Genomic DNA, 144,179 nt, shown 5'->3' with positions numbered 1-144,179 from the left:
AGGACCACCTGAAGATAATGATTTGTGTCAAGGGGAACATATTGTTTCAGTGCAGACTTGGAAATTACTTCAGTCATCAGGTAGGCAGACGCAAACTGATAAAAAAGAACAAAAGTGCTTCACAGCCGAGCTCGCGTCTCTCATCTGTGAAGAATCTCATTAATGGCGCCGGACGCCTCCTGCTCTGTGTCATCACAGCTTTAGGCCCGACTCTTAATCAGAATTCATTAGTAAATATTCATGACAGCACGAGCAAACATGAGGTCTTGATTACTCCAACATGAGAATGACCTCTATCAATATGTAAATCGTTTAAATGAAAGAATTTTCCATGGAGTGCGATCAGGACTTGTGCAGTGTTCTGGCTCGCACACAGGCTGATCCTGTTTGGCGAAGCCTAAAGTACCCCATTGTCTCTCTCTGTCTCGCTCATCACAACGAGCCCTCTCAGCCTTGCATTATTTACATGTTTATGATTAGTGAAGCCTCACATGGAGCTGCCATCTGCTGAAAAGTGGCATGTAGAATTGGAGTGCCATTAGGGCTATTTATTTTTACTGAAGGAAGGAGGAGAATAAGGAGGCCGAGCTCTGTGGCCTCCAACACACTCTCACTGAGGTCCACTGCCATAAGTGCCCTGAAGTCATAAAATGTATTCATGCTTCATGAAATGTTCTGTTCCTCAACAGTAGTGTTTAAAAATGCACCCAAAATGAGGGGAAACTTTACAGATGGCGCTCGACAACCAGTGCTCCATACAATGAACAGACTGCAACAGCTCGAGCTTGCAATGCAATCTTGCAAGAGCCAATCTTAGTAGAGGTTGCAAGTTTTCGCATCTCGAACACAAGTCTTTTTTTTTGCACGACAATATTGGAAGGATAATGCACGTTTTCTGACTGGAGTTTTGCATTAGCTTGAATTCCGTTATCCATTACTGTAAACAATATTTTTGCATTCATGTGAGGTCGTGCAGCTTCAAGATTTTCATTTAAAAAATGTCTGTTAAGTCCCGATCTATCGCCGAATGAGGTAACACAATGGTGACTGAGCCTATGGCCCACCGATGAAAGCCTTTGCATTTGCAGTGTTACAGACTGGGTGTCGGAGGCGGAGCTAAGCGGCTGCTTTTCAGGTCTCTGCAAGCGTCACGAGTAAACAGGAATCTACTATGGCTGAGCAAACAAGGAAAAGATGAAAGACTACAACTTCAAAAATAAGTGAAAATCCAAAGAAAAAGAAACAATTTCTTAAAAATGAAAGCGACCGTCAGCGAGGAAAATCAAGAGTTACAACCGGAGCCAACCGTGGACGTCACACATGCAACACTGTCTGGATATCTGGGAAGTGTGCTCCCGCAATTACAGTTTATCGCCATAGGTGCCGCCAAAGAGAACGAAACTGAGATCTTCGAGATTACAACTTTAAGAGCAGATGGATCTGAAAAGCCTTCATTCATCAAGCAGTCTAACATAGAGTAAGGAGAGAAGGTGTTTTAACTGCTAATATTCAGGTAGATATCTTCACAGATACTAATGTCGACACTTTGCTGCTATGAATGATGTAACTTTAGTTTTAAGAGAGTCCCATCACTTAATTTTTTATCAATAAGCCTTAATATTTCTAATTATTTGTTGTGTTAGTGTCACTGCACTGATATGCTGAGTTCTCCGCCTGCAGGCGCCACGACGACTCATCAGATTTGAGAGTGCAGACTGAAAAACTCCCACACAAGAGATGTGGACACTTTCCCTTTTTAAAAATGTTTTCATATTTATATGAGCGGAGGACCACGGCTGAAGAGCAGAGAGGCACCGCTTCAGGCTGTTGCTGATAGCGCTGCTACCAAGCTCACATTTAAGTTGCTTATTATAGCAGCCAGTCTGACTTGGCAAGAGGCCTGGCTGGCGGCCTAACGGCTCGCCCGGCTGACAGGAGCTGACAGATACAGCCGAGTGGTAGTGATTGTGTCCAGTTGACCACCAGTGACAACTGAAAGCAAAATGATTTATATGCTTGGGTTTGATTTCTGACAGTTTTCATTGTATTCTCTTTCTGTGTGCTGTTGTGGCCCACAACAACAGGATGTTGTTGTTTGTGTGGAAATTAAGGCCTTAGAACTATGATCTAACTGACTGACATTTTTGAATCACCCATTGAATATAAAGTTATTTCTTTTTTTTCATTAGTCTTTAGGATTTGTTTTTTTAAGTATTCAGAAATTAGCAATCAGCTTTTTCTTATTCCTCGCTACTAACCCTGAACTTTGTCCTTTCTGTGAAGGAATTTTAAAGCTGCACGACATTGGAGCTTCTTTCAAGTCATTGGGCCTCACGCAGCAACAGCCTCTTAAATTTTCTCTTAATTTTCTGTGAAGACCGTGTGCAAATCGTGCACAAGGAGAAGAAGAAATGCCAATGAAAAAAGGGACTAAGAAGAAGAACTACAGCAGTCGCAAAATCGAAGTACTTTTAAATCAACTTCAACAAAGTAAACGTGATCTTCTAGAGCGTGAAGTGGCGTAACAGGTACATCAAATGTACAGCATTGGCAAAAGATCTGTGATGCTGTGAATGCAGCGTCAGCCAAGGGATGCACGGTTACTGAAATAAAAAACGAGTAGTTTGATAGGAAGAGGATCTTTTTTCTTCTTATGTTGGTAAGAGTGCTCTCCACCAGTTGTAAAATGTTCTCTTACCTAAGAGAAGAGCAAAAATAAGAAAACACTGGTAAGATGGGTAAGAACAAAATAAGAAAAATGGTGGATAAGAGAATAATAAAATAAGAGAAAATTTGTTCTTATACCATTCTCAACCACATTTGTAGCAGCCAGCTGTTCTTGAAATGGCAGAACACCAAAGGTTCTAATGAGATCTCATTTGCTATCTGTATGATGTCAGTCTGAAAGCTTGGGAGAATCACAGCTCTGGGGTTTGAACAGAAAAGGGTCAAATAAGAACAGAGGCAGGTCATCAGCTCGAGTCAGCCATCTTATCTTTTAAAAGGGCAGCCTCCGACATTTTGGTTTGTGTGTTTTTTGAGTGTTTTATATCCAAAATGTTTTCCAAATATGGTCCTAACAGTGCATGTTTCATGTTGTATTCTGATTGGCTGGTTTGTGTGTAAACAGCAAAATTCTATTTGGCTTTTGGTGATTGAGTCTCAACATTCGGTTAAGGCCCATTATTTTAGATAGATGAGGATTTCCCCGTGTTACTCTTATGTCTTTCTGTAAAGAGGCCTAAAGTAACGTCTGATTTCAGGTCCAGCACTAAAGCCTTTGTGTCCTTAAACCAAACATCCTGTCCTTGATGGCACTTGAGGAGGCGGACACAAACGTTGAAAGGCTGAAAAACATCCTGAAAAACATCCCTGTCTGTTTTTACTTAGTCGCTGTCAGTCTACAAAATGCTTGACTGAAAGCAGTTGTCACTACATTGTGAAGGCAGCGTGCCTCCTGTAAGTGAATCAGATCGGATTGTTCCAGCACTTTGTCTCTTCATTGCAGGAGGAGGAGCTCCTCCTGTCAGACACAGGTGCGCTATAACAGAATGATGTAATCAGCTGTAGACGATACGTTTCACTCGCCCACCGAGGTGGATTACCCCAATAACACATTTGTTCAATCCTTGTGCTTTTGACAAGAGGGAGTAAACAGCCAAAATGAAAGAAGTGACAGAAACCAAGAGGAGACAGATTGCTCTTCAGCACTATCTTGAAGAGGGATGTGTTCTGTCAAGTTTTTTTCTCTAAGCACAGCAGGTTAAAGTGGAAACGGTCTGAATTGTGCAATTTAAAGTTATAATCATTTAAATAAATGTCTGTTAAGTCACTATCTATCCCCGAATGAGGTAACAAATCGGTGATTGAGCCTATGGCCCACTGATGAAAGCCTTTGCAGTATTACAGACTGATGCGACTTTCATGGGAAAAAGCGGCGCCCAGTTACTGACGCGTTTTCCATCACCCAGCAGTGGTTGGTCTGCCAGAGAGGGTAGGCGGAGCTAAGCGGCTGCTTTTCCGGTCTCTGCAAGTGTTGCGAGTAAACAGTAATCTACTATGGCTGAACAAACAAAGAAAAGATCGATGACTACAGATACAACTTCAAAAATAAGTGAAAATCCAGAGAAAAAGAAACAAACTCGACGCTCAGACGAAGGCAAACAGTCTAAAAAGGAAAGCGACTGTCAACGAGGAAATTCAAGAGTTACAACCGGAGCCAACCGCGGACGTCACACATGCAACACTGTTTAGATATCTGGGAGGTGTGTTCCTGCAGTTACCGTTTATTGCCATAGGTGCCGCCAAAGAGAACGAAACTGAGATCTTTGAGATAACAACTTTCAGTCAGTTCACATATCTTGAATACGTGTTTATAATTGAAAGTGATCAATGTGTTCAGTCCTAGGCTTCTTAAAGTCTACCATTTCAAATATATATGTACGTTACGCTTGTTCTGTTTATGAATTAAGGGAGCTTTTGGAAACTGATGAATTTCCCCCCCGGGGATAAATAAAGTATTTCTGATTCTGAAACTGCAAAATGTTGCTTACAAGGTTTATCCTTAATCACACACACATAGTTTCAGCTCGCATTGGAAAATATAGTTTCCAAATCCATTCAGTACAATTTGAAAATGTTGTCAAATGTTGTAGGAATTTGACGTAACTCATGGAAACTAGGGCTTTAACAACCCCTTAACCACTTGATTTAAAAATAAATAAATACCCTATGCCACGTGTCTTAACAAACAAACAAATAAATAAACAAACAAACAAAAAAAGCCTTTCCTTCCCCAATTTTCCACTTTGTGCTCCATCACTCATCGGTAATACCTTGAGGTCATTCACAGCCAATCCATTGAAAGGCAACCATCCGCTCAACCTGACCGCTTCCTCCAGAAAGCCTTTGGGGTGAAATGTGACGCGGCCTCAACACATCTCCTTTGGGTGTCATCAGGGAGCTGTACACATTGATTAGTAATTGTCCTTCCTCCTTTCCAGAGAGAATGTTTGTCCCGCAGGGAGGCAGCCATTACACCACAGCTGGCCACAGGGACCATTCAAGGGCAATCAGAGCAAAAAGACTCAGGGTAACCACTTAGACGGGAGTGCACTGGTCTGGATTGGTAACGAGTTAAAAGCAAGAAAGTCTGGAGCCGGCGCTGGATCGAGTGGTTTCAGTGTGAGAATGTCACAGCGAGCAGCAGTGGCGCTGCGCTGGAGGGGTTTTTAAAAGCTCTTTGGTAAGTAACGGGGTTTCGGTTGCTTTTACACTGGGGCGTTCGGAGTACTGTAGTGGGTCAAGCCACTGACCCTTCATCCTCTTTGGCTTAAGTGACTTACTGGACAAATGTGAGGATGTCTGTTTAACCAAAGACAGATAAAGCTTATTCCTCTGTGCCACACAAACACATCAATGAGCCACTCCTGTGGGCTCTGTAGTTTTTATTTATCTTACATACGCCATCGTTTCCCCCATAAATACTCTGAAATGCACTAAATCTGCAGCTGAAAATAATCCTCCACAAACACCGTGTTTACTTTTGTTTGAGCAGCGCCCAGCTGTTTCAGGAAATGACTTTTCCTCTGTTAAATCAAAGTTTATATTTTGGACCGATTTTCAAGATTAATGTCTTAGGCCAGGATGAACACGCTCGGGGCTGAGTACTGGGGATTTGGACTTTGTATTGGATTTGTTTGACATCACAAAAATAAAGAATGCCAGCCTTCTTTCAACAAGTGATGACATTGTGGTCTTAACACTCACTGCTCCACTTTCTTTGTATCTTCCAGATCATTTATTTTGTGCTGAAATGACCGTGATAAAAGTCTTCAGTAATTACGGTTAGTTTGCCTAAAACTAATGTTACACGACAATTTCTGCTCGAGAATGATTCACGTTAAAGTTCATTAGAGTAAGGTTCAGTGCATGAGGGCTGTAATTGTGTTCTGTTTATCAGCCAGTGTATTTGATGCAAACTAAATTAGTATGACAGGGCGCCTGATTTATTATTTATTTTATTACTTTCTGGATTTTCCTTGAGCTGTGTTTTGCCTTTGATAAATTGGGTGAATGCTGCTGTGCTTATATAATCTCTTTAACAGACTTCATGCCTGTTCTGATACGATGAAGGCTGGTTTTACTGATTGGATCAGATTGTATTACAAGGTTACTCGCACCATAATAAAGCTAATTGTTGTACGTGGTTGGCTCAGGTAAATATGGCTGTATACGTGAAGCTTCAGATTTTTGTTACAGTCACAGTGCTCACTAGAAAGAGAGGCAGCGGAGGACGAGGCAGAAAGAAAGGAAGGACATTCTCTGTGAAGATTATTCAAAGCAGCAACCTGCCAACAGCTCAGTCAGGATTCAAGTCTTCTTGCCTCTACTGTACACTTTTTGTTTAAAGTTGAAAGTAATATTATTATAGACATAATACAGCCTAAATTACAGCGTTTTATTGGCCTTTGTTGAGTGAAACATTTGATTTCTTTTTGCTGAGTCTTCTTGAGTAAAAGTATAATCTATAGGGTGCAGGGAGCCCTCTTTAAATCGTATACTTCCACCATTACCATCCCACTCTGACTGATCACCAGTCAATCACAGGGCTAACACATAGAGACAGACAACCTTTCACACCTACTGGCAATTTAGAGTCCCTAATTAAGCTAACAAGGACTGTGGGAGGAAGCCGGAGCACCCAAGCATGCACAGGGAGAACATGCAGACTCCACACAGAAAGGCCCGGCTACATCTGAACCGGGATTCAAACCAGGAACCTTTGGCTGTCAGGCTACTGTGCTAACCACTGCACCACCGTGCAGCCTGAATACTAATCCTCAAAGAGAAATTTTAAATTGGTGCAGTGGTACAATTCATCTTTAAAACACCGAAGTCCTTTACTTCTGACTACACATACATCGTTATTTATTCACAATTAAATCAACCATTCTCATTAATGATACTTATATAAGAGAAACAATTAAATATTAATATAATATTAATATTTATAACAGTAATCTACTATGGCAGAACAAACAAAGAACAGATCGATGACTACAGATACAACAAAGAAAAAGAAACAAATTCAACAATCAGATGAAGACAAACAGTCTAAAAAGGAAAGCGAGGAAAATCAAGAGTTACAACCGGAGCCAACCGTGGACGTCTGGTTCAATTGGGAAGTGTAGTTCAAACCTGAGATCTTTGAGATTAGCACTTTAAAGTAAAATTATCGAGTTTGGGAAAAAAAGTATTTGAAGTAAACAAAAACTTAGAATGAAAGAGTGTGAAGAAACTGCAGTATACAGCGGCCCCCTCTTTGACAGGCAAGACTGCTCAAGTCCCTTCTTGGTAAAATCTTATAATAAAAGTAAATATTAAAAGAATACCTAACACGTACATTTTCTTTTGTAATTTTTTAATGACCAGAAGCGAGGGTCCTCACTTCATTGGTTTAGCGTCATGGTCCACTGTTTGTATGTAAGTATGCATGTGTGACTATATGTGGTTGTGTGAGTGTGTGTGCTTTTGAGCACGTACGTTTGTACAGTCGACTACTTTAATCAAATTGATGTAGTCTGCCAACATCAGGATGCAGCGTACGAGAGTGATTGCCCTGCATGCTTCTACTCTGCCGTCCTGCATTTAAACGACACTTCCTGGAATGTTTTACTGGAGTATCACACTATTAAAGTGTAACATAAAACTCATGTAACTACTCTCTGATCGCAGCACACAAATCTGACATCATTCCTTTTGGGATCGAGCAAAAGTACAGCGCCTTATAAAATATGTTTAATGAACTGTGCATTCGTCGAAAATGTCTCAGGATACTATATCTGGACTTAGAATATGTAATGCAATGGAACATGTAGTGATTTGTGCTCAGACGCTCGCACTTTTAATTGCAAAGGGAACATGCTATAGGTGATGATATTTGGCAGCTTAAAGGGAAACGGAGATACTAAATCAGGAGTGACAAGTTGAGGTTTTGGTTTGGGATTAATTATTCAGTGTCACAGGGGTTTGGTTTTAGGACTCATATTTATTCCAGTCCTGTTTGAATTAAAGTAATACATAAGTGAAGTATTAGGCCTGCATTTTGATGACTGTAACATAACTGGTTGACAATTTACACAGTTAATAGATTTAAATGTTTTTTTATTTCTTTGTTACGGAAGCCCTTAGTGGACATGCATCCATACAGTTTATGTACTCTGTTTTCCCGGGATAACGAGTTAATTTTGTGGCGATCTAGAAAACAAAACTGTGATGCTACCTTTGCCCACACTAATGAGCTAAGTTAACCCTGTTTCTATGTTTGTTTTGTGCTTTTCCAACTCTAGAGATTCAAGTTATGATCATCTGACGTTACGGTGGTGCAGCGTTGTTGTCTCAAGATAACGAGATAAATAAGTCCATAGCTCGGGAAAACAACAGGAATTTACTCGGGAAAGCACGGGAAAACGGAGCATATAAAATATATGGATGCATGTCTGCTGTGAGCCATGTGGATCACTTGCTAACCATTGGAGGAACTAGCAGTAGTGTGCGTTTGCTTGCCTTATTCACATGCCTGTCTGTCCATGTATGCATCCATTCACCTCCATGGGGGCAATGTTTTGTAGGTAACCTGCTGTAGGTAATCTGGTTTCTGAGAAGGGGCCAATGAGCTGAAATGTTCACTCCACAATTAGTTAAGTATCCTATTGTTATTATTATCATTATTATCATTAACAAGTGAATTTCCCTTTGGGGATCAATAAAGTTATTGTTATTGTTATTAAAAGCTCGGCTCAGGACCAAGACGGATGAAGGGAACCTGATTCATCATTTACTGGAGTTACACAATTTTCCTTTTCCTAACCTGATGAAAACTGATGAAGATTAAGGGATGGGATATGTTACGGCCTGGTGCTAACATTTCAGACCTATTTGACGTAAACAGTCATCTACCTCGACAGATACCTTTGGCACCAACATATTCAGCAATCTAACTGTGGCACGTTTGTGTAGCTGCCATAAGATGGATATCAATCGACTGCTCAGCGCAGTAGATGCCGTTATTGTGTTGCTCCTAATCAAGCAACAATTTACAAAAATCTATAATTCCAACAATGCACATCCCTGTGTGTATTCCTTAAATTGGATGGAATATAACAGGACAACGCAGCCAAGAAGTAATGCAGGTGAATAATTCTAAAGGTTGTGAAAAGGTTTTCACTCTTGTGCAGTGTATCCTAACTTTGACTAAACACAGAGTTAAACCATCGTCAATGACGACAGAGTCGATGTAAGTTTCATTGTCACTCTTCCTCATTTACACGCTGGTGGAAACTTTAAATAAAAACAATAAATAATAATTGTTTTTTCTCAAGAGTTACATTGTACAATTCGGTAACACACATATTTTCCTATTGACTTAACTTTTTTCTTCCAAATAACTGCTGATATATTATCTTTAACATCTCTACCGTCAAAACAAACTACTTACAGCGCTGCCTCTACGATGCTTCACAGAGGATGGCAGCAGATTACCTCCAGAGCACTGTGCACTGTCTATTTCAGCTTTCTGCAGACTCCGACAGGAAGTGACATCATCAGATGGCAAAAACTGACAAATAATCATAAATAAAACTGATGCCTTGAGGGTAACACACTCTTTGGGCCTGTTCGTTCTGATTGCTGTGTTTATTTTGAGCATTTTTTCTGTTTCCGTTTCTGAGTCAGCCCGTTAACCTGCCTAGGCCAGGCTCACGACCACAGCATAAGGAACCTGGGCCACCTCATTCCTTTTTGTCCGTCATATCTCCCACACATTTACTCACTTAAACCTCTGACATTACTGCCATCCACATGTCATTCTGTTTTACACTTTAATAAAAGGTTATTGTGAATAAATCAGTTACTTAAAGCGCATTTATTTCCCTGTGTTTGACATAACAGTCCCATTCATTCTTTATTGTTTGTCGTTTTGGTCTACACTGCAGCGAGTTAATTCTGCTGCAAAGAGAATGTCAGACATCTCGTCGTGACTGGGACTAAAATGTAGAAAAACTAATATAACAGTGTAGAGTTGTGGGAAGAGGGAAACAAACCCTGCTTCAGCAGTATATTGATCATCTTTCTGCAAAGTGTTGACACACTGCGTAACTCCACAGAGCGAGTTCACCTGCTCTGCACCAAACTAAATCATCGGAGACTCTTCATGTTTACTGCCCCTCGGCAACAAAACAATGAGACAAAAAAACAACAGCTACATTTGAGAGGAGACGCAGAGATAGCGTATGTGTGGGAATATAGAGAGGGTTTATTCTAAATGAAGCACAATGGCTTAATTTCCTTTCACTCATAGCCTGAAAAACTGACACATGGAGCCCTTTAGATGTTCGTCTCTGAGCCGCTGCAGATGAAAGCGGGGCAGGAATCACGCAGCTTCAACATTCTCACTTGCAAATTCAGGGATGACAGGGTTCCTCCGCCAACTTCAATTATGAATGACAGCCTTTTATCTCCTGCCTGCTAATTAGGTGAGATGATGCTACGCTCACACCACCTTCTCTTCCCTTTTTTGTTCTCTTAGATACCTGGATCCAGCCTATTCTAGTGAAACAGATAAGTGGGGAGAGAAATGGGTCAGGAGGAATTATCTTGGAGTTCAAAAAGAGTGAAATGTAAAGCAGAGAAGAAAAACTATCTCACTGTATATCAGATAGATTTTAAATGGACCTCCTATTGAAAGTTGGCAGCTGCTGAACATCGGAGGGAAACGTAAAAGCAGCATTTTCATAATTTTGCTTTATGGTGAATATTTTAATATGAAACAGCGCTCGAGTGGCCTTGATCCTTCACTATTTCTCCGTGGACCCTTAAGTGCGGAGACATCCGTGTCCGACGTCACGGACGCTGATTTGGACCTGGTATCTGGAAGCTTTCAGTCATTTTCATATAATATGGAAGCATTGCATTTAAAATGTCAAAGGGCCCACTCAGAAGGATTAGGTCACAGTTGAGATATATGGAAAGGATCTGGGGTCAATCCAACTGGATCCAATTAGCTGCCTCTGACAGGAGGCCATGACAAGCCCGACGCTGCAGCGACATCTTATTCTCTGAGCTGGGGTCCTCTCTTGCGGGGGGGGGGGGGGGGGGGGATAGAAGGGGATAGAAGACTTAGGGAATAATAGAAGAACAAACAAGTCACGACTCCAGGAGAACACCCAGCAGATACTCATTAAAGGAGAATCTCTGCCGCCTCTTCCTCCCCTCCCCTTCTCCCTCTCCCCTCCGCTGAGTGTGTGTGTGCTCTTCAGATTGAATGAGATGAGAGGAATCGGCTTCTTTTTTCTGGGCCCTTGGACACTGACAGCATTTTTTTCCCGCTTTGCAGAATATACAGTGAGCAGTATCGACAGCACTTTTGATAGCGTTCAATTAAAGTTTTTTGAATTCTGCCTGAGGTGACAGCATTTCCTGTTTCAAAGGAGAGCTCGGAGACTGTTTTGTTCTGGAGAAAAATCACTCGGATGGATTTTTTTCCCTCTTTTTTAAAGTGATGTCAATTATTCATTCTTAAACTGTAAAAATTGTCTTTTTGATGTGGGTCATTAAAAAGGGAAACAGTGTGCATGTTTAATGAGTGGTGTCACTGTTGGCAAAGAGCTCGACCAATTACAAAGCTCAGTGAGTCAGACTCACATTCTAAACAAGTTATTTTATTGCATGGAGACTCTCAGAATAGATCACCCTACATTTATACATATTAAACAGTCGCTTAATGAAGTGTTGTTTGCCCAAAATTGCACCTAGTAATCCGCGGCCCCCTTTAGACCTAAATGGTTCATTTCAAATGCATGAATTTAAACCTCAGAGAAAACGAAGGTGATCAAAATGCAATCTTTTCAAAATGGCACGTTCATTACTGAGCGGGAAAAAACGGCAGAACCATTTTCAACAGATAAAAGTAATTACTCACAGAAAACACCGCTCCGAGGGTCTAAACTCTTTTTAGTTGTCAAGACAGTAAACAAGCGGTGGAAATGGGGCTGAGGGGATCAGCGGTGCTTTGAAGTGTTCTCTCCTTGTTTAAAATAAGCACAGTAGCTTGCCTATTCCCCTCCACGGCGAGGAGAGAAGCAGCAGCTCAGACAGGAAGCTCCGTGGCCTTGGCACCCCATTTCAGGGACCCTGGACAACAGCCTTGAAGCAGGAAGCACTGGGTGATGGGCTAATCGTATTCAGGTCCCTGAACAAGTGCCTTCTAGGCTGAGTCGCGCACAGCTGTGTGCCTCTGAACCATCACCAGCTGGGCTGGACAGACCATCCAGCTAAGGTTATACAAAGGGCAGGAGAGGTGCGGCAAAGACTGGGGTATAGATTCAAGGTTTAATGCAGAGAAAAGCATCAGCAGCCATTCATTTCTTAATTAATACCTTTGTGTAACGACTGAATGTTTTCCAAGAGCTAAAGACTCACATGCCTTCTATAGAGGAGAATACAGTCAGTCACATGTACACTTCATTATGTATATGTTTGCTATTTGTAGGCAAGGCTGGCACAATGAGACTGCATCCGATCCCCTTTGAAACACAAGCCTCCCCCACATATAACATCATCCTCCATATGAAAGGTCACATACAGTCTTCGCTAATAGGGATTTGCCATTGAGAGGGACTGCCAGCCACGGGCAGATTAGTCTTAAAGCAGAGGCACATCATTAGTGCTCGTATTGGAGAGGGGTCTTTGCCAGTGAGTGCTTACTTCATTTGAAGGGAATTCTCAGCAAATGAGACAAAAAAATATTATGCTTTTAGGTAATATGGGCATTACGCAACTCAAGTGTTCCAATGCTCCAGGAAGGCAGCGCAGTAAAACTGCTCCTTACATAAGACAGATAGACACAGCACAAAGCTGCTCTACAGTTTTGACTGATATATTTGAAATCATTTAGCAAACACTGTAAGTAAAGATAGCCGTCTTTATAATCCTCAGACACCTCTGTCTGAATACATTTCCTCTTACAAGATCTTCAGCTCCTCTAATACAAACAGTCTTTGATGTGAAGCACTCGGGGTCATAAGAAGGGTCACGATCCGAGCTGATGCTTACGTAAGATTAGCTTGTTTCAAGGTGTTTTATGGGTAAGGAATCCTAAGTGGACTGAGCCAGCTCATACAACTTTCAATCAAATCATCCATACAAAAACAGCTGTTGAAAAAAGATTTTTTTTTATCACAGTACTATCGGAGAGGTATCCTGTATCGCTCATTCTCAGTCTGTGTATTGGTATCAGCATCAGGAATGGAAAAAGGTATCTGAACATCTCTGTTTGTAACTGTAGACTGGAATGTGTATTAAAAGGACATCAAATAACATTTTTTGAAGATTTAATTTTTTTGGCCTTTTGCTTTTATTAGATCACAGCAAAGATGGACAGGAAATGTGGAGAGGAGAGAGTGGGGTTAGACATGCATCACAGGGAGTCAAACCCGCAGCCGATGCATCGAGGACTGAACTGACTCAATTTCAAATAAAAAATTCTCGTCCTCATGCCTGACAAACAGAATACAGTCTAGCCGCTACTTTGCATGTTGAATATTTGAGTTTATTTACCACTGATTATGAGTAGATAATTATGTACTAATTATACATCATAAGCCTACAATAAAACCTCACCAGGAATTAACATTGTACCTTAGACAACACTGACCCATGATTTAAAAGACCAGCTCCAGTCATGTTTTTGAGACGCATAAAATGCTCTGCTTGAAATAATAAATTGTGTTTGATATGTTTCATGTGTTGTAAAAATCCTCCCGAGGCATCTCCTCCTTCTCCCTCGTTAAAAATTCCTCAATCTGCAAAGGCCCCGCCCACTATGCACATTTCCAACCGCCCCCTCCGTCAGGAAAACACATCTTTGCCATCGTTTAGTGGCAACTTGTTGAAACTTAGCGAGCTTGTAATGTAGTAGTTAGTAGTAGTAACATTAACGTTAGTAGTCAGTAGTGAGTTTGAGAAAAATTATGATGACGGTTACAGCTGGCTCACACATCACCGAAGTGGTTGTTATAGGTTACACATAATGATATGCATAGCGTCACCCCGTCCATTAACGGGATTGGCTCCTTAGGTTTGTGACGTCTCAAACCTGCCAATCTGAAAACGTGTTGTTCAGCCTGTCCTTGGTACACTGCAGTTTAAAAGCAGACAGGCCCAGCCATGGAGATGACTGCTGATGTTGTCCCTGATATGTCTTGTAGCACATGAAGAACACCACATGGAGATGTTTACAAGGTTAAAGACTGGATTTTCACTGGAGGGGGTCTTTAGAAACTAAAAAAATACCATTATTCTTTCATTCAAAGCGAAATTCAATGGAACCACTTCTGCAGATAAACACTCCCAAAAGATTTGAAAGCAGAGAGGAGTCTGTACCTGAAACCGATTCAGTTCCATAATTACTCATTTAATGAGGCGAACTGCAGAATAGCAGACAGATACTGTGATACTTACATGAAAAGAATGAGGGGAAAGCTCTGAGAACCTGAAGTGAGTTATAACCCGCTTAGCTACCACTGACAGCAGAGCGTCTCCACATAACAAGGCTGGGGCTTGTTATGCTAATGTATATAGCCAAGTGAGGAACCAAGAGCTGCAGTCAAAGCCGGAGCGTGTCAGTGTAAAGCAGATTTAAATCTTCATTATACTCTTTGTCGTATTTATTGAATTACAATGCTCTACTGTACATCTGAACAGGAAACTGATACTTTCAGCTCATTTTCAGATAAAGATTATTGCTGGATTTCAGCTTCAGACTAATGTTCGGATTATGAGGTCTAAAAACATCTAACTTTAATTTGATGTAGACGTGGTAAAGTGGAAGAGTCATTCCGGATGGACACAATTTTCTGTGTCCACGTCAAGGATTGCCGAGGCTGGCGAGGAGGAGGAGATTGGAACAGTGTTCTCATCATCCCTGAGCCACTGGGTCATGGTTTAAACACTAATCCTGAAGGATGAGTGAGGTGGAAACATCCAACACAGCATGCTCCAAAGATTGCACCCCTTCTGTCTGATCGCATGCTCACAAAAAAAGCACTCCTGGTAGGGAAAAGGGCAGCTGCAGCTGTCAGGCACATCGCTCTGCCATTCTCAGCAGGGGAGCAAACACAACAGTTTATCCAACTGCTCTGACAAATATGTGACAGAGGTTGGAGGTGAGTGTTGGTTAAAGCCTGTACGGTCGGGTTACGGCTCCGTTTGACATGAAGTTATGGGCCGAAACCGATGTTCCATCAGAGCGATCAATAACACACTTGTAGACTAACCATGGGCGTTGGCTGACATTCGCTGTACAGTTCGAAATGAAACCCAACAGGTGTAAATGTCAGTAGGAAGTGAAAAGGCATTACAACAAAGGCTAGCAGCAGCTCCGCCTGCCTGGAGGCCTCCCTGCCTGTTTAATTATTGTTTTGCCGTCACAGAGATAATTCATTGAAATTACAGCGCTGCTGTGAAACATTCACACACTTGCCAGCTTGTCTTGCTGGGCAGCACAAACAACTACAGTGCTGCTTTGATTAAAGGAAAAGTGCACCTTGCTGTGGGCTGAACTCTTTCTTCTGTATTGGAGGCGCCATTATTACTGGACCGAGTTGTACTTAAAGGTTCAATTACAGAACAACCGCTGTCTTTGTGTTTAATTGCTGAGGAATCAATTAAGGTCAATTTCCGCCCCACTAAAAAGAAAGAGATCTCTGATAAAAATGTGGCCAGTCTGGGATTCAGTTACTGGAGTATTGAGCCGACAATCGCCATTAAACCTCGAGGCATGGATGCACCCTGAAAGAAAATTTCGACCACATTAAAAAAACCTTAGCGAGGCAATTATAGAGGCAAACCAAGGAGCAAAACAAACTCGATATCTTATTCTCACAATGATTAAATAACCCAATATCTTTCACCCGTATTGGGAGCTCAGTGTATTCACTTTAAGATTACAATTTTAAGGAGCAGAAATGAAGAACAGCATCTTACATGCTTAGCTCTTGGATTTAACGTTTAAATACTCCCCTACATTTGTTGTATTCTTGCTAAAGACGCCTAAGTGCTGCCACTAAAACATCTGTTGGGATCCAACATTAAGAGCATTGTTTGCTCTTTGAATGTCGTGCAGCATCCAAGATAATATATACAGCAGAAAAAGAGAGTACAGGACTGAATTGATCTTCACTTCTCTGCTGCTGCTTAGGTAAAAAAGGTCAGTTACATCACACGGCTGTGGGCACGACATCGCTGATGCATTGTGGGAGAAATTCCCAGCCCTGGCGCACCTTGGACCTGTGAGAAAGCCGTGAGTCACTTTCTGCCGGGCGCACTGTCGCCTTTTCCCTGGAGGACCAATTATTCTGTATGTTTGGCCTAAAGTCGCACCATTAAACACATAGAATGTTTGAATAAAATATCAGGCGAGGCAGAACCAGCGGGTCATGCTATTGATGGCCTCACAGTTGCATCAGCCTGCAGGCCGACCGGTTGTGCAACAGTGGTTTTTGTTTGTGGGCAGGAAATTTTAAGAAGATAGATGAAACACTTTGAAGGAGAAAGTTGGAGATATTTGATGTATTTCTTACCGTCAAGAAATCCTGTGCATAAAATCATTTATAAATGATATAAATAATGTCCAGACCTCAGGGTCAATAGTCTAAATTCTGGCTCATTCCATAAATGTAGTTCCCCCACCTGGGCAAACGGTAAACAAACTCTAATTCCCATCACTGCAGGTGTGTGTCGGCTCAATGCCGTGGCAATCCTGTAAGAGTCAAAGCTGTCTGGCCCTTGGCAACCTCGCAGCCCTGAAGGTCAGCTTCTCAAAGGCAACTGATACCCCTGACTGCAGCTCTTTTCGCTCGTCATCCATTTTGGCAAATGGCAAGACTGTGCTGATCAATCAAGAGCCGTCAAAAGGCCAAATAGAAAAAAGAAAGGCCAAACAGCAGACCTGATCCTCTGTATCGACTGCTTGGATTAAGGAGGATCACCCTGTAGACGCTCCACATGATTAGGCCATAACTCCAGTACGATCTTGTGATGATAACTGCTTCAGAAATCCACCTGTGTGCATTTGCCCTCCTGTTTGTCTGCCTTTTTCACATCTGTTGAAAAGAGTTAAGGATCTGTTCTTCCTTATAGCTGCAGAAAATGTGTTTTCTAAAGATTATTTCTTTTAGAAGAGAAGACAGTGGATAGAGCCGGAGTGGGGATGACAGACGGCAAAGGGCCAAGGGTGGGAGTTTAACCCGGGACCGCTGCATTGAGGACTATAGCCTCTGTATATGGTAGCCGATTTAACCACTAAGCCAAACCAGCACCCAATAAAAAGTTAGACATTATTAAGATATGTATTTAAAGAATTGCCCCTGGAAGACAGAATCATTCAATCAAATGTTATTTGTATAGCGCCAAATCACAACCAAAGTTATCTCAACACACTTTACAAAAAGAGCAGGTCTAGACCGTACTCTGTTATATTATTTAGAGAGAGACCCAACATGAATCACCATGAGCCGCACTTCTTAACAGGCAGAAACCTCGAGCAGAACCAGGCCCATGGCAGGAATTGTTAAGCATGTATTCAATAAAGTCTCATCTGTGCTAAGCTACATTATAAAATCTAAAAGAGTGCATCTCTATTTACATCCTCGAGATAACATGAATATAGAAGTTCATGTGCAGTGAACTGTTGATCATGAACTTTTAGTATCAAAACAGTCTGTGAGAGTTTAACTAGATGGTGATCCAGCCAGACAACAGTGAGTCAATGGTTGTTATGCTTGGTGCCGTACACTGCCTAATCAATCGGCATTTTAATTACACTGCCAACAGTCAAATTTGACCTCAAGTGGCTGCACGGATCAACACTTTGACCCACTTGTCCCAGTTTACTTGCATGTGCACAAGGACCCACGTGTGTGCACGGTAAGGTTTAATTGAATCCAAATCTACTGAAACCATTAAATAATCAATTCAGGTTTAGCTTCTAATATAAGCAAGTAAAGTTATAAACTAAATGGTGATGGCCTGAAGCTGCAACCTGGAAGTGAAGTAGGAAATGTAGCTCGATGACTGAGAGCCTTCACATTTTGGGATGGATACCCTTCGACTGGTGCGAGAGTTTGAAAGGACGTCCAAGCAGATTACAGAAATCATCTTGGTTTCAATTTAAGATGCAGACCATCATCGTCCCCATCAGCCTACGGATCTGTTCAACAGTGAGAGGACACAGAGCTGAAGAAATCCTCCAGAGGGCCCGGAACCAACTGCTCAATACGACAAGTACATTTCACTGTTGACACCCTGGAAGAAACTCTGGACCAAAGAAGGGAGGAACTGTCCTCGTACCTAGCGTGTGAAGTCTACCCAAGTTTGTCTCAAAGGTACAGACTACACGACACAATAAGGTAAAGGAACGACAGACACGCAAACTCCTTTCCAGCAATCCCCACAGAAAACATCACATGGACAGGAGAGGAAGACATTTCAGCACAGCTAGCCTGGATGACTGAGGACCTCACAGACGTAGGAAATGTTGCTTTAAAAATATACATTGGACAAGATTTGATCCGAGTGCAGTCTTACTTACTACACCTTGGAGCTGTTTTCTGCTATACAGGAGGTCGTGATGAAGTACAAAGAAGGTTAAAAATGTTAGAATCAATTGAAATGTTAGACCATTGTTAGCTTAACTCAGTCACTGCTTCGTTGTTCTTATTGGACTACAAAATCAGTCAACCTGCTGTCATGTAGTAGTGTGATAGAGTGATCTTTCTTGTTCCAGACAGGATCTATGGAGGAGTCGTTTACTGCAGACAAAGTAACAGAATCAGTGTTTATCAGTGACAGAGCGTGTTATCTGCTGACAGTCATTTATCATTTTAACATTGCAAAAGCATCGATCAGTGCAAGCTCAAAGCAGGAGACACTGAATGTTTTCTACTTTGCTCTTTGAAACTGAAAAAGGGAAGTTAGTAAATGTAGGTATGTTGGTGACCAAGAATCAGATACAACCAGAGCCCATCCTAAAGAGCATGAACGTTACACATTTGTACCATTAGTATTGGCACTGCAAACATAAGTATGTATTATCTGTTGTTGTTGATGTAACAAGGACGTTGTTACAACAACATATGTTGTTGTTGCTCTCTTTGTCTCTATCCTGCATCTCCCTCTATCCCACTTCCCGGCCCATCCACTCGAGGTAGATGTCTGTTCAACGTGAGCATGGTTCTGGTTTTGGTTTCTGCCTGTTGAAAGGAAGTTTTTCTGCCACTGCTGCCAAATGTTGCTAAGTGCGGCTCAAGGTGATTCATGTTGGGACTCTCTCTAAATAACAAAGAGTCGGTCTAGACCTGCTCTTTTTGTAAAGTGTCTCAAAATAACTTTTGGCGCTATACAAATAAAATTTGATTGATTGATGTAAGTGATGCATTTCTTTCCACATTTAAAATGCTCATTTGAAAAGAACATAAGCCATACACCGATCAGCCATAACATTATGACCACCTGCCTAGTATCAGCCCTGACCCGTCGAGGCCTGGACTCTCTCCATTAGACCTCTGAAGGTGTGCTGAGGTATCTGGCACCAAGACATTAGCAGCAGATCCTTTAAGTCCTGTAAGTTGCGAGGTGTGGCCTCAGTTTATTGGACTTGTTTGTTGAACACAGCTCGTTGTCGTCTTCCCCACGTGCATCAATAAACCTTGGCCGCCCATGACCCTGTCGTTGTTGGTTTTCTTCCCTTGGACCACTTTCGGTAGGTACTACTAGGTGCAACCTGGGCACACCCCACAAGAGCTGCAGTTTTGGAATTGCTCTGACCCAGTCATCTAGCCCCCTGGTTCTCAACTGGTGGGTCGGGACCCAAATGTGGGTCGCAGAGCTGTTTTCAGTGGGTCGCAGATGTGTACTTGAAACAAAAAAAAAAAGTGGTGGCAAAAAGTCGATACTATGCTTTTATTTTGAAGGACATGGGTTTCCTGACGGTAGTAGTGTGGTTAGCTCACACTCCATGAATACACTGGGTGATGAACCCTACAGTAGTTGCATTTATGTTGTTTTTTTTTATAACTCCTCTCATGACCTGCTGGTCATTTTGCTTGACTATTATACTGTTGTGTTTTGTAATGTTTACACAATGGGATGTTTTGTTCGGTCTCAGGTCCAAACTGCACCATTTTTCATTAAAGAAATTGAGTGGTTAACAAATTTCAGAAATTTGGGCCCGCAATTTGCCATTAAGAGGAGGTGGTGGGTCCTGAGGATCGACCTGTTGAGAACTACGGGCCCATTTTTCCTGCTTCCAATGCGTCAACTTTGAGGACAAAATGTTCACTTGCTGTCTAACATATCCCACTAACAGGGGCCATTGTAACAAGATAATTAGTGTTAATTACTCTACCTGTTAGTGGTCATATGTTGTGGCTGATCGGTGTTTAACATGAGGGGAAAGCAGCTATATAACATCTGTAAAAGTTATTCCTATGTTTGAAAGTTGCTGGAGGTAACATGCCAGGAAATATAGAAATACCTTCAAAAGAAAAAGAAGAAAACTGAGGGACACAAGTGCTAATGCTCCAGTTCAGAATAATATCACCCTATTGTTCCACCAAGAGCTTCTTTTCTTTCCTTGTTTGCTCAAGTATCACTTTTCAGTGTCCCTGAAAGAAACTGTCATCAGAAATTACAATGGATTGCCAGCAACTTGTCAGCGGGAGAGGCAGTTTCATCATAATCTGCAATATGCATGCAGGGTGAGCGGAAGATAAATGCATGGAGGATTTATGCAGCAGATAACACTGTACTCAGACATTTTGGAAATCTTGGAGATCAAACGTTGTGCTAACTCTTCAGAGTGTCAGCCCTCTCCGGATCTTTCAGCCGTGTCGTGTGAGAGCTTTGTGATCAATACAGTCAAAAATTCTCCTTGAAACTGAAGATTCTGTTTTAGCGAGTACTGTAGATGTTTCACGACATTACATCATGGATCAGACTATACAAGGGGAAAACATGTCCGATACTTGCATTCATTCTGTGGGCATTTAATACAGCTCGTGCATTTTCCAATTACACTTCTTCAGCGTCAGGCGGCTGAATGGTAAACGCGCAGTTAGCACTCATCCATTTTGTTTCTCGAAGGTTTAATGAAGTCATGAATCAACGTAGGACTTCATTATTTCTCTGACTACAGTAAATGCAGAGATACTGGCACAGGTTAAATTATTGAAGCTCGGATGATTTTACAGATGATTTTATTTCACAACTTGTCCTCCGAGGGCTTTAACGATATGTGACATTCATTAACAAGAATCAACATGACAGAGATATTTATAGGCTGCGATGAATATTAGCGGGCCAACCTGAAATGAATTGCTGGATGAATGCACATATTAACTGAGACAGGTTTAAAGTAACCTTCCCCTTTAATAGGTTTAGTTTTTTAATGATATAAACTGTTTAATAGTCAGTATGTTCCAGGATGAGGTTTCCTGCAAAGAGCGCCTTGTGGTTTGGGCTTGCATGCATGAAATATTAAGTGTTGTACCCAGACATGTACAGTACAAGGAATGCCTAACTGTGCTTTCATGCATGCATGTATTGATGGGAACATAAGAGCAACATATATAATATGCATGATGCCAAAAAGGCTTTTGCAGCACTAAGCTCTGTAAGCATGTCAGGCTGCGCTCGTTGTCACATTAAACTGTGCATTCCCCTAAAAAGCTGAGGTTTAGCATGTTTGGAAACACACACATTTAGATGTGAGTGCAGTGTGGACACAGTTTTGCTCATTTGCTGAAAAGTCAGAGCACTCTGCATTATTTATGTGAACTCCTAACATACAGGCTGGTGTTGTTGATTAAAAAAAAAAGGGGTACTTCCTGACAATGAGGCTGGAGAATCGATCCGACTGTTGGATAACTACAGACAATTTGAGTAATGAAGAACCTCTCCTGCCACAGTCCGAGCTCCTATAATCACAACTCCATTCACGAACATGCCATTTTCCTCCATCAACCACACAATGCACCGATGCACTAACCCCCTGCGCGGCCCTGAGATTCTTCTTGGCATTTGCCGAGCTTTGGCCCGTCCTCGTCTCAGCAAATGCGCGATCAATTTTCTACCTTCTTGTCTCCCGTTTCTAATCCCCCAACTGCGCTCGTTCCTTGCTCGATACAGTTCGGGTTCGGTACACTCACTCTGCTCGACGCTCTCTGCCCTATCAGGTGCGCTGGGGATCGAATGTCGGCACTGTCAGGCAGCTCGTCTCAGTGCCTGGAGATGAATACCAGACAGTTACTCCTGCTCTTCATCCTGTCTCTTATTATCCCTCACCTTGTCTTGCGTCAATGATTGGTTCCTTACCTTTTTTGCTGTGCACTGAAATGAACCCAAATCACAGCTATTATATACAAAATCCATTTCCAAAGACTTAATCATGCATAAAAGCTCCTATTACATTATTTTTACACTCATTATAAGTTGAATACAAAGGCATATTCGAGGCCCGAGCCATTTCATGATTAATCAGAAGCACTTTAGGCTGGAAGCTTTATATCTGATACCTTTGAGCAAATGTGTCCAATTTCACACAGATTAGAGTTATTAGTTCTGATGGCGACAGCAGAATATCTTACTCATTTGCGTCTTGAGATTCTGTCTTTTCCATACACTTTTCTGCTTTAGCATAGACGGCAAGTCTGCTCGGGCTGTGATAAAGACAGGGAGGCAGGGTCTGAGACATCACACGGTACAGTCGGAATAAATAAAGCCTCGTCAATCACCGCCGAGCTGACATGTTTTAAAATGCCTCATTAATGGCTTAATGAATCACAATATAAAAGGTGTTGCCATCTCTGCCGTCGCCCTGCTATAGCTGTGTCACTTTTATTGATCTGGCCTGCATGTGCTGATATATAGTCTCAATCTAATTGCACTCAGTGAAGGTTTTTATGGGTGTTTGCAGGGAAGGACATTTATAGCAGGAGGGTTGCTTGAGCTCACCTCTGGTCATGTGATTCCATCATCAGGTTTCCTGGGACCACACTGCACCTGTGTCATTAAAAATAATCACAGGTTAGGAGGACAGCTGAGAAAATCAAAGGCCACTGTATGTTTTATTAATAAATCCTGCAACAATCAGTCGGTCGCTGCAAGAGGTAACGGAGTACAGCTTTGGAGCCGGAATACAGATGAGACGATTTATGAGTTTGTGCTGATAGTTGCAGACAAAATCACTGTTATTATGAGCATGGTATAAATTCTCAGCCGCTGAACAGGCTAATTCATTTTTTTCCCCTATTTCAGTTTACCTCGTGTGGGTTTGCTGCAAGGTAAAAAGAAGATCAATATTTCATCCCACAGGAAAAAAAGCAAGAAAATTGATGTTGCGACGTACAATGTGTGGAACCGTCTTCTTGAGCAAACAGCTGGGGTGAAATACAACGCCTGAAGTGGCGTCGCCGAACGTTACCTTCCAAAGGTCACCCGGAGAATAACAGGATCGTGTCAACAAGGCCGCAAAGGACAAATCAGGTGCCTGCCTCATTCTCACAGCCATTACTCTCCTGTCAGTCAGCTTCCACATGGAAACTGCAGAGTAGGGCTGTAACTACTAATCGATTCAATCGATTAAAATCGATGATTAAATAGTTGGCAATGAATTTCATCATCGATTAGTTGGGTCTTTGTTATGATTCACGGCATGCGCTGTGAAAACGTCATTGGTCACGTGATGAATTACAGGAAGTTAAAACATCTCCGGTCTTCTTTGAGATAAACATTAATTATTTTTCACTGAATAGTATCAGTTTGTTGTGCAGTGCTGATGATGTGTCTGCCTCCGATTAGTGTCCTTTTACACGGACAAACGCACAATTGCGGTTTCTAACGTTCATTCAAAAACAAACGTAACGGTAAATAACGGTAATTATACCGTGGTAGTAAAGCTGTTAAGCTAACGTCACTGGTAAAGCTTATTTAACGCTAACTCTTGATAAAGCTAATGCCCGGCTTCATTAAACCGTCACAACATGGAGAGAAAACTGACGGAACGTATTTCTGTCTGTCATGTTGTGTTTAAATTAGGGCTGTCAAAGTTAACGCGTTAACGCACATTTAACGCCACTAATTATTTTGAGGAAGAGCACTGAAACAGGACAGGAGTCACAGGACATCAGGACGCTCTCTGTCCGCACACAATCACATGCAGTTATTTAACACAATGTAAACATTCCTACTGTGTATCTCCGTATGTCCCTATTGTAAATGCATTGATTGTCACTGTTTATAAAGCTTATAAAAGGTGCAGATGATTCAGTAATCGATCATTTACGTCATTAATAACGTCCCTCGTGCACACGCGGCTCACGTGCTGTGAGAACTGAATCGGCGAGAGCAAATATTTAACTTTTGTGACTTAATTAAACAGACTGCTGATGAAGACAGTCAACAAAGCAGACAGAGAGACAGACAGAAAGAGGGGGCGGGGCCAGAAGCTATGCAGAGAGCAGAGGTGCAGGTGTGTTGGGGGACTGAAGCAAAGCAAAGTGATCAGATTAAAGTAGTTTATAAATTAAAACGTGACTTAAGGTGAAGAAGAGAGTACAGTTAAACTGTGGAAGGAAGAAAGAAGCATCTAGAAAGAGGGTAATCCAGACTGAGTCAGTCTACATGTGATGTGCTTCTCACAGAAATCATTGATAGATGCGATGATTGCCATGTTCTGCTTTCAGCATATTTTTGAGCATGCAGTACCTTTGAGGTTATTCTGTAGAATATTCTGGACAGTTTTTGTCTTTGTTTTGGAAAGTTGCAGTAATAATAAACATACATTTGCATTAAGGAAGGATATTTGTTAATTCCCATGTTGATAAGAGGATTAAAAACTTCAAATATCTCTTTAAGGTACATTTACAACAGGTAAAAATGTGCGATTAATTTGCGATTAATCACGAGTTAACTATGGACAAACATGAGATTAATCGCAATTAAATATTTTAATCGACTGACAGCCTTAGTTTAAATAATCGTGTTTGTCAGTTTGCCGTTAGTCAGAGACAGACTACAGTGAATCTTTTATTTATTCACAACAGAAACTTGAGTACTATCTGATTAAATATATATCGGTTAGTCACATTTCCCTGTTATACTCGGTTCATGCTGCATCCCCAGTGTCCTTTTTTAATGCAGTGGCCTCGTCTGAACTTAACTTTTTCATGTGACAATGCTAAATAAATAAACAAGATATTAATTGAGTAACATAATTGATACAGATTGATTAACATTTCATTGTACAAGAAAACAAGATTTTTTTGAGTGTTTTGAATATAATGCTAATACTAAAATTGAGCTTTTTTTCTTTTTATCCGATTAATAATCGATTATCAAAATAATTGTTAGTTGCAGCCCTACTGTAGATAGTTATTATTATTATATTATTTCCAACAAAAGCCACGAATTACATTCAGCCATCAGTAATCTCCCAAGAACATGCATGTGGCAATTACAGCAGTGGTTAGGAAGGTAAAATATATGTCATCTTAAATGCAGTTATGAACCAATGACTGGTAATTATGTGTTAAAGTACTGCATGTGAAAAGTGCATATGTGCAGGAGTATTGGGAACTTTAATGGGCCGTGCTCTTAACGATAAATTATAGAGTTAATAACAGTTTCTTCAAAGCAGCCCGTAAAAATATAATCGACAATTTACCCTTTTCATCGCTTTGTAATTAGTCCGGGGAGATTCGTTTTATACGCATCAATTTGAAAATGTCCAGGTGACATCATCATTCATGCACTTTTCTTATCAGTGAAAAGCAAGAGAAAGAAAAAGTGATGTTTGAATTAATGGATTTTTTGGTTTAAAGAGAAGAAATCACCATCTTACTTTTTTCCTTTGTGGGAAGCTTTACAGGTACGGACAGTATTTGTATGTGTGCCATACTTTCATATAGAAGGCGTAAGACCAGACTTGTGACCTTTTCCTCTATCAAAGATATATTCATGATTTAATGAATGGGAATGTAAGTTAAAAAAAACCCTCCTTCATTGGTGTTCATTCTTTTTAAACTTGAATTGAACACAGTGTGAGTTTTCAAAAAGCATTTAATGCTCTCCCACCTCTGCACCCTGACCTCACTACATCTCACTTACTGTAAGACGGTTAACAGGTTTCAGTTGCCTCAGATACTGACAACTTAACATCGATCCAGCAGGGTTTTCACTGGGGTGACCAGGCAGGTCAGCAAGACATAATAGTTACACCATATAACAGTTAAAGCACTGGTCTGAATGGAAGGGAACACACACACGCAAGCACAAACAGTTCTAAAGTTATAGAGTATGGGCAAAAAATACTGGAGTTTGGACAAAATATCTCTGTATACACAAGAACACAAAAACCATTCCACATGGTCAACACATGTGGCCGCTGGTAAACACATAAAACACCGCTTTCCAAACATAAACCAACATATAGAACGTGTGCCACTGTTGTTTTCCATGAATTTTAAGGTTTTTTTGGCCATTTTGCTGAAGAGAAACCATCACTATCGGGAAGAGAAAGTCAGGATGACATACAGCAAAGGGCCGAGGGTTGGTGTCAAACCAGGGGCCGTTGCGATGAGGACTATACCCTCTGACCATTGGGCGAGCACTCTACCGATTGGGCTAAACTGGCACCTCAATAGTGAAAATTACTGTGTGAAATTATCATGTTGAACAGCAGTGATCATTGCCTCATGATAAACTAGAGCAGGATCAAGCCATACATTATAAACTACCTGCTTGTGCTGTTTAAGTACTCAGTTTTACTACTCTCTAATGTGTTAGGACTATTTAAAGTAATAATCTCGAAGATTTCCTTGTAAATAAATGTCTGTTAAATCACTATCTATCACCAAATGAGATAACACAATGATGACTGAGCCTATGGCCCTCTGATGAAAGCCTCTGCATTTGCCTTATTACAGACTGGGTGTCTGTGACGACGTTCGCTGAAAACATCAGAAGCAGCGCCCAGTTAGTGACGCGTTTTCCATCACCCAGCAGTGGTTGGTCTGCCAGAGAGGGTAGGCGGAGCTAAGCGGCTGCTTTTCCGGTCTCTGCAAGTGTTGTGAGTAAACAGTAATCTACTATGGCTGAACAAACAAAGAAAAGATCGATGACTACAGATACAACTTCAACAAGAAGTGAAAATCCAAAGAAAAAGAAACAAACTCGACGCTCAGATGAAGGCAAACAGTCTGAAAAGGAAAGCGACCGTCAGCCAGGAAAATCAAGAGTTACAACCGGAGCCAACTGTGGACGTCACACATGCAACACTGTCTGGATATCTGGGAAGTGTGCTCCTGCAATCACTGTTTATCACCATAGGTGCCGTCAAAGAGAACCAAACTGAGATCTTCGAGATTACCACTTTAAATAGGCCAAGAAACAAGACAACGGTTTGCATGACCAGATATGTGGGAGTGTGGAACATTTGTTTCTTACTTACCTGACTTACAAAACCGATGAGTAAATGGTAGATGGAATGCATTTACATCATGCATTACTACTCCTCTACATTTATACACTAGTTTTTTGTGGCATGTAAGGCAACTTATCATCAAACGACAGTGTCAGTGTCTTTCCTAAGGACACTTCGACCTATAGACAGGAGGACATGGGGATCAAACCGGTAACTTTCCAAACGGAGGTCGACCCACTCTACCTCTGAGCACCCCTGTGGTATTGATAAGAATTTAATTTAGAAAAAAAAGCATCTTTTTGCCAGCTTTGTGGTACACAATATTTATATTTTCTAGATCAGCACTGAAGCATCATGTAACAAACTAATGTATCACTCACTGTGTTACGCTGTGTTTTCAATATACCAGTGAGTCATTCAATAATTTGGCCTTAAAACAGGAAATGTGCTCCTAACCATACCATAGATGGGTTTCCTCCAGTACTGTACATTCAGTCAAGGTAGGAGGATATACAGTACATTTTAAATAGATCATAATATTATACCCCGTTTCAAGCATCCTCTCCCCGTCTCTGCCGATCTCTGGATCCTCCAGGGATGAGTAGGCGGAAGCCTCTGCCCTACACCGAGCCAACACGTAATGTACTCGTGTAAATGTTGTTCCATCATTTCATAACATGTTGTGAAAGCGGCAGATGATAGATGCTCAGCAGCTAATGCTTCAGAACAGTACAAGGGATATGTGGTGCTCTGTGTGTCCTGGGTAAACTGAGGTCATAGACAACTGCGTGCAAATACAACATCTTTTTCACGTTGTGACTCGAGTATTAGGCAGTTAACAAATCCATGGTGTTATAGATGAATAAGACACTGTGAGCACCAGAATAAAGTCTGATGTGAAGCTGTCACTCTCTCAACTTCCCTACAAAAGCAAAAAGTAACAAAATGCTGCTTGATTTGTGGAGAACACTTAAGCTGTGAACAAATAGACAGCTTATAAGCGTGAATCCTCTTTTCCTACACACTGCCATCTCCAAATATCTTAATCCAGATCTACAAAGATGCTCTGATTTATTAAACACTTGAATCTGTTTGTGTTACTCAGAGGACATATGGCTCATCTTAGTGCACTGATGGTGGCTCTGTGCTGACCTGATTGAGGCATTATGTCGTGGATACAGATTTAGCGCATAACTCCAAGGTGATGCGGATGCTCTGCTGTCCAGTAAGAAAGTAACCACATATGCAACGTCCCTGTGCACAAGGGAACGCCGCAGGTGTGAAGAATGGCTACTTTGTTTTGGCATTGGTTGTGTAGTCTCCAGGTAGGACACGGATGATTGAACTGTTAACTGACGGATGGAGCTGTCTTTGCTGTCCACAGTGTGTACTTATGAGAAGATCATTTAGTTCACAGTTAGGACAGTGCTTTGGCTCCTATATTTTTTTATGAATCTCAAAAAAAGTTCTTTTATTGCATCGTAAAGTAGCATTAACATTAGAGCAATCTTTATTATTGGCAGTTTAAACGAAAGATATATTTCATTGTGATTTCTTCCTGACATCTCAAAGACCTAACAGATTTTTTAAAGCCCAATAAACTGCAGAGGTAGCACATAACTACGGAAGCCCTAAACGGACATGCATCCATACATTTTCTTTACTCAAGTAATTTCCGCTTATTTTTTTGAGATCTCGACTTATTTATCTTGTTATCTCAAAATAACAAAGCTGTTTTCTCGTGATAACGGGATCATTTTCTAGAAAACAAAACAACAGGCTGGTCACTGTGATATTACAGACCAGGACATGCCATGCTGCCATTGCCTACACTAATGAGGTAAGTTAAAAATGGAGTAAATATAATGTAATGTTGCATGTCCACTTAGGGCTTCCGTACATAACATTCAAAGTCATGTCAAGATGAAGTCACCAATACAAACTAGACCGCACTGATTAATCTATTACTCCATCAAGAAAGAAAGTAGTCGCCAACGATTTTGATAATGGATCAAGAGATTTAGTCAGTTTTCAGTTCAAACATCTGCTGCTTCCAGCTTCCTTTATTTAAGAACGTGCTGCTTTACTTTGTAATTAATGACATTAAAGGGATCATCTGGAAGATTTTCATTTAAATAAATGTATGTTAAGTCACTATCTATCAACGAATGAGGTAACACAATGGTGATTGAGCCGATGGCCTGCTGATGAAAGCCTTTGCATTTGCAGTACTACAGACTGGGTGTCTGGGTGTCTGTGGCGACATTCACTGAAAAAAATTACAAGCGCCGCCCAGTTAGTGACGCCATCAGCCAGCAGTGGTTGGTCTGCCAGAGAGGGTAGGCGGAGCTAAGGGGCTGCTTTTCCGGTCTCTGCAAATGTTGCGAGTAAACAGTAATCTACTATGGCTGAACAAACAAAGAAAAGATGGATGACTACAGATACAACTTCAACAATAAGTGAAAAGTAAAAAAGAAACAAACTCGACGCTCAGATGAAGGCAAACAGTCTAAAAAGGAAAGCGACCGTCAGCCAGGAAAATCAAGAGTTACAACCGGAGCCAACCGTGATGTCTGGATAAATTGGGAAGTGTGCTCCTGCAATTACCATTTATCGCCATTAGGTGCCACCAAAGAGAACGAAACTGAAATCTTGGAGATTAGATCTTTAAATGTAGAATATTTGCATTCTTTTGCTATTCTTCTGAAATTTTAAAGACTAAACTATTAATTGTAATAATAATTAGCAGATTAATCGATGATGCAAATAGCCGCTAGTTGCAGCCCTTATATAAACATACCTTACTCATCACATTGCATGTGCTTGTGATCATACAGTTGCAGGGCTGGCCTGTATTCTCCTCACTTGTTTGATGGGAAAAATAATGGGAAATAAGTAACAACTGCAGCAGACACATCACTTGGAAAATGATTCCAACTCAATTTAGACAGCTTCCACTCACTGGCACTCAGGGCGGTAATTATGAGTGGGCATATACACGGTGAGAGCGCTAACAAGGTGCTGGAGCCGTTCCTTTTTGTCATTTAAATGTGAACACGGTGACATCTGATTAATTGGACACACTGTTTGAGGATTCTGCAACACCTCAAAGGGGAACACAGTGGACACACTGCAGTCTCCCTCACATCAAACCTTTGAAACACGGATTAAAGTAAAGGGCAAAGACTTAGCTTTGCATCCTCTTATTTCATCCACGTTTCGAAATTTGATCGGCCAACCACAGGACCTCATGATTTATGCCTCTCATGTGGCCGATTCAAATCACTTGGCCGCTTTGTGAAAACATCACCTTCTTATTCTGACAAAACTTTCAAAAGAAAAAGCCAAAATGTGTTGGTGCTGAGCTGAATAAAACAGAGCACTTTTACATCTCCTGAGTGCTGGGGAGGGGGGATGATGTGTGTGAGTCTGGTTGTCACATGTTTGTCATACTTCACAGGGAGAGCTGAAAATGTGACAACATGACTTCTCAATCCCTCGGAGCAAATTGGAGGAACCCAAATGGCAAAGTGCTGAAAAATAGTGCAAAGGGAAATTGTACATTTCTTTTCACCGAGACATCGCACCATCATCTCACCATCTACAAGTGTTATTGTCGTTATTAGCTCTCCTGCCTGTACGCATAGAATAGTAAATGGACTGCACTTATACAGCGCTTTTCTTGTCTGCAGACCACTCCAAGCTTTTACACTACATGTCACATTCGACCTTTCACACACACACACACACACACACACACATTCATACACTGATGGCAAATGCTTCTATGTGAAGTGCGGATCTCCATTCAGGATCTAATCATTCATGCACAATTATACCTGATGGCTATGCCTTCTGGAGCAATGAGGGGTTCAGTGTCTTGCCCAAGGACAACTCTGCATGTGGACTGTAGCAGTCAGGCATTGAACCGCCAACCTTCCAATTCAGAAATGACCGACCACTGAGCCACAGCCGCCCTGGTGTCTATTTGTGTGTCTGGACCAATGACCGTATATTAAGATGGACGACATGTCTCCATCTGCTCTTATTGTATGGAATTGAGGCCAAAATAGCTTGCCATGGTGACGTCATTTGGAGCCAGAGCTGCGCAGTACAGATTGGCGGTAGGAGCGGCAGCAACGATCCCGCACTGCTTAGTTCCTCCTCTACTATGCTAATCCTAAACAGATCGGCTGCAGGAGCCTAATTTGTCAACAGAGCTGTCAATCATCCTTTTGACGGCATCAGATAACTAATTAAAAATAAACTGAACAATGAATAAAAAATGAACACATGGATATAAATCAGCATGATAAGAACTAACTATAATGACAGAAACCATGTTTGAGAAAAATGTATTTGACGTGTATTTTGATTTTATAGTTTGACTCATGTCCCACCTGTTAACATGGAGGAGGCGGGCTTTATGAACTATACTGCAGCCAGTCAGCAGGGGGCGATAGAGAGGGTTTGGCTTCACTTTTAGGGAGCTGTCATGTCGTCCATCTTTTTATACAGTCTCTGGTCTGGACACTCATAGCAATGAAAAACCGCAGTCAAATTCCTCGTAAGCACTGAGTGAAACTGACCGAATGATTGTGATGAAAGGAAAAACATTGAGGCTACCATGTCACAGGAACTGGTTGCTGTAAACTATCTTTACAAAGACACATCTGCAGTAAAAAGTTATTGGTACAGCTGTCGTGGCCAGTTTGCTTCATTGAATCAACATGTGATTTAAGTTAAACACACCTGTACCTGATAGCGCTGGCTGGTCAGTTTTCTGGCCCCCAAAGAGAAGCCTCATCAGTCGTACTTGTTACTGCTCAATACTGTCTCAGACCAGACCACCATCACGGCTGCGTCTGTGCCAAGATAATACAGATACAATTCATGGTCATACTTTTTGAACAGGTTTTATAAATTGGCCAATAATATCATGATTAGAAGTGTAAAAGTAAAAAAAAATCCCATGTTTTCCAGAAAATTCTAAACTGTTGTCAAAATGCTGTCCCAGTGTCAAGATAAATATCATGACATCATTTGTTCTGTGGTTATGTTGGTGTTCGACAATCACCTGTTGTCTTTTAACACTGGGTTTGATATGTGGAGGCTGGATCATACCTTGTTGAGAAGAAACAGCAGGATGGAGACAGGTAACTTTCCAAGCAGCACTTTGCTGTTCACACTTCATCAGCTTCACAGCAGCACTTCCTTGTTCCTGAGCCCATGTGACTGAAGTGACCAATCAGAGGCGAGGTTGACTGTAACCACAGAGGCAGATTCAACAGAGTGTTGTTGCAGTTTTAAAGGTGCAGCAGAAAATATTTAAACATGTAAATTATTACTTTGTAACTTTGCAAACAGAAGTGTGTATATAAATAATTCACGGTTACATTAAGACGCAAATATGTGAATAAAGTTCACTTCTAAACCTTACAGAAATTGAAACTTCAAATTTTAGAAATTCTACTTTGTTATATTTAAACATCACAATTTAAATATAATACATGTTGTAATCAGTGGTTGCCCATTATAATCGGCACAGTAAACACGAGGGTTGGCATGCTGTAAGCTGGACTTCATCCCCAAAACACAGTCCTGTTGTGAAATTGTGCTGTAGGGATGCTTTTCTGCATTACAGAAAAATACTGAGGAATAATCTGCAGCAGGGTCAAAGAGAACTGTGGCTTTGTAGAGACTCTGTACATGTCACGGCTTCAGAACAGACTGAAATGTTTGGTAACACAAGGCCACTGTACAATTTGTGTTTGAGCAGGTTTGCAAAGAATCAAAAACCCGCTGTGACAATATGTGCCTGTTGTTTTATAATAATACTTTAGATCACTTTGTTTTCACTCTGTCATTAAAATCTTTTCATCTTGATCGGAGTCAGAAGGTGTAATTTCACCTGCTGTGACTTCATGTTGTCAAAGAATTCAACAAGAGAAGTCCTGCAGAGGTGAATACTATTCTGAGGCAGTGTGGTACAATAAACAGCACGATGACAGCTTCATACAGTATGTATACAAGTGTGAATGAAGTGTTAAGATTCGCAATGAACATCTTCACTGTTAGAAACTACTATCAACAACATCCACCTCTGTGTTAATGTGGTTTTAATGGTGTATTTTTCCTATAACTTTGTATAATTGGTCATTAAATGTTTCAGTACACAGTTGAGTTTAATTAAGTTGCTCCAACCATTAATACCCAATCTTTCACTCCCTCTGCACCAGAGATGTTTCCTGGGAGAAAGTTAGCAGAGTTTAAAACAACACGTTTAATAGATTTTAAACGTGGAGCCGAAACACTGATTTTATTACTTGTCCTGGGAGTTGCAACACATTTATTTAGATGATACTAGAGTATAGTGGAACTGCAGAGAGATACTTCCTTAAAACAAATTATACTCTCTGTAGTATCCGGTAGTGAGAAAGAAATGAGAGCTAATGTAAATCCAGCGTAATTTGAGCTTCCCACACCTGATTAAATTACCAGAGATAAAATCATAATCAAAAATGTGTCTGAGAAGGGCCAATTCCTTGAAGGCATCACAGGGAGAGCGAGGCGCTCAGCCCAGAATGTGCCAGGATATGGATTAAAAAGCAACGGCTCCTCCAATCAATCTCAGATTAATGCCAACGTACCACATTGTGTGCAATCACAAATTTGTTTGGACTTGCTGATTGTGGTCATAAAATCTCTCCATGACCACATTCATGATTACAAATCATTTGTTTGGCTTTTTTTTTTGCACAATGACTTTAAAAAAAAGTTGTTAAGATGCAAAGGAGAATCATCTTCTTGATTTACAGACAGTGTGACTTTGTAGGCTTAAAAAGTCAACAGGCAATCAGAACTGACCAATCAGAAGACAGTACACTGTCAATACTGAACCAAATGCAAGACTCAGAGACAGGATGCCAAATCAAAGTCCTTTTAATAAAAAGGAGGGTTTGTAACAGAAGAGGTCACATCAACAGGCACTAAAAGGTCAGCTGAAAGTTTACAAGAACACGAGGAAATGCTGGACCGCTGTCATGAGGGAACAAGACAAACTGGCAAGTGAAACACATTGGGACGGGGCAGGTAATCACACAGGGGGGCAAGAAGTGGAGGATCTGAAACGAGACATGAGGTGAGTATCAAAATAAAACAGGAAACATAAGACATGAAACAAAAAGGTAGCAAAAGGGAACTTAACCAGCCCGAGGACGTGTCAGTAAACTAGAGACACAATGTGTCTTTGATTAACTAACTGTTTAGGTCGGTGAGGACAAAAAGCCTGCATCAATATATCACAAGATAAAATTTGAAGACCAGCTCCAGTCATGTTTTAAGACATATAAAATGCTCTGCTTGAAATAATAAATTGTTTTTTCTGCAAAATATGTTTAATCACGCTGTAAAAATCCTCCCAAGGCATCTCCTCCTTCTCCCTCATTAAAAATTCATGAATCTGCATAGGCCCCGCCTATTATGCACCACATTTCTCCTTTCGTAAAATTACAGCCGAAAACAAAACATGTCTCTGCCATAGTTTAGTGGCAACTTGTTGAAACTTAGCTAGCTTGAAATGTAGTTATTAGCAGTGTTGTGACCAAGTCATCTTTGCTCAAGTCCAAAGTAAGTCTCAGGTCATTTGGTCCAAGTCTTAAGCAAGTCTGGAGTCATTTTTTCTTGGGCAAGTCAAGTCAAGTCACAGGTTATGGCAAGTCAAGTCGAGTCCTTAGTTAAGGCAAGTCAAGTCCCGAGTCAAGTCACTTTTTTTCCACCCAAGATCCAGCACTCTTACCTATAGTAAGCAGTCTTTATAAAGAGTTGCCATAGCAAGGAGTTTGATTGACAGCTAGCCATCCAATCATTACAATCACATACCGGGGAGCTTTTTGAGTCGTCCAATCATGACTCCCAGTTTGTGCTGCGTAAACACTTGATAGTTAGACAGAAACTTGAATTTTATCATTTTCTATTTAACAGCTAACATTCAAACTTATGAACACAAGCAAGTCATCAGAGTCATCATGCCTCAAGTCTCAAGTCATTTATTTTTTGTCAAGTCAAGTCGCAGGTCATCAAAACAGTGACTCGAGTTGACTCGAGTCCAAGTCACCAAGTCTCAAGTCCACATCTCTGGTAATCAGTAGTAGTAACGTTAACGTTATTCATCAGTAGTGAGTTTGCAAAAGTTATGATGACAGTTACAGCTGGCTCACGCATCGCCGAAATGACGTCTCAAACCTGCCAATCTGAAAAAAACACTGCAGTTTAAAAGCAGACAGGCCCAGCCATGGAGATGACTGCTGATGTTGTCCTGATATGTCTTGTAGCACATGAACAACACCACATGGACATGTTTACAAGGTTAAACACTTGATTTCCACTGGAGGAGGTCTTTAATTTATCATTATTTACTGACTTGACTTTTTCACTTTTGCCCAAATTACATCTTGAAATAAATGAAAAGTTTTACTTCAGAAAATCATGTTTAGGTTTTTTCTTTCTAAACGTTTACCACTGTTACTTATTGTATACTTGGACATATCTTATGGTTTTGAATTGATGTCCATCCAGTGGTGATTGAGCATCCAAAGTTTGGTCGCTTTATACTAACTTCTTGTACTGTAGCTAGATCCTTTCACTTGAATGAGCGACAAATATTTTAGGCACCTTATTTGCAAGATACACTAGCAAATATTTGAGCTTACTTTAGCGAAGATGCACCGGAAGATCTCTTCATAAACTCTTTACAGTGTAGCCAATCTGAAAAACACTGCAGGAATAACATAACTTTAAGATATCTGTCAAAGATAACCCTTGAGTCTGTCACAATTAACCAGAATTTAATCAGTGCATCCAATCAACATCTAAATAATGGGCGCCACACAACTCAACAAAATTTGCATTCAGATCATTAGAGAGAGTTATTTATAGGCATGAAAAATGTGAGTCACCGTCTAACATTGGCAGGGACCGGGTCCAAGACTCTGATTTGATCCAAGTACTATATGACAAACCTGCTGCTGAGTATAATGATGTTTATTCCACCTAAACAACTGCTGTTGTCACAAAGAGGAGTCATGATTTATACCAATTATTTCAAATGTATCACTCAATTGCAACTTCCCTGCACCTGCAACTTCCTGTAGGATCTTAATATGACAGGGCTTTTGTGCAAAACAGCAATGAGTTGAAAAGCTGCCAATATTTCAGTCCATAGTAGCCTGCAGCTGCTGCAGTTCCTTCATTTATACTAACAGGTGTATTCAATAGCAAATCAAGGGAACAGAGCAAATGACTTGTTACTGGCCGACAGCAATCAGCACACAAAACACCTGCTAGTCAATAGGCAGACAAATAATCACAGGGGAGGCTGTGTGTTAACTTAAATAGGATATACAGCCTCATTGTAATGGCAGGACACGTGGGTAATAAATTAAACAAGCATGATGGAGTGTTTTTAAGGGTGAAATACAAGTTAATCGCACTATAATTTTAATTTACACAACGTATCATGCAAATACAGCAGCCTCCTCCTCTCAGAGGGACACAATTGGCTGGCTTAAACTCCTTGATTGCCTCGGTCCTCTGGTGTGAGACCTTTCCGCTGTGCTTCTCACTGCACTTTCCCTCCTTGTAGTACATTGGATTAAAGACTGCTTTCCAAATGCTGTGAGGCTCCCATTAATATAATGTCAAATTGATCTGTCAGCCAGAGGCCCTCTGAATCTGGGACACTCGCCCCATCCCAAAGGCACGATTAGTGATTAAAATGCTGCGCTTCAGCCATGGAGCAACTGGTGTCTGCTGGTGCTGGTAGATCTTTAAAAAAAAAAAAAAAAAAGCAACATTAGGGCTTCTCTGGTCAATGCGTGTCAGTGCTCTAACACTGCCCTAGTTTTGTTCCAAAACAATCCGACAGAACAACTTCTTTGCACCTCCTGAACTCAGCGTGAACCTGTTCATCTGCAAGGCAGCAGATGAGCTGTAAACATCATCCTTAATTTGCAGGATAAGTGCCGCCTTGCCCTTAAAACGTACAACTCTGGCAACACCTATGAATTCTAAATCTTCTCTCCCTCTGGCTATAACAGCGCTGCATTTATCTTGTATGAATGTTACCAGCAGATGAAACGTGTTTATCATTTTGATGCACTTACTTGACAGAGGAAGGTTTCGTGGTCTAAAGAGTGTGGCAGCAATGCGACACACATCCCCCTCCAGCAGCAAAAATGACTGTCAGAGGTAACATAGCAATGTTGGTAGGTTTGACAAAGACGTGAATCAACTGAAGCCTTTGACTTTATCCCTTGAGCTTTCTCATAGCCTGTGCTGTGGTTTCCAGTCACAAAGGCCAGAGGGGAGGGAGCTTCGCTGCACAGAGAAGTGATCATCGGGAACGTCGAGAGTGATGGAGTCAAAGACATGCCTTGGCACATTTAAGCGCTCAGGGAGAGTCGGCTAATGATGTGTGGCATATGGACAATTTCTCACACAGCATTGATCACTTGCTAATCAGAATAGTGCCCCTTAAGGCATCGGCGCTGGAAGGGGTTCAAACCGCCTGCAGAGATGTCAACAGTGAAGGATTCTCGTCTGCAAAAGAAAGCCCAAGATGGAGACGGGAATACTGCGCTCGACAAGGTCTTAGATAGAAGTTTCTATTTGGGAGAAATGAATGCAAAGTATAATAAAAAATAAAAGGATGTCTAATTGTTAATTGAAGCCACACTAAGGTTAACGATCTCAGCACAGAGATTCAACACTACCTGCACACATCAGGGATTCTCTCTTATATGAAGCAAGCACCTAAACGCACCTTACTGTTGACTCTCATACTGGCATTTACTTTAAGTACAGTTTTTTTTCTCAAAAATGGTCAATTAAAAAAAGACAAACCCATCATTTACTTCAATTATTGCAGAAATTTGTCAGTTTTCCTCCAAGGCACGACATCATAGGATCATCAATCACAGGCACACATAATATCCCCCCGGGAGAGTCGCACTCTTGGAACGGAAAATGGCTCTTCAGTGATATAAAGACATGCCTCCAGGAGCAACAACACACAACCACTGTACACCTTTCCTCACAAAGGAGAAAATGGAATTTATATAACATTTATGTGAATATAAATAGATATATAAAAAAGGTTTATAGTTTTAAAGAGCCCTTTGTCACCGGAGCTGCCCGTTTATCAATAGAGCAGCTACAGCTGTGCTTATTGCTGCTGTACAGTAGCCCGCAGTTTTTGATCGGGTTTGTTTTCCTGTTGGTAAATTACAAAGATTATTAGACACCGTAAACTATTATTAATTTTAACACTATAAACAACACCTTTATGTTCTTATACGAGAGTGTTTAGTGAAGAAAAAAAAGTGTTTGATCCTCATCCAAGAGTTTTATAAACATAAATATTATAAACATATGTATATGCCTGCGGTAGAAATGTGACAAGTTCAACTATGTATCTGCTGCTACACATTTCCAACCTTGAAAGTACTCTGAAACACTAACTTTAGTCTGCTGTCTGTTGATTTTCAATTTATCCAACAACCGAAGCTGTGAAATAAGCTGAATGAAAGTGCTGCTTTGTTTGAAATAACTTCCAATTTGCTAATGACTTATTTGACACCAGTTCATTTGAGCTACACTGGTAGCAGAACATACTTAATCACATTACATTTCATTAAAGGATATTGTGGTTAGACAAGAAGCTGGTCTTTGTTTTGGATTTGCATTCACTGATTGTACACCTAGCTTAAAGAGGAGGTAGTCTGTTATGCTGTTTCACATTTTAAGACATATAATTTTACAATGTTGGACGTCCAGACTAAACGTGGGTGACGTTTCACATCTCAGCTCAGTCTGCAGGCTGCTGTGAACAAGGTTTCACACAGTTTTTTCAAAAAGCTGCACTGTGACATCACAAAGTGAAGCCTCTGCAGACTTCTGAGAGCCGGCCAATCAGAACAAAGGGGGCTTGTAGGGGCGGGGTTTCTTAAAGAGACCGAGATGACTGAGTCGTTTCAGGCAGAGGCTGTATAAGGCCCTGCACCAGTGTGAGAAACGTGACGTGTGTTTTTTAACTGTAAATTATGCTAAGCTACTCCACAGGTATCACAGAGTGAAATATGAAGCTTACAATTAGCATAATAGCCCCCTTTAACGTTAGCCTAGCACATAGCTTAACACAAGTCATGTTTAAGTTAACTCCTGAGTGTGATTTACATTTAGCTAACATTAGCAACACAACATGTAAATGAGGTGACTTTTTACTTAAAAGGTGTGTTTATTTTTTGGTAGGCTCACTGCCTCCTCCTGTGCTGTCGACTTGGTGACCTAGCAAACAGGTCAATCCCCCGTGTTACTGTTGCCCACATATGATGAAAGATAAATTTCCAAATCCCATAAAGAAACACTGGATTAAAACACAGCACACACAGCACCAGTCTTAGCTGGGGGTGACTGCACTCTCGGGGTAAATCACTTCATTAGCTGCTAGTAAATAAAGGAAAACAAAGTCTTGCATCAGGTTGAGCTCGGCTCTTTTGCTGATGAGGTAAGCAGCTTATCTGCCTTACAATTAAAGGGATTTTCTTTTTCATGGGCCACATTATTTAACACAGTTAATAAGCAAGTTTGAAGTGCCATCGGAGGAGTGATTTGGATTAATAGAAATTGATGAATAGACCTTCTATTATGGCTGCAATGCAGAAATTACTGAGAAGGTTTGGATAATTCAGCGGGATCTGATTTTCGAAGGTCTGTTTGAAGTACTTTAGTGGTTTGAATCAACCCATCTCCTGCTCCCAAACCTCACCACCCGCCCTAAATCAATATCAGTCTCATTCAACAAGTTAAGGCTCCTGTTAAAGGATTTAGCGGGTAATGGGACTGGTAACTCCTGACAGCTCCTCCTGTGTGTTGGCTCGCAGTATAATGAATCCAGGGAATACAGCAGAAGGGCAAGGTATTTACCCTGGCTGCAAGGCAACCGCCGTCCATCCTGCAAACAGCTCCTCTGCCACACTGAAGCGCCAGTAATGAGCTGACAGGTGCAATGTTTACCCTCGGATTGCCACTCAAGTTTGAGGGCCTGACTCTCGGTTTAGTCTCTTTTGACATTAATGATGCCAACCAAAATGGCTCACCTTTCCATTTGATTGTCACAGACTCTTGAAAGGATCCTCGCGTTCTTCTCCAAATGATATCCTTTGATTCCTACGCACAAAAGCCCAATCATGCTGCATATTTTCAGTGTTTTTGTGAAGAACTTTTCAACGCTGTGCTGGATGAGATTTATGTTGAAATACATCAGCTATCCTATTCCGGTTAACAAGACATTGTTGATTTGCACTATTTATTCTCCTGTTAGGTTTGTACCCGTCCAAGCCCACAGAAAATGACACTTAAACTTTAAAGCAGTGTTCAAAACTATTCCCTAACAGCTGCATGTCTTTAATCTTGTCTTTTTTGGCACAAAGTTAAACAGCAGAACTGGGTCGGCGTGCAGTTCACGGCTGATTTCTGCATATGAAAACCTCATTGTGCAGAGCTTTCCTTCGGCATTCTTAAGTGCAGCGATCTTCTCCAAAATAGGCCACTTACAATGTGAAAAAGGCCTCGACAGAATATTCAAATACCGGCAATTTCCATTACGGAACAACTCAAACATTTACCCTGAACAGAGTAGACATTAGGCTGAGGCGCATGAACTGCTTTAAAAACCCCGTCATTATCCATTTTGTTGCCGTCCTGAGGTCTGCTCAGGCGACGGTTAACCCACAGGAAGAAATCACCCTAAAAACCTCGCTTCCTGAAGGCACCTCGACTGCCCGCCTCCACTTGCTCGTGTCCCACAAAATGGTTCTGCTCTTCTCTGTGGCTGGTGAGTGGGCTAATGCTCCTCATTAGTGAGGTGACCTTTCCGGAAATTGCCGTTGTGCGCTCCCCAGCACCCTGTGATTAGCCCAGTTACTGTGGCTAAAATCAAATACCCCGGTCACTCGCACACGAAACACATTCCATTGATGCTTCTCTTGGCCGGATAACTGGAAGGTGGGGGTCGAGGAATGGACTGGACATGTGCGTACGTGTGTGTGTGTGTGTGTGTGTGTGTGTGTGTGTGTGTGTGTGCTTTGAAATAAACTGGTAATAGTGGTACACAGTAGCAGTGTGAATGCAGGCCAGCGTCCTGAGTTTCCTGACAGTGACAGAAAATAATAGCTTTGCACACTGGTTTTCCAATATGTGTATTATACTGTATAAAAGCTGTCCTAAAGTAAAGTGTTTAAAGCATCTTTTGCACCAAACCTTTAAATCCTGTTTGGTAGCTTATCTCAAAAACGTCTCTAGCAATGTTCAGCCCTCCCCTTAAAAAACAGAAAAGTTTTAGCCAATGATTAACTGATTCCCTTTGGTGTGGATTCACGATTGTTTTGAGCATTCATCCTGTTTTGTAAGAAATCATTGGAAGTATCCAATGAATCTCTCTGAAGGATGCAGATCTGGATCCAGGTGAAAGATTTCTACACCATCTGATCACTTATTAAAAGTTGATGCTCTTTGTTTCTACTTTGTTTCATGGTTGGCTTTTAATTAGTTAGCAGCATACTATATTTAAAAAAACAGTTATATAGCTACTTTTTGAAATGTATATCACAGCAGCAGAACGCAGTTTGGTTTATTATGACCTCAGTACCTGTGAGGTCTAGTGACGCGTTTTCCATCAGCCAGCAGTGGTTGGTCTGCCAGAGAGGGTAGGCGGAGCTAAGGGCTGCTTTTTCCGGTCTCTGCAAGTGTTGTAAACAGTAATCTACTATGGCTGAACAAACAAAGAAAAGATCGAAAAATAAGTGAAAATCCAAAGAAAAAGAAACAAATTGATGAAGGAAAGCGACCGTCAGCGGGGGAAATGTGCATGTGTGCTCCCGCAAATAAACGAAACGGAAATCTTCGAGATAGCACTTTAAGTCTGGTTGTTTCATGTGTCCTGCACTTGCAAAGTCACATTGCATTTCTGATAGTATTCCTACTCCAGGTGCAAATGCTTAGCCATGACTCACCGTAAATGTTGCTGATGTTTCTCTAACATCAAACACACACAGGAAACCAATCAGACATCACAAAACTCTAAGATGTATTGATGTCCTCACAGGAAATGCAGATCTGTTTATGGATCCATTTATCGATGACAAACCTTTTTCTCTGGAATGAAATCTGAACAGTGAACTGCATCTGTGACTAAATGTAAAGAGTAACTGAAGAGGTACAAGCAGGCACTATCTTTGGTTGGTGAGAAGAGCAACAGACTGCAACAAAGGCTTTTGAAGAGCAACGACAGAGAGCCATCAAATATCAGGTTGTTTTTTCCTACTCCACAGATTTAGGGAAGGTCATCAATGCTCATATCTGATCTCTTTTACACTGCGGCGTATCTCACTACTCCTGCTGGAATCAAGCACCTTGAATCTCAACCGCAGAATATGCATGGGTTTTTTTCCTCTATCTGTGATCAAGAGCCTGGTCTTTCAGTTTAAGGGAAAGACTTATTAATGTCATGTTCATATTACGTAATGCAATAAACTGAAATAGCCGCTGCTTGCACTTGAATGTTACCTGCTTGTGCTTCATGCTTGTGCCTATGCATGCACTCAGATACATTTATGCTAGCATAGATTCCCCGCACTCCAACTTTAGCCTTTCTCCTCGTGCTTAGGCTGCTTTGTGCAATATTGTAACATCTAACAAAATCTGTCATAAAGAAAGTAAGAGAAGTACATACACCAATCAGCCATAACATTATAACCACCTGCATAACATTGTGTAGGTCCCCCTTTTTGCCACCAAAACAGCCCTGACCCGTCGAGGCATGGACTCCACTGGACCTTTGAAGGTGTGCTGAGGTATCTGACACCAAGACATTAGCAGCAGATCCTGTGAGTCCTGTAAGTTGCAAGGTGGGCCTCCATGGATTGGACTTGACTCCAGCACATCCCACAGATGCTTGAGTGGAGTGAGATCAGGGGAATTTGGAGGCCAAGTCAACACCTTGAACTCGTTGTCGTGTTCCTCAAACCATTGCTGAACCATTTCTGCAGAGTGGAAAGGTGCAGCATCCTGCTGAAAGAGGCCATTGCCATTAGGGAATACTGTTTCCATGAAGGGGTGTACTTGGTCTGCTACAATGTTTAGGCATAGACTGTGTAAAAAGATGGACGACATGACAGCTCCCTAAAAGTGAAGCCAAACCCTCTCTATCGACCCCTGCTGACTGGTCATAAAGCCTGCCTCCTCCATGTTATGAGATGGGACATGAGTCAAACTATAAAATCAAAATACACGTCAAATACATTTTTCTCAAACATGGTTTCTGTCATTATAGTTAGTTCTTATCATGCTGATTTATGTCCCAGTGTCCATTTTTCTGACAAGTTTATTTTTAATTAGTTATTTGATGCTGTAAAAAGGATGATTGACAGCTCTGTTGAAAAATACGGCTCCTGCAGCCGATCTGTTCCTGATTAGCAGAGTAGAGGAGGAACGGTGAGAGGAGACGTAACAAAAACAATCACTAAAGTCATTGAAGTTTACATATCTGTGAACGTTAACCTCAGACCAACACAAAGAAGCTGTTCTGCCGAGGTGCGGGATCCTTGCTGTTTTTTTTGGTAAGTTAAGTGTGTGTTTTAGTTAGCGGAAGTGGCTACGGCGGCGCCACCCGCCAATCTCTACTGCGCAGACTCTGGCTCCATTTGACGTCACCATCGCAAGATGGCAGCGCCTATCGCGGGGGCTATTTAGGCATCACTTGTACAATGGGAGCAGATGGAGACGTGTCGTCCATCTATATATACATTGTCATTGTGTTTAGGTAGGTGGTACGTGTCAAAGTAACATCCACATGAATGGCAGGACACTGCCCAAAGCATCATGATGATTTCACTGATAAGCATCACAACTAGCATACCATTTTGACAGGGTTGTTTCACAAAAAAATCAAAGAGCAGGTCTTTTGAGAGTCTCTTGAGCAATGACAGCTGGGATAGGCTCCAGCCCCCACCCCCACAACCCTAAACAGGCTTATATACTGCTTGTATAGATAATGGATGGCTTAGTAGTAGTAGTAGATATGTCCTCTGAACTTCTGACACACAACGATAAACAATCTGCTATATTCTCAGAATCTGAAGTTTCCCATATCCTCTCTGAATTCAGCATTGTACATTGTTTCAGACAATGTTGCCAGATCAAATACTCTAGACAATGCAAATAGATGTAGGAAAACATTCAGTTTAAGCCAATCTGCAGAGGGAGACGGTGCTGCAGGACAGGCTGGAGCTGCTTCTTTTGAACGTTTCATAACAATGTGCAGAGGGAGACGGTAGCTGCAGCACTGGGCAGCTTTCACCGCTTTCACCATAATCACACACGGCTCCCCAGCTCCAGGTGGCATTTTTGGCAACGCACCTCGCGTTCCTGAATGAGCCAAAACAAAGTGACGTTAAACACAATGTAAGTGTGTACTGAGAATGCCTGTTTACCTCACAGACGGACCACAAAGCTTCTGAGTCAGCACGCAACACAAGGAAGCGTCAAGTTTTGTCTTTGGGTAAAGTTCCACTGCGATGAGTTTTACAGTTACACATCCCGCCTGTCATCACCGAGGAAACCTTTCATCAGACTCCTTCAGGTAGTGATTTGGAGCTTCAAAACGCAGCCTCTCAGACTCACGGCAGTAATCAGGGAACATTTAAATGCTGAATGATTGCAGAAATGCAAGATTGTGTGAAGTAGTAACAACGGCCGGGCTCGGCAGAGGATTCTAAAAGCAGCAGAGATGATATCAGTGCGAGAGGAAACTCAGCCTGAATCTGTTAGTCTTGAGGATGTGATGATGCTATTAAAGAAGCACTGGAGCTCCATTATCCTGCTGTTTCTTACTTGCCTTTCTGAAGTTTAAAGTGGCATTTAGCACTGATAAAAAAAGTGTGATGAAGCCAAAGAGTTTCTCTGCCTCTATTGTTGATGCACGTCTTCATGGAACTGCAGGAATGTACTAATATGCTGTTTATGGTCCTATCCAATATTTTAACTTTTTCCCACAGCTATTTGGTGCTTTTCAGATTCAGTTTGAATTTCAACCAATGACTGCACATAAAGACGACGCGTCTCAATCTCCTCTCATTGTACCAAGGAAGGAAACTTTAATGATTGTAGTGTAAGTTACGTCTCCTCTCACTGCTCCTCCTCTGCTACTCAGGAACAGATCACTGCAGGAGCCGTATTTGTCAACAGAGCAGGGGCGGATCCAGACTTTTTTGACTGGGGTGGCCCAACTGGGGCACTGACTTATGCAGGGGTGGCATGAAGTGTGTATCCACAAACACATGCAAATGAATAGCATTTAATTAACCCTTCCTTCTAAGCCTAATTCTTTAAGGAGAAGATGTGTGGTCAGAGTAACAAAGTACTAAAGGAAAGGTGCCACATTGAAGTGGAAAGAAAGCTCCTAGCAGCCTGTTGCAACACTGCCCAAATAATTGATTTTAACACAAGTCCCGCCTCTGACCAGGCAAATAGCCAATCCTAGTTTAGGATTTTGGGGTGGCAGTTGGGGTTGCAAATCAGATTTCAGGGGGGGCCCAGGCCACCCCTCTGGATCCGCCCCTGAACAGGAAGTCATGAGTTACAGTTTAACAAAGCCTACTTTCACTCGTCTAGGCTTTCAGGTGTCCTACATGTACTTTCAGGTTTGTGGAGGGTTAATGCAGGAAATGTTTGATTTTATTTCACAACCTTTGTTATCACAGCAGACTCCAATATTTCACCGTCACCCCTGGAATCATTGCGTAAGATAAAAGACTTTCCATAACCGTTCATAACAGGTTTTTATTGAGATCACTGAGACTTTAGAGTTTTTAAAGTAACTTCGCAGCTTTTTAAAGAATTATTTAAGATATAATCTCAAAGATCTCAGTTGAGGAGGCAAGTCCAGCAGAAGGACGAGAGAGCTGTCAGTCAAGCACATTTTGTTCACGCCCCCACAGACCTGTGAGGAGGTCCAACAAGGAAACATAAAAACACCTGAAGATTTTACACACAAATGAATTCAGCTTTTTATTTAATATGATGCCTTATTATTGATTCAATTACCAAACAGTGAATTAACTTGTTATAATGACCAGCACACAGTCAATCAGTTCAAAAGCATTTATTTCTTCGCTTATTTTGAATCAAAGTCACAACACAGAGTTTAAATTCTTTTTAAATTGTTAATTCACTTTTTATTTTTTCTTCTCTGACCAGATTAAGGGGCAATTTAAAGTGTCTGATTGACCTACAAGCTGCTTGTTTTTGGACTGTGGGAGGAAACCGGAGCCCCCGGTGGAAACCCACGCACACACGGGGAGGACAAGCAAACTCCACACAGACAGGAAGTGGTTCTGCTGTGAGGCCGCGGTGCTAACCACCGAGCCGCCGTGCTGCCCTCACTTCTTACCTTCCTCATTCTCAACGACGCCGACCCGGTTGGAGCGGAAGGTCTTCTTCATCCTTGACCAGATGCGCTGGCAGATGTTCTTCTTCTTCTTCTTCTTCTTATTCTGTTGCTCATCCTCGCTGTCCTGTCCTGAAGTCATCGCTGGTGAGTGAGTTGGTGATGTGTCACATGAGACCTTGAATGTCTCGTTGGGCCCATCCTGCAAACTAAACACACACACACACACACACACACGCGGTTAGAGTTTTGTTCCTGTGATTGTCATGAACACATCAACACAGAGATGGTAAAAGTTCTCTGATGTTTAAGTAGAAGCAGTTATTCTACAGTTCAGAAAGTAAAAGTCCCTTACCTGTCGGCTCTCTCCTCATCCTGGTGGAGGTGGAACGGTTCCCTCATCGGTTATACGCTTCATGTGTACAAACAATCACTGTAAGTCTGATGTAAAGGTCTTAACCTTTCTAAACACTGCAACAGAAATGGTCCACCAACATGGAAATACTCAAAAACTCTACTTGCTGGTCTTGGTGGTCTTGGAAGTTTTGTTGGTCTTGGTAGTCTTGCTGGTCCGGATCCTCTTGGTAGTCTTGTTGGTCTTGATTATCTTGGTAGTCTTGTTGGTCTTGCTGGTCTTGTTGGTCTTGCTGGTAGTCCTGGGTGATGAATGGATGACTGAGGACTCTGAGGGGAGTGATCCTCTGGCTCTCATCCATCATCAGCATGGCCTTCAACAGCTCGATGCACCGGTCTGTCAGCAAAGCGTCAGTCTGGTTGTTTATTTTCCGATAGATCTAGTTTAGGAAACAAGTGTCAAATCCAGCATCAGTCAAGTGATCCTCATGATTCATGAAAAGACACTAAAGTAAAAATGACAGAACTTCACACTTACTATTATCAGGTCATCCAGAGAGGAAAATGCTAATCTATGGAGTGTGCCGTCAGGGGCTTTCCCCAGATACTCCTCAGGTGTCTAAAAGAAAAGTTCAATGAATTGATTTTAATGACGTCTTATTAAAACAACACATTTCATAACTCATCAGCTACCATTTGACAGCATCTACATTAGTATTCAGCCGTGTCCTTGCTAAAATCACCCTTTGGTAGAGTTATAAGACAGGATTGGAAAGATTTGAATTCCTAATAATGTTAGCTAGGAACTGGTTAAGTGTTGCAAATACGTTGTTTTCATAACTCTTAGGCTACCATTTTCTAGCTAACGTTACTGTTAATTAGCCAACGTTACCATTAGCTAGGAAGTGGCATCTTCTCTATCTTGTGGTGTAACACAACAAACCGTAACGTTGGCTAGGAAATGGTTGAATTGTACCTTAACTTAACATTAACTGTTGTAAATGCGTAATAAGTAATAAGTTGTTTCAACTTGACTTTTTTCTCTTCAGTCCATTGTCTTTACAGGTTCTGTTCAATCGCACCGCAGTGAAATGATCATTAGATAGATTCATTAAGTATGATTAGCAAAACTAGATTACAGCATTAGAACAACATTTGTGCTTTCCACCCTGAGCAAGACGTCAGAGGAAATATCCACTGTGTGAACATGTTGAATGAGATCATTCCCTACCAACCAGTTGATGGAAACACATTTAAAGTCTGGTAAAGATGAAACTTTCAGTACCTTAAACCTCCAGGTGTCGGACTCCGTCTTCATGAAGAAGAGGTGCGCCCTTATCCCTTGGTTGAGAAGATCATCAGGCGGCACACCCAGAAGATCAACTATTAACCTCATCTGGAGATAAAAGAGCGTCACGTCAGGATATGCAGCAGGAACGCTTCGTTTCTCGTCTGCTCTACATGCTAATGGAAGTAACTACTGCCATAGCTAACATTCAAAGATCTCTAAGCATCAAACATCACATTATGTCCCTCAATCATCCTGAAAGTTAACTTTAACAATGGACAAATCACTTTCTTGCGTTTGTAGCTCACGACAAAAGCTGTACTCAATCTTTTAGGAAAAGAGTGGACAAAAAAAGGTCGAGTAGCAAATTACTTACTACTTCATATTCAGACCTTGCTTTGATCAGTAGACCATTAAAGAGCATGGTGAAAACCACCTGCCCCAATGCCCACATATCAATGGCCTCTGAAAATGGTAGGCCCAAAAGAATCTCTGGAGCTCTGTGGAAGAACGAATCACAATGAGCTACACCGTCATATTTTAGGATTCAAAATACACACAGAGAGAACATCTCACAAATCGCATGAATGAATTGAAAATTGTCATTTCTCTGGTTCTTACCTGAAGCAAATAGTTTGCAGAGTCATTCCCGGCCTGGCTTGAGATCTGTTTATGGCCAAGCCGAAGTCTATCAGCTTGACTTGAAAGGGTCGTGTCTGATCCACCAGCATGATGTTGTCTGTTTTAATGTCCGTATGGATCACCCCAACGCTCTTCAGTGCGTTAAGCGCTGTGGCCAGCTGCAAGCACAAAGTCAGGAATCATTTCAGAGACTGAACCATGTTTTACAGACCTGTACTTTCTAATGATGGTGCTGTGTTCATACCTGTTTGGTGATGATCCTAACATCATTTAACAGCATAGGTCCAGAATCATTGTCCAAAAGGTAGTCCTCTAAGGCGATATCTAAGTCCTCAAAGATGAGCGCCGGTCCAAGTGTTATGTCGCAACAGTCGTAGAACTTGACAATGTTGCAGTCGTCCATGTTTTTGTCCATCAACTTTCTCAGTATGGTGACCTAAAGAGGCAATGATAGGTTTTTAAAGTAAGTCATTATGTTTACAATTATAAATAACAGGAAAAACAATGGCGTCTTGGAATATTTTGAAAGCCATGACATCATATTGTTACACGTCCTCCAAATGACAGAGAGGTCGATCTTCAGTGACCCCTACACCCACAAAATAATCATCAAATTATAATATAGATTTGTGTTCGTGGACACATATTTCCCTTTTTTCTGTGTCAGTCTACACAAATGTTATTATTATTATTTTGATTATCAGGTGATGTAGTTTAGTAGAGAAATGGTGGCGTTCAAGGAAACCAGAGACCAGTTTTAGTCCAATGTGAGACCAAAAGTCAAAGTTCAATTATTCTAATGTCCCTTACTTGTCCTGACTTCCTACTTTTAAAGTCTCCTCAAAGTCCCAAATGTTAACTTAAAGTGGAGGTGAAATGAAAAATGTCATTTTAATCCTTTTAGATCACATCCCCGGTAATATTGTGCATCTATTTGACAATATAGGCCACAAAAAATACAGAAAATCCATTTCTTCGTATTCTTATATCAAAATCCGATCTTTTTTTCTTCCGGTAAAACTAAATATCACGCGTGCTTACGTAAGTTAGCACCAAACAATTTCAACCAATCAATCTGCAACATTTAGCCGCAGAGCACCAAGAACGCTCAGTCAGTTAGCTAGCTACTGCGCTGTGGAGAACGTCTGTCTACGCCCACTTCTCAACGATCAAATCAAATCCCTCTAATGATATGTCCCGCCTGCACGTCCTGTTTCACTCGGAAATACGTCACGATACGGAAGCTAAATGCTTTCGACATGCCATTTCAGCTCGACTTTAAACCACATCAGAGTCAGCTCCAAGTCTGACACCATGGTTCTCTGACTGAAATGGTGGATTGCTTCCTCTGGGTGGGGATTAAGCAGATTAAGAAAAGATTGAGGTTTCGGCTTAAATGATACGAAAAATATACGTCAAATTGAAAAACAGTTTGGCATTTGTGCTGACCGACAAAAAAAAAAAAGATTTGTGTCCGTGTGCACTATTATCATTATCATAGGCAGATGTGAGACTTTGTTCAGGAAAACATCGTGGTTTGGGTTAAAATGAGTAAAGAAGAAACTTAAGTTCTGCATCAGGAACATATTGGACACAAATATTGGGACTCCTTGGTAAAAGTATTGTTTCGAAGTTTACTCCCTCTTAATTCTACGTCACCTGTCTTCCTCCAATGCTTCCGTCTTAAAATCTACGGCCACGAGAGGCCGCCACCTTAAAACGTCCTAAATATGGGTCTTATTTGCTGCTTGAATTGACGACATGTACTGATTTGATTTTGGTGGACTGTCTGCATATCTCCATATGTTAACAGCAATACAATGACGTCATCGTTGGCATCCAGCGAGACGGCAAGTAGAGTCTGAAATTAGATTTTTTATTGTGGCGTTCATTTTATAGTCCACTACAATCAATTCACTATGTAGGGAGTAATGAATAGGTTTGTGATTTCGGACACATCTTATGTTTTTTACAAGCCATCATAAAGTGACATCCATCAACAGTTTTTCCTTGTGGCACAGAGAAAAAAACAAAGCATTATTGAGAAAAAGCCAAGACTCATAAGTGAAAACATTTCCGTCAATCCCTAACATATTTTTTCATAAAGCTGGGAAACACGTTACAGGCACCCTTATGTATTGCCCATATGTCCAGGCCATACTTAACATCATGAATATCACTAATAATTCCATCAGGCTGAACAGAATGTGAACAATGTGTTCTTACATACACAGAAACAGCAGAGCAATAACAGAGAAGCCTAGCTATTATTGACAGGATTCACAGCTGCCCTAATCAATATACTTATACTGTATGAAAAATGGATGGATTTATTTCGGGTAAAACAGAATATGACTCCGAACAAATGATGTGTCTCTCAGGTGTAAGGCCTTCTGTTTTCAGCCCCTTTTCTGAGGCCTAAGAAGGTCAGTGAACGCATCTTTAAGCTACTGCATAAATTATTGTGTGCTAAATGTGCTAATCTGGATACCTGATTGCTGTTGTCGTATGTTTTAGAAGTTTTAATACAGTTTTAATTTTTAAACTTAAAGCTACTGTAAATAACTTTTGGTTTGTTGATTTTGGCGACCCCTGTGGACCCCTGTGAAGCGGTACGTGGTCTTTGCTGACACGTATCTGTACATGCAAAGGAGGGTTTTATGGATTATAACATAAATTCAGGAACAGGACCACGCGTCCCTCACTAACTCCATCACCTGTGCCTCGTTAGCTCCCACACCTGTGCCTCCCAATTACCTGTGCATACACATATAAGCCTGCTTAACCGCTTCTCTCCAGTTTGTCTCGTGGTCAAATGCGACTTTAGAGTAAACAAACGGATGACGGGCAGGAAGAATTGGCGATGATAGTTTTTGGACTGTGGATGAAGCGTGAACATGGGCTGTACATGTTACTTTATGCTCCCTGTTTGCTTTTGTCGCCATGGCTGCGTTCGTTGTGCTTCCTCCTTCAGCCAGCTTGTTTCCCCATTGTCTTTTGTTTCGTTCCACGTGACAATCAACAGACTGCGTGCTCAGCTGTCCTCGGGGTTCCCCTCACACAACAGGATAACGAATCGTAAATATTGAAGATGTTTAATATTTAAGATATGAAATCGGTGCAGCCACGACAGCCTTCCAAGTAGATTGGGGGAGGTAAAATCAGTCTTAACAGACCTCACACCACAGGAACATCTGGAGAGATCATCTTTGGAACCATCAAAAAATCAGGACTTTGCTCACAGTTGTCGGAAGGGGTGAATCGGGCCCAAAATCGGCCTGATTATCAGTGTGTACCCCGCTTAACTCAAGACAGGAACCACTGGGGATGCTGAATTAGAAGGCACAGTAAGATGTGCCAACCCTGAATTATTGTTTTTCTATTTTCTTTTTGCTTATTTATTGTATCATTACTATCTACTTCCCTGTCTACCAAATTATTCTTCCTTTAGAGCACTCTTGCTCTCAGGGGAGGTCGGGAGGGATAATGGGGGGTATTGTTTGTACGAGTTCAGTATGTTTGTATGTGTGTCTATGTGTATATGTTATGTAAATGCAAAAGTCCATAAATAAAGCTATATAAAAAAAAGATGGCGCCCCCGCCCTGAGTCCCGACCCCCAGGTTCCTGACGGCTTCGGCTGACTCGACCCTTCTCATCCCACCTTACCTCGACCCTTATGCGCATTCCAAATAAGCCACTGATATACCGTTACAATGCCGTGGTCTTGTTAGTGAACCGACCAAAAAACATCTGACTCTGCTTCCTCTTAGCGTGCTGATGTAGCACTGACTGTGAATCTTGGTCTGCTAGCTGTATCGCCTTGTCTGACATCGACTGACGGGCATTAAATGTACATATACAGAAATAATCTTCCTGACTGTCTCTATGTTGAGGCATCAGTATTGAAATAACTCTGTTTCATAACCAGTTAAAAACTCTCTAAGCTAAATAGTTTTGACTCAGAAGATAAATTCAAAAAACAAAAGTATATTTGCTTTTTATTTGTATTAGCTGTATCTTTTTTTCCCACTGATTCCCTAAAACAAACTTGTGACAGGGCTGACTAATGCTCTTGCACAACAGCTTATCACTTTGTTGTTAAGTAGATGACATTAAAGTGTTGACTGACTGACTGAAAGTAGCTTGAAGGGAATGTTTCACTGGTTGAAAAGATGTCTTTTGTCATCTGTGGATAAAACGGTGACTGATCACGATTGTGCTGACACGCGATGATATTTCAGCCTCCAGTATGAAAACAGCAAACCTCCTCCCCGAGCGGAGGCTCATCCCTCTTTAATGTGTTCTATTCCAAGAAGAGCTGGTGGGGTGAGTGCCTCTCCGACGACCTTCCCCTGCTGATGAATTCCTCCACGAAAAACAGCCCGTGGTATTGCGACTGTGCTCGGAGAAGTCATATTGAAAAGTCCTGTTTTGTCATGTGCAAGTTAAGCCGTCATCCATTTGGTTCTAATAAAATCGACCTCTTCTTCAGGTTTAATAGGAATCTAGGCACAATAATATAATGCTGTCTCCCTCTGAAGAAGAGCATTGTTGATTCCTTCCTGAGTGGTATTTAAAGGCCACAATCGTTTACACCGTGCATCATATGCAGAGAGGCGCACAGAAAGAATAACAGTCAGCCAAGCTTTAGCTAAAGGATATGAGATGTAGCACACATAATAGACTTCTTACAGTTGATCTGGGGTGCTAGCTTACTCAGAGGCCTCTGAAAGGGAGTCTGACACTCTGTGTTGGAAGCTTCTGCAGGTATATGTGTCACAGTAAATCATTCATGCAGAAAAGTGAGCCAATCTGATATAGCATGCATGGCGTTGACGTGGTGCGGGCATCCAAATGGTTTGTTTTTATCAGCGCGCCGAGCCGGTAGATCGAGCTTGGCAGAGTGTAATGGAACTCCCACTGTACCCCCGTCCCAGGGGTTGAGATCTGTCTGATACTATTAATAATGACATTCTGCTCTCAAGGCAATTAATCAGCAGCTGCAGCTACAGAAAGTAGATGTGCTTCAGCGAAACATGGGAGCAGGAGAGGAGTTGCTTATGTTGCACAATGCAGTCGCACATTCAATACAGAACTGGCAGAAGAGATGAGGAGAGACGAGTGGAGGCTGTGGAGTCCCACCGGGCTGTTGTTGGAAAGTTACAACGAGGACAAGAGGAATTATGGGACATAGAACAGAGCTGTTACACATTTTATATAAGTCACTAATTAGCACGTCTGCAACTAAGAATCGATTCAATTGAGTCCACATTTATATTTGTCTGAATAACTGATTAATTGTTTTATCTGTGTAATGTCTGGATAAATGGCATTAAACTAAAAAACACTTCATTTTAAAGTAATAACCTCGAAGATTTTCATTTAAATACATGTCTATTAAGTCTCTATCCGTCGCCGAATGAGGTAACACTTTGGTGATTGAGCCTATGGCCCACTGATGAAAGCCTTTATATTTGCAGTATTACAGACTGGGTGTCTGTGGCGACTCTCACAGAAAAAGTCACAAGCGGCGCCCAGTTAGTGACGCGTTTTCCATCAGCCAGCAGTGGTTGGTCTGCCAGAGAGGGTAGGAGGAGCTAAGCGGCTGCTTTTCCGGTCTCTGCAAGTGTTGCGAGTAAACAGTAATCTACTATGGCTGAACAAACAAAGAAAAGATGGATGACTACAGATACAACTTCAAAAAAAGGCAAACAGTCTAAAAATTAACGCGACCGTCAGCCAGGAAAATCAAGAGTTACAACAGCAATTACCATTTATCTCCATAGGTGGCGCCAAAGAGAATGAAACTGAGAACTTCGAGATTAAGACAAGCAGCACATTGTCACACTGTGAACCCAGAACCAGCCTTTATTTTGGTATTTTAGCTTGATAAATGACTATTTATCAGTTATGATTAGAAAAAATCATAATTTCTTCTGTTTTGCATTCTATTGTAATCTCTATTTTTATAATTTCTTGTTATTATCAATCGTGTTTTACTTTCTATGCTATTATTGTGACACTATCCTTGTTCTATGTTCATTCTGGTTTCATTTGCATCTATTTTCCTCGCTGCATTTCTTGTATAAAAGTTGGTTAACAAATCCATCCATCCATTATACGGACTGCTTATCCTGTTAAAGGCCTCAGGGGGAGGTACCTGGACCGGTCGCCAGTCAATCAAAAGGCTGACACATACAAAGTGGGAAAACAGCAGGAAGTCATACCCGGAGAGAACCCACGCATGCAGGAAGGCCCTATGTCTGATTCTGCATTCGAACCAGGAACCTTCTAGCTGTGAGGCGACAGTGATAGCCACTGAACCACCGTGCAGCCTTAATGAACAAAAAGTGTATTATTATTAGTATCATTACCTTCATTATTACAGCATTCACTCATTAGCCGACCATTGAGATTTAACCGAATGTACTTTACTCTTCACCATTTGAAGCCTTAAAACAAAAAGGTTATATGTTATAGGTTCCACTCCAATTACTGTTAGTTTTGTAAGACAGAGTTTACCATGTTCAGAATTAAATGAATTAAGAACAAAAACTACGTTAGCTTGCTGGCTTCTCTCACAGCATCACGCTGCAGCAGCTGTGGCTGCAGCTGTCTCTTGTTTATACTGATGGCACATTTCACTTTTATCTGCTTTTATTTACCTGGTTTTTACTCATGGTCTGTCTTTTATCTGGTTTTATTTACCTGGTTTTTACTTATGGTCTGTCTTTTATCTGGTTTTATTTACCTGGTTTTTACTTATGGTTACCCTTTTAGTCTTGAGTACCGTCATCACTTTATGTATCATGTTTCACAAGTCTGTTTTGTGCTGTCTATTGTGTGTGTGTGTAAAAGGAGGACGACTCACTTACCATAAACCAAATCTACCTACGGGTACAAATAAAATAACCCGACCTAACCTAGCCTATATCCTAACCTCGCCTAACCTTGCCTAACCTAACCTAACCTTACCTTACCTAACCTTGTCTAACCTAGCCTAGCCTAGCCTAGCCTTACCTAGCTTAGCCTAACCTAACCTAGCCTAACCTAACCTAACCTAGCCTAGCCTTGCCAAGCCTAACCTAGCCAGACATAGCCTAATCTGACCTTGCCAAACCTTACCTAGCCTAACCTAGCCTAGCCTAATCTAACCTTGCCTAATCTAACCTTGCCAAACCTTACCTAGCCTAACCTAACCTAACCTAACCTAACCTTGCCTAACCTAGCCTAGCCTAGCCTAGCCTTACCTAGCCAAGCCTAACCTTGCCAAACCTTACTTAGCCTAGCCTAATCTAACCTAACCTAAAGGAACCCACATGTGGAGATCTGAGCTGTCTTTGCCCTCACATGACCTGCAGTGAAAACAGACTTTACACAGTTACAGATCTCCCCTAAACCAGTTTGTAATCACTGTTTGTTGAGATGAGAGATGAACTACTTGTCTAATTGCTGAGTAGAGACGAGGTGATGAGACTCTTTTATGTGCAGCATCTTTATTTATCCACTCTGGAGCTCTATTTCTGACACAATTTCAGACTATAAAATCCCTCATTACTGCCCACAGCACATCTTAAATGAGCACCAAGTAATGTGTGGCCTTATTTATTGACCTCTTTGGCAAACAAGCAGGATTTACTATATGAATACAACTCATGTCCTCCCACACTAGTCCCTAACACAGCAGCCTCTGACCCCATCACATTCGGCCTGTTGTAGACTTAAACAACAAACTCATACTTTCAATATAAAACAGGCCATCAAGGAAGAGGGAAATGCAGTTTCTCACCATATTAAAAGGGTAAAAATGAGGCTTTTAAATCCTTAAAACGAGCAGCTAAAACTGCTGTGTAATGGAGAGTGGACTGTGGAAGTGCCTTAAAGTCCCGCTGGACTTTTTATCCCTGTTTTTGAAGGCCAGAAATCTCAGCACCAGGTGATCGTGGAGTCACTGGTATTGATCAACAACCCCATTAACGGCTTCCCCTTCAACATATATTACAGACATTTGGTGCAATGGGGCAGTAAAAATCATACTTATCGCCTCTAGAAGGAGTTTCCACTCGTCTGAAAGGGGACTTTTAGCGGCGACGAAGTCTGCAAATTAAATAACCTCGCTGAGATGATGTTCTGTGGAAAATGAAGAGCTGAAATTCAGTGGAAAGTTTGTGAACTAACTGTGTGCTCCGTACGTGACCTGCATGAATATTAAATCTCTTGTCCTCAGCAGCGTGTGGTGAAATGTTGTGATTTCTGCCTGTCGTCACTTTCTGCGCGGTATTATTAGAGATCCTTTGTTTCCCTCTGAACTCGGAGGTCAGGCTTAAGGATTGAGACGATGGTGGCTGTGATATTTTAAGTCTGTTCTTAACATTTTCAGCGTCGTGCTGTCAGCTATTGTCAGTAACATTTATGATGAAAAGGAAGCGTGACAGCTGTTCTTTTTGTTGTGGCCCCTGACGAACTATTCTGTCGTGCAACATTGTTTGAGCGGGACTCAAGACATTTAACATTACGTCTGTCGTGTATCAAGGCCTTTGTAACAAATGTCTCTCAATGTCTGCCTCACTTGCATAAAGAAAATCCACTGATCTCGCCATGTTTTTCTGCAGAATCCCTCCGATATGAGCCGGGCTTATATTCCCTTAGCTGTCTGTGTGTAATAGCTCAGGCTCAAATAGGGGTAATATATGCATGCCTCTGAAACAATCAGTCTTGTTTATCCAGAGCCCTTGAACCTCCAGGATCAGAAAGTTTGTGCGATGAATTCTGATTTGGTAAATCCCTGCCCAATTTATTGCCTCGACTCTGCACAAACATCAAAACAAACTCTCTCCCTTTTTGTACCACCAGCTGTTAGATTTGGGCGAGAATAACAGAAAGAAAGGGTGGGATGATAGAGACATGGAGGATTCACAATTTGTTTATTAATGTCTCTTTCCTCCTCAGTCTGTCTGTGCCTCCCTCCCCCTTCATTTCCTCTCTCCCGGAAAATCTTTGCATCTGCACTGCGGGGCTTTGCTAACTGTGGGGGAACAGTAAAAATTTGATAGAGACCTTGAACGCTGCGCCTTAGCAGGTGGATTCATTTGAAAGTTTCATTGGCTGAATCTCCTGCAACACTCAGGAGTTATATTTGGTGTTAGTGAAATTCAGTAACCCGAATGTCTATGAAGTCGTTAAAAGGAGACGGAGCAGCGTGGGCTGAGAGCATGAATGCATAATTTGTGTCTCAGGTGCTCATTGAAGTACACACACTTACTGCCTCGAGCCTAAAATCTCAGTTTATGGTGCATCTGTCCTTTTTTCAGCCTTGAAAATGGGATTAAAAGAATACGATTTAGTACTTGGAAAGTGATTAATTACTCAAAACAACTGTTTCTGTTTGGACATCTGCTTACTTGTTATTGTCTCTAATTAAAATTATAAACAACTTGTAATGCAAATCTGCATCCCTTTGGATTTTGGAGGGCAATGCAAAAATGTTTTGCTGGTCATGTAGCCTGATTGTGATCTGCATATAATGCTGAACACATGAATTATTCTGCACACTGGAAACGTTTTATTTATGTTTGCGCAGCTGTTTGGTGTCATCCATTTTTTATGATTTGACACATATTAGAAATCCAGACAAAGAGTTTACATCCATATGACTGACACACCATGTACCAGTCATATGGTCAAGGATTGAGATTAAAGTAATAATCATTTTTCATTTAAATAAATGTCTGTTAAGTCACTATCTGTCAACGAATGAGGTAACTATATGGTGATTGAGCCTATGGCCCACTGATGAAAGCCTTTGCATTTGCAGTATTACAGACTGGGCGTCTGTGGCGACTTTTAACTGTGCCCAGAGCTAAGCGGCTGCTTTTCCGGTCTCTGCAAGTGTTGCGAGTAAACAGTAATCTACTATGGCTGAACAAACAAAGAAAAGATGGATGACTACAGATACAACTTCAACAAGAAGTGAAAATCCAATGAAGAAGAAACAAATTGGACGCTCAGATGAAGGCAAACAGACTTAAAAGGAAAGCGACCGTCAGTCAGGAAAATCAAGAGTTACAACCGGAGCCAACCGTGGACGTCACACATGCAACACTGTCTGGATATCGCGATTACTGTTTATGGCCATTCACAGCCAATACAGCCTTCTATATTTCACTATTAACTGAACATACAGTATATCTGAGGACAGCTGTGGCTCAGTGGCAGTGTCGGTCGTCTTTCAGTTAAAAGGTTAGTGGTTTGAACCCCGACTACTGTAGTCTAGACACTGAACCCCAAATTGCTCCTGAAGGCACGGCTGTCGGTGTACGTACATGAATGTACATGATCCCTGATTGGAGACTTGAACTTTGCTGTTAGCCTCTGCCATCAGTGTATGAAGGTGTTTGTGAATGAGTGACTGTGACATGTAGTCTCAAAGCGCTTTGAGACTGGCGAAGTCAGACAAGGTGAACAGAGCCACAAGAATCCCTGCTGGACCTTACTGAGTTGTTCTGCCCCGTAACCGTCAAAGTGGTGACGTTTTAGTTTACATTAACCGGTCAGTGTCGTTTGTTGATGTGCCTGTTCCTTTGTCAAACAGTAAACTTTGTTCAGCAGAATGAAATGATGGACTTAGTCCTCCAAAGTTGGTACTGAACTGCATTCTAACAAAGGTCTGTTATTTACAGAAGCGGTCTGTTATACAGAAATAGCAGATGCTGTTATTGTCCAATCAGAATCAAGTATTCCAAAAAGGTGTGTAAACATTGTTAATATTCAACACAAAAGCTGCATAAACTGTAAAGTGTCCTCTTTGACTGTTTCAATAACAGGCGGGCTCAGCAGGGGGTTTCTGACAAGCTTCAATTCTCCATTTGGTGCTCGGTTTGATCTTTCGCCAGAGAGTGTGTGTCAGATGTTTTGGACGGGATTCAGCAGTCTTTTTGATCTGAAGACGGTAATGGATGTATATAGGCTAGAAATTCAGGAGGAGAATATGATTCTTCCTCCTATCACAGATTTTAGTGTTTTATTCACATCCACGGGCAATTTAGCATATTTCTCATTTTCTTTCTTTTTTTTTTTCACCGTTGCAGTGTAGGTACAACATTTGACACCCTCGTCGACTAGATTGCATTAAAAAAAAAAGCAGCTAAGAGGAGAGACTGTGGCTGTGAGGTGATATACTGCATATCAGTCTATAGAAACCTCTCAGATTACGCTTTTTAATCACATATCCACACCAGCGGGGCATTAAGGGCGCTGGATCTCATTGCAATGACGAAGCATTGCATTAGGACTTGGGTTGCGTGAGATACTCCATCACTAAATTTTCCCCGTGGCTGTCCAGAAGCCCTCTCCGCCGCTGCCGCTGCTGCTGCCGAGTTTATCATAACAGCTTGAGAGTCGATGACCCGCCAGATGTTTGTAATCTCACACCGAGAAGCTTGTGACTGGGGTCGCAATCAGATAAGGGAACATTGGAGGGGATTATAAACGGTGACAGTGGGGAAAAGGCTATAGATTCTACCGTAATCGCTGATAGATGCCGAATGTCCTCTTTCAACCCCGTGACAGGATACTCAGCGTGCACACTTACCCAGCATCTGATATATATGCTCCATTTCCCGGTGAATCTAAAACACAGATTCAAAAACAGTGTGTGTTTGCAGCTGTGAATAAAGCAAGTGAATTTAGAGCTCACACACAAGACGCAGGCTCATTTCTTCTTGCTAGTTTGTAAGGCCCCATTGAGAGTGTATGCTTGTGTGGGCAGGTTAATGATATCAGCCTGAGAGTAGTTTTTAATCACGAACAGACTAATGAGATAGGTTGGGCTGGGGTTACTCCAGCAATAAACAGCATCACAAGTCGCTCCCTGCCTCCCTTCTTTCTTTCCTTTTCAGTCCTCTCGCTCCCTTTTTTCTCTCTCTCTGCTTTCTTCACTGTCAAAACCCAAGAATGGAGAGATTTAGGAGAACCTGAGCGACGAGCGGGAGCACAATGGCGCAGATGAAAAGGAATCAGTCATATTTACAGGAGAGAACAGCAGGACAGATTCAGCCTGTGGCGAGGCACGAGCGGGTTATTGGCAGCGGAGGAGCACGATTGAGAGGCAATCCCGGGAAAGAGCAGGAAACAATTACAAACATGTCCGGACTGCTATTGGAAGAAAGACGTCTTTGTTTGTTACATCTCCAAGAAATCCTAAAAATGGTAGACATGATGACATCAGCAGGATTTAAGAGTCTGGTCAAATGATTTTAAATAACACTGTAGTTTGGCATTTTTATTCTGATTTGAAGTAAATCCGCAGAAACAAATAGATCCTTCTTATCTTAACTGTTTTCTGACTCTGCGGCCTGCACTGCTGTAGGGAACAGGAACCTTCTCTTTTTTTTTCAAACTCCTTAGTCCTGGAACATGTTTCACTCCATTAGAGAGTGAAAATTGGAGCCATGGAAGTGTAAAGAATTGGACATCAGCCCCCCTAAGCCCCTGAGGTACATCAAGAAATGTTGGCTTGCCGAGCTCTCCCAGTTAAGAGCATGTTCTGCCCGCGAAGATGGCTCCGCAGCAGAGAGTACATTACTGCAACATGTTACTCAGTCCTGTGCTGTAGATTTCATCTTGTAATTTATGGCTTCTGAAGGGTGGCTGGGGTTGATGAAGAGGCTCACACTTTCTAATCTTATAGTCCTGTTTAAAGAGATGATTTATTTATATGAAAATGTCATGGATTATCGTTTTTGGTACTCGCAACTGTCGACTGATATAACTGTGCGATAGATCCAGTGTGTGTTAAAACAGCCACTGTAAACACTGTGGAAACTCCATCATGGTTTACATTTTTATTCATCCAATTCGTTGATAGATTATAATCATAATAATAATAATAACTTACACTTATAGCGCCATTCATGGGACCCAAGGCTGCTTTACAGAATAAATAAACAGACAACAGAACAAAACAAGCTAACAAATAAGGCAGAAAGAGATAAATAACGAGCACTGAAAACAGGGGAAGGTGGTGAATTACAGTCCACAGTCCATGGTGAACAGATGGTTCTGAGGGTATTTTTGAAGATGTCCAGGGAGGTGGCGTTGCCGATCTCTACAAACAGAGAGTTCCAGAAGGTGGGGGCCGCGACACTGAAGGCTCGGTCCCCAACAGTTCAGAGGCGAGAGTGAGAGAGTGGTCCTTCAGATACTGGGGTGCGAGGGAATGGAGAGACTTGTAGGTGAGAAGGAGGATTTTATATGCTCACGCAGGACTTGACAGGGAGCCAGTGGAGGTGGACAAGGGTGGGGGTGATGTGCTGCCAGGGCTTGGCAGCACATCATGATATTTAATTCTGTATTCATCCATCCCATCGATTTTCATTACTGCCTCTCCCGTTCAGGGCTGTGGAGGGGCTGGAGCCTATCCCAGCTGTCATTGGGAGAGAGGCGGTGTACAGCCTGGACTGATCGCCAGTCAATCACAGTCAACCGTACAAAGGTCCCAAGCAAGAACAAAAACTTAGACACAACCCAACAGCAACGAGACACACAACGAACAATAAAGCACAACTAACAGAGTAAATTCTATTTAAATGGGTTTTTATTTCACATAGGAACAAAGACAAAAGAAAAGCGTTCCTTCCGGAAGTTCAAAATCCAGTCCACGAACAATAACTTAAAAATAATTCTGCAAGGATAACCCATAGCCAACGCAGTTCAGTTCAGTGAATTCAAAACAATATTGCAATTCAATGCGAGGAAAAAGTTAAGAAAGGAAAAAAACCCTGTCTCCGTCTCAGCAGCCACTGTATTTCCACAATAAGGAATCAACCCCACAGACTTTACAGTCCGGATATCCCAGTGGATATCAATGAACCGGTAACGCAAACGTGGACTTAAAACGATCAAAAACAAACACCAAACCGCTCCGGTGGAACAAACGTACCTTCAGTCAGTTGTTGTACGCCGACATCCTGGCTCACGGTGTCTTCCATTTTAAGGGTCAAACAAGTCTACATTGAACCCGTGATTTCAGATCGCTACAACACGGAGACGACCTTTAACACTCACACTCACACCTACTGGCAATTGACTGAACTGAACCTAACAAGCATGTCTTTGGACTGTGGGAGGAAACTGGAGTACCCGGGGAGAACATGCAAACTCCACACAGAAAGGCCCACATCGTCTGAACCGTGACTCAAAGTAGGAACCTTCTTGCTGTGAGGCGACAGCGCTAACCACTGTGACACCGTGCAGCCTGTATTCAATGGCTGAATAATAAGACTTTCCCTCGACACAGTCATTTGTAAATTCAGACCAGAACCAGCATGTGTATCGGAGTGTTTTTCCCTTTGCTTCCTTTATCACTTTGGTGTTAATTATTAATTATTATTAATTAAAGCGCACGTTCCCAAAAGAGCCCTTGCAGAGCTCTTCTTACCAATTCTTTTTTACCAATGAGTCATTTCCATTCTCTGCACAGAAAACTGTATTGACCTCGAAAAGCCAATTTTATCTTTTTTTGTGAGTTTGGTCTCTCAGACGCCTCCCCTGGGTTTACACTCAATTGGGTTTTTTGGTGGTTTCATTGTCTTCTTTTGCTTTGTCAGAGAGTTAGCTGAGCCCACACCATCATTCAGCCTGTTGTTTCCTGTATCTCTGAAAATAAATCTGGCCAGAAACAAACTCTGGTCAGAGAGATTTCTACTGCTTAGTCTGGAACTTCAGTCTCCGCTGTGCAGAGAATAAGACTCAAAGAATTGGACAGAAAAAATGTTCCATAACAGCACCAACATTGAATAGAAGAACATGGTTTTTGGCACGAGCTGGGCATGATGATGTGGAGGATTTATGCCTTCATCGTTCCCGCAGATTAGTCGTGGAACTCTTTCCTGAGTAGAACCAGGAAAAATATGCACGGAGGAGAGCGCTGGGCATGAGGGGAACACGGCTCAGCCTCCCAAATATCAGAGACAAGAAGACAGACAGGACTAAAACACGCATTTGAAAGCTGCATCCAGAATGTAATTTGTCGAAGGAGTGTTGAGAATGAAGAGGACATAAAAATCGAGGCAAAAGCTCACAAGCGTCAGGTACTCCATGTCTTGACACGTCACGTTTAGGACATTCACACAGAAACAACAGTGTTCTAGCACAGCAGGGAGAGTCATATACATACATATACATACATATATATTGTTTTATTTTAAGCTAACGTTTAGTTATGACTCCCTATACCTGTTATTATCTAATATGTTTTAGCCCATTGCTATCAAAACTAAATGATCCTACTTTTTAATTTAGTTTAACGCGGGTCAGGATGTTGCTCGCATATCGTGGGCTTGATCCAAACACTGGATCTGGATTAACTTACAATATTCAACCATCTGTGTTTGCTAACATGCTAACCTAGCCACATTAGTTAGCGTCTTAACTTGGAGCTGTTTTTGTTGATATTCAATGGAATAAGCTGAGAATGCCGTCTTCCACAATCTAAAATATGACGCCCTCCTCTAAACTTTGAGGATAGCTGCTGTCGGACTTTGAGATTCCATATGCACACCGTTACGGCACCTTGACAGACCTCCCGTGCCTAGTTACGGTTGCTAACGTAGGATTGGACATAGGCCGTTCAATTGAGGGGCTTAGCAAAGGCTCAATTAAAAAGGGTTTTACTCTTTGATATTAAAAAGGCTTTGGCTGTGTGGTGACAGTCCAATCTAAGTTTGGGAAAATCATATCCATCATGTGTAGAGAAGACACCAACAAGGTGCTGTAAGTCTGCTGCTATCAATCAATTAGCGTCCATTTAAATGACTGACATCTTTTCTCTGTCACTTCATAAATGCTTCAAGCTGTTACAAAGCGTCTGGACACCTGAAGCTGTGTAAGCTGCAAATCATTTTTGTCTCAATTAAAGTCTATTGTGAGTAGAGATGTTTCCTTCATCTGCATATTGTTCTACCGTCTACCGTCTAAAAATTAAAGAAGCTAATCCTCAAACAGGTAACGGCGTCAAAAACATGGGTGGGATTGATAATATCAACAGGAAGTGGATGTTTCAGGGATGTGCAGCCTTTGCAATGTGCAAGATACATGTACTGTTGATGCAGAGACACGCACCATCATGGAATAATTTATTAAGCTTTGCCTTCATTTCCGGAGCCAAAGAGAAAAGGAGGACCACTTCCAGGAACTGATGCTGCATCAACAAACAATTCAAGGAAAAAAACAGCACAAACCGACTGTGCGAGTAAAAAACATGTTTTTTTGTGAGCAGACCCTCCCAGAAAGAACCGTTTAACACCAAAGAGAATGCGTCACGCAAGGAATAAAAAAGAAACACATTAAAAATAAATAAATAGCCCACATGAATTACAGATTATCACATTACATTCATCCTGGTTGGTTTGTTTGTGTGTTTGTTTGTGTGTGAGTGTTACGTCACAGCGGATTAGCAGCTCAGAGTGCTGGTGGGTGTTTTTCAGTGGGCGTGGTGCGAGTCCTGCTCTCAGATTGTGGACATTTGGTTTGCAGCAGATTATGGGACACTGCGTGTGCTGTTGGCCATGTGAGGATAACCACAGATCAACACACCGCACACACCGGCATGGAACTGGATGATGTGTCGGGCGCTTGGATAATGCGGTGTGTGCATGAGAAGGGGGAAAAAAAGAGTGAGAGAGAGCATGCGTACGGCTCGCTTTATTCTTTTTAATCATATTAAGTTGGATCATTAGATGGACCCATTTACACAGTGCTTTCATGAGGTGTGCGGGACCAAATCCTGTTGGATATCGGCCTAATCTACTCCAAAAGCCCTGCGGCTTCCAGTGGCAGCTTTGGTGGGGACTCTGTGTCCCTCGGTGCAGGCCCGGGTATGAACATACGTGCAGCATTAATTTTGTCTGAATTAGGATTGGGAACAAATTGCCACTCTACATTCCCAAATCCAGGCGTGATTGAGAAATAATGAGCAGCTCAGCCTACATAAATGGTTCACCAGATTATCCGGCTCTGAATTATACCACTCACCTCTTCCCTGACTGGGAAGTCAAACAGTTTCAGAACGTAGAGAGTAATCGTGGACAAGAACAAGGCGAGATAAAGCCTTTGAACAAGTCTGATAGTACAGGCAGACCTCGGTGTGATGTTAATCTAAGTATAATTCCTCCGCTCTAAAATGAATCTTCTTATATTTGGAGAATGTTTTCCAACCTTCACCCTTTCAGACTCATACAAATATTATGATAGCCTCGTGGACTTTGATCTCCTGGATAGTGAAAGCTTCTTCTCCGTCCTCTCTCATGGAAAAACACTCACAGATTATCCCCCAGCAGCATTTCATGCTATGATAGCACTAATGGCAGAAATAGAATCATGATCCTCATCGTTCAAAAGCGGATCAGGATGAAGGTCGTGCTGATACGACCTTTAGAGTGGGCTCTGGAGAGGCTGAAGCCAATACAGTCACAATTAAAGAGTTGGCTCCAGAGACCACCGGAGTGAGCGATGGTAGGGGGGAATTACGAGATTACAGCCGCTCTGTTCATAATATGAGTGACCCGCTCTCATGATGTATGAGATCATCTGTTCCGCTGGGAAGGTGCCATCATGTATGATATTCCCGGATCATATGAAAGCACATCCTCACTCTGTTACACAAAGTTCACAGTCTGGGTCAAAGGTCAAAGTTACGACTACTTCTTTATCTTGTCTAACTTGTGTTGTCGTCCCCTGCTGTTATGTTTTTCCATTTCATCTGAGGAAGCTCTTTTCTAAACATCTTTTATGCAAAGTATGTTTGATAGAACTTCATGAAGTTCATCGAAGTCCGCCGGGTCCGTGTTTGGTGAGTTTACGTTACGGTTTAAACCCAAAGGGAGAGGACCTAACAGCAGACTTAAACAACGATATATTGCGACACATAAAGAGAAAAACAAAAAGGCTTACTGTTTGAGAGTCCAAAGGGAGCGGGTGAGAAACAAACATCCAAAGAAAACTAACGAGGTCCAGCAAAACAGATAAAACACTTGCAAAGCCACGAGCGAAGCATCCACACAAGGACGGAGGGTTGCAGGATCTACGAATAAAAGAACTGGCTCAGAAACAGGGGAAGGCTTAATACACTGGGAAGGTGAGGGTAACGATGCACAGGTGAGACTAACGAGGCACAGGTGAAAACAATAAGGGCGGGGCACACAATCACACGGGACTGAAACACAAAGACAGGAAGTAAAGCTGCATGCATAAGGGGACGGGTGAGTTACAAAATAAAACAGGAAATGAAAACTGGAGACTGAAGTAATTGAAATGCAAAACTTCATCAACAGGGAATGATACATTATACATGACAACCAGTACGTTTTAAAGAATAGTTCAACAGTTTGGGATAAATGCTCACTGGCTTGTTAGAGTTAAATAAGGAGAGCAATATCAAACCAAACCAGTCCTCTATGACAGAAAGTTCTTTCTACCTGTTGTTGGAAGAATAACCCTGAGCTACCCTGAGCTCATCTTACTCCACAACTGCGATTACTCCAGTCATTTTTCGCTGACCGCCGGGATCATCCCTACACATGGGTCTGTATGTGACCTAGTAAGTGTGTGACGGTACTTTCAGAGCCAAATAAAGTTAAAAAAAATCACAACAATGGCCCCGGAAACACTTCAAAATAAAAGCATTGTGTACAAAAGAGGGGAATCAGAATTCCAGATCGGGCTTTTACTTTGAAGAAGCATACCGGAAGTGTTGACCTACTTTACTCTCCATGCCTGTGACTTTTACTACAGGAAGAGATGTTAATATTGCCGTCAGAGATCAATAGGACTCGTCACAGTTCATTTTCACCGTGTATTTTTACCATGAGCCAAAAATAGGCAAGCCTTCTATTCTCTACATTTTCGGCATGTGAGTCATGCGAGATACATGCGTGTCACGCCAGTATTGTGAAGACACATCTGTTTTCATGCATTTCGAATGAAAATGAACACGCCACGCTCACGCCACGCTTCCACCCTTGCCCACAAAAGCGCACATTGACCTGATGCGGTCAGCCACACACTAGGTTTTCACCTAGTCTTGCTATCTAATAGTGAGGCAATGGCAGCTGCTTCATACATTAACATTAAAGGGGGGGTATTCTGCTAATGTCAAGTTTCATATTTCGCTTTGTGATACCTGTGGAGTAGTTTATCATAATTAACAGTTAAAAAAATTATATTATAATTATAATTTTTTTTTATTATTCATTTTTCTCACAATGGTGCTCTGTGCCGGCCCTCATACAGCCTCTGCCTCAAGCGTCTCAGTCAGCTCTGTCCCTTTAAGAAACCCCGCCCCTACAAGCCCGCTTTCTTCTGATTGGCCAGTTCTCCGAAGCCTGCTGAGGCTGCACTTTGTGACGTCACAAAGTGTAGAAAAAACTGTGTGCTGAGAAGGCTGGGGATTACTCCAACATACTTTTACCTACAGATTTGAAACTTCACCAACGTTTAGTCTGGACATCCAACATTGTAACATGATATACATGTCTTAAACAGCATAATACCCACTCTTTAAGTTCATACCACAAAATAACCACAAAATGTTTGCATTTAAATGTTGCTAACTTATCTTAAATGAGTAGAAATGGATACAGTGGTGGGTTACCTTGTATTTCGTCCTCAAGTTGTTCCTCTTCTTCATGTCCTGTTTGGTTGGGATAGAAAGGCTCCAACTGTTCCCTAAACACTCTGGACGAAGAAACAAACAGCACAGCAAACCACATATTGTACATTGAAGTGCAATACATTTCTTGTTCAAACTTTATTGAACACTACTTCAATATACAAACATTTACATTTAGTGCAGGGCTGGACAATCACGTTTGAATACGTCACCAAGCTGGCTATGAGCCCTGGGTACTTATAAGAGGAAAGTCTGCAGATATGTGGACTCACAAAAAGGCCGCAATTGGGCGTTGAAAATTCTGCATCAGAGCCCTCACACACTTATCGGGAACGCGCCTCAGAGTCTGCGAGAGTGTGGAGGTTGGGATTGGGCCCTGGTCTCTGTGTTCCCCTCGTTCTGTGCCACTTCGTCATGTTCCCTTGTGTCCTCATTAAACTTTGATCTGACCTTTTTGTGTTTTTTGGGACTTTGTCCTTTGCCTGCCGATTTGGACACCTCGTCCGGTTTGACTGTCTTCCTGTGTACCGACCTTTGCTTGTGATTACATTAACTTTGTTTTCCACATCCTGTCTTTGAGTTCTGCATTTGAGTCCTTGTCCTTGGTTCAGCATTGACAGTGTGATTATTTATGGAATATTTTAACATTTTAAAGTTTGAATGAATGACTCAATTTGCCCAAAACACTTAACTTTTACATCAAAACCCTCTATCTACCATCTTTTTAAACTTTTTTCCACCTTTTGGTTCATTTTCATGCAGTGTTTACAAAAGCTGCAAACAGCAGCTTTGAATCACATCAAACGCTTGTTTGAAAGACTGATCCATGCAGGCATTATTCAAAGAGACTTTCCAAGCATGAATTATGTGTGTGTCGGTGAAGAAAGGTGCAAAAGAGGAGGAGAGGATGTAGAGAGTGACAGAATAGACAGAGATAGAGAGGGAAATTGAAATGAGATTTGATAGTAAGAGAGTATGATAGCGTCAGAGCGTTTAGTATGCAGAACAGAGGGCGAACACTTTTAGCCCTTCTGTCGAAGTCTGGGACTCCTCTGCAGCGAGCGGTCTAAACTTTCTCATATAAGCCTTCGCCTCCAGCAGTGAACTCAAATATTTCAGTCACATTTACTGAAGCTGAGGAAAAAAAATGCCTTATTACTTATGATCAAAGGTTGGTGTTTTCTGGAGGAGACGTGGAGCGTCTGCTAGAATTTGCATTAGCAGTTGAAGGCGGATCATTTTCAGTGAATAGAGAGACATCCAGAAACAGGCGGGGATTCGCTGTTTTTTCCTGCTTTTAGGCGCATTTCCTTTGAAGAAAGTTTACATGGGTAAGCAGAGCAACATGAAATCTAGATGTGATCATTAGGAATGGAGGGTAACGTCTCTTTCTCTCGTGACCCCGTAACCTGCAGGGGAAAAATCATTTTGCTACATCTTTGACTGCTGAACTCTTTTGTGCGACTTCCTTACCTCTTCAGAACACATTATGTAGCTCATTAATATGTTGGCAGTGGTTTGACTGATTGCTATCTTGTCGTGTGACATCAGGTGGGTATTATCTTTTTTTAATATTATTCTGTAATTTGTCTTTTAAGTACAAGTTGCAAAACTAATGTAAGTTTAAAGTGCTAATCTGGAAGATCTCAGTTTCGTTCTCTTTGGCTGTATCTATGGTGATAAACGGTAATTGCGGGAGCACACTGCCCAGATACCCAGACAGTGTTGCATGTGTGACGTCCACGGTTGGCTCCGGTTGTAACTCTTGATTTTCCTAGCTGATGGTCGCTTTCCTTTTCAGACTGTTTGCCTTCATCTGAGCGTCGAGTTTGTTTCTTTTTCTTTGGATTTTCACTTATTTTTGAAGTTGTATCTGTAGTCATCCATCTTTTCTTTGTTTGTTCAGCCATAGTAGATTACTGTTTACTCACAACACTTGCAGGGAGCGGAAAAGCAGCTGCTTAGCTCCGCCTACCCGCTCTGGCAGACCAACCACTGCTGGGTGATGGAAAACACGTCACTAACTGGGCGCCGCTTGTGATTTATTCCATGAAAGTCGCACCAGACACCCAGTCTGTAATACTGCAAATGCAAAGGCTTTCATCAGTGGGCCATAGGCTCAATCACCATCATGTTCTCACCTCACTTAGCGTTGGATGGTAACTTAACAGACATTTATTTACATGAAAATCTTTGAGATTATTACTTGGAACAATCGACGTAAATTCAGCGTCACTAAAGTTGCAGTTTAGGAAATGAAGTCAACACGACAAAACTAAACTAAAGTACAGGACAGTTCTGAGGGTTGAATCCCTTTCATGCACTTGGGGCTGTGTGGTTGTGTGCACATATTGGATTGGTTTGTAATTGAAGTATTCTCCTCTCTTGTGTGAGTGGGTGCATGTGTGTATTTTTTTCAGGCTGCCATATTGTAGAAAAGGAACGAGGCAGGAAAAAAGAAATACAATCTAATATTAATAAAGCCTGGCTCAAAGCAGCGAGGCAGGACTGGGGCACCACTGGAAAGCACTCAAGTACACTCATCACTCTTGCACAGCTGTGTTAGGCAAGGTTGGTCAATATTAGTGTGCCATTTTTATTAACCCCTTTTCTATAACATTTTTTTCCAGTGTAACCTCTTTACATTATAGCACTGTGTTTGATATTGGTCCCGGTGCGATAGTATCCTCCTTGTGGTTTGGTTTTGGTAAAAGGTCATGGTTTGATTTACGACACATGCACGAGTTGCGTTAGATTAAAAAAGTGAGTTAAACTAGGTACATGACGTTATATAGCTCCCCCAACCCCCACCAATAACCCCAGTTCTTCTCTAAATACAATATCACGTGATTTCTGCCTATGCCCTCGTCATAAGCTCAACACCAGTTATCCAACATCCATCATCCATACGGCTAACCACATCACAGCTGTCATTGGATGCTCGTCAGTCAAACACAGGGCTCACGTTCACACGTCAAACAGACACGGGTAGAACATACGAATGCGAACCAGGATTTGAACCAGGAACCTTCTTGCTGGGACGCAATAATGCTTACCAGCCCACCAACGTACCGTCCCCCTCTGTCTAAGCTGTTTTTGACCTTTGCATTGGTAATTTTGGTTATGAAAGTCTTATAATGGGATACGTGTTGTTCTGGAAGGCAGCTCCAAGGGATACGTCTTGTGATGCCTGGTTTGGGGCAGAAGCACCGCCCATCTAAGAATGAGATTGTTTCAGATGCTTCATTATTAAATCTAAGCGGCATTTTGACAGCTAAAATTGTTATTACCAATCTCCAACTCCTGTTACGAACTTAGGTTAGCCCCAAACGTAGGACACCGACAGTGGGATTTTGGAAATGAAAAGAGTTTAATGATGATGGGAACAGAATGAGTGGCCTGATGGCTGGGAAGGGAGTCAGGAGAGGGCGAGGGGAGTGGTGAGGCTGAGGTGTACTGAGGGAGAGCAGGGCTGGCAGAACAGGCATAGATGATCCTGAGGCAGAAGAAAAAACAAGTTAGGAACTTGGAAAAAAATAAGGCAAGATCACTTCTTTACAAATACTCACTCACAACCGCTGTTGGTTGAACAGCAATCTGGCGATGAGTGAAGAACCATGGGTTGACATACTGCAGGCTTGATGATATATATGTATATATATATATAGTTCGGCATTTCGAACACAGCCAGCAACGAGGGACAGACAGGGAACACAAGGAGAAGGAAAACACAGAGTAACACTAGGAGATAACTGTGGCCAATCACATGCCACCGGCCCGTCAGCAGCAGTCAGCTAGCTTGTGCTAACTGGATCACCCAAAGAGAAACACTCTGCACTCTCTCCTCCTGCCCTTCTTGTTAAAGTAAAGATAATACAAAAATAACATTTGAGCTGAGCGTCAATAATTCATTGCCTTCATAATGCATTAGTTAATTTTTAACTATATTTCAGTATCAGTGTGGTTATTTAATCATGTTTTATTGATGCCTTTAATATTTGCTGGAGTTTCAGCAGCTCTGGAAATACATCCACATGGTTTCTGTGCAGATAACAGTGAGAGGCTGCAGCTGCTCCTGCTGGTTCACCTCTCCTTGACTCTTCAGTTTACAATCAGTCAGTCAGCGTAACTCAACCTGCTTTGAAAGTGGTAGTTAGTCACACCTGCCTCACCCCTGCTTTACAGCAGAGGGCTTTAAAAGTTTTTTAAAGCTGTTTTGAGTTTGATGGAAAGCTTTAGTGTGTCAAGAGGGCCGCCATTTCTGAAATGTTCACTCTAATGCAACAATCAAATGATTCCGTTTTTTTGGCATTAAAATGGTTAGCGCTATAAAACTGAGTGGTGTCTTCTATCCAGAAATATGAAGTCATAGAGATTAAACTAGATACACATGAGACACACACATGCCTGATATCAGAGTAAAACGAATAACTGCTGCTTATTTTCCTCAACCAGAGTATTTTCCCAGAGCCTTTAGTTATTTTGATTCCCTGCTAACATGCTAATACACATGATGTAGATGGAGGGCCCATAATTAGCTTCATTTCCCTCCATCGCTGCAAACGGAGGGTATTACTAGGACAAAGAAAGACCCTCTGACAGAGGGGTGAGTTTCAGTTGTTGTGTCATGTGATGAGAAAGTTCTTGACGTCCAGCAGGAGCCTGCAGGCTCAGGTCATCCTGTTTGCAGGCTCAGTTAAATGGAGCTGTGGCCCCAGCGTGCCACTGCTGTCAGACCTCGCAGCCTCTGCCCACAACTTAGGGGGCTTGTAAAGAGGCCAGGGCTGATGGGTTTTTAGTCTCCTTGGGCGGCCAGATGGAAGAAAATTGGAAGGATCCCATGGTGTGTGTGTGTGCGTGTGTGTGTGTGTGTGTGTGTGTCTGTGTGTGTCTGTGTGTAGCAGCAAGACACACTGATGAACTTTAAAGGTCCAGAAATCTAAAAGGACGTGTGTATCTATATACCATTCTCTGTCCTGGTTGAGAATCCCAAATAACACAATTGGCAGTGTTTTCTGGTGAGAAGCCAGTGAGGGATTGTGTCGCTGTACTGGTGACTCCAAAACACCTCAGGGGAGAGAAATCTGAGGGTATAATAGTGTGAACCTCCAGGTGAGACCCTTTTCAGGCCATGAGCAGCACTGGGCTGAAAGGAAGCTGTGTAAATCTGCCTGTTTGCTACAGGAGCGGGAGGAAGTGACATACAAGTCCAGTTTTTCACGAGTCTGAACGTTATCAAATGTTAAAACATTGCACAATCTGAAGGACGTGACATCACCTTGTTAACAGGTTACGTGAGAGAGCATGTCCAGTGAGTGTGAGAGACAGCGCCCATGTTCACTGTTAAAGTTGTTACCTGCATAATTACCTCCCTCCCTGTCCTTCCTCAGTCTGTGCAGTGTTCTGCCGGTTGTTGACATAAAACACTGGTGACAATTAGGAATAAAGTCCGCTGGAAGCTGAGGCAGTATAAGATACCTACGTCTCCTCACCTCATTAATATATCCTGACCGATGCACCATCCTGTTTACGCTCTAAAATCCGTAACGAACGAGCCCTACCTTATCACCTCACACACACTCTATAAACAGACATCTGCATACCAACAGCTAACAATCTGTTCTAGATCTAAAATTTAACTTGAGATAAATTCCCTGACGTGGATTCACGAAAGCCGTTCAGATTTCCCGACTTCCTCGAATGGATCAGAAATAATCGATCCGACCTCCGTTCAACAAATGAGCATTTTAAAAGTAGTTTTCTTCTCCTCTTGAGGACAGACCTGACAAAGCTTCAGTTTTACTTTTTACTAATCGGCATCATGATGTTGAAATTTCAGCAAAGGTAAGACCCGTTTATTAGTAAATCACAAGAAAAGCGCTTTCTTTTTCTGTAAACAATACAGTACGCGGAAAAGGAAGTCTTGACTGGAAGTCGCTAATCGCAAACTGCCGGCTACATGCCCGGGCATGTTCACCGTTATAGAGGCTATATTGTCGTCATGCTAGCCAATGGGATCCGAGATTGCACGTAAACTAATTGACCAACTTCAACATGTGTGCCTGCAGATGTTTGCACGAGTCAGTGTGTTGATAGATGGTGCGTTGAGGTTTTCTCTAACTTTAACTAAATATTTGTGTGAATGCAGCCTTACATTAACATAGCTCACCGCATCACGGTGGAAACTAGCTGTTGGTTGCATCATGTGTGTAATGGCTATCTGCATCCTCACTGGGCGACATGTGAACGTGCATGCAGCTCTGTTTATATCTGTCTAGGTGGAAATGTTCACAGGTTTTCAGCTTATTGTACATCATATCCAGTATTGCATCTATGTTGTGTATAGAGTACAACATAAGCTTGAATCAGCACGATGAGTGCCCAAGTTAAGAGGAAATAAAAAGTGCAAGTAAGTTATTGATGATATCTGTAAATGTGTCCTGCATGCTTTTATTTTGGAAAGCCTCAGATTACCATCTCATCACAAAATGTGATGCTGTCCTTGACAGTGGCTTATTTTTCCTTTTTATACTGTTCTTTCTGCGATAGGCACCTGTATCAATATTTGCATTTTTATTAAAACCTCCCACTTATAACAAAATAAATCAAACCAGAATATGAGCTGCATTTGGAAGAAATCACGGTGGAAAATCACAGAGAGCTGCATGAAACCTGTTTATCTACCGAGGGAGGGAAAAGATGAGACAGAGGTTGAGAGAAAGCATGAAATGTAATTATTAAGTAAGTGTGACTGTAGAGGGTAAATATATACTCTGATGTGTGAATGAGACGTGATGTACCGTTGAGGGCGGATCCGCGTATGCTGCCAAATGTTCCGAGTGTTATTCATGCTAGCAGGAACTCTAGCTTCCTCTCAGCGTGAGTCCCTCTTTCAAAGTCTCTGATCCACAGGCCTTGTGTTTGCCAACATGGATGTGCCTCTGATGATCAGGCTCATTTAAAAGTGAGCTCTTGAATAGAGACACTTCATAATATTTGAACAGGGAATAGCTTTTAGAAGTAATCATCCAGGAGCAGTTCTATCACAAAGAAGACAGTTACGATGTACCCCTGTGCAACAGCAGCATCAGCTATAGTTCAAAACAGTAATTTCTTAAAAATGAAATAAAAAATTGAACAATGAAATTTGCACAAGTGGTAATAGCCATTTTAGCTCAATAACTGACAGTAGTTTGAAACAGCTGAGTGATACAATCCTTACTTTCTGAAGGGACAATTTCAGACAAGAATCTGATTCTGTCATGAGTCATTCTAGTTGAGTTATGTTGTTGATTTATATTTTGGTGTTTAGATATTATTTCCTGTTTTCCTCTGTCACTTTGTCTCTTGTTGTCATGAGTTCTTATTGTTTAGTTTGTATATTATGTTCCTGTCTCGGTTTAGTTGTGCATTTCATTTAGAGAATTCCTGTTTTACTTTGTAGTGCTGTCAGTCCTGCGTTTGGCTTCTAGTGTTTCCTGTTTTACTTTGTAGTTCTTGCCCCTTGTATGTCATGTCTTGTTTTACTTCCTTTTGTTCCATTTCCCGCCTTTTAGATTGTGTGCCATGCCCTCACTGTGTTTACCTGTGTTAATTAGTCTCACCTGTCCCTGATCACCCTGTGTGTATGTAGTCTCTGTGTTCCTACCGTTCTGTCCCAGTTCATTGAGTCTTTGTCCGTGACTTTCCTTCTGTGAATTTGTTCCTCGTGTGTCTACTCTGGATTATCTTTGTGCCTCCCCTTATTTCCTCGTAGCTCCTCGTGTTCCCTTAGTTAACCTGTTTCCTGGTTTTGTTTGTAAGTTTTTTGCTCTGCCTTTTGATTTTCCTTTTTTGTCTTTTGTTGGATTATAGATTTTGTTTTTGCATTTTTACTTTGTTAATTAAATCATATATCATTAAGTCTGCACCTGGGTTCTCCACCTTTTTGTGAACATTCACTGATGCTGCAGTGTCGGTGTAGATGTCAGAGTGCAGTGGTTAGCGCTGTTGCCTCACAGCTAGAAGATTCCTAGTTAGAGTCCCAGTTGGGACCATGTGGGCCTTTCTGTGTGGGGTTGCATGTTCTCCCTGTGCATGTGTGGGTTCCCTCTTGGTACTCCGGCTTCCTCCCACAGTCCAAAGACTTGCTCGTTAGGTTAATTGGAGACTCTAAATTTCTTGTGAAGGTGTGAGAATGAGCGTGACATGTTGTCTGTCCTTATGTGACTTAGATCAGGGTGTACCCCGCCTCTCAGACCCTGAACAGGATCTGCAGTATAGATAATGGTTGGATGGGTAATGGGGCAGTATATATGGATTGAAAAAGAAAGAAGCTTTTTTTACCAACTTTTTTCTTGAGCTTTTGAACACATCTCAGACACCTGCCATCTGACATGAGGGCAGCTTTCATGTGTTGGGAAAAGAGGACAGGATTGTTGAAAAGAAAGGAGGAGTTGTAATTTTAGCTTTTGCAGCTAAAAAAAACCAGTGTAGCTGTGTTAGCTTCATAACAGATGTTTCTCTTTATCGCAGCTCACCAGACTTTTGAGCTTCTTCACACATTAAAGTAGACATGTTGTTATAGAGCAGAGGAGTAGCAGGCCCTTATTTTTGGTAATTGTCGAGCAGGTGGACAGGAAAGGTTTGACTTAAGCCGTTTTCCCACTGGTCAAAAAACCCGCTAACACCCGGCTTTTGCTTAGTGGGAAAGGTTACAATCGACGTTCAGAGCCGGGTCACATGACTCTGCAGTAGACCCGGGTAATTATCGCCTCGGCTCCGATCAGCATTGATGGGAACACAAAACCCGTGTCCACATGCTAATCTCCTCCACCTTTCTGGCACGATGCTGTGCTCCGTCGGTAACTTCTTTGACTCCTCTTCATCTCAGCTACAAATTCAGTCCTTCTCGGACATCGTTCCAAATTTGTCTGTGCCGAGTTTGATAAACAGACTGAATGAGTAATAGATACAATAAAGACTTAACCACCATAACATCTTCACTGTTTACTGGCGCGATTGCGACGTCAGACGGTGACGCAGCAGAGACCGACAGGAGTATATTCCACTGGTAACTGGGAACAGAGACAAACCTGACAGGGTCTGAAAAACCTGCGTCAATGTGCTAATTTTGGAAGGAAAGGAGTATGAGTAAGGAACCAGTGTAGCGTCCCCTCAGCCTGCAGCTGCTTCTGTATGAGCCGAAAGGTAGTGGGACTCTGTTGAAGGGGCCTTGTTGATTTTTGCTGTTGATTCGTCTCAAGATCAATATCATCTCAGGTCCCCTTCAGTCCTCTTACTTTCCAGGGTTAATCGGCGACAATGAAAAGCTCCAGGGATTTGTGCAGACCCTCCTTTCTAATCCCTTCACTTTGTGTGAGAGGAGTTGAGGGCTGTTGACAAGATATGTCTAAATTTGGCACAGAATCCAAGTTCCGGCATCATCCTGGCCTGTGGACACCCAAGCCTGGACCTGCCAGAGGAAACTCGGCCCTGCAGATCCGTGTGACAAGCTGACATTTCAAAGCTTCAAAGATTTTTTATTTAAATGTTTTCTGCTGTATTTTTCATGTCAGGAAAGAAAAGCGCTGCTTAATATGATGCCTTCAGGGTTTGTTCTGCTCTCAAGGTTGTGATGTGAGGAGTCACTTTTTGAATATTCCCACAGCATTTTCATACACTGCTTAATAATTCACTCAAAATTAGAAGGACCGTGGCAGTGTTTGTAATATACATAACTGGGTCTAATGGTATGCTGAATTTTGTTAAACTGCCCGGGGCATTTTTTTCAACATCATAATGTTGCATGTGCAGCAGTCACTTAAGACTTGCAAATATACTGCATCATGGATGAATGATGATGCTGGGTGTTGACCTTGTTTTAAATTGCATATGATAATCATTGATTTGTTTGATGTTTCAGAAAGCCTCTGGAGGTTGTACCCAGCACAGAAGTTGCAACTAATAAAGATCAAACAGATGCTTAATAATTTAATTAAATTTTTCTTAGACCAACGGTTCCTTGACCAATGTTAGATCAAAGTTAGAATAGCTGGTTACCTCAGGTGAAAAGAACCATATGCAAATCAATGAAAAGGCGTGTTATGTTTACGCTGTCCCTTCATTTCTGCTCTCTGTTTCACAGCAAAGAGCTCATGCAGTCCTTCAATGGAGAGTGGAGCGCTGCGATGCCAATGTCCTGAAGAGGCTGTGGAGAAAACAAACAAAAATGCGGACGCCTGAGGTTTGGGATTAGGCCAGATTCGAGGAAACAGTCGGGCATCTCTCTCCTAACAATCCTGAAAACAATGAACGCACCGCAGTGGGCCCACCATCTGTTTGGGAGGAAGAATGTTGTTTGGCTCGCAATATGGTTAGTGAGACATAATATGAGCTGCTGCTACGGCTGCATCCAAATGTATTTTGTAAATTCAAATGCATTTTGATCCTCATTTAGCCGTAATATGTATTTATTATTTATTTCACCGTCCCCTCTGATGTCGCTTTCTTTCCCTCATTAAACAGTACACCAGCAATGGTGCACAAAATAACTTCATGAGCTGCAACTATGAAGTACAAGAGGTCCAATAATTGTTACTATTTTTCTTAAGGTACTGGTGCAGCAAGAAATGATTAAATAGTAATAATAATTAAATTAATAATCTCGAAGATTTTCATTGAAATAAACGTCTGTTCAGTCTCTATCTATCGCCGAATGAGGTAAAACAATGGTGATTGAGCCTATGGCCCTCTGATGAAAGCCTTTGCACTATAAAAAAAAAAATCACAAGCAGCGCCCAGTTAGCTTAGATGAAGGCAAACAGTTTAAAAGGGAAAGCGACCGTCAGCCAGGAAAATCAAGAGTTAGAACTGTGACAAAGGTAGCCGCCAAATAGAACGAAACTAAGAACTTTGAGATTACATCTTTAAAGAAATCGTAAAGAAATAAATCTGGCAATCGTTATCATTCAATACTTGAATTTGCTTGGTGAATTTAAGCAAACGTCGAAATCTATAAACATTGAAATGTAAATATCTTTAGGCTGTAAAAGAGAAAAGCAACCAATCCACACATTGTAAAAATGGCGTTTTAAAGATGGCGTCCGTGTGAAAGTACCACACAATATCAAAAATCTACGAAATAAGAACTTTTATTCATAATATATTCATACTTGTACACAAGTAAAATAAAATGCATATCTATGGTTCCATTGCAATCTCCATGAACAAATTGACAGCATTCTTTTGGTAAATGCTACCCATAAACCATCTCTCTCATGAAAATAGAACTAAAATTGGGGGAGGTAAAACATCTGTTTTTATAAACATAAAAAAACATAACATTACCCAACAAATGCATCACTTTGAATAAATAATGGGGGGGAGATCGTTTATCTTCATTAAACGGACCCAACATTCTTTGTGTGCGCTCTGTCTCTGATTTCTTCTATTTGTTTTTTTCTTTTTGTCTTTTTTTTTATCCTTCATGTCGTCTGTCTAAGCAGTAAAAGCTTTTGAGAGGGAAAAAGGGAGGAGTCTCCGAAGTGTAGCTTAGACACGGTACAGTTAAGTACATAGAGAACAAACAATTTTGGGCACCAATTCATTATATACATTAGATCTGTAGTGTTCTGTAAAGGCATCCATTTTGTTAAATGTACTCTAACGTCCTCATCATTGCTTGTCCTCGCCCATGTGGGGTCAACGTGACTCCTCGCTTTTCAGTCACTGTCTGTTGTAGATGTCACTGCATCTTCTGTTTTCATTGTCATGAGCATCAACAATCTTGAGTTCTGTGTTCAGAGTGAGATCAGGAGTCCTAAGACATGGCTAGAGATATCCAGATCATGGGAATGACAAGAAAGCGCAGCACTTGCAAAGTAGAACCCTGACCTTTGATGCAGTCTGATTTGGGCTTTTTGGAACACTTCTTTTTCTTTTTGTTTGACGCTGTGGATGATTCCATATTGTCTGTAAGGTCAGGGTTTAGATTATCCAAAGACTTGTCCAGCGTGTTGGACAAGGTTCCCAGTGGTCCATCGTTCTGCTTGTTCTGGGTCTCATTTTTCGTTCGTTCCGGCTCCTTATATTTAGTCTTAGACATGTTCTCCTTTTCCTTGAGGGGGTTGTTAGTGATTTGGCGGCTCTTGCCAGACAGAATGGAGGACTTGTCGTTATCTCCAAGGCAACACCTGGGAATGGTGTCCCCGAGAGGATTTTCAGTGGAAGGGAATTTCCCAGACTGTGCCTTGCTGAACAGATTCGTCTGTGTTTGAGGTGTTTCCACACACCCCTCCAGGTCTTCACTTTTCAGTCGTTTCAGGTCCTTTCCTGCTAGGAACTCTGGAACATTGCACTCCAACTCAGAGCTGGAACCTTTGAAACGTTTGAACCAGTCCCACAAGGTCCTCGCCCGGCAGTCACAGATCCACTGGTTCCCGTTTAAACGCAAATACTGGAGAGTCACCAGCGGATCCATGGTCTCTCCTGACAACACGGTAAGATTGTTGAAGAACAAGAACAGAGATTTCAGCTTTGCAAGATCCGTAAAAGCCCTTGGTTGGACAAAGATAACACGGTTCTGGTGTAGAAGAAGCCGGTCCAGGTTTATTAAGCCTCGAAACATGTTGTCCGTTACTATCTTGATCTTGTTATTGTGCAGGTAGAGATAGGTGAGGTTGGCAAGGTCCAGAAAAGTGTCATCATGCAGGGTTAGAATGTTATTGTCCTGCAGGTAAAGGTACTGTAGGGAGAACATTCCTCGGAAAACTCCAACAGGGAGCTCTGACAGGCCACACCTGTGCAGGTGGAGGGTATGCAGCTTAGTTAAGCCTCGGAAGGCTGTAGGGCTGATGGTGCGAAGATTGCTGTTGTCTCCAATGTCCAGTTCCTCCAGTTTTTCCAAGCCGTAGAAGGCTCCAGCCTCGATGTAGCTGATGTTGTTGGAGTAGAGCCAGAGAACGGTGAGATTGTGGCAAGAGCTGAAGCTGGTGGATCTCACCACTGTTAGCTTGTTGCTCTGAAGGAATATCCTCTGGCTCCGCACAGGGATCTCAGTAGGAATTGAAAACAGTCCTTGTTGTTGGCAGGCCACAGTGGGCCTGGGCTCACTGTAGCACACACACTTGGCAGGGCAGCTGTCAGTTTGAGGCACAAGGTTCAGCCACATCACCAGGAACAGGAGTCGCCCCCCTACAGAGACACAGAAAAAGACCTCAATGGGTTAGTGAATAATGTAACAAGTCCCTGTTCTAACAAAGTCACAGAAGCCTGTGGAGGTAGATGGATTCAGGTCAAAATGTGAGCTAAACTCCTAACATAAGTCTGATATAGAGCAAGATGGTACATCTCATAAAATGCAGTTAAAATGTTTTTGTTGCACGCTTGAAAAACCTATGACCAATATATGACTTCATCATTCTAAGTCAATGACACTGAACACACCATCAAACTACATACTCAACAATATCCCAAACATTTTCTACATAAAGTGAAACATTCAGCACATTACTACAGAAAAGGAAATCCTCTTCATAAGTGACTCAACATGTATTTGAACAGTGATGTTATTTAGATCTGGGGACACATCCCCTCCCTGCTGTCTCTGCTGACAGGAAGTCCTAAACAGCTGTGGAGAGTCCTGTGAAGGCAGCCTCATTTAAAATTGGGTGGGTGGCTTTTATGTGGAATTAGCTTGCCTCTAATAGGGCGGACATAACTAATGGTGTTTCAGCGTTCCTGAGGTTGACATTTAGCCTGACGCTGGGAGATAAGCTTTCATGCCAGGCTGGAAGATTGATGCCTAGAGCCAAGATGGAAAGAGGGCTATAGAGGCCCCGCTAGAGTTTCCACTGCACCGGCTTGACTGAAGCATTTTTCCTGAGTGCAGCATGAAGATGAGATATACAGGAGGTGTGGTAGTGCTCAGAGGGAGGCTTGTACAGAACCTTGTATGTGATTGCCCTGAAGGCATCCATGTTTAAAATGAGGCATATTCCGCATTTGCTTTCATTAATTATTTCTGCCCGTCCTCTTCCGTGGTTCAGATCGGCATCCCGCACAGCACCACAGTGAGTGAAATGGGCTGGATAACCACATGCGTTTGATGACTTCTGACATGACACGGATGCAGGTACAGCTAAGGTAAAAAAAATAAAGTGCATCTATTGGGGCTCACTCAATTCTTCATGTAGAGATGATGGTGTCATAGAGATGTCTAGAATCAGACTACAATGTCAGGTACTCCTCCAAATCTCTGAGTCCTCCTCAGCTCCTGTTCTTACTGAGGATTTCCAATCTCTGCTCCCATGCACATGTGAGGACTCTGAGGCTTGCAAGCATGACAGGTAGTGAGGCTCTGGAAAAATGCATGAGCCTTACTCAGCCCTCCCTCCATCCCCACTCTCCCTCATCTCATTCCCCTGCAATGTGTTGTGGTGCAGCTCATCTCTGGACCTTGTTAAACGGAGCTCTGGTGTGGCCTGACAGCAGCCCTCTGCTGCACTTTCCTTCCAATCTCCCTGCTCAGCCGTCAGACTGCCACTGGAAAGCTGTCAAGACTTTCCACTCTTTCTGCATCGCAGCACTTTTTCCCTCAGTACTGCCTAACAATAGCAATATTTTATCGCACAGCACGCTTCGTGTATCTCTTCCGCCGTCTTCATTTTTTTCCCCTTCTGCTGTCTATTCATTAACAGGCTATTTCCGCCCACGCGTTCATGTCAAAGCCTGGTTTCCTCGGCTCTGGGAATAATGCATCTCGTCTTTGTTAGCATCTGTTGAATGACAGCGTAAGCCCCACAATGTCATCAACCTCGTCCCAATTATTTTTGCTCACTCACAGCGTCGTCTCATCTACTCCACGCTGATTGCATTACCATATGATACAAACATAGATCTGGGAGTCATGCACTCTTGACATCTTTGTATTATACACTCTGTCATTATCACACTTTTGAATAACCTCTGGGTGACTTCTCAGTTAGACCTCCCACTTTCCACTCTAGAGACTGGTATGTTGTGTTCACACTATTGATCGGCCAACGAAGCGGATCTTCCTTTTATTCTGAAGCTTGGTTTGTTGTCTTCCCTTAATATCTGAACCGTAGCAAAGATTACACAAACAGGAATCATCGTTTGGCTGTTTCTCCTCGTGGCTGCTGTTGACACCAACTTTAATATCTCAAAATATCAAGATTGTGGTTGAAAGAAAAATCCATTTCTTATCGGCTTCTGCCAGCTTTGGTTTCAACACTTAATCTTCCCCATATCTGCTGTGTCAAAACAAGGTTTAGAGCACTGACTTCCTGTTTCAGACTGCCAGTGGCCTCTTCTCTGAGAGCTATATTATGGTACAGTAGTAAGAAGGACTCTGTTTTAGACCAGACAAGCCTCTTTGTTTCCACCTGACTGACACTGTAGCCCCAGCTTTTAGTAAAGTACATCTCTTCACCCCTTCAAGATAAGCACCTCTTTTTGAAAGGGAGCCTGACAGTATATGGCAGGTTAAAGAATCGCAGTCGACTAGTATTCCGCTTGTTTCACAGATTCCTCGCTTGACCTATTAAATTTTCTGTCAAAACAGATTCTCCCAAAGCAAGTGGTGTTGCTGAGGACTCCATCGTAAGGACGTTAAATTGGGTTGAAATTGGTTTCTACCAAAAACTGGATAACAGCCTCTCATTGTACCTTGCTTGTATCCTAAAGGTGATATGGTTTTATTTGGTCTGCTTGAGGCGTGACAATCGGGTAGACCTGCAATGAAACCTGGTTTGTCCTTCCTTAACAACTCAAGAATTCCATTAGTATGGATTCCGGGAGCGTTTTGTCCCGTGGTCAAACAGAAAGATTAAATACTGAGAGAAGAACAAGCTGGCGCATGAAAGTAGCCAGTGATGGAGACAAATGATATCAGCTAACTGCAAATTCACTCCAAAAATAGTGCTATCAGATCTCGAGTTGCAGCTAGAGGACACAACATTCAGCAGGAACAGAGAGATGCCCACAGGAGTGGTATGAGTGGGCCCAGACAGCTTTGTTTACTTATTCTATGAGTGCATCACTTAGCCAGACTCCTCGCTCATTTGCATGTGTCCCTGGCATGTTTGGAGCTGGAAAAACAAACTCCCAGCACTCCTTTTGTCTTATTGTGTAAATACAACACGCCTTCCTCGCGCTCTGAAACCTGCGATGAACACAGAGGGCATGTCCGGACGGCGCGTTCAGACGGCCTCCGATTCATCACGGAGGCTTTACTTTGAAGGGCCGGGGATTGGGCAGGGACGGCTAACATGACAGTGTTATCCCCTCGGCCCGGAGTGGAAGTGATGTCTCTGTCAGAGATGAATCACAGTCGCTCTCCAGAGAGACCTCCTGGCCTCTTCTCTGAAATCATACATTATTGTGTTGCTCGGAGGCAGGCCTGCATTTAATATAGTCATGATCCCGCTCTCTAAGGTCATGTATCTTGTGTGAATCCAACCATGCATACGTAAATTGTTTTTATATCCCTTTGAAAGGAATAACTTCGAGAAAGTGTATAAGATATGACAGTCCTGGTGGCCCAATTTTAGCTCAGCCAAGGCAGCTATAAATGACTTTGTGAGCTGAGGGTAATAAAGAGCAATCACTCGGTGCAGCGATGACTCACAAACTCAAAGTTCACTTACAGTTCTTCTGAGGAGTCAACACACAAATGAGGATTACATTCCTTGACTCTGTGTCATTTTCAGGGGTCAGAATTTTGAGTTTTCCAAGTTTAGAACTGTAGACAGACCCGAGTCTTTGACTCCACCATCTTTTTTTCCCCTTTAAAGTAACCAGGACTTTTAGTCAAAGGAGCACCTTTTTCAGGGGAGCTAAAGTTCCTCCAGTCCATAGTTACCGTGTTTCCACAGAGCTTTTAAGACATTTGAAGATTTGGCAAATTAGTCTAAACATGTAAAAGCGTATTCAGAATGCTCAGACTACTCAACCAAGCAGAAACTGCAAGTCCCATCCCTTTAAGTCCATGTACTTTCAAAATGTACCAACCCCCTAATGGGAACCATTTTGGTGATAAAATAAAATCCCATTATTTAGAACCCAGTTTTTTGGTCCAGACTTTTAAACTTAACTCCTTGTGTTGAGAGAAAAGTCTCAACACAAATTCAAACTCTGGCGTGGACCAAACCACCGGACCATGGTCCGCCAGAAAAGACAGGACTCGGTCCGCCTCCAAATGAACCACGGTCCGGTTCAATTCAGGCGAGAACATAAACGGATTTAAAGAAGGACCAAACTTAGGAGGCGAATCAAAAAGCTGTGCATTGTGGGTTGTTAACAGATGTTGACACTTGCAGGGATGCCACACAGCAGGAAGAGTAGAGGACAGACGTGGGGGAGCGACGAGGTGAGGTTCTAATAGAAATATGAGCTGACCAAACAATTTCACAAGTGCTTGTGGAAATGCACAAGAATACGGAGGTATTAAAACTGTTCAGTGAAAAACTAAACGAGAGTGGAACTGATCGATTTGTGGAACAATGTCAGTTAAAAGTACAAAAAAAAACCTCCTCAAGCCGCAATACCTCATCTTGTTCTCTCTCTCTCTTGTTGACTTCAGGGAGTTTTCCCACATGGAAATTCTGACCAATCAGAGAGCAGTTTCCACACATATCAAAACTTTTGGTCTGCTGGTAAAAGCTGCCGTGGGAACACAAACCAAACTCGAGGTTAAGTGCAACATTGTAACAATGTTGTCTTTGATTCGGATCAAACAAACAGACTTTAGGTGTGGCAGCGCCCTTAGTACCTCCACAAGTCTCTGGAGATCTTTTCAGCATTGGAAACACCGCTTTAATATGACACTGATTTATTCTATGTAGAATTTTTTCATTTCTGTTTTCCTCTTCTGAGTATGGACGGACAGGTGACGGAGACTGTACCGTCTTTTTTGTATCATTTATTATAACACTGTTTTGGTCTGTGTTGGCGTTTTTTCCCTGTTTTCTCTCTCAAGCCGATCATCAATGGCTGACTGTTCTGCCTCCTTCTGCTCTCCCTTCTGGTACTCATTCTCAATTTTCATTAAAAAACCAACATGGCATGTGGTGATCCTGCATATGTAGCCTGGCTCAAATGTTGTTGTTTTTTTATATTTGTGCACAAAATTGTTGTTGGCTTTGTTAAAAGATAATCAGCATTTTCCTTTAAAGCTCCTGAGAGGAACTTAAGGTTTGTGATGATTTTGGCGCCCCCTGTGGACAAAGCCGTACCTCTTATCTCTTTGCTGATTTTGTCCTGTACATACTAAAGTGATGGTTTTCAACAAGAAAGTCATATGTATCACACACTTTACATTTTTGCCCTGGAAAATATAAACAAAGGCAGCGTGCAGTTAATCGCTTCATCTGACACCTACCCCGCCCCCCGCCAGCAGTTTCAAGCATTAAAAATAACTATATAGAAATAATCAATATTGTCGCTGATGGTCAGGTTTGCTTTTGTAGCTCATATAGAGTCATCAGAATTAATTTCAGCCTGTTTCATAACCGGTGAAAAACTCCTCACAGGAGCTTTAAGTTCTGATACTTGATCATTATGATGGTTATGGGTTTAGGTAATGCTGTCCTGGATGTACAGCAATTAATAACACACACTGTTGTTACTGCCAATCGACTCCTTTTTGAGTATTTTTTCAAATCCGTCCTCCTGACTGAAGTGCTCCTTTTGGAGGGGCTAGAATTACAGGGTAGCCTACAGTGACTCTGTCATGGCAGGCCAGGAGAATATTCCATTTAAGTTTGCTTTGAACCTCTTCCCCCTCATAAGCCTGTGAAAGAGTCTTATTATAGAGAAGAAATGCTCTTCACTTTCAAGAGCAACGCTGAATTGCAGAGGGATTGGTGGGTATAGGACACATTCATATGGAACGGGTTGTGATCAGAAGGCCACATTGGCCCTTTTATGGCCGTCATATTTACCCTGTCGCCGAAAGTAAAGTGTTCAAAAGAGATGCTTTTCTTCTTTTCTTCTTTCAACACAATCATTCCAACTTCTAGGTCAAGTTATTTTCTTTTCTTGTACACTCCAGAACTTTTTCAACCTTGATGCGCTCTAATTTTGCTTCTTATTGGCGTCTTACTTTGATGTTATTCTGGTATGAAGACTGCAGAGCTATTTATTGTTGTATTTTTGAAAAGTTGATCATATTTCTCACGTATCTCACGTAGATATGATTCACCACACACACACGCCAACACACAAAGACAGATCCGTGCCTGTCCTTACAACATTGATGAGCCAGATGTCATGCTCTTAAATAAAGATGCACACATCATATTAAACAGGATATGTAGGGCATGATGGACCAGAGAGCTGAGATGCGATCCCTTGGCTAACATTGGAGTGCTGTTGGGGCATCAGTGGCGGTTTCAGCATGCAGACGAGGACACAATTAGAAGATGAACAGGGGGGGACAGATGAGGTCCTGTTTGACACACATCTGACACAGCACTCGCCCAAGCAGATGGCTCATGAATAACTGAGGGGACCGGAGGAAGGAAAAACAGAGCCAGACAACAGGGTGAGTGTGGGGAAACCGGGATCTGTATAGATCTTTGTGTGTGTGTGAACATATGTCAGCTTACATGGAAGCCTCTTCTTGTCTGCGAGACGATAGAATCGATATAATGCACATACAAGAAAAACGTGGTTTGACATAACTGCTGTAGACAGATAGGTTGTCATGTCATGCTAGTGGGAAGTGACAGCAGTAACAATAGGCAGCGGGTTGATAGTGAGAGAATGAGCTCGCTATCAGAGGGCTGTCGGATCGAATCCCCGCTCGACTGGTGAGCAATTGGAAGATAAAGTGGAAGTGAAGAGTTCTCCCTTTCAACAACTGCCATCAAATTACCATCGACCCCTGAGTGATGCGCTGACCTCCCAGCTGCTCAGATCCCCACTCAGCGGGGGATCAGTCAGGCCTGTGTACGCTCAACGTTTACAAACTGCAGGAGCTGAATGCAGAGCTGCAAGGAACTTGATAGTACACTTACTCCAGTGATAGGTTTAAGTCACATATTTAAGCACTGTAAAGTAGCCTATCGTTCGTCTCATTAGAGGTCTGCTTTACATTACATAGCCAAATCTTTAGCAATCATAGCTAGAAACAAAAAGACTTTTTCACATATTCCAAAACCATGTTTGACGTGTGTGAAGTACATGTCACTCATGTGTTCCAAATATTTCACACATTTGTTTTTACATATCTGAAATCAGTGAGTTTTTCTTGATATTTTACATAACGTTAACAGAAAACAATACCATATAAAAAGATTAAATTAGGGAATGTAGTGTTTAAGGGATAAAAGTTGAAAGTGGTGCGACAAACGCTGCTTGCACATGAATTCTTCGGTTACAGTAATCCAACACTGACACTTCTATTCTGGTTTAGCTGCTTACTTTTGATACTTTCTCTGGTGTTAATCATTTTTGAGTCAGATTTGGGTTGCAAGATTCGAACCCTCAAATTCCACAGGATCCGTCTCCGGCACGTTCCATGTGCGCCGCGACTTCCCGGAGTCGATCACACCCATTCAAGTCAACGCTCGAGATTACACAGCATGCGCCGTGGCCCGTCTCCGGCGTCCCAGAAGCGTCTCTCCGCTCTGCTCCACTAAAGATACACGCCGGGTCTATTTTTGACGGAGGCCACTTCAGACACCCATCAAGCTGAACAGAGCAGATCGTTCCAAACAGGAAGTCACACACGAAAACGCCATCCGGTCATTTCAAAATAAAACACCATGTACAGACGGGTACAGACTCCGTTTTTTTCCGTTTTCACAACAACACACTGAAATCTTGAAAAAGAACACTTTTAATTAAGTAGTGTACTCAGCCATGGTAGAAGCACAAAAATCACTGAATGATCTCCAGATGAGCAGATAATCAACCTCGGAGGTGCAAACTGAACTGTTGTTTGTGTGTTGCTCTGTTTAACACTGATGTGATCTTGTGATCTCGCGAATCCAGCTGCTTGGGCCAGCGCTCCGCTGCGCTGCGGATCAGACATGCCTCCTGTGGGCGAGGGCTCACGCCGTCTGACAGACCAGAACCCGGCGCAGACGGAACACACTGGACACGGATCCTGTGGGATCCAGGCGTAGCTTGAGAGAGAGTATTTCACATTTTGCAAGTGCTACATTAACCTCAAATTAGTCGGACATGGTATCGCAGTTCTATCAAAGGGGCGGAGAGAGACGTTTAAGAAGAACGATCACAATCAATGCAGAAAAAGCTCAGATATTCTGACTTTTAGTCCCTGGGTCAAGATCCAGAAACGATTGATCCCACATCTACTGCTGTAAATCAATAACCATCCTTTATTTTCCCTTCCTGCCTGATAAATGCTCGTGTCTGTCAAACCACACAGTCTCTACTGAAAGCCATTGCTATTACAAATTTCTAATCGTCAAGTCGAGGTTGAAAATCTATCGCTTTGTCAACCTGAGTCTTTTTGTCAGACTTGACTAAGCTCCTCCGCAGCCACACAACACAAACACTTCTCAACACTGTTAAATACTCATTGTGATGTACAATTGGCAAAGTGTCCCTTTAAGCAAAGCAGGGACACATTTTACACCTCTTGCTGTATATCTGTGCTGCACTCCTGCCACTATCAATCACCCTAGTTGCTAAAATGGCCGTGCTTTTTCCTCTAAGTTGCATTTAAAGACAGCTGGAATAGAGTTAGATATGCTTAAATGCCACTACAGTGGATTAATTGTAGTGTGGTGGCGTAGTGCCGGCGGATAAGGGGGTAAAAATGGCACATTCCTCACAACTCTATTGTATAGTTGGCAGCAAACCAAGTGGCCCTCAGTGCTGCTGCAGCTCACTGTAAAATACTCCAGAGAAGGCGTCTGGAGTCAAGTCAGCCCAGGAGGTTTCAGAGAATGGCTCAAATCCAGCTTTGTGCCCGCCTCCGCGTGTCACAGACATGGGCAATTTCCACATGTGAAACCATGTAAAATGCATAATTCAAGTAATGTAAGCTGAAAATAATGCAGGCGTCCGCAGAGCGTGAGCGTGTGGGGTGTCCAGATGCACTCCTCAAGCCACAGAGGAACAGGGAAATTCACAATGCCCTACTTTGGGTTTTTGTGCCGTGCGGGCTGCCAGCAGTGCAGCCAAGCATTTTTGCTTAACAGAGTGTGTAAGGCTTTATCTTATCTACACATGGCTGGAGAGAAAATAAATGAGGGGGGCTCAGTACATGCCCCATGTGTCTCGGTGTTGCTTAGCTCTTAGGCAGACTTCAGCGCAGGTGTTAACAACATTTTAGAAAGCATCCTTTTTTTGTTTAAAGCAGCAGCTGCGTGTCAGAGAGGATGTGTGCGAGAATCTATCCTGCAAAGGAAGACAGAAAAATGAGGAAGCAGTATCAGTGATGTCAGGCATCCCAATCAAGTGAAGTGAAACGCAACTGTTTGGTATGAAAGTGGTACTAGACATGTTCAGATGTTTTCTGAAAACTTGTTTTTTCTTTTTTTCCTCATAGTTAAAGAGAAAATCTGGAGGATTTTCATGTAAATAAATGTCTTTTAAGTCACTTTCTATCTTCTGCAACTTTCACAGTAAAAATCACAAGCTCCGCCCAGTTAGTGACGCTTTTTCCATCACCCAGCAGTGGTTGGTCTGCCAGAGAGGGTAGGCGGAGCTAAGCGGCTGCTTTTCCGGTCTCTGCAAGTGTTGCGAGTAAACAGTAATCTACTATGGCTGAACAAACAAAGAAAAGATGGATGACTACAGATACAACTTCAGAAATAAGTGAAAATCCAAAGAAAAAGAAACAAACTTGACGCTCAGATGAAGGCAAACAGTCTAAAAAGGAAAGCGACCGTCAGCGAGGAAAATCAAGAGTTACAACCATAACAGAGGGAGCCAACGGTGGACGTCTGGTTAAAATAGGAAGTGTCCTCCCATAATTACCATATGTTGCCATTAGGTGGCGCCCAAGAGAACATAATTGAAATCTTCGAGATTGTCAGTTTAACATCTGACATTGACTATGTTTGAAATGCCATGCTACATACTGCGTTCAGCGGTGGTATGCAGTATGGAGGAGCTTTTCAAATTCATTTTGCAGCAGCCGGAGCCAAACGTGGACGTCACACATGCAACACTGTGTGAAAATCTGGGAAGTGTGCTCCTGCAATTACTGTTTATCGCCATAAGTGCCGCCAAAGAGAACAAAACTGAGAACTTCGAGATTACAACTTTAACTGCCTTCTGATGGTAAGAGAATAATAAGGATATTTTATTGCTTAGTGTTTCCAAAAAACAGTAAACAATGATAGAAGCTTTTGTGCTTATAGTGATTTTATTCTCTTTTTCCAGTTGAATGTTTTTTTGTCGTTACAATTCCCAAACTATTATGTGTGATGCAGTCTTAAAGTATCATGTCGAGCTGTAGCAGACTGAAAATGTTGTCATTTGTTCCCTTTTCTTTCCAGTTCAGCGCCTCACCACACACCTTAATCAGCCGACATGAGTCTGTCAGCGAGTGAGCTAAAGCAGCCCCTGAAGCCCTGCGAAAGAGTTTGAGAGACGATGATTTTTAACTTCAAACCGCTTTGTTCGGTGTTTTAATCAGTGGGTCTGTTTGTTTTGAAGAAGAGGAGACCTCTGTGGGTAATCCGACTGTCGTAAACGACGAGCACTGAAGAAATCCTGAGATAAAAACAAGCAGAGCGCCCTGGAAAATAAAAGAAAATAAAACGTCAAATATTCGACTGACAGAATGCAAGTTGAAAATTTAGCTGGCGGCACAGGAATCATGTTCTCTTGGAGTCGGTGAGTGTTGCAGGCTGCACATCGGGCCCATTTTTCCTCCTATATTCGTTTAAATTTGGCAATAGTGCTTCATTTACTTGCAGCTCTGTTATTCCCCTTTAATCACCGTGATGAATTAAGGTATAAACTGTTGTACCGCAGTGTGTGTGTGTGTTTTAAATGTGACTGACTAAGCCCTGACTCTTAGAAGAAGGGGTGCATCACAGTCTAAAATGGGTCCTCACATTTGAAGTGTGTAAAAAAACATGATTCACCGCTCCTGTAACTGGTGTCTCATGCAGTTCGGGGGCTCTCGTGTCAACAATGTGAAATCACTGAGGATCACGAGCCCTCCCAGTTAATGCGCCGCGCTTGCATGAAAGCAAAGGGGGCCTAATGACTCACGACTGTATCATCTACAAAGGATAACAACCCTGGTTAATATTGGATGATAGATTCTGGTAATGCCAACACCTCCTCGTGTGGAGTGTCAGCCGGAGAGGGTATGTATCGTGCATTTGGACGAGAGAAGATGACACACGCAGGTGGTCCGAGCATGAACGCGTAGTAACGAGCGGTTACACGGTTCGACGTCATCGTAGCATGTCTTCGCTGAAGGCTGAGCTCTCATTGAATGCTCTATTCTGTCTTCAAGGCCTGGAAGTGGAGCAGTGCGAACATTATCTCTGACAGCTTCATTACAACAAAATTCCCGTGTTTGGCAGCGGCGCGCTCTCAGACTGGCACTTGTTGTGCTTGTCGGAGAGAAACTAGCTCGGGATGAAGTGTTGTGTTCGCGCGTGTTACAATTGGGGAAAAAATACATCAAACGAGCACTTAATCTTTGAGCAGTCGAGACTAAACCAAAGTCATTCTGGGAGTAATCTACTCGGCTGCTTCGGAGGGAAGAGTAGCTGCGGGGGGAAACCAGGAAGCGTTTCCAAATTGCCAACACCTTTAGTGCTGCATTGTTCTCGACATGGACGCTCTACTTAACCTTGCAAAGCCCTTGTGCCCAGAATGGAAACAATTGCAAGCTTGCGCATTAGTCATTTCAAGGTTATGCATATGCGAATGTACAGCACAGCTTTGAGCTCTCACTCATGTGAAAAAGCAATGATTGATACGGGTACGAGCCACTGCCTGAGGCGAGGAGTGTCGAAAAAAGAGCCCGAGATTGCTTCACAAGACAAACCATTATTGACACCCTTTTTACTGCCATAATGTGTCATCTAACCTTCCCCCAGTCTTCTCCTGTTTCGCTATATTGCACTCTGCTGAATTGGCCAGCTGACTATGCAGACTTGCTGCAAATGTGTCATCCGCAATCACCTCAGACTGACTGAGACCGGGCGAGCCCAGACAAGACGTGCTTTAACCGGCAGCTCCAAAGAGCTGCAAACATCGCTGAACTCATCGTCACTGAGGTGGGTACAGTGCAGAGGATGGCCATGTGTATGTGCGCAAATGTGTTGTTGCCTTCCATGGCATATGTAAACAGATCCATATGGTAAGAGCAAAACAAATGCAAACAGATATCCACACATGCAAATGAGCATGACATGAAGCTTAACAGGGAACATATCGAGACTAGCGATGGGAATTGCGGCTCTTGGAAGGGAGTCGGATCTTCTGGCTCTGAGAGAGGAGTTGCAGTTGAAAAAAGATGCCTGTGGTAGTCTGGCGTAAAGGGGCATAACATTTGGACACCACTATAAAAAGAACGGCTCTCACCTACGTTCGCACCAAAGAGCCCTTCAAAAGAATCGGATCATTCGCAAATGTCACACCAATCGTGACTAGTGGACAATGGTTAATGGTCTGCTCTAAATCCCCAATCAATGTAAGCATCCAACTCAAGCAACTCCTCTGAGCTCTCAGGAAACTTTTATGTTTTTGTACAACTCTCTCCAGGTCATTTCCAGTTGTACAGACCGTCACAAATGATGCTTGTCGGAGAGAAACTAGCTCGGGATGATGGTCCGAGCATGAATGCGTAGTAACGAGCGGTTGCTTTCGTTGTCTTCTGTAAAGCACTTTGGATTGTCTCGTTGCTGAAATGTGCTGTATAAATAAACTTGCCTTGCCAAACATTCATCAAAACAAAGAGATGAACAGAATGCTATCCTTGCTGCAAATCCAACTTAAAAGTGAATAACGTGTCCAAGTGTGCTTCCAGGGGCGCTGGTTTAGCTTAGTGAGTAGAGCAGGCGCCCCATATACAGAGTCTGCAGTCGTCTCTCCCCTCTGTCTTCACCCCATATTTCTCTCACATTCTCTCTCTTCAGCTGTCCTATAAATAAAGGCAAAAATGCCCCCCCCCAAAATTACAAATAATAATAATAATTTGTGTTTATAGCTTGTTTTGGCCGCTCTTTAAGCTTTTAGGTTTAAGTACTAACAAAGATATCTTTTTGTGCATGGTCTTTACTAGCATGTTTATCAGGATGAAAAATAATTAAGGGTTGGATAATTAATATTGAAAACAAAGCTAATAAGATAAGAAATAAGTAGGTTTTTAATGTTAAATTAGGTCCTAATTCCGCCTTTCTGTGACTGCTCCGTGCTTGTGTGATACTTTTAAGAATTATATAACATTTTGTTTGGAACTTTTATTTTGAAATATTGAAGCTGGCCATCTGCGTCTCGTCCTCAGTGGATAGCTGATAAAGAAAACACAACAAAAGTACTCACTGAAACAACCTTTGCCAAAAACACGCTGGTTTAACACAGTGCAGATATTTTCCCCACATAGATGCAGACAGAAGAAGAACGTAGCTCAGCCTGAGCTGACATGTCACGCAGCAACATGCTCATCAAGCTGTTATTTGTGATGCTGGCCACAAAGCAGCTCCGGTACACCCTGACTTATATGGGAGGGAGTTCATTTGAAAGACATGACAAGGAAATCACGTGGGATATACGGCCCGGCGAAGACTGGGGCCTTTTAATGACGTGTGATTGACAGAGAGAGCGAATGGATTGTCGTCTTAGAGAGGGAGGTCGATGAGATCTCAGGAGGACGAAGATGAATGAGGCAGATAACTGGGATAGGACGGGCAGGTGGGGCCCAGTTTATGGTGACTGACTGGTTTGTTGTTGTGCGGCTGCTGTTTACAAGGTCTGTTACATCACGTCAGAATGTCAGCACGGTTAATCTCATACCACACAACAAAAGCTCTCATAGACCGTCTCAAAAGGTAGCTATTATATATCCATTATCTCAAACAATGACTCTTTAATTTCTTTTTTCTGCCCGAGCATGACTCATCACCGCCGCAGTGGAAGGAATACAGAGACACAGTGTGCCCACAAGCGTCTGCGAGAAACCGCCAGAGGAGGAGAGACGTCCTGAGACCAGCAGAAAGTAAAAGAGTCCAATAAATCTAAAAAAAATTAGGTATATTACTGTGCAAGCGGTAACTAATTCTGGCTAACTTTCTTGTAGATCCATCTATTTTGGATGTGTAGGCAGCCCTGGAGGCATGTTGACCTGGAAAAGACAAACCTCTCCGTTCCTTTCATCTTTTGAGTCAGTTCCTGCAAGCAAATGTATTAGAGCCAATAACACGAGGCCTACTTCTGCTGTTCTGCCCTGTAACAAGAGCCCTGCTCTCAGCAGTGTTCTGCTCCCATCACATTGTGTTTTTTTGTTACAGGCCTTTCTTTCCAAAATAGTGCTGTCAAAGCGATATGTTGGGGTTTGTTACGCAACCAAAACTATCGAGAATCCGGTAAATATTTGTGGAGGCTGCAGCGCTCTGTGTGTGCGTATGTAGGTGGATTTTTGACATAAGTGAGCTATAGGATTTCATATCTTCCACCTGCCTCCGCATATATCTGATTCATTCTCTATCCTAGACCTTCCACTTAAACCCAAAGCATGTGAAAACTGCAGCTATGAAACTGAATTTTGCCCAGCTCTGTTGAGTCAAACAGTATTTACTGTATATATTAAAGCTCGGCGGAGAATAAAGACCTTCGAGCACACCGAAAGGGCTCTATTTTCCGTTCTGCTTTAAAGAGAAATGACAACCATTGCAGCGTTTTGGCTGAAAATGAAACAACACGGGAGTAGAGTTATAGAGAACTGGGGGAAAATAGGAGGTGAATAACATAAAACACTCATCTTTATTTGTTGGGGAAATGGAAAAACTGGACCAGACCAAGAATAAATAAGGTTAAAGAAAAAATCTATGATATGAAGAAGAGGGTGGAAAACAAGTCTCAGCACTTTCATGTCAAGTGCTTATCTCAAAGGCTTCAACGGATGCTTTATAACAGCCCTGAGCGTCACATACAGACGCTGCAACATTAAACCTTATGCATCAGTATCAAAAGCTCAGAGATGCTGCCATTATGGCGTAGAAACACAAGACATTACTGGGTCCCCTTAAGCTGGAAGTTTGGTGTGATTGATGGACCTTTGCCCAGGAGACCTGGATCAGTCTAGTGTGTTTATTGTTCACAGTGAGAAAGTGAAAACTGCATAAAAAGGTCGCCTCTGAAATGGGCCGTTCGGAACAGCTGCAGGTTTCTACGTAGAACTTTGCTTTCGCTGAAATCGACGTCATTCACCGTGGCTCACCTCAGGCTCCCTTCTTGCACGAGCTTGTAGTCAAGTCGTTGTCAAGATTTCAACTTGATGGTAACCCATTCCGATACCTCCTGGTGATTCTGGCTGAAGGCGTATAAGGCCGAATAACTGATCCTAGAGCGGCCATGTTTTCTATTACTTTGAAGTGACAGTGCAGTGCGGCCGCTCCCCCACTAGGGGGGAGGGGCTACGCGGTCACTCCAAATACTGTCAGCCAATCATGGCCTTTGAATGGCAAGACGGCTTGTTCGTTTCAGGAGGAAGGAGAATAAAATATGTGTGAAACAAATCAAACTTTACCAACGTGATTCACATTAGAATAACAGAAAATTGATTGCATAGCTAAAACATGTCCCCTTTAAACCAACACAATGTTTTCCACAACCTCAGCCGTGTTTTCTGTCATGCCTTAACCTAACCAAACAGAATGTTTAACGTTCACCATGTGTTAGACAGATAATAGACACTACCGTGTGCACAGACACTTCCTTGAGTGTTCACATGAGGCTACCTTGGCGTCTGAATGAGATGCGACAAAGCGTTGTCATTTGGTGATCTAGGATGAGAAGGCCTTGGAAGGATACAGTCTTGCTTGACAGAAAGGTTTTCTTAATCAACTTTCATCTGCCATTGCTTTGAACCCTGTCCATATTTGCTGTTGTAAATGTCATAAACCAAAACTCACAAGGCCAAGCACCGTCTGAGACACCAGGAGCAAGTCAGCAATCTTATCTTGGGCGAAAAGGATAGGGCATAACCCGACTGCAGGATCTCTGCAGTGCACCGCAGCAAAGGCACACTAAGTGACTTTGGGAGCTCTCTGCATCTCCCATTTGGATTCCTCTTTTAGCTTCAATGGGTAAAGGAGTGGGAAAATTGGTCCTTTCAGCTGATATTTGCTTTTGGGACTGACTCACTTTCCCCTCACCTTGCCCCCTAAAAAAAGGATTCGAAACCACTGCAGCCTGGTTGGTTTAATAAGCCCACTTCAGAGAGGGTCTTATAGTGAGCGCTCCCTCCTTTGGAAGAATTGTGGAAGACTTGTGCATTATTTACCAGCCGCCTCGGTACCGCCGCACCCTGCGCAGACAAAGCGGACTGCTGCAGGAAAATGGATTTCTCTGCAGAGGAGCTCAGATAAGAAGGAAAGAGGGAGGAAAGGATAAAGAGGAGAAAATACAGGGGCGAACGCCCACACCCAACCAAGCCCTGAATCAGTTAAATTTCTTCGCTTGTCCGTCTGCTATCTCCCCCTCCCCCTCCCTGTTGGCCTGATAAGGGCACTTCTTTACATCAGAGCCCTCCACGGATCAGTCACCTTTCTAACTGGAAAGGTCAAGCGCTGGCCCAAAGCTCAGCTCAAGCTGGGAAGTCATCATTCCTGCTCTTTATCTCCCAGGTGAGGGATGATCCGAGGCTGAGTGCCATGCCCGTGTGCCCTCAATATGCCCTCTAACCCCTTCGACATCTCCCTCACATTGCTTTGGGCGCCATCCAGAGAGATAGGAGGAGAGCTGGTGACGTGCGAGCACCGGTTTCACAACACCTCGCGGCAGGGCAGCCATCAGATAAGACCCGAGGAAAGATCCAATAGTGGCAAGTCGTCACGGTGGTGCAGCAGGATTTGAGCGATGGGTTGGTCAGGCTATCTCCCAACACCCCTCGCCTCTGAACAAGTGAGTCACGAGATGAGAGGAAGGGATAAACACTTCAGCATATGGCAGCCACCTGAGACTTTAACCTGCCTCCCAGAAAACACACGTCTCCTGCAATCTGCATACATCACTTCCCCGGCTTCCAGAACAGGTGTGTCTTCATAGGAAGTTTTGTGAAGTGTATGTGTACCGCTGTTCTTCTCACAGTCCCTAAACGACTGTAGCACTGTAAGTGATGCGCTGGCGCAATTTGCGTGTCGCCGTACTGTGGGACGACCCAACTGACAAGACTTCCTGCCTTGCTGCCTGGGTAATGAGTCATTCCAGCCCTGGAGAAAAACAATCTGGTATTTTTAAACTGCATCCTTCAGCTGTTCCTTTCTCCCTGGAGCTCCAGCTCGTAAGCTCTTGGTGGCTTGCAATATGAATGCCATTCCTAGTGCTTGTGCTAATGGGCCTGATATGTCTGAATAATACAAACGCATTACAGAGCTTTTAATGGTGCGTTTGCTCCTCCGTGTGCTGCTGATTGCAACTTAATGCTCTGCAAAATGCTACAAATCTACATGTATGTGTAGGTACAAAATTAACTGACAAAAGTGCTAATAGGGTTTTATCAGGTTGGAACACTTTTGTGTTTTGCATGCTGAAAAGACGGGAGCGCTACTAATATTACTAAAAGGTGCTTTTCACATGTTCTAAAGTGTTTCTTTAGAGAGTCACTCAGTGCATGAAAAGCCTGTAAGTATTGTTTCCTAGAACAAACGTGGGAGAATTAAAACATGAAGCAAAAAAAGCAAACACACAATGAAATCAGAATAAATAACTGGATATGAAATTTTAATATTTCTTGGAGTGTAATTAATGTTTTAAATTGCAATCAGGGCTTTTTTTTCTAGTTGGATTTAGGGGATTTACATATTAGCTGTGTCCCAATCCAGGGGCTGCAGCCTTTGACGGCCGTATTTGAAGGCCGATTGCGTCACAGTGGCGCGTTGAAGGCTCCTTCAGATCCTCCGTTTCCCGGGCCGTGAAGGATCTATCGGGTACATCCTTCATTGCGCATCAATTCAATCGAGATGGCGGACTGTTACGCTGCCAAAAATATACACTTTTAAACGTTTTTTGTTTCTGCTCAATCAAATAGCTAGCGTTACACGTGTTTGCAAAAATGAAAGGGCCCTTGAAACAAACTATCTTTAAAATAATAGGTTAAGTTACGTGACGTTAGTTATGCTAGCTAGTTAGCCCGCTAGCTACCTATTGCTAGGCAACAGGAGCGGTGTTTGGTGACGCAAGGGTAAAGGCAGGAACAGCTGGTGTCGCAAACCTCCGTCGACCAGACCGTCTCATGTCAGATCGGCTTTAACGTCTACACCATAGACTGTATAAAGATGGACGACATGACAGCTCCCTTAAAGTGAAGCCAAACCCTCTTTATCGCCCCCTGCTGACTGGCAGTATAGCTCATAAAGCCCGCCTCCACCATGTTAACAGATGGGACATGAGTCAAACTATAAAATCAAAATACACGTCAAATACATTTTTTTCAAACATAGTTTCTGTCATTATAGTTAGTTCTTATCATGCTGATTTACGTCCAAGTGTTCATTTTTCTGACAAGTTTATTTTTAATTAGTTATTTGATGCTGTAAAAATGATGATTGACAGCTCTGTAGACAAATACAGCTCCTGCCGCCGATCTGTTCTGGATTAGCAGAGAAGAGGAGGAAAGGCGAGAGGAGACACAGCTATTGGTTTGTAACCTTTACCTAACAATTATATTCAAAAGTGATCATTACATTTGTACGTACAATCAGAATATGTGAAGTAATGAGCTAAAATTGCTGTAAAACACAAAGTATCTTTTTGTCCTCTTGGAAGTCTAAAATATCACAAACTGGAAAAACCTCAAAATTGTTAGTCGTTACATAATTTTTGCAATCAGCGTCTTGTGTCTCTATTTATACCTCTTTCATATTACTCACTCTGCAAAGGTCTGGTTGTAAGAAGCCATCAAGCCACTCTTCTAATTTGCATCCGTTGATTCATTGCTTCTGTTCACATACATGGCACACTGTTTACCCTTCAGTCCGTGAAATGCCATAGTATTAGCTAGTGGATTTGTACATGTGCCTCTTCATGTTATGCATATTTGTTTTGCAGGCTGCATGTGACATGCTGCCCCGACAGGGAACGAGAAACAAACAGACAGCGCAGGACAAATTCCCCCTGATCTCCCTCTCATATGAAAATCTCCACAGTCTTTTCTCCTCGTCTGCATTCTGCTTAGAGGGGCGCGAGCGTTGTGCCGCATCACCTGAGCAGCCATCACCTGACAGCAGGGATTTCAATCATTCTGCTGAGCTCGTAACCTCGCCTCCACCGCCGCCTCCTTCTTACTCCCATCGCAGCCACCCGCCACTGTCATGCTAATGTTCGAGCGCACACTGACGTGAGCACTCACGTTTTAGAGCTTTGTCAAAGACCCCCCATCATGGGCTGCAATTAAAGTTATGTGTGATTTGAAACAGGAGCACAAAGGGCAATAATTTTGGTCTCTCTTGGGGAAAATCTGCTCATTCAAAAGGTCATAAGACAGCAATGTGTGGTTATACACACACACTTCCCAAAGAGGAAAATAGCTCAGAGGCAGATAACACAGAAAACAGGGGGAGTAAACTCCAGCACTCGGAGCTTCATAGGTATAACTGCATTTCTACAGGGCATCTAGGAATAGCTGTGCTGCAACCGAAGTGGTTAACAATAGATTATGTTTGCTCTTCCACTTTTGTTGGCTATATCTATGGTAAACCGCCTCCGGTAAAGAGGAGTAAACAAGAAAATAGCGGCTCTGTGTCTGCTCTGAGCAACAAATCATGCTCCCACAGATTATCATTAGTCTCACCAGCCGGCAGAGAGCAAGAAGAGAGGCTTGTACCGCAATGAATCGAACACAAATGTGATCATAAAGAGGAGCAACAAATCACAGTGTGCTTGTATTACCTTTTTGTAGAGTCCAAGGTAACTAACAGAACACCCTGATGGACTCATCTTCCTATGACACCCACAAGGCTCCTGCACGGGCTTTTGAAATCAAAGCTCTGCGCGCTTTCAGAGCTCATCGGGAGCTTATAGAGCTTCCACACTTTCTCCTGAACATGACATGCCATTTATGATTAATGGCATTACCGGCAGGGCCAAGATAAGAGCTCAATTAGCCGTGTGGGCAAGGACCTTGACTCTATCTCCAATGACTAATCCCATGGCTTTTGTTATGATTAGCAAGAGCAGAGTTTTAATCTTGGCTTCTGAGTGCCTGGCATCGCTCCAAACACAACTGATTTATTAGCTGTTAAAAAAATGCACTTTCGGCCGTGAGTGGCACAAAGCACCGGTGGTTGCGTGGATGTTTTTCTTTTTTTAATCACCAACTCCACCAGTCTTTGCCCTTCATGCGCCGTGCTGATATCAATCGCAACCTTCATCAGGAGGAAATTAAATTAAATCTTTTAAGTCCAATTAATTCATCCACCTTGTTAATATTTTAGCTAGCAGAGCCTCTAGAGAGTTACCGTCCGTACTTACCCGCTCATCCTCCTCAGGGGAAGTCCTGCCTACACGCGCTAACTGATGCTAGCTTCCTGCAAATATATTTCGAACTACAGCAGCTTAGCCTCGGGAGTTTTGCCGAAGCTCATATTATCTGCGGAACTCAGGAACTGTCAAACGAGCGTGGATCTCAGACTACTATAGCACAAAGAAGTCCCCAAACGAAGCGCTTAATAATTCACCAGCTGAAAACAGCCAAGGACAATCCTTTCAATGTTGCAGCTTTAATTTGGTATGGCAACTTTTAGCAAGGCATTATGAGGATCCTTGATTAAATATTAAGCGAAAGAAATAAGTAATGTGAGGATAAACCTTCCAAGAACACGTGGGATTGCTTCAGTGTGCAGGGACGTAATGAGATGAGATGGAAAGTGTGTGCATTTAGCATGCTGCAGTGGTATTTAGCAGTGCTAATAGAACACACGCAGCATAAGAGATGGACTGTGGAAGCCGTTTCTGCAGTGAAACCCATCTCGCATGATGCTGCACTTTGTAGCACTCACACTCTGCAGGGGGAAACGTAGCGCACCATCTGTTCGCCGATCCCCAGCAACAAACAACAGACAGACCAACGCAGCAGACAGACCAGCAGACACAGGCGGGCACCACTCCCGCACCAGCAATGAATTGTGGGAAACAGGGACGCAGCTACACAGACACAAGGTGGCTAAATGTGGGATGAAAGCAGTCATCAGCTGCTGGGATTTGATCATGAGGGCCCGGGCTGACACGGCACACCGAGGAGTGATGCAAATTTAGGCTGACACTGCAACGGAGCTGCGGTGCGACAAGAGAGAGAGAGAGTCTCGATAGCGAGGGAGAGAGGGACACGGTGGGTTTGGGGCAAGAGATGTGGAAAGAGAAGGAAAGAGATTTTAGCCACCATACAACAAGAGAAAGCCTCAACATGGAGTAGAAAAGCAGGAAAGATTAAAGAAAGAGAGAAAGGCTCGCGTGCCTGAAGAGACAGCCTGCAACAACAGAGACAGTGTGTGTACGGTTTGCAGAGAGAGAGAGAAAGAAAGAGAGGGAATGATTTGGGACTGCAATCCATTCCTAATCCGAGATGCCAGAAATCCAAACAACTTGCCTCAATCAGAATGCTAAATAGCCCAATCAGTGTTGTATTTGGATTAAGATTAATGTGGGTGGCTCAACAACGAGCCCGCACACAAACGAACGTGTGAGTTCACAGTCTGTCACATTGCACTGTGATGCAAACACTCACAATCTAAAGTGTTAAAGAATGGGAGAGGAGGGAGCACATCTAATTGCCTAAATATGCTATGGATAGGTGAGAGAGGCTTAAGCTTGCCCCCTAGTGTTCATCCCGGTCTCTTTTGGCAGCAGAACAACACAGTGCAGAGAGACCTCCATCTTAACTGTATCACGGCTGCTTTTACATCCTAACACCACATTTTATGAGAACAATCACGTCAGTGTCTGCCAACAGGGTGGTATTATTGTTTTATGAGTCATTTTCCTGATTCTAGAGCAGTTTTCTGCTTGTTTTTAGTCGTCTTGTAAGATAGTGATCCTTGTTTCCAGGAGAGCTGCGTTGGGAAAACGTGGAATTATCCCTCCATTTATCTGCATTTGAATTCATTGGGGGTAAAATTTGCTTTGGCTTGCTGTTAATGGTTAAGGCTCCTTTTAAAGCTATTAATCTTAATATTAATATGTTCACTTTCTACTCAGATTAAATTGCACGTTCAGAGGTGTTTAACTGATAAAGCAGCATTCATCCTATTCACTAGTGAATGAATGAAACCTTATTGGGGAATTTGCCTTGCACCGAGTACATCATTAAAGTAACTGCAGTTGGCACAAAGAAAACAACATGACTTTCAAGACAGACAGATTACAGGCAGACAGGAAGACAGACAGTTAGAGATGTAGAAATGAGAATCAAGCACATTTCCTGTGACCGCGTTTACAAGCATATTGATGACTAATAAAGCTGTCTTGCATCAAAGGCCATAATAACAGCATGCCCTACAGTGGAGAGAAACTACAAAACACAATGAGAAGAAGACAGATTTATAACTAATGGTGAATAAGCCTGTGGATCAACATCAAAGTGTGCACAACATTAATAGAGAGATTCATTATTTGAAAGATAAAAAAGAATGCCATCTATTAACCGGAGCTTCTTCCGCTCGGCTCTGGAAACTCTCCACTTTGTATTGCCAGCAGCTGATTTGATTTAATAATGTGAAGTGATTCAACACTGGAAAGCCAGAACCACAAAGACAACATAAAAAAGTATTTACATTCAGCATGTTAGAAGCAGGGAGACCACATTATTTAATGAAAACGAAAATGGATAAAGCCTCTGTAAGATGAATATAATTGTTAGTGGTGGGAATTGCAGCTCTTTGAAGGGAGCCGGATCTTATGGCTCCGTAGAAAGTAACAGAGCCATAAGATCCGAGGTGAGAGAGTGGTTGGACTCTTGAACGTGCCTGCACTCTATTCTCCCGTGTCAACACATCCATATTTAAATTCTGCACTTTTAAAATTCAAAACGAAACAGCAGAATAATGTAGGAACAATTAATGAATGTCATTGATTTGCCAATCATTTATGATACAACTCTGTTTGACAACAGAGATGTCAGCAAAAAAGCAACAAACTTGGCGGAGGCTTAGGTCCCGATCAGACTGAGCATGTTTTGCAGGCTGTGAAACACGAGGCGCACCGCATCACACTGCGAGGCGCACAGAGCAGACAAACGCGAGGTGCAGGGCAGAAATATGCGAGGCGCATAGAGCAGAAAAACGCAAGGCGCACAGAGCAGACAAACGTGAGGTGCAGGGCAGAAATATGCGAGGCGCATAGAGCAGAAAAACGCGAGGCGCACAGAGCAGACAAACGCGAGGTGCAGGGCAGAAATATGCGAGGCGCACAGAGCAGACAAACGCGAGTCGCACAGAGCTGACAAACGCGAGGTGCACAGAGCTGACAAACGCGAGGTGCAGAGCAGAAAAAACGCAAGGCGCTCAGCAACGCAAACGCACTCTGTCTGATCGGGACCTTATAATGTTGCTCACTGTCGGCACTATGTTTTGACGTTGCTGCTGCATGTGACTTAATATAGGGGAGCTGCAGTTGAAAAAAAGCTGCCTGTGGTAATTCGGCATAAAGGGGAGTGGATCTAGGGCGGACAGTGACATTTGGGCACAACTGTAAAAAGAACGTCTCTCACCTACGACACGGTTCCCGTCTTTCGCAAACGTATAATAACAGTAAGTCAGTTTATAAGTTTAAATGGACAAACACTGGTGTCATCTAAAATATCAGCATACACTATGATCCTCTCCAGTGCAGAGAAACATCTACAGTCTATCTTTGTCTTGTACTTCATTTCCATTTTTGTTAACCTTTCCCAGCTGCCCGGGCTACATCTGTCTGTGTATGTGAACGAGCATATTCATGAGAATCTCTGCCCTTCTGTCCGAGCCGTACACCAGAGAGATGTTCTCAAATGGTTCTGTCTTTTGTATCTCTTTGTTTTGAGCTAAGCGCTGCAGTTTGACAGCTCTAATCCCAGTAGCCAAAGGAATAAAAGGCAAATCACGGCAAAGTGACTGCAGCAGCTTAGCTGTCATCGGCCCAACATGGTTATCAATGGTGTTTTGAAAAATATCACTGCACACTGTCAATAGCCTTGATCAAGGTAAATTCATATCATCAACCCCTTGTCAAGAGAGGATTTATCCTCGGTTAGGCAATTATATTAGCAGATAAGAGGACAAAACCCGATCAATAGCCCATTTGTACACAAAAACAGTCGTCTGAAACAGTAAAAGCTAAAACATGACATGGCAGGGGTATGATTTGTCCGAAAGTGGTGACTTGAATGAAAGCAGTGTGTGTCAAAGATGCACTGAAATATTAATGGTATTTGTGGTGCAAGAAAAAACATTCAAGCATTGTGGCTCAGTTCGTGCAACAAAAAAAAAACTGGTAAGAAATGGATCTACAGATATTGGACTTAGGTCTAGATCTGCTGGACCGCTTCATGTAGTCTTAATGCTGTGCCAGCAGTCTGATAGAGGAAGGGGAGGAGAAGACGCGGCTAATGGCTGGCTTTTATGCAAATAGTCTACATCCTGTGAGTAAGGCCGGCTATTTACCCATGTGATTAGTGTTTTGTTTAATCTGTAGATCTGTTTTTTGATTGGTTGATAAATTGCTAAGACAAGAATGAGAGAAATGGACACCACAAGCTCGCCGACAGACCTAACATCATCAGATCACCTGTTTCCATCAATGAACCGTCCAAACCCAAAAACCACGCTCCAGGTCATAAACGGTAAATGGATTCATTTATGTAGCCCTTTTATCCAAAGCGCTTTACAATTTGCTGCTCGTTCACCCATTTGCACACACACTCACATACCAATTGCAGCACGTTACCTTGAAAGGCGCTGGCCTAACCATCTGGAGCAATTGGGGTTCAGTGACTTTCACACTTACACATGTGGACAGGAAGAGCTTTGGATTGAAGCACCAACCATGTGATTAGCTGAGAAGCGGCTCTAATTCCTGAGCTGGAGAATGGAAAATAAGAAAAGGAATAAATCCTCATATTCGAGAAAGTGGAAGCAGACAATGCTTGACATTTACATGACTCGAGCAAATCGCTTTCTGTTGATAAACTAATCAATGAGTTCAATTATCGCCTCAGCACTGGGCCAGAGCACACAACGAAAGAAAGCGAGGTTCACAATCATCTTCTAACTTTTCTTATTCTCACACAAATGTTTTAGGGCCTGAATGAAGAAGTGTTATTTATGTGTTGCTCTGTGGTGTGCTTATTCCCTGGCTTTGCAGTCTGGGAGTCGTAAGACTGGAAACCCTGACTGTCTACGATGCTGGCTTCCAGTCAAAACATTTGCTTGTTGAGGGCCAATTCTTGGTTGGGGCAGGAAACGCCTACACGCAACAACAGTCTGTGCAAAAACAAGCTGCTTATTTTGCTTGTGTGATTTTACAATTAAAATTCTACAATTCATTCATTTAACTTTACTATTAAAATTCTGTTAGAACAAAAAAAAGAGTCTGGTAGACAAGACTCTTTTTGTTATAAAATAAACCAGGCAGCCTTGGAAGCAGAAATGGATGGAAGCAAATTAATCAGCTAATTCTAATCAAAAGTTGCTAACTGATTCTACCTCACTTTAACTTGCAGTCTTGTCTCTTGTCTTGTCTCATTAAGATTAAACAACCTTGATACTTAGACCTATTATCGAGGCATTCCTGCTTCCCTTAGTGGAACAAATTAGTTGTCTTAGCCACGACCCCTTTACATGGAGCGAGATCCAAAAGAGGAAAGGGCCAAAGGAAGAAAAGCACACGTTCCACACAAAAGGAAGCGTCTAATTCGATGGATTTTTCCACCGTGTATCCTCCGGTTTTTTTCCACATGAGAGCATGTTCCCTGCCAGAGGTGTTTGGTCGACACAGACCTGGACATGAAGGTTATGATCTAATGTCTCTGCGCCGGATCAGTCTGACGAAAGGATTCTATATGGACAAGATAAGCAGCTGCCCTTTATAACTGAAGAAGTAGCCTATTACACAGGGTTGTACAATCTCCTCTGTGAAGGCTGCCCTCTGATACTGCCGGGCAGAGCTTAGGAGAGAAAATGCATAGCCATCATCTTATTGCAAGGAAAGAGAGCCTTTGTGGATTACAGTTTTTTAATATCCTTTCCTCCCCCCTAAACTGAATATCACAGCACAAAGCAGGGATAAGCAAACAACAGGAGGAAATCTGTTTGTATTTTTAAATGTACTAGCAAGCCTGTTTGTGTTTGAAGTAGTTCCTAGTTCGGCATTTCCATACGTGTACAGACGCAAAGGGATTCCTTTATCTGAGAGGCTTGAAGGATTGCAAGGAAAGCCGACCAGCGAGGCATTATTGGCAGCAGAACGGAGCCAATAGTCCGGGTGAAAGAAGACTCCAGATCAAAAGCGAACATCAATGGAGCGTTGTCACCTCAGCTAATGCCATTATTCAAACCCCAGTATTTCCTGTTCAGTCAATAGGATCTGGCACCGAGCGCTAACAGTCTGTTGGTTTCTGCCCTCTCCTCAAGACTAATATCCGAGCAGGAGAACTTATCTGATGGGACCTAACACTTAAATCGACACTTTGAAGATCGGGGCCGAGGTCACCATTTGGAGTCTATTCCCTAAAAGAGCTTACACTCTCTTGTGAGAGGCGGGACTAGACACACTCCCCCAAAACAGAGTCGATAAAGTATCTGCTCATCAGGAGAGCGTGACAGCCTGAGAGATGAGAGCACATCAATCATGTGGACTCCAATAGCTGCTCTGTGGCTCGGATAAAAAGAGAGCACAGACTGGCGGCTCTTTAAATAGGTACCAAAGAGGCCAACTGGAGACCCTCTCCATCTCTCCTATTTGGAGGGAGGTCAAGAGGTCATTATACCCTCAAGAACGTCCCTAGCTGTGTTGATTGAGAACCATATATATTTCTGAGTCCCAGAGTGAGCTCTCCTTCTTTTCCACCTCCTTTTTCCTTTCTCACACTGAATTCAAGCTGAATTTTTCTGAAGTGATTCCGCTCGTACCTTCAGGAAAAAATCCAATGCCATGAACATTCCTGAATAAAAACAAAGATATTAAAATTCCAGGTTCATCCCTCCTCCTAACAGAACTTCTGCTTCTGCCTTTCTATTCACGTCTCACATCTGCCATAACAAACTTTGCAGAAATGCAAAACGGGATGCGTGATGAACCAAAACCAGCTCTGGCATCGGGCTCCCCAGGGCGACTTCAGAGCAGGCGAGTCACAGCAGCAGCAGATGTTCTGTTCTGGCACCTGTTGACTACGGATGTCACCCGAAATCTGAACATGCATCTGTGAGCAACTTTCACAGTGCTTGGGAATCCTGGAACTTGGTGCATGGTGCGAATGTGTTTAGACAGGGGTCCCGTGCTGACTTCTGGCCTACTTTCTCTTTCAGAACTGTGTTTTGACATTTTCTGTCCAACACTGAAACCCTGCAGTTAAACACTGCTGTTTGGTATTTTACACAAGTCATGTCACATCTTTTCATTCTGCAAATTTACTTTGAAAAAAAACACCTAGTGTTGCATTCTTTCCAACACAAAAAAAGTGACAGGATTTTAAGCTGCATAAAAAAGTTAGGTATGGTGGTGCAGCCGTTAGCGCTGTCACATTGCAGAAAGAAGATTCTGGGTTTGAACCTGTGGACCGGCCTTTCAGTAAGGAGTTTCTATGTTTCTCTGGGTGAGTTTTCTCTCAGTACAAGCAATTCCTGTCACAGTCCAAAGACATACAAGGTAGGAATATTGGGTATGAATGTGGGTTTGATTGGTTGGACGTCTCAGTGTGTCAGCCCTGTGATTCACTGTTGACCTGTCAAGGGCGACCCCTGCCTCTCAACCAATGTCAGTCGGGATCGGCTCCAGCCCGCCGCAACCCTCTAGAGGATAAGCTGTGTAGCTAATTGATGGATGGATAGATCATGTCAATGTGACATCTTCTTCTTGAATGAGCAAGAGAAAGTGTTAAAGAAAACGAAGCCTAATTCGACTTAAAGGTACACTATACAAATCATATACATCAAGTTGAGTTTAATCACCATGAGGTGAATGATGGCCCAATCTGGCTTCTTTCCCCTTGCTCTCAGGAACTAACCTGGTGAGTATAATATCAGTGCTAAGGACCAGATTGATTGCCAAACTTGCATGCAGTTAAATCGACAATCTCGACATACGACCAGAAGTGTGTATGTCCATGTGGGGCTTTGAAAATCACCCCTCATACCGCTGACTCCCCTCCATCCCGAGAGAACGCAGCATCAGTCAATTTCATCTGTTTTCATCACCTCCTCTCAGACAGATAACCCATCTGAGCGCCTCCGCGGGTATGCACTGTGGTACAGTATGCAGCTAATGACACAAACACACCACAGACACCCCGCCATTTATCTTCTTTCTACCCATCATTTCTGACTCAATTAGCCAAGTCAATATGCTTTGTCAGTTATTACCCACAATACAACACAGGTAAATGACTTCTATGCGGCGCAGGCCTCTATCGGGTTGACACCAAGGTAGAGGCAGTTCGAGGGTATTAAGGATGACAAATTGACAGCACAGAATGGAATATAAGTGCTAATAAAGTGAAAGTTACAGGGTAAAGAACAGTGTAAGAGGCCTCATTACCTGAAGATAGTGAAGTTGAAGTAACTATGTGAAGTAGAGAAAGAGAGACAAGAATCCAGAGGGCGGCATCAGTATGCATGCTTCACCTCTACCTTCTCTGCCTTCCTGAGTTCTACTGCAGTCTGATCTTCTGTGCCATCGCCAGCCCGCGACACCATCCTCCAAGATCCCTTATTCCCTGTTTTATCTTAAACATGTAATGTCGATGACAGCAGCTTCGCATGGGGGAAAGAGAAGCTGAAATCTTCTTTCTGAGAAGCAATTGTGACACTCTAACATTGTGCTGCCAGCCGCCTCCTCGGAGAGGGAAGAAGGATGTACACCCCTGCCGAGGGGGCAAGGTAAAAAATTACTACAAGTTTTAAGATACATACGCAGCAGGAAAGGAACTTTCAAAGAAACACAAGGTTGATGAAAAATATATGGAGCTGGGGGGAATTAAAGAGACAGGGTTTAGTCTTACATTTCAACACTTTCCCACTCCCCACTCGTACATTACAGCAGCTTGTCTGTGGCCCTCAGCTTCAGAATATACAATATATATACCATTTTTAAATAGAGCTTACCAACCAAACTTTTCACTTTTGGACGAGCAACAATCAAATGGTCAACTTGGTGAAACATTGCAGCACAGTTACGTTACATGGTGGGCCTAAGGGAAAAGATAGTGATGTTTTGGGGCAGTGTTGGGGGTAACATGTTACAAAGTTATTTAGTTACTTTTTTATAAAAAGTAATTCATTACTAGAAAAAAAACAGCTGTTTTTCTCTTTTCCTTGTGTCACTTATAAAAAAGAAAATCCCCAAAGCATTATTTCTGCTTCTCTCCTCCTTCTTGGCAGGTAGCTGCGTACCAGCAGAGGCTGAACCTACAGTTGTGTCAGTGCACACAGCTCTACTTCAAATGTGAAGAAGCATCTGCAGCTAAACACAGCTCCGCAACTAAGTGGCGACTATAAGCCTGTGTTGTATTGTTGTCATTGAAACAGCTGTGCCTAATACTGTATGCCTCTGCCCACTTCACAGTCAGATTGTTTGCATTATAAAGAGCTGTAAAGGTTATATTGTGCCTGTCGTTCCTGTCATTAGGCTGCAGAGTTACGAGGCTATGCAATGAGTCATCTAACATGTTACTTTTCTCAGCAGGTAACGTAGTAACGTAACGAGTTAAATGTAAAGATAACCAACACTGGTTTTGGGTTTTGATAATTCCTAGTTACACGTATCCAAGTTACGTAACTTGCATACTTTACTTAAAGTTGTAATCTCGAAGTTCTCTTTGGTGGCACCCATTGCGATAAACGGTAATTGCGGTAGCACACTTCCCAGATATCCAGACAGTGTCGCATGTGTGACGTCCACGGTTGGCTCCGGTTGTAACTCTTGATTTTCTTCGCTGACGGTCGCTTTTCTTTTTAGACTGTTTGTCTTCATCTAAGCGTCCAATTTGTTTCTTTTTCTTTGGATTTTCACTTATTTTTGAAGTTGTATCTGTAGTCATCCATCTTTTCTTTGTTTGTTCAGCCATAGTAGATTACTGTTTACTCACAACACTTGCAGAGAGCAGAAAAGCAGACGCTCAGCTCCGCCTACCCTCTCTGGCAGACCAACCACTGCTGGCTGATGGAAAACGCGTCACTAACTGCTTGTGATTTTGTCCGCTAAGTCGCACCCTGTCTATAATCCTAGGCTTTCATCAGTGGGCCGTAGGCTCAAACACCATTGTGTTACCTCATTCGGCGATAGATAGCGACAGACATTTATTAATATGAAAATCTTCAAGATTATCACTTTTAGTAACACAATGTATTTGATGTACCTCAGTTACATATGTTACATAACTAACATACATTACGTAATACAAAAATAAGTCAAGATCTTAAAAGAAGTCAACAATGATTAATTATTTTACACAGGACTCAAACTTGTGTCTCCTGGACGGATACGGATACCTACAGTGTCAAGTTGCCCAACTGTCCGAGCTGCCGCTTTTAATGACATGGGGAATGAGAACAGACTGTGCATTCACACTGCTCAATGTGTGTTTGTTGCATGCTCTCTGTCCAGAGTAGTCTATTTACATTTCACTGCTGACAGTGAACAGGATAAAGCCTGTGTTGCCTTATATAGACTTTATTTAAAACCTCTATTTGGTATTCAGAACAAGTTGCACTTTCGCTCAACTCTTTAATTTCCACACCACATTTCATCATAGGCTCATATTTTAACAAACTGTTTGGGGAACAGCTGCAAGTCTGGAGTTTTTGTTGCCGACCTGTAAAAGCAGTCATTAAAGCTGTTGGTTGAGTGTTTGTGGAGCTCATCATGATTACCAATGAAATAGCTCTGTCACCTGGGAATCAGGCGAATTCACAAACCAACTCGCCCTGGTAAATGTTGGAATTCGGCGTTATCAGAGTGTTGATGGGTTTCCAGCTCGATGCCATCACCAAACATTCAAATGATAATTTATCCAAAGAAGTACGGAAGAAACAATTCAGCTCTGAGGGTCCTGATTAGCATAGCTCAAAATGTATGCGGATGGAATCTAATTGTAGCTGAATTCTAATGAACCTGACTGTTCTGTGATTGAATTACCTGCGACTAACTCGTTTGCATCCATAATATTGCCTCCTTTGTTAGAGCCAGTCTGGATTCAGTCCTTTGGTTTGTCATATTTAGCCTACTGGGACATACGCACATATGATTTGGTTTGTTGTAATAAAATGTAACAGAACAGGAACAGAATGTTTTTGTGGTCAAATATAACCTGAGATGTTTTCTTTTTTTAAATCAATGTTCCATCAGCTCGTCGTCTTTTTTATTTTCCTTCCTTCTCTCCTTCCTTTGTCTGCGATATTTTAAGTTCATTCCAGTCGCATTGCATTTTAATTTGGGCTGGCATCCTTGAAATTAAAGGAAGATAAAAGGGAAACTGGCGCTATGTTAATATCTCTTTGAAGATGGAGTCAATCTGGCAACAGAATGCCTAGCCCTTATTTTCCCTTCCCGTTCCCCCCTTCCTGTATTCAGCACAGTGGATGAGAGATAACTGCAGACTCAGCTTAGCAACAGCTTACCTTAGGTGGAGGAACTCTTAAAGCCTCCTGCTTTCATCTCGCTCCTTGTGGCAGAAAAGCAGGCTTTGTTTTGTCTTTTTAATCTACATCTGGACCTGAATATTTATCTGTGTCATTTCTGCTTATTCCAACATCCTTCCCTGCAGAGAGACACAGACTGCACCTGTCTGGCTGGAATTTCAAAGGACGTGGAGGTGGAAGACGTGTTCAGAGCATTACCTTCAGTAAAAGTAGCTAATGTAACGGTAAAATAATGCATAACAGGTAAAAGACCTACATGTGAAATCCTAAATTAAAGTAGATCAGTCATTTAAACAAATGTTATGTATGAGTTTGCATGCGAATCCCTGATACTCAAAGCAACTGCAGCTTTCAAATAAATGTAATGGACTGACAGAGTAAATCACATCCTCTGAAATGCAGCGGCGTACGTGTATAATGTAGCACAAAACAGCAATACTTAAGTGAAGTACCTCAAAATTGTACTCCAGTACAGTACTTGAGTAAATGGGTATAGATTATCCCCCTCCACTGTTTGTGTGATAGGAATGCGTGTATATCAAGTAGGCTTTAAAACACTTTGTGCTCATAGGCTGCAGGCTGCTGTCAAGCCCTTTTTTTTTTTTTTGGGAATAATGGCTGCGCAGTAAAAAAAAAAAAAACACCTATGTGTGTGCAGTCGCAGCCATTATGCGAGTCCTTCATGCATTAAACCTGCATAATCCTCCATTAGAATTGCACATTATGAATATGGCGTAAAGTGGAAACAACTTTGCACGTTGCGGAACAAAACTCGGCTAATCGTCGTACAATTTTATGTAAATTCAGATGATGTAACCAAGAATTTGACTCCTGAGGATTGTTCCAAAGTGAGGCAGAGCTTCAGCAAATACTGCAAAACAAATGAGCGTCTGTGAAAGCAGCATCTGTGGTTGTAATACCTTTGGAAGCAGCCTTTTCATCTCTCCCCCAAGCACCCGCTTCTATTGTTTACCCAACCTTTACCTGCAGCAGGTTTTGTATTTATATCCTATACTGCTATCATCTCTGTCCTGTAAACAAAGCACAAATACAGGTTTTCCCTTATTCACATAGCGCCATTTTTTCTCTGGCGTCACGCTCAGGCTATTTTGCATTATTGCTGTGTTCCCGGTTTGCAAATGGCATTAGCAACAGGAAATCTGACGGCTATTCATCATCAACAACTGTAAAGACACTGGATTGTGAAAATCCAGGCGAATATAACACTATATTTCACAGTAAATCAACATTTCATAATCCTTTAGGTACAAACAGGTAAGTCCTATCAGCTAATGTTAGCATGCAACCAATTCCAAGCTAACATAACCATTACCTTGCGAAAATTACCTTTAGCTAGCATTACAGCTAGCTTTTATGCCTTTTCTATTGCTTCACACCAGAGTACAAAACCACCGTATAAAAAGATGGACGACATGACAGCTCCCTAAAAGTGAAGCCAAAACATTTCGAGCGCCCCCTCTGACTGGCTGCAGTATAGGTCATAAAGCCCGCCTGCTCTATGTTAACAGATGGGACATGAGTCAAACTATAAAATCAAAATACATGCTAAATACATTTTTCTGTCATTATAGTTAGTTCTTATCACGCTGATTTGATAGAAGTGTTAATTTTTCCTGACAAATCCGGCTCCTGCAGCCGATCAGTTCCGGATTAGCAGAGTAGAGGACGAACGGTGAGAGGAGACGTAACTAAAACAATCACTACAGTCGTTGAAGTTTCCATACCTGTGAACGTTAACTTCAGACCAACACAAGAAGCTGTTCTGCTGTTAAACATGCCAACGTGCGGGATCTATGCTGTTTTTTCGGTAAGTTAAGTGCTAGTTAAGTTAAGTGTTTTGGTTAGCGGAAGTGGCTAAGGCCGCTCTACTCGCCGATCTCTACTGCACAGACTCTGGCTCCATATGACGTCACCATCGCAAGATGGCAGCGCCTATCACAGGGGCTATTTTGGCTTCACTTTCGTACAATGAGAGCAGATGGAGACGCGTCGTCCATTTATACAGTCATTGTTTCACACTATCAAACTGTAATGTTAGCTAGGAAGTCGTTGAATGCTAACATTAGCTGTTGGGTTAGCTAATGTGTATTTTTTACTTGAAGAATTGCCCTCTGCCCCAACAAGTTTACATCATCTATTGTCTGTTCAGTTGGGAAGCTGTGTTACAGGTTTGCCCGTCATATAATGAAAGGAAATATGAAAAATCAGCATTTCACAGCGATGCGACGGCAGTTTAGTCTCCCACCCTCAGCGTGACAGCAGAAGAAAATGGCCGCCATGTAAACAAAGTGAATAAATGCTGGTGTTTGGAAGCTAATCCACCATTTAAATAAACCACTTCACTTCTACTCATCCAATACTATCACTTTGTTTTATTACAGACATGATTTTGTTTCTTGAGGATCCCTGAGGAGAGCTATTGAACTCGCAAAGTGAAGTGTGAGCAGAAGTAATCCTCCTGAGTTTCAATGACGCCCGTATCAGGACTCTTGCGCCCGAGTCTCCATCTCGTCTCGTCTTAGAGCTGACAAACGCATCACGCTGCGACTTTAATATCCAGTTAATTACACTCATCTTGACCTGCCGGTAAAATGAGCCTGGCTGCCACTGCCGCCCATGTTTCTGTTATCTGTGCAGAAATGCATTAGCGGGTGCCCCCTTTAATGGCTTTAATTAGTCGTAAACGGAGCTGATGCTCCTGTTAAGTGGATGAGGAGTCGATACTGTAATACAGTCTCAATATGCTCTGCTCAGACTCTATCTCACTGAGAAGGTGGTGCGCAGGAGGATAGTTTGCACGGGAATGGCAGAGGGCGGGCCGGATGAGCCCATTCAGTAATAAAGAAGGTATCACATATACTCCAGGACCATATCAGGCGCTACTCGCTCACTGCTCTGATATGAAAAGGACATAATTAGAGAGCTGCTGTATTGACAGAGGAATTCTCAAAGAGAAGCTGTTTCAATGTCGGTTACATAATGTGGAATAAGTTTCCACTGGAGCAGACAAAGAGGGCCTATTGTCAGCAGAGCGAGAGGAACTTTTTATGACATCTCCCTGTCATAATAGAGTAAACATATCCTCGGGATGAGTGCAAAGACAAAGAATATGGGTTGAAAATAACAAAAGCTGCAATAACAGCCTGTATTTTCAGTCTTTCAAGAGTGAGAGATGTCTGAAATGATGCTGCAAACACAAACACATCAACAATATATCAGCTTTAGTCCTCAGTGTTTCCCCAATAAACACCAACCCCCATAAAAGCCAGCAGATTCAGTAAATGATGCTACTTTGAGGAAGGGAGACCATAAAGTCCTTGTCAGTAAACCATATCTCCTTTCATCCGCTCATCTGCAATAAAGTTTCCAGTCTCCAGCTTCCATTTGCTGAGTAATGCCTGCCTTGGCCGGCCGGTGGTGAGGTGCAGGGCTCTCACGCTGCAGGAAGCTAATGGCTGTTTATGGTTTCTAATGCACGATGCTATAGCTTTTGAAATTATAGGTCCCTATTACGACGCCGTGTGCAGATTGGATGCAGTGACGGGAAACACTGTGATAACGCAAGTGACCTCCTGGAATTTCCGAAGGACCGTCTTGACCTATTTAGCTGAGCATTTTTAACGAACAGAAAAAGACTAAACTTTGAATAAAATACATCGAGCGCTTTCTGGAGCAGAAGGATGAAGCAGAATAGTCTGCTCAAAGCAGGAGGCCCCCCCATCTCTCAAAAAGCTCCCAATGCAGTCAGTCGATAAAAATCTGCATACAGACAAAGACAAAAATAGAGTTAAAGTTATATTTTTATTGCATACTTGGAAATATTTCAAATGTACTTTCAGAAAACTATTTGTAGCTAAAAACTGTTGATAGTTAGTGTCTTACAGTGACCCGAGTAACAGGAACATTGCTCCTGAAAGGTCATGTTGCTTTTTAGATGGAATTGTTGGATTCTTTGGGTGTCAGAAATTCTGCCTTCATCCCAGAGGTGGAGGTAAATGGAATTTTAGATATAACAGATATCTCTTTAATAAGACTGCATGGTGTATGCAGCCTCATTGGAAATGCATTGTTTCCACTTTAAGTCGTTTTTTCTATTCAAATGCAAACATCAACATATTTTGCTGCCTTTAACTTTAACTCTGGATCTCTTAATTTATACATTTACTGACAATTAGAGCAAACAGGTTCCAGTTTTTAACTACTGAAAGGTATAATCTTTAAAATTTTTATGTAAATAAATGTTAAGTCACTATTTACCACCGAATGAGGTAACACAATGGTGACTGAGCCTATGGCCCACTGATGAAAGCCTTTACATTTGCAGTATTACAGACTGGGTGTCTGTGACGATGTTCGCTGAAAACATCACAAGCGGCGCCCAGTTAGTGACGCGTTTTCCATCACTCAGCAGTGGTTGGTCTGCAAGAGAGGGTAGGCGGAGTTAAGTGGCTGTTTTTCCGCTCTCTGCAAGTGTTGCGAGTAAACAGTAATCTACTATGGCTGAACAAACAAAGAAAAGATGGATGACTACAGATACAACTTCAACAATAAGTGAAAATCCAAAGAAAAAGAAACAAGCTCGACGCTCAGATGAAGCAAACAGTCTAAAAAGGAAAGCGACCGTCAGCAAGGAAAATCAAGAGTTACAACTGGAGCCAACCGTGGACGTCACACATGCAACACTGTCTGGATATCTGGGAAGTGTGCTCCTGCAGTCACCATAGGTGCCGCAAAAGAGAACGAAACTGAGATCTGCAAGATTACCACTTAGGATTTCTTCACCTCAATGTTCGTACATTCTGTCTACATATGTTCATGCTGATTGCTCTGTGGTGTTATTAATTTGAAAATCCCCTCCTATAGACTATAAACAGTCAGATGTTGGAAATGATGTTTGAAGAATAGATAAAGAAAAAGATTGCATTGGAAGTATAGCACTACTGTTTCCTTTTATTCTGGTGTTAATTTATGTGTATAAAACCTTTAAAAGAAGTGCATGAGGTGATACTTTAGCCAGCTAAGAAATGTATTTCATGGTACATTGGGCTGTCGACAGTAAATCTAAACTCTGATATTGACTTCTGAAGGAAAACCACTGGAGAGCTGCGATTCCTGTTTCCATTACTAAAATAAGTGAATTCCTGGGAGTGATTTTGAACTGCTGATCTGATCCGGTGGAGTTTCCAGCCTTGATTTCAGCGTCACGGCCGAGTAAGCAACAATCAAACCAGGGGAGGCTCAGGTGTCTTTAACTTGAAGGTGAAGGTGTACTTATTTCATGGCTGTTTCTCCAAAGTTAACCGAGGGATATGGGAACGTTACATGTACGAATCACCCCTCCTGGAAATTTAGTCCGCCTCCCGAACCTTGTGTGAGTCAGCAAGCAGCAGGGGGCTCCAGCAGCCGTGTGTGTGTGTGTGTGTGTGTGTGTGTGTGTGTGTGTGCTTGCGTGCATGTCGGGCTCATCCTGCTGAAGTGTGTATGAGCAGAGAGGAAAAGTAGAAGAAGCTCTCTCTCCTGTCTCATATTTCTCTGCGGTATAATGCGCCGCCTATTCATGCGCTGCCTTTTAAAGGCATGGTGGGAATCGCTTCACAGTCAGGCACGAAACTCAATATGCTAATGCCTTCCCAGGGAGCGATGGAGGGGGAGAAAACATAACCTGTCAATTACCAACGGCAAGAAAAAAAAAATCCACTGAAAGATTTATTGAAAACCAGGAGAAATTTCCACAAGACAAAAAGAGCTTGCACACGCAACGGTTCAAAACACGAGCTACCGGTTGTTTCACTAATTATAAAATCACGCTGAAAAAATTAACCTGCTCTGACTTAATGACATTAAGTTGAATTAAATTACGTTTAAGGCTGCATATGGCGTTCGTATCCTCATCAATTACTTCCTGAAAGCACCAGGTGGAAATTCCAAGCTTTGATTTATGCAAACAGAGAAAAAGGCTGGATTTGTCAAAACTCATTATCCAAGCAAGTGGAGCGTTGTCTGCACTTTTGATGGGAGACGCAAAACGGGTAAATACAGCTTGAAAAGACGAGAATAAAACACATCAGTGATACAGCGTACGCGTGGCAGACGGCGCTGCAACATCCAGCGTCCTCACAGTGTCCCCCCCACGTGAGAGTCCCGCTGGCTGAGGACCCACGGAGGCACAGCGGGATCATCAGAATTGGTTTCAGATTATTTCCTTCCTCACACAGACATCATCAAGACCCCTCAGAATAATTTGTTTACAGCTCGGAGATGGAGTGTTGGCAGTGCTCATCTCCCTCACTGGAATAATTGCTGTGATGATTTGCTGGGAACACGGACGGGCATGTGAAAACAAGCACCATTTCTGATTAGAGGTTTTGGAAAGTGAGCCAGGCTGACGCAGCCGCGACAGCGACATATCCCCGGTACAATCTTTTCACCATCGCTCATCATATCAATTTCTCCTGGATGTCAAAGAGGTGTCATGAGATTTTTTTTCTACACAGGTCTACCGCTCACTCTTATGCATTGAGAGTCGTGTAAAAATGCTGCACTGCAGGATCTACTGCTGTTATTTTTTCCGACGGTGCACAGTGCCCTGATATAATCATCCTCAGTACTTTGACGTGAATACATTTCCATTCTGAGACTCTCTGATAGAGTAGTAATAAATTAAGGAGACAAAGGTGCCAAAAAGCTGCGCTTAACTTCAAGTGAAGATGTTCCTCAGGAAAAATCGTCTAGGGAACAGGAAGTGATGCCTTTTGAAATAGGAGCAGCAAGATTGAGTGGAAAAAAGACAAAAACGGTGTCGTTATCATTGTGTTGTTGGTCTTGTGATCGTTCACAGTCTCGAGACCAGTGTTAAGAACACTTTTTGAAGGTCTTAGTCTACCATTCTAATTGACTGCTGTATTTTATTTCAAGACAGGTCAAGACCTCAACAGAGAGTTAACACCAAACTTCCTGTGCATTGTCTAATTTACAACTTGATTACCATCATTGGATGCAAAACCTCCTGCCATAAATGCAACCAATAACTTGCCTCCTTTCTAACTTGACATTTGTGTTACTGTTAGTTGCTTTCAGCAGCAAGTCTATGGCCCACTGATGAAAGCCTTTGCATTTGCAGTATTACAGGCGTGTCGGTGCGACTTTTGGGGAAAATCACCTAGCAGTGGTTGGTCTGTCAGAGAGGGTAGGCGGAGCTAAGCGGCTGCTTTTCCGGTCTCTGCAAGTGTTGCGAGTAAACAGTAATCTACTATGGCTGAACAAACAAAGAAAAGATGGATGACTACAGATACAACTTCAACAAGAAGTGAAAATCCAAAGAAAAAGAAACAAACTCGACGCTCAGATGAAGGCAAACAGTCTAAAAAGGAAAGCGACCGTCAGCGAGGAAAATCAAGAGTTACAACCGGAGCCAACCGTGGACGTCACACATGTGACACTGTCTGGATATCTGGGAAGTGTGCTCAGGCAATTACTGTTTATCGCCATAGGTGCCGCCAAAGAGAACCAAACTGAGATCTTCGAGATTATAACTTTAAGGGTAGACTAAGGTGGACAGGGCGTGTGGTTGCAAGCTGTTCCTCAGTTACATTTTGGTTTGTGATAAATCAATGACGAGACAGGCCACATGAAGCTGTAGTATTATATAGGTATAAGTTATATCAACATTTGGTGGTGTTAGCTCAGACAATGACGCTACAGGCCCTGGTAGCGCTCCCTCTCTGTATTATTTTCTTTCCTAGTCAAACCCTGATTCTTGTACGTTTGGAGAGTTGTGAGCTCCTCTCTCCCCTGCTCGTATGTTAACAGTTTTCAATGAATATTAAAACACCGAAATTGTGTTGGGACATGCACTGGTCTGATCTTGGTCTTGTCTCGGTCTTGTCTCAGTCTTGGTTCAAGCGCTTAACACACAAGTGCTAGTGAAAAAAAGAGAAAGGCTTATGTAAGGAGGAAAATCAGCTGAGCTTTAAGTCGACATACTGTATACAACCCTTCGTGACCTCTTCTTCTGCTGTTCCAGCCTTGGGTGGTACTCTGGTTCGTGGGATTTAAACCCATGGATGACATATGGTCCTGTAGTCCACACGAACCTCATCAGTGCAGGAACATAGATGTTAAGCACTCTCCTGCTCCAGCGACCGGATACTCACTGAATCCCCCTCCATCATCATCCCTCCATCTTCCCACCCCTCCCAAACTGCTTCCCCTGAGCCCAGCAGATTACAGATATCATTATAATGGACGTCCTGGCAGACTAGCTGCGGTCACATTTAATTTGCCGTGGTCTGATATCTACACGAGATAATCAGCATTTACACCTGAGAGTGAAGACGGAAAGATGAGCGACGGTGTGTACGAGACCGTGATAGAATTAGAAGGAGAAGAATGACCCACGCAATGTGAGAGTAGTAGGAGAAAGTGGGTGTGAAGGGAAGGTAGTAAAGAATGGGAAGGAATAAGTATTCTGCACACAATCCACAGGGACAAAAGGAGAGCAGCGATGAAAATGCACTTGTCAGATTTGCATTTTAATAAGAATGACCTACTTCGGGCCCCCGAGATGACTGAGAACAGAACCTGATTCACATCAATGTCCCTGAATATAGACGTTGCATCTTAGCTTGGAACGAGTTACCTTTTCCTCGCACTGTATGTTTGCTGTGCGAGGGCAGCCCCGTCCAATTACAAGCAGATAAACAATAGTGTTGTTCTTCCAAAGTGAAGGTCAAAGGGCACCCTTACTGTAGCAGACGAGTGGGATCTTCATTGATTCAACTTTTATGCTTGCGAGTATGTTTAGAAAGTCTTACTGTGCTCCTGCAGCACTTGCAGGATTACGCTTCCCCGGCCCGACAAATCCTTTCACTCCCACCTGCCATTGAGGACATTGATTTGTGTATGAAAGAAAGTTCTATCTGCCACGAAAAATTTGTGGGATTCTTGTGTAAAGCCACCAGAACAGGTATATATTATATATGTTTAGCACCTACGGAATGAGCTTTCACATCTATTACAGATCAATTTCCCCTGAGCCGAGGAGTGACGACCCATTTCCTTTGAAGGGCTCCCCATACATATTTCAGCTGTGAACAACCCACCGCGCTCACAGGGAGACACATTACTGTTGTGAATGTGTTGCAATGTGGCTGCAGGAAGGAGCAATCTGTCACCGAGTTTCTGAGAAGGCTTCGTGCTACCTCGATTTTCAATCAAAGAATGGGGCAACGTATAATTCAGCATTATCTATCTATCCATCCATCCATCTGTAAAAGCTGGAACTCCGACTATTCCAAAGTTCCTCCTGCAGAAAGTCAGAAAATGAACTTGTTCCAAAGATTTACAGATTTGATTAAAATCCAACCTCATTCTGATACTATTTATAGTCATGATTTTACTGTTGGAACAATTGACTGACTTTTCAGCCTCCAGGTCTAAAAAGTGAACCAAAGCATGATATTCATTTTGTAAATGATGGTCCAATTTAGACTGAAATAGATGATAAAGCGGCGTGTGCTTCAGGGCTTCATTGGAATTGAAAGGCAACCTAAAAAACGTCAAACTAAAAGCCTCTCATTAGTTCATATTTTCAGTTTGTTCATGTGAGTTAAAGCCTGTTTGTTGCTTTCTAAAGTTAGCATCTCATTACATATCACAGTTAACCGGAAATTATGGAATGCACCGTGCAACTAAGCTAGCGCTAACGTTAGCTGATAGCTTAGTGTCTGCTAACCCTGTCCCTCCACCCCAGCTCCACCCTCTCTTCTATATATGGTCCTGAGTGTCCACTGAGATTCTGCAAGGCACGTCTATCTATCCCTGCATTCACCTGGGTATCCATCTATCCACCTATCATCCATTGTTACATGTATGTAACCTTATGTCATCAATCTATCCATCTGTCCGTCCGTCCGTCCGTCCGTCCATCCATCCATTCATCCATCTAACCATCTGTCTATCTATCTATCTATCTATCTATCTATCTATCTATCTATCCATCCATCTACCTGGCCACCTACCCTTCTATCTATCTATATATCTATCCATCTAACAATCTAGCATCTATCTGTCCATATATCTCAACTTGTGTTTGTCTGTCCGTCCGTCCATCCGTCTATAAACCAAACCGTCCATCTGTTCTTCCATCTGTTCGTCCATCCATCCATCTACTGTTTCTATCTATCTATCTATCTATCTATCTATCATTCTGTCAATCTACTGTATCAATCTATCCATCTATCTAACAATCTAGCATCTATCTGTCCATCCATCCACCAGGCCTTTGTCTTTCTTAGTCAGCTTCCTCCTCCGTCACTAGGCGTGCACCTCACTCTGTCATCTCAAGGTGCACTTCTCTTTCACCCCTCGCTGTAGAACTTCCCTTTGAAAGCTTAAATATGCAGATCCTGAATTCACCATACAGCATTTGTCCTTCACAGAAAAGAAACACACACATATGTGCAGCTTTTTATGCAAGCCGCAGAGTCCTTGTGAAGTTGTCCTTTAAAAGAACGCCTTGGATGAAGATAAATCAGGAGAGGAGGAGGATCCAACAATATATACAGTAGAGACGGATGACCCCGTTGGCCTAAGCAGCTCAATGACGTGGTGCTAGGGAATGACTAAGATGCAGCATGAAAACACGTACCACCATCTGTCGAGTCTGCAATCTAATCACAACAACAGGAGGAATGATCTGAGGGATTGGGGAGTCCATTTCACATCACGAACGCTAATGAGATCAACACGGCTAAAAATACCAGAGAATATATCTAACCACGGAGGGGAAAAAAATCCCTCTTAAATATTTGGTGGAACATTCGGGAGTCCTGCTGTGAGATGCGGAGCAGCCAATACTGCCTGAGTGCAGACTTCAGATGGGGTCGTATGTCAACAAAATGTTGTATTAATTATCCCAAAATGCCCTCCGTGTTTACTCAAGCCAAGTATTGATGGACCTGCCTCTTTGCTACCATCAAGCTCTCTGCTGTAGATCTCAGAGAACAGGATTTTCTAATATACATAAAGTACACAAGGCGTGTTCAATTACTCTGTCAGAAGGGCCAGATTTGAAAGTGCCCAGGGGCCGGACATTTACATTTCCTATCTCAGAGCTGTACAGCTACAGGTAGGTGTCAACAATGCACATATTCAATCCTAGAAGAGAAGCAGGGTGTTGTTTTATTAAACACAATGTTGCATCTATAATATCTTTTTTATTCACTTTGACTCTCCTGAATCCACTCTGCGTACAGTTTGGCAGCCTGGGCTAACACTTATATAACAGATGAATGGTCTAAAAAGCATGCTAATAAAACATCTAATCAAGCAATGCACTGAGGAGTAAACTGACTTAAAGGGCCAGTTCGCCAATCAACCTCAGTCCTATCATGCTATTATGGGGAGCTAATGCCATTATGCCAAACGCTATCGGACACTATCCGATTCTCCAATGGGCCCTGGAAAACCTCCACCAGACGACGTTAAACACGTCATCTGGCGGAGGCCAGGGAGCTCGCTAAACTACACTTCCTCAATCTAGGACGCCCGCCTCCGATGTCATGTCTCGTTCTGTACCGCTCTGAGCCATCACCTGCAGCGAAACGGTAGTATTTCACTCGGCGTCTCTCGCTGGGCTGTGCCTTTCAGAGGGAGGGGCGCAATGCATCCTGGGTGTTGTAGGAAAGTAGAATGGGGGAAACCACGAGCTGTTTCTACAACTTTCTCCAGAGCTATGGCGCCAATTTCAAATATTATTGCTTCTATCGTTTACAAAGAACACCAGCTTTGACTGACGGCGGCTTTTTCCAGGGGTGAACTGCTCCTTTAAGCTCTGTATTACATCAACAGTGCAGAGGTTACGTTTCTTTTTGGAAGACATTAAAAATATATATTTCTAGATACTTTTTTTTTTTTATTGATGATAATAAATGATTGATCAAAGGGCCTGAGGTCATTGAAGGGCCGGATTCTGCCCATGGGACGTACACTGTATAGACATCAATATTGCTTTAAATCTTTAAAATACCTAAATATCCATCTAGCAGGGTTTGATACTATTTGAGATATCTGTATTTGTTCTGCTTTTGGATTTCTTTTGAATTTATAAAACATGCCCATTTTATTCCAGAAGTCTCAGAAGCAGGACCGCACCTCAACCGCGCCTCTTCCGACATTCCCATGAATACAAACCTAACTTTCTCCTCCCCTTTTACCCTCTGTCCCACCCTCTTCTCTCTCTCTCTGTGTCCTCCTCTCCGTAGGGCCCTGAGGGGTTCAGCGTGCCCGGCCGCTATGGCAGATCTCCAAAGAAGCTTCCCCAAAACGACAGCAACAAAGTTCAACAATACTGAATCCAACGTTATCAATTCAAATATATTAATAAAATAGTGTAAAGTCGCATTCCATTGATGGTGTGGTCCTTCAAGTGAAGCACTCAGCCTTTCGTCCTCTGAATCAGCATTGATACTCGAAAATTCTCCATCATTTTTATAAAAGAAAATACCAACAATTTCTGATATTAAAAAACCAACACCCACACGGTATATATTTCTGTCTTTGTGTGTTAATCAGTTATACGAACCGTCCTCCTTACACAGTGATCAATGACATTGTACTCACGTCTCGGATCAGCCAGCCACTTTATCTATCTGAGTGGCACAGCAGCCTGCAAGACGACGAGCAGGGCAGGGTTGACTTATAAGGCTGACAACGGCTCCATTCATGCGTCTAATTTAAGAGCGGCTTCTGCTCTGTCTAATTAACAATTTACTAGGCCATCAGTCAGCCTCCCCATTGTGGTATAATCAGCGTCGCCGACGTTCAGCCAGCTCGGCGCACACTTTTGTATCTGCACTGGGATTAGAAAAAGCATGCAACTTTTACAGATACACGCACAGGAAAGTGGTCAGAGCGAGTTTCAAGGACGACTGTGAAACCCCAGATTGAAAGCCGACACTGTGCGGTGCAGTGAGATGGGCAATGTGCTCCAATGCTAGTCAGCCCTGTTTGTGCATGCTACTAGCTGCAGCAGTTTAATGTTACTGCCGTGTTAAAGGAGTCAACAGATGCATGTTTGCTCCCCTGGGGGCGGGGCATTCGTGTTCCATGCTGGCTCAGCTGGTCCGTATGTATCATGATTCTGGTGAGACCGCAGCTCTGATGCTTATGCATCTTATGCATATCGTGTGCAAATTTCCCTTGTCTTTTATTTAAGGGCTGGGCTTTGGCACGTTGCAGGTTTTGATGCGCTCTGTCATGCAGAGCTTCATGTAGGCACCTTTAAAGGATTAGCATGCAGTGTCAGAGTGGATTTTTGTAAAAAATAGACATAAATAAATCCCTCTATAAAGACTCCACCCGCCTCACCACCCTACTGTTGCATAACACTATTTCATCTGGTCGTCCCTGTTCCCCCACACCCTCCTCGGGATAACAGACAACACTTGTTTTCTCCTTTTATTAATATTTTAGGAGAGGAGTGGGGGTTGTCCCTAACACTGTATTTTCTGATTTTTGTCCTTCCAAATATTCTGACAGTAGAATAATAACCCACAGAGAGGATTAAGGACTGCTAATCTGAGGGAACAGTGGATTCCATTTCTACTGTGTTCAGTAGATTTCCGCCTGTTAGCTTCCTCTGTATAAACAAATAGGAATTTCCCCGTTTATCCACTTAGTTCCTCTGTCTCGCTGATTAACAGTGAAGGACTGGTAGGCTGGGATAACCTAGAGCGGATGGGTCCAAGGATATCTGAGGCCAGCGTGCCTGTGTGTGTGTATCACTGGGAATCTCTGTGTGTATGTGTGCATGTACTGTATAAACAAATGCAGAGCTTCTTGAAGGGCGCGGCCAATTAAAAGCAGCCCCTGAAGGAGCGTGCTCATCAGGATGCAGTGAACATAGCAGATCCTCTCTCAGATCGCCTGCTGCAGTCTGTCACTGGAGCTCAGGCTTTAACAGCACCGAGGCTCGGTAGCACAAAGCACTGACATCTTCATCCTTTCAGATGTCGAGCGATCGATAAGAAATGTGAACGCAGTGACTCACAGGATCCTAAATGTCGAAGGAATCTGAATTTTGTTTATCTAAGTGTCACGTTTTTCTAGCGATGAATGAATGTATGAAGGAATCCTAGGCCTACCATTCGAGCCTGATATTTAATCATGTATACATTCATCATGGTTTGATGAGTTTGTTTTTCTTATGTCTACAAGTACTCATATTTTATCCTCTCAATCAGCATTGAGATTAAAATATTTACTGCCATTCAATCCAAACACGATTTTTAACTGAAAATTTAATGGTTTTTTTCTTTAGTTTTTCAAATTTATTTTAACTAGATATTAATTATGAAAACTTTTGAAACCATAATAAGTATAACAACAAATATTATCTTGCAGTTAATTAATTACTTAAAGTTAAATATAAGCTGCGTCCCAATTCAGGGGCTGCAACTTCGAAGGACGACAAATCAGGTGCATCCTTCGCGGCCCAACATATCCTGAGGTTCATTGCGCGCCAATTTAAACTCTCACTTTTAAATGTTAATGTTTTTTGGTTTCATCTCAATCAAGCAGCTATTTAGACGTTAGTTACGTTAGCTAGGTAGCCAGCTCGCTACCTGTTGCTAGGCGACATGAGCGGTGCTTTGAGGCGCGAGGGTAAGGGCGGAAACAGTAAATCCTCCGTAGAGCAGACCGTCTCATATCAGTTCGGCGTTAGCGGTCTACGCAGGCTACGAAGGACTCATCCTTCGTAGCCTGCGTCCTTCGAAGGATGCAGCCCCTGGATTAAGACGCAGTGATAATGTCCATAAAATGTTTGATAAATGAGTTACTTTTTATCAATGATGTAAAGCACGACCACATAGGCTGCCATGTATCACAAAAATATGTTATTATTAATGTTATGTGATTACACACTCATTATTGCACCATTCAGTACTTTACTCCGTTACAAGAGAATTTACTTTATTTTGCGTTGATTTTGGAGACCATGCTAGACAAAGCAGTATGTAGTATCTGTTTGCTAATCCCGTCCTGTACATGCATGTAGTATTCTCTGATGGCACATCTCATCCTGCTTCCTTCCAACACTCTAACGTACCACTCGCTGCCAACATTTCTGCCTCCATGCTCAAAATTGTTGGAATCCAACCCAATGAAAGCGGTGACAGGCATTAAGATTAACTATATAGAAAGAGTCAATCTTCTAGCTGCTGGGCCGGTTTGCTTTTTCAGGTCATTATTAAATTTCAGTCAGTGTTAAATTTAGACTGTTTCATAAGCAGTTAAAACTCCTCATTGTACGTTCCAGATCTGAGGGATTCAAACAGTATTGGCAAGTTTTAAATGCCATTATGAAACAGTTAAAACGCTGTCACGTCTGTTGCTCCTAATTTTATATTCTGAAACTGGATGGAGCTTTAAAGATATAATCTCAAAGATCTGTTTCGTTCTCTTTGGCGGCACCCAAACGGTAGTTGTGGGAGCAAACGTCCCAGAAAACCAGATGTCTACGGTTGGCTCCCTTTGTTACGGTTGTAACTCACTGACGGTCATTTTCCTTTTTGGACTGTTTGCCTTCAGCTGAGCATCCAATTTGTTTCTTTTTCTTTGGATTTTCACTTCTTGTTGAAGTTGTATCTGTAGTCATCGATCTTTTCTTTGTTTGTTCAGCCATAGTAGATTACTGTTTACTTGCAACACGTGCAGAGACCGGAAAAGCAGCCGCTTAGCTCCGCCTACCCTCACCCAGTCTGTATTACTGCAAATGTAAAGGCTTTCATCAGTGGGCCATAGGCTCAATCACCTCGTAGATAGTGACATTTATTTAAATGAAAACCTTTGAGATTATCACTTCAAGAAATTAGACAGAATGAGGCGTGCACATTATGCTGAAACCTGCAACGTTCGATAACTATTGTCACGACGACTACATAAATGAACAAATTGTAAGCGTGCTCATTAACTTAATGTCATAATGTCTTTCTACTGTTCGGGATGTTTTACACAGTAACCGTGTTTGTAATTGATTCCAACCAGCAGAAGGGCTGTTATTTTTTCACCAGCCAGTTTCCTTTTTCCTTTAAGATTATTTTCTGGCTTTTACCTTTATTGGAGAGGACAGCTGAGGAGAGACAGGAAATGTGGGGAGTAGAGAGTGGGGGGTGACATGCAGCGAATGCATGCACCTGCGATCAGTGCAGAGAAGACTGTCGCCTCTGTACGTGGGGCGCCTGCTCTTTCAAATGAGCTATTTTTTCCTGAATCTCATCACTGTCCCAGCCAAATGTGCAAGCTAACGTCACAGTCAACACCAAATTAATATAAACTCACCGTAGGGTGGCTGGGCGTAGTAGAACAAATGTTGCATGTTGATGTGAATGCATTAACCATTGTGCAGCCATAATGAAATGTTATTTACTTGTGATAGAAACAAAGAGATGTGTTGGACCAATAAAATACAGACTCTATGTACCCTCCTTGTGTACTGCTTACAGAAACCCAGGAGACAATGCTGATGTGTTTAGAGCCAGAGCACCAAACCATCTGTTCACCCTCCAAGTGGTCTCGGGTTGCCGCCCCATACTGCACTCATCACGACTGTCTCGACTCCTCGTGACCCCCAGAACTTCATCACAAAAGAAGCAACAAACTAATCTGAGACCTCTATCGGCCTCTATTGGTGACCAGCAGCAACTGCAACAACATTTAGCAGAACGTATTATCTCCTCTTCTTCTTGGAGCTGCCCGGGCCTCTGGCACAGGTAATGAGGCTTATTAGTCTTCATAGCTGAAAGGTCCTGCTCACAGCACCATCCTCAATTGTTAAAGTCAAAGGAAAAAAAGGCGAATAAATGAGGCCGTGGAGACTGGGAGGGTCTTGAGAGTCGGTGTGAAAAAGCAAGAAATGAAAGCAAGAAATCTCAGCACCTGGCAGAGTAATCAATGCGTCAGTCGTATTGATCAGCAACCCTCCCAGCTGCAGATATATTATGGTCATTTTGTACTTTGGGGAGTTAGAAATCTGGCACGCTTCCTCTTGAATACCTGGAGAAAAGAGTTGTGCTCTTATTGGTTTCATTGTTGACCTTGTGCCAATTAGGAGACGGAAAAAAACAAACGCGAGGAGAATTCACAATATCGAGTCAATGTTGAAGAAAAATGCAGCCACTTCTTCCCCGTCTTTGCTGCAGCATCCATGCAGGCGACACGCTGACATGTGATGAAAGACGCTTTATCCGGAGAGTCGCACAAATGCACGGCATGAAAAGTTACATAAGCTTCACAATCCTCACTTTCAAATGCATCCTCTCCTTTCTTTCTCCTCCTAAGACCTCCCCATACACTACCCCAAACAGTACACCCACACGCATCATCCCTCCCAGCGCCCCCCCTCTGTGCTCGTACACACTCCCGTACTAAACACAAAGATGGATCAATTTCACATTCTCTTTCAGGATGCGGAAGATGCCGTGTCTCATTATCAGTTTATGGCACGATGGTTGATCCTACCTAATGCAGCTATGCAAATGAGCTATTGTTATTCTTTGTGTGTGCGTGCGTGCGTGTGCCATCTTCTTCTTAACGGCTTCTAAACAATTATCTCGCCACCTCAGATGCTGCATCTTGTGGCCTATTTTATCGAAAAATAGGGCAGAATTTTTTGGCAAGGCGGCGCCAAAACAATGACAAAGTTAACTAATTGAAAAAAAAAAAAAGAGCCCTTATTGTGTAGTGGTTTAAAAGTCCTGAAGAGGAAGCGTTCAGTTCCACTGTAATGGTTTTATCCATTCATTTGGGGCTTTATTGGCTTTGCTTGGCAGTCGACAGGGAGCGACGGCACCCCCGAGCAACAGCTTCCCCACAGAGTCATTTGATCATATGCTGACTGGGGGGGGGAGTGCAAATTAAAGCCCCTCCTCACTGTGACACCTTAAACACAAGACGCGACAGGCCGTATTTCCCCCGAATCAGGAGCCGGGAAGATGGATGCCGATTATAATTGCAGCCAGACATAGGTGTGTGTGTGTGTGTGTGTGTGTGTGTGTGTGTGTGTGTGTGTGTCAGGATTCTGGGGCTACATCACACCTGCAGCTGGATGATGAAAACCTGCCTGAAGGGTCTGAGGGACCTGCAGCTATTCTGTGCAAATGAAGGAGTGTGCACTTGAATTTGCATCACCCTGTGACATATCAAAGAGAATGCACGAGTAGATGAACCTCTTTGATTTTTCTAGTCGAGAGATGCAAAGTTACTCTGTAGGCCCACAATAATCTGCGGCTTTCTTCCCATAATCCTGCAGTTTTACCCAAGTAATGAACAACGTGAGGAAGGGAGAGTGTGTTCAGCATGTTGCATAATCACAGTGTGTGTGTGTGTGTGTGTGTGTGTGTGTGTGTAGGGGTGGGGCAGGGTGGAGATGAAGGTTTCCCACCAGCTCTTGATGGAACAAATTGAATGTTGCATACATGCACTTATCTCGCCGTAGAGCTGCTTATCAAACATCACGCGCCATGTCAGTGCCATTCTGTCGGCGCTGCATTATACATATTTACACAAAACAGCCACGCGCGCAATCAGGCGTGCAGGAACACACGCGCTGACATGCCAGGTGCTTCCTCCCTCATGCCCCTCCCCCCTGCACCTATCAGGACACACATACACAACACAAACGCACAGCCAATGCGATGCTCCTGCCAAGAAATAAAAAAGAAATCTTTGCTATTTCCGGCGGGAATGGAGGAGAATTTCTGTCCTCATTAGAATAGCTCCAAATGCAGTCAGTGAAAGCTACATTAAGGCCCAATTTCCTGTCTTTTTTTTTTGGCGGCACCCTGTATGGGACGCTGCCACAAAAACACCAATTATAAACCAAGGAGCTGGAGAGTAAACGCGGGATTATTGGGCCGCCAAGCGGACCATCTGCAGACTTCATCAAAAGCTCATCCCACCGAGTCCAGACGGAGCTGATCGGATGCCCGGGTTAAGTTGCGATATCATGCGGAGCATATTGACCGCCACAAACACTCCACGGCCTCTCACGCACTCTCCCTCTCGCGCGCACAAGCATACAAAAAGGGGGCACGTGCAAAATCTGCTCTGAATTACGACTCAATTAAGAGCCACTAAGTCAAGGTCGTTTACAGCCGCAATATCCAGAAGTGATATTGACGCTGCTTGTCAGATCCGCTCTGAAAATAAAATAATAATGTGTTACTGTGCAGACTAGAGCTGCTTTTGCGCATATTGTCACTCATGTAACAGTTTAACCAAACCCCGGAGGAGCCAGCAGAGTTAACTCCAATCAGGACATGTGATTTATCTTTGGCTGTGTCTGTTCTCCTCACAGCAGCGACACTGCCCGATGTGGATTTAGTCACTGCGCAGTAACCCAGCAGGATCCTCCTGTCTGCTCTATGTGAAAACTTTGCAAACACGTCCTATTGTCTAATGCGTACTCACCATCAATAATAACGGTCTTCATGATTTAGATAGGGGTGAAATCCAGAAGCTGTATTAAATCCAAGTGGAATGAATCCCAGCGTGCGCGCAGACAGATAGGATATCCGCTGTTTATTGCAATTTATGGCTAATTGCAAATCCAACGCACGGCGGGAGACGGACAGCCTTAAGCAAGCCCAGCACCCTTCAAACTTTAGCCGTAGGTCTTCCCGAGAGGGGAGCCACGTCTCCGGCTGCACCCGAGCTCAGTCATTTGGACGAGGGATTAAAAAATAGTCAGCAATAAACATCCAAACTGGGATCAGTAGACTCGACTCCACCACCAGTCGACACCTCCCCAAAAAATATAGGACGCGCGAACAGCTCCAGAGGAGAGCTCAAAGTGTGAACGCACAAGTGGACAAGAATCAGCGACACAGGCGAAAAATCAGTATTGGATCCATGTTTGTGGAATCGCAGCACATATCCAGTCCGATCACCTGCCCCCCTGTATATTTCCCAAGTAGACGGAGAAAAGTGTGCTGGATGCGCACGGATGGCGGCCGCACTGGTGAGCGTCAGTGTGCGTTTACCGCGGGGAGGTGGAGAGGGAGGGAGGGCGGGGCAGCGAGGTGCGTTTGGCGGAGCAGAGAGAGGAATAGGGAGAGAGAGCCTTCAGAGATTAATGTTTTATGGGCATATATCACGCTGCAAAAAATAGTCCTCTTAAAAGTGGAATTTTCATCTGAAATCAAAGCAGAGCGACAAAGATTTGATGTGTTTTCGTCATTTTCTGTGTCTCTGCCTGGTTCCACTCCAGTTATTTATAGACAATCCCACTCACATGTGCGGGAAAACTAGGCTATTTTACATCACTGCTGGACTTTTTTAAGTGTCAATCTGAGTCTTAATGACTTATTGAGACGGACATTTCTTGCAGCGCAGGGCTGCGCTCTAATGAATGTTTTATGTGCAGGGGGTGCGGGGGGGTGCCAGTGGGTGGGTAGGAAGGTGACGTGAGGCGAATCTATTTGGATCGGACACGACCAGGCACGCACATGCATACGAAACAGTCCCCCAAAAGAGGAAGGCGAAGAGCCTGCGTGGCCTGCTGGTGGGACTCGCTCTGCCTCCCGGGGGGACAGGACAGTGAGGCTGCTGTGATGGCGTAGGCGGAGTGTTAAAAAAAACAACTGAAAAAAAGGTTTCAGTTCTGCTTGGTTAACCGGACAGACAGAGAAACATCGGAAATCCGCAAACTTACTAGAGATGTGGGACTTTTACAAGAAACGGTCTCCTTTTTTATTTTCATTCTAAGACTGCAAAAACAAACAACAAAAGCAATGCATTTATTTTGAAATGCTCAAGAAAGCAATTATTATTATTATTATTATTATTATTAATATTATTATTATTGATTCAGCCGAGGAAGACATGATTTCCTCTGTATTATCTCCACATTGAAAGTCAGAGCGCCTGAGAGGAACCCCATGTCCTTACAGAGAATCCGACATTACACGTGCAGTTCCCATGCATTTGATATGATAATGGCTGCTTTTACACAGTGGTTAGACCCTTGAGCAGCATGCACACACTCGGGCAATGGTTATGGGACCGAATACAAGCCTGCAGCTCTGCTTGGTTTGCTGAAACCCTGGGGAATTGGATTCACAGCAGCGGTGCTATTATCTTTAGGTAGCACACGCCCCCTACCGGCGAACATTGAAATAGATGTTCAGCATCATGGACAGAGACAGAGAAGGCTCATCTGTGGAAGATGATTCTCGGAGACAGGAAGGTATAATACTTTATATAAAAGTTTATCAGCTCTGGCAGACTCCGCTGTGTATATTTACTATCTAACACTTCCTATAAGGGAATCTGGAGTATTTCCATCTGCTGGCTCTACATTCATAATGAAATATGGGAAATGTTCCAAATTGCAAATTCAATCTTTCATTTAAAAAAGCAACTCTCAGAAAATACTGGCTTGTGTGTACTTTGAGGCACACTGGCACAGGATCAAATGCTTGCATTAATTATAGCATTACGACTGGGAGAGAAAAAAGCCAAGAGATTACTATGGGGAGCAGGTGAAACTACAGCCAGGTGGGTGGTGTAGCCGAGTGAAATGGATGTATGTGCAGCAGGCTAATCCCAGGCTTACAACCACCACCAATATTGAATCACACCATCAGAATATGTCAGTGAGCCACTCGCCTGGTATTTGCTCACAGCGGACACCGGCAGGGCCAGATGGCCGGTGGAGACTCAGTCCAAAGCCGCCGCCGCAGCAACCCGCTGAGAACCAGGTCACCCCGAGAGAACAGGAAATGCTGTCACCTTTCACTGTCGTCTCTGTGTCTTTTTTTTTCTGAATGCATCAGAGGGTGTGGGCAAACACGCGTGTGCGCATAATCCTGTCCTGCATTTGTATGCTGTGGGTCTCCGCTCCCTGGAGTGTACTGTAACAGAGGAGGGGGCATTTCTTGTGCTGGATTTAAGGCTTTTCACAAGAGAAAAATAAGAATCATGAACTGTTATCACCACTTCTAACAAGGGCGGCGGGCAACAGATGCTGCATTGCTGAGCGAGTGCTGAAGACATGGTTATGTTATGTTGTAAGGAACTGTTAGCTTAAAACAGAAACATCATTAGAACATGAGTTGCATGCAAAATATTTATATAAGAGGTGCTGTAGCCTCTCGGTTTCGAAAGTGAAGCCAATGCAGAAGTACTTTAAACCTGCTTTATTTCTAATGGCCAGCAGGGGGAGACTCTAATCTCTACTCAAAGCACATCACTACTAAAGGTGCTTTTTGACCAAAGGAACTTCTCTTCAAAGAACTAAATGGTTCCTGTGGCCCATTTTGTCTGCGTTTCCACAGCGGCCTAAAGTCCTGGCAAGATTATGCAAATCAGGCTCATGACGTATAAAGAAACTGTAAATGTAACTGCACTACACCGCCTGTCCAGTAGGTGGCGGTAATGTGCCTTTAAGCTGGTTTGCCAACCACCGTTAAAACTCAAAGAAGAAAAAGATATCATCATTTGTGCGACACTACAGTTAGCCTGTTAGCATGGAGGGGATTCAACTTGTGCTGTGTTTGATCGTGCTTTATTGCATTGCAAATGGATTGAGCACGAGAGCTCGCGTCTCCTACTTCCTGTCCTACAACCTCATGCCGTGTGTGTGCATGAACTACATAAACGGAGCGGACGTGCCGGGGAGTGTTTAAAATTACGTCCGCAGCACAAGTCCCAAATAATAAGAAATATGATTGTTAATTGTTTATATGGACATGAAAACATACTGCCATAATCTGGCATAATTTACTGTATTTTTTAATGTCGCAATAAATATCACAAAACAAACATAAAGATATTTCTACTTTTTTCCAATATCATGCAGCCCTATTGGATGAAAAAAAAAAACTGTGAGTACCTGACCAATCAGAAACGATCAGCACTACAGGCACCGCCCTGAAAGTTCCTGGATCTTTGGAAAGTCCTACCCCCTGAGCAGGGACTTTTCAGGGGGTAGGTCAACTACCCTGGCTCCTGCTGTCGAAACGTTCCTCAAAAGGTTCCTGGTGAAAGTTCCTGCTGTTGAAAAGCACCTTTAAATGATGGTGCTGATCATCTCTTTCATTAATCAAAAGCATGACTATAGATTATAGATGGGCATCAAATATAGATTGCATGTAGAACATGGACGGTTGAAGCAGTGAAGACAATAGGAAGTGCTCTAAGCCTGCATTCTTTCTGCTGGCCAGCAGAGGGAGACTTCACTGGTTGCAAACAGAAGCCCAATTTTATTAAACCAGATGAGAAAATGAACCGACTTCTCACTTGATTTATGACATCAGTAAACATTTTCCTAATGAGTTTAAGGGTTCACTCACTAGTTTAATTCTTCTTCAATACAGCATGGAGGTAATTTTGTAATTTATGCTCCCATTTAGAGTAAAGTTGGCGTAAAAGCAGGGTATGCTGTACCGTTTGGCTACATGTGCTTGACAACCAGGATAGTGATGTAATAATGCACCTGTTGTCAAAATATGGTCTCTTCTGGCACCTAAAAAACAACATGGCGACTGCCAAATTCCAAACTCCAGGCTTCAAAAGGGGGTTCACCAACCAATTGGTGGCGTCATGGCGGCTACACCCACTTCTTTCATACAGTCTGTGGCTGCATATTAAAAGGATCTTAATTGAGTCGCAGCGTACAGTGTTCCCACAACAAGACATTCCCAGACTCTAACCCTTCCTAAATGTCTCGCCAGCCGGAAAAAAACTCTCATTTGGCTCAGCGGTGAAGATGTCTCGTTGTGCCAGGAAGAGCGAGGTGCACTGTAACTGATTACTATACCTCCCCCAGCTCATTATACAACATGCCCACTCACTCCCGAGTCCTCTGCTCGTTCCATTACAGTATATCACAATGATATGCGCCAGCAAGTGAAAAGGACACAGGTAAATTGTCATGGGAGCTTCGAGGCTGGAGGCCTTGCACAACGGGCGACTGTAAATTAACTAAGGGTGGATCATTGCCATGCCAATGAAAAAAAAGAAGGAGATTGGGGATCTTTAATTCATGACAGTAATGAAATGAGTCAAGCTGTCGAGTCTCAAAGGCAGCGCATCCCCAGGCCGGGGCTCCACTATTCTTTTCATCACTAGACGGACGGATCAAAAGGAGGACGGGGGCATAAATGACTTCCTTTTGTAACGGGAAAGTTGGTTGTGTCCTGCTTCCACAAACGCTTTCAAATAGGACAAGATTTAATTACAGTATATGAATGAAAGCTTTTACTGACTTCAGATTATGAATAAAAAGTTAGAACATGATGTTATATGTATGTGAAGCATCTATCAATCATGCATACACTCACATCAAACTGGACTGTGGGAAAGTTATTTCTCCTCCTCTCTAAGCGTTTCTCATCCGTTTAATCATCCTCCAATATGTGTAAATATTCCAGAAAGATCCAAGAGATGCAGGCGTTTGCCTCCATAACACATTCTCTGCTGCATGGCGAGGTCGTAACTGAGCTGAAAAAAGTACATTTGTCACTTTAGGCAGTACCCTTCTTTTTTTACAACTTCCTCCCCCCCAATCCGGCTGCATGGTCTGACAAGGAGAGAAAGAAGCCTGAATTTAATAATAAGGAATAAAAATCAGAAATCTGTGTCGGAAAAAATGGGAGAACATGAAACTCGTCCTTGGGGAGGGGATCCCTGCTGGCGGAGCTTCACAGTGTGTGTTTGTGAAATATGTTCAGTGGAAGTAGTTCAGAGAGATACCGCTATTAGTTTACAGTAAGAATAATTATTAGTATTGATCCTGCAATTCCTGCAGGCCACATTAAACAAACACAATAAAGAGGTATAAAAATGCATCAGAAGATACAAAAACTACAATAACAGATAGATATATTTAGGCTGCTTTCCCACTGGTCAAAACACACACTTACACCCGCTGAGGGCAAAAAAGAGACCGACTGGAGAATACTTCACTGGCAATGGGAACAGAGACAATCAGCATCCAAAAGCAGGTCTGAAAAACCTGCGTCAGTGCGCTAATTTCAGTGGGAAAGAGGTATTAAAGAAGTATTTAAAGTATACTGGGCATCATTTTTGGTGATATTGGCTTTGTTTTCTCATAATTTGGTCCCAACTTTGAGATGTCTGAAGATAATAAGATTAATTTACCAATTAATCTTTTAAAATGTTGTGTTTTCTCATAGAAATATTGAAAACCTTACTCTATAAAAATATTGAAGTAGAAGTAACGCTTTGTTTTTCCACAAACTGTGCGTTTATATTTTATGAAGGTGACAAAATACAGAAATTATAATGCTGCATTTTCACAGCTCAAACATTAAATTTCATGTGCATGAACAAATATAATGTGTAATTTTTTATGTTTTTTTTTTTTTTTAATTTCCCTGCCAAGAAGTGAATACATAATAAAGTATGTTATCTAACAGAAGGATTCTACTAATTTTTAGGTCCATTTAGACCCAAGAGGTCTTATTTCCCGTTACACAGCTTAATAAAAGTCCAATAACAGAAATTGCAGACAGACTTATCAGGGATTTGTGAGGAGTTATGTCAGGGCTGCGTACACACTACTGTCAAAACCAATCACACATGTAGTGAATATGAAAGCCGATGTATTTAATCATGTTTGGGGTCTTCACTCAAACAGCTACAGTGCATCATTTTCCATAACGGACCTGAGTATGAAACCTGCACACTGCTTCACCTGCTCAGCATCACAGTTGATTCATCTTATAGGAAGCTTCAGAGCCTCTTCATCTTTGTCAAGTGAGTTTTTGGGCTTCTTTTGGAACATACTGCAGTGGACCTCTGAAGCCTGTCATCAGTTTTAAAGTCATGTTTTAAAATCAATCAAAGTCATGAAGCATCAAGCTTATAAAACAAAGTGAAGTATATTTTCTGAGTTATAAAAGAGAGGGAATCTCCGGGACCCAAAACAGCTATGTTTCAGACACATCCATCCATCATCTATACAACTTATCTTGTTCAGGGTAGCAGGGGGCTGGAGCCTATCCCAGCTGTCATTGGAGGAGAGGCGGGGTTACACCCTGGACTGATCGCCAGTTAATCACAGGGCTGACAACCTTTAACACCTGCGGGCAATTAAGAGTCACCAGTGAACCAGTGAACGAGCATGTCTTTGGACTGTGGGAGGAAACTGGAGTACCCGGAGAGAACCCATGCACACACGGGGAGAACATACAAACTCCACACAGGACACATCCACTGAAAGAGAAAACATCTGTCTACAATGTGACGCCAGTGTACAGTGTGAAGTGTTTATGTGTGTATGTAGTTTAGAATTTATTTAAATAAAGCATATAATAGTATAAGTATAAAAGAATGTGGTATGAGTTGTTTTGATCAAAAAGTCAGCTGTTCAATTATTGATATTTTCTGTACTTTTTATATAATAACATGAAGGAAAGCTGCTTCAAAGCTAAGTTGGCCTAAAAGGTAGTTCATTTGAAAACACCTACATCTTTTCTAGCATGTACATGTCACATGACCTCTGTGGTGCTTCACCTTTTGTGCAGCATGGGTTCCAGTGTATGAATATATATAAGACGTTTATACTGTATTTACTGACTTGCTACTTTGTCTTTGTACTGCTGCAACACCTGAATTTCCCCCCTATAGATCAATAAAGCAGGATCCTATCTTATCTTATCTCATCTTATGAATGAGGGTTAAATGACATTAATATTTTTTCACTACAACCTCATTATGTCTTTGTATGTAATTTGCAGCATTTAGTGAAACACTTTAGGAATATTGATAATATCCCGATCATCCCACCGATGACGCCTCTTCAAATTGAAATCGCCCTTTCGGAGCAGAATCCAATCACAGCCGTGTCCTCCGTCACAAGTCCCATTACTCTCTGCGCCATCCATTTCTGATTGTTAGTCTCTCTCTTTTCCTGTCCTTTCTTCTCTTCACTCACAGGACAAAGAGTCCGCTCTGCTCTCCCAGCTCCTCCTCATTAGGCCTGGGAGTCAGATATTAATTCCGGCCTGGGTGAAAACCCTGTCGCCATTAAGATCGGGTGACAGCTCATTTTCCTCTGTGGCCTGTAGAAGACAATAGCGGTGATGGAATTGTTTTTTCCACTCTGTAACCTCATTAACTCATTGGAATAAAGACAATGTGGAGTTGTTTGCATTAAGCTGTAATTATGCTGATTCACTCACTTTCTCCCTCTCTCGCCCATTCCCCTCTCTCTCCATTTGCCGGTTTAATTAGATTCCCCTGTGCTCAAACATTGACAGTGTGGACTTTTTGACTTGTGAATTAAGCAGCCATCACTTCCTGTACGGATGTGAGTGTCATGTGAGAAAGGAAGAGGGGAAAGGGAAAGGTAGACAGTAACGCAGAGCTCCATGTAAACACGCCATACGTCTTCACTAGTCGTACATTACCTGGCTTGACAAGGCTACATTCCTCGAGACCGTCAGCGGGTCTGAAAGGACAAGTATGTGGAAATTTATTCTCCTGCAACTTCACGTGCTGGGTGGCCTGACCTTGGTTTTCTCGTCCTTTTCAAGTGAGAGCAGGAGAGAGAGAGAAACAGGAGAAAGACGGATAGAGAGACAGAGAGAGTGATGCTCGGGTGAACACAGGCTTTGTGCATCTGCCTCGTGTGGATGTGATGTTGTCTGCGGGGTGATGGGGGCACAGATAGCGTGTTTCAGACCTCAGCAGTGTAGACTCGAAATCTACATGTAAATAAGTACGAATTTTTATAAACAATTTCCTCCAAAAAATGCTCCGGCTGATTGACAAATAAAGTTTTATGCTGCATGAGAACTTATCACCTGAACAAGATCATGATTATAACTTTTAGTTCGTCTGTCCGCCTGCTTTCAGATAAAATCTTCAAACATTTAAATTGCTGCATAAAGTCGTTCAACCAGATCTCTTATTTCCACAGATCTAAAACAAACCCATAATTCCAAACTCCAAAACCCATCAACTCAAACAGACAACAGACAATTTAAAAACTCTTCAGCAGCATGAGCGTGATTCACTGTTGTAAATGTTGGCAGTCTCTGGGTTTTAGTTGGACAGTGATTATCTCTGTTCCTGAAATGAATGTTCAAACAAGTTCAGAAAGTTTTCAGGAACTTAAACCTGTCGGTGTTTTTTTATGAGATCAAAAGAGGGGTTAAAGTCTCGCAGCTCCCACGGGCTGAAGTATTCTTTCCATCTTGTGGGAACGTGTTGGAAGGTTGAACAACATGCTGATAATTTTGCTTTACTCGCGTCCCCTTAAGGCTTTAAATATTAGGTTTTCCTGAGAGTTCCACGACTGAAGCCACGGGCCCTGAAAGCACCACAGTTTGTTCCCTCGGGTGCATGACTGTGCGCAGCAAATTGCATAGCATGGGTACATGAGATATCTTCTGTGTATATACGAGACTTATGGCGCCTACCAAAGAGCTCACAGTGAAAAAGTGCGAGGATAAAGAGCACTCAAACTAAGCAGTGTGCATTTAAATTAAGATCAGATTCTGAGGGCGCTCTCCCACAATGCAATGCACAAATATTAGGGAGGTGTTTCCCAGATCAAGAAAGAAGGATCAAATTGTGGATGAGGTGAGCCAAGTCCAACAATATATTCAAATTCTTGATTAGGTACACATTTTTAGTCTCTCTTAAATGTATTTTGCAGCAGCATTCCAAAGCTGCAGTTTAATTTATGCCTGATGGTGTTGTTTTGCTTCATTTCCTGTTAGCAGACCTTTTTGTTTTATGAATGGTACCAGCTAAAATAGTGTAGTGTGGCGATGACTGCACTTAAATGTAGAGAATATTGTGTATAGAGTTAGCATTTATGAACCTGACACATACACAGCCTAGCATCTATAGCCATGCTGGCATCTCTGTAACCTGTTCTTAGGCCCAGTGATGGTTCGAGCTAAACGCTACCGTGAGCATGCTAGCTAACAAGCTCACAATGACAATGCTAGAGGCTGTTGTTGTTGGGCTGATGTACTGTTCTCCAAGTTCACCATGCTAACATTTGTCAATCAGTGCTAAACAGGGGAGGAGGATGGGATGTTGGTAGCTTTGCAAAGATTTGGTCATAAACCTAAAATTTTAATAAATAAGTCATACAGATTTTTTGTTTAAGAAGCATTATCCCTGATTGGTATCGAAAGCGTTCTTGTTTACATTTGTAGTCCGAGTATAATTGTCTGTTGGCGTTTTTGGCGGGCTCTGAGTGTAAGCAGGAAAACGATTTAGGATGATTTAGCCTTTTATCAAACACTAAAAACACACATCTGAATGCAAGTGCATCCAACAATCACAATCACAGATGTCGCCTCTCAACTCCAACTCCATTTTCACTTCTCAAGTTACTAGTCAGACTGTAAACAAATGCAACACACGGAACAGGAAGTCTTGGGAGGAGGTTGTTTATGGCTAACTGCTGGCGACACTGAAAGCTAGCTGAAGAGTTGGTCATTGCTCCCAGAGGCTATATCGTCGTCACACGTTAGCTGGTGGGTTCCGAGATTGGGCGACTACGAATGTCTGTACAAAGTTCCAGAGCAAACCATCCGATAGTTGTTGAGCTATTTCACTCTGTAACAAAGTGGTGGTTAAAACCAACAGCCCATTGCTATCCCTTGAAGCTAGGATGCAAAAAGGCCAATAATTGAAATCAGCCTTGCAGTGCCAGGATTAGACGTCCAAAGTTCTGTAAATTCTTCACACAGTTAGTTAGAAACTTTTGACTAAACCGACAAACAATTCCCTTTTGTGGCAGGGCGATACTTAAAGGCCCTATTCACAGCTCCTAAACATTCCCCACACATACCACTGTTTGCTATTCACTGAGCACTTTGTCACTTGACAGGCTTTCTTAATTTCAACATTACTTATTCATAAAGGACCGAGGCTTTATTGGTTCTTATTTAGGAGTGTTTGGTCATTGTGCAATTTAAAAACAAGCTTCTCAGCCACCCTTAGAATCAAACACTTTCAACATCTTTTATGTATGCCTTGTGTCAGTGTGAAACACCCAGACACCAGAACAATTTGTCCTTACTTGGTCTGAACAAAGAAACAAGTCAGAACAATGGAGTCTTACATTAAGCCAGCCAATTTTGCTCTCCGTTGGACTCCAGGTCGATGCAGGTCAGAA

General features: G+C 42.5%; 1 protein-coding gene across 1 annotated transcript; it reads right to left on the bottom strand.

Moving 5' to 3' along the window:
* Positions 1-80,109: 80,109 nt before the first annotated feature.
* Positions 80,110-133,997, bottom strand: rtn4r (reticulon 4 receptor). Its single transcript, XM_069682476.1, has 2 exons — positions 133,481-133,997; positions 80,110-82,166 (listed from the first exon to the last, which is right to left on the bottom strand). Exons 1-2 carry the CDS (start codon positions 133,500-133,502, stop codon positions 80,794-80,796), a joined length of 1,395 nt encoding a protein of 464 aa, XP_069538577.1. The 5' UTR covers positions 133,503-133,997; the 3' UTR covers positions 80,110-80,793.
* Between the last annotated feature and the right edge of the window lie 10,182 nt (positions 133,998-144,179).

This window comes from Semicossyphus pulcher, unplaced genomic scaffold, assembly GCF_022749685.1.
Source record: "Semicossyphus pulcher isolate SPU_LCO1_2020_fin unplaced genomic scaffold, fSemPul1.0.p SCAF_6, whole genome shotgun sequence".
In the NCBI taxonomy this organism is placed as follows: domain Eukaryota; kingdom Metazoa; phylum Chordata; class Actinopteri; order Labriformes; family Labridae; genus Semicossyphus; species Semicossyphus pulcher.
This window is presented reverse-complemented; position numbering and strand designations above follow the sequence as displayed.

What these genes read in the sequence shown, in the direction of transcription:
- rtn4r (XM_069682476.1), bottom strand. Translation starts at nt 133,502, where the DNA reads ATGAAGACCGTTATTATTGATG. An exon ending in GAAGACCGTTATTATTGATG is followed by an intron (nt 82,167 to 133,480) that starts GTGAGTACGCAT and finishes GTGTCTCTGTAG; the next exon opens with GGGGGCGACTCCTGTTCCTG.